Here is a 144179-nt window from a genome sequence, read left to right as displayed (position 1 = left end):
CAAGTTCTCACAAGCGTGGATGACCTCAGAAGAGAAGGATGGTGTTGTGAAGAAACATCTGGCAGTCGGATCTGAGTTTGCTAGTTTTAACTGATTGTAGTAGCACCACTGACCTTCAGAATGCAGAATAAACTACATGTCTAGCAGCTAGAGTTTAGACTATGAGCTGCAGGTGGATTTATTGAAGTCCCAGAGGGCTGCAAACATATGTAATCTCTTGCCCAAAGCAGCTGGCAGACACACACACAGCTCTAATCACCCATAGGATACGAGCTGCCGGCGGGACAGTGTGTGTGTAAGAGGTGTGTAAAATCAGTCTAGAGCAGGATCCTGTGTCATGATATTGACCAAAGACAGTGGTCTACCCTCCCATATCTGTATGAGGACCTGTACTGTGGACTTTAACTGTAGTCAAATGAATGCAGAATCTGCTTTTTCCCGGATCCTTCGGCTAGTGTTACAGTATATGATCATGCTATCTGGGTTTGTGAGTGCGTCCGCATTTAGGCCTGTCCTACGATCAGCCTCCACTTGCTTCTCTTTTGGAGGCTGATGGGCGTGACGTGCAAAACACACAGGACCAGCGAAGGCGTGTTTCAAGCTCCAGCTGGCTGCATGTTTTTGATCGTTTCAGTAACGTTCTTGCCACAATGATAATAGTCTCAGCCTCGGACGTCACGCCCACACTCCGTTCACTGAACATCTGATGCATATGGCACTATAAAGACTTTCGCAAAGAAGACAAACGTCTGAATCTGATTGGCCTACTTATACAGTTTTTCCGGAAGCCTGGTGTGAGATGATCTTTAACAGTCCGCCAGGAAACAAAGCCATGTTTAAAAGTTCTGATACTGCAGCAATAAATGCTTCAGAGGGGCAACTAAATGCTAGATGAAAAAAAAGTTTGTGAAGTCCACGGCATTGAAACTTTAAGACATCATGCATTTTGTTTAAAGGGACTTGAGTTGAGTACTGTGTTGAGTTGAACTTAAACAAATGGCGCTTTTCCACTGCATGGTACGGTTTGGCTCTCTTTGGCTTGGTTTGCTTTTCCACTGCAGTTTAGTACCACTTCAAAGTGGGTGGGATTATAGACTGCTCGTTATAGTTGCTGAAAAACTTTTTAATTCCTGGTCACCCCATCCAGCTCTCACTGGATCTGCACCTCGTTTACTGACCAGTCACCACGATTCAGCCATTTCTTTTTTCAAGTTTTTTTTTTTCTTCAAGAAAGTCGTTTAAAAAAATTGTGCGAACAAATGATACTGCGTTGGCTGTTGCTGACTATTCAAATCTAGCAGGTTTGGTGTCTCGTGTTGCAAATCCAATGACGCTGGTAGTGACGATTCTCTCTGACCAATCAGTGATTTGCAGTGTTTACACGTCACATTTTAGTATTGGTACGGCACGCTTGGAACCTCAACTGAGGTTGTACTATTTAGGCGAGCCGTACAAATGTGTTTGCATGTGGGATACAGGAAAAGTATTCATTTCTCAGATTAGCCAACAATTTTGGATTCCCTAGTGATCCCATTTCACCTCTCACATCTACAGTGAATATAAACTGAAAACGAAAGTTACACATTTCAGAAAGAAAAAAAAAGGAAAAAAAAGTGGAATAACTGAAGCCTAGTTCACACTACATGATTTTAAGCCCCATTTGCAAATCGTTGAGCTCACCGACAGGTCAGGGTGTTATCGCGTGCAAATCGCGGGGGATTAGCGGGCGATGAACGCTCGCCAATCTGTTAGTATGAAAGAGCCAACAACGCATCAAAGACGCTCGCAGACGCCTCGCCGAGCCCAGAACAATATCTAGCATGCTAGATAACCAGAGCTGTCGCACGAATCAAGCTCATGTGATGTCATGAGCTACAGCCAATCAGAGCAAGGCATGTTCGCGTGTTGTGTTCTTCTTCGCTGGGTATTGGCGCGCGTGCTGTTTCGCGTCATTTCCGGTTCGTTTTATCGCATGATTTTTCGTGACAAAACGTGGTTTGTAGACAAGATAGAATCGTTGGGTGACAGAGTTGTTGTCAACTCGTGTAGTGCGTTACCTCCTGTTGCGGATCAATCACGTTGTGTCGTGTGGTGTCGTGTGGTGTGAACAGCCCAACAACTTGATCACTCCTGATTTCACAGAGAGCAAGTCATGTAGTGTGAACCGCACAGTTCAGCCCGATGGTTTAAAATCATGTAGTGTGAACTAGGCTTAACTGCATAAGTGTTCACCCCCCCTGAACTAATACTTCGCTGAAGCACCCTTTTATTTTTTCCTGCTTTGATTTTATTCAGCTTGGCACATTTTGACTTGGGAATATTTTCTCACTCTTTTTTGCAAAAATGTTCCAGACCTGTTAAACGGCGAGAGCATCTCCTGGGCCCGGCGCTATTCAGGTCCCTCACAGATCCAGGCCTGGGCTCTTTTCCAAAACATTCATCCTTCTTTGCTGAAGCCATTCTTTTGTGGATTTAGATGCGTGTTTTGGATCATTGTCATGCTGAAAGGTGAAAGGTATCTTCATTTTCTAGCAGACGCCAGAAGGTTCTGTGCCAAAATCGACTGGGACTTGGAGCTATTCTTGATTCAACGAGTTCCAGCTGAAGAAAAGCATGATGCTGCCATCGCATGCTTCACCGTGGGTTTACTGTTCTTCTGCTGATGTGCTGTTTTTTTTTTTTTTGTGCCACAAATATACCTTTTACAATTTTGGATGGAAGTCTTACAAGACCATAACACATTTTTCCAAATTGGTTTGGGAGACTGAATATAAGTTTTTGCAAAGTTTAGCTGGGCTTTGGATGTTTTATTTAGTCAGAAAAGGCTTGAGTCTTGCCACCCTGCCCAAAAGCTGAGATAGATGGAGAATATGGGGGAGAGAGTTGTAACAACCAGTACTTGCCAGAAAGAGCTGCAACTCTTTAATGTTGCTGCCGGCCTCTTTGCAGCCTCCCTGACCAGTTTTCACTTAGTATTCTTGTCAATTTTGGAGGGACACCCTGTTCTTGATAATGTCACTGTTGTGCCATACTTTCTCTACTTGTTGATGACTGCCAAGTAAGACATGTTCCTGAGTCAACATATTTTGTTGATCCTGGAACAAGATTCCTGTCTGAAAATTTAGTTTGAACCCTATCCCTATACCCCTATAACCTAACCCCTACCCATACGCTACCCCTAAAACCAGAGGGAAATGATAGGTGAATAACACTGATGTAGAAGCAACGGACCCTGGTTGTAAGCCTAAACTTGACATAAACTGTAAACTTGTCCCTCAAATCTGATCTGAATGTTGTTCCATGATCAACAAAGATGGTGATCCAGAAACATGTTGTAATTGGTGAAATCAGGTTCACCCTGAGGTGAGACCCATGTTATATCTAATATCTTGGGAATGTTTTTGTAGCCCTTGCCTGAGCTATACCTTTAAACAACAAGATCCTCTTGATACTTCATAAGCTTTTTGGCCCATGGATCTTGTAGCAGCAACCAAGATAAACAGCTGACTCCATTAATTTGGAGTCAATCAGAGCCACTTCATCTGAAGACAGGTGTGTGCCGTTTCATGTGCTTGATGATTAGTTCATTCTGAACACAGGTGTCACGTTTTGCTGGTCAGTAAACACTATGATGGAGAATAAAATATATATATATATAAAAAAAAATTAAATTAACTGATTCTCAGGAGAATACAGGAACAGAATAATAAACACTAACCGAACATGCAACATTAACGCAAGACTAAACACTGGAGAGAACTAAGGGCTTAAATGCACAAGAAGAGATAATGAGGTAGCTAAATGAACAACAGGTGATACGTAATCAGTACCTAAGGGAACAAACTGGCAACTTGCAATGACAGTGAACACAGGGAAACAGGAACAGGGAAAACAGAAACAAAACACAATGAATCTAAACCAAAACACAAATTTCAAAGTGTGCTGTGCTGCTACACAAATGCTAACCAAGTATTTGAAGGTTGAGCCGCTATTTCATTGGCTACTGATATAGCAGGAACCAATCTGCTGTGCCCTATAGAGAATGATGTGATTAACTAATGAAATATATAATGCTGTAAAATCAGCACTACAAACTTATACATTCATCCACCAATCACAGGTTTCATCGATGTAGCGGCAGTGCAGTGCTTTGGGCATATTTCCAGGAGTGCTGCTGCCTTTATTCCCGAACAATGGGACGGTGGCCCATTGGAATAATGAAATATTAAAGATGCAAGTTCAAAGAGTCCTGCTGAAAAGTACATCTGTTGCGCCCTTGATTGAGCCACTTAACCCCTACACAGCCTCTCAGGGGATGTTATAACTCAGCGCCTGTAGCCACACCACAACACCAGCAGTGCCAGAAAGAAATCCTCTCAAAGCACTGGCTCCGTCTCAGTGTATAATGAACTGACTTGACGTCTCCTGCCTGCGTGGCCAGCTGTCTACATTGACATTAAATCAAACCACGTAGGTGAGTGATTTGAAAAGTGCAGGATCCATAAATTATCTGGATACTAGGTCTTGATATTTAAGCTTCTTGTATCATATACCTAGATTTTTGTTTGCCTGTACCAAAATCACTGTCACAGTGTTGTGGGTGGTTGCCAGTGCATGGTTGCTAGGGTGTTGTGGGCGGTTGCTAGGGTGCTGTTTACTGGCTCTCCTGCAAGTCTCTTTGATATTTTGGTCTGTAGATATGCTCCTTGCTCAGTGTGCGTCTATGCGATTTATTTATTTGCCGTTGAATCATCTGCCAGGTGGGAAAAAAAACATGGATTAGTGAAGTAGTAGCAGTCTTCTTCAGTAAGCCACACTTTCTGTGGGATCGTTCATGACGGGCTTGAGATGAACAGCAGGCATCATAAGCCGTTTTTAACATCCTTTCCCTTGTAAAATAAGAAGTTCACGTAATTGTATTGAATGTGCACTTAAAATCCTAAAAGCATAACTTATAACATTTTTATGAAATAAAAGGCCACTTAAGTGTATTTAAAGAGAGCACTTTTCATGACTATAACACACTTAAGTACACTTTTAAAAAGTGCTCTTTTAAAATAGTTTAAGTTTAAAGTTTGACTTTAAAGTACATTTAAAATCAGTATTTTTCATAATCATTTGTCGTGCTTTAATGAAGTCACTGATGTTTACCAACATACTAAAGCACATGTAAAGTACCTAATTAACTATAGTGTGTCATTCAACATTGCATATAAAGTTAATTTGTGTAATAATTGCAAATATATTTAAATACATTACATACATGTTATAAGGTTGCAGGATAGACGAACCCAAAAGCAGACTGAATACTCTACACACAATTTATTGAGGACAAAACAGAAAACAAAAACCCACGAGGGGGCAAAACAGGACTAGCAGAGTACAACTAAACTAAGACACGATGACAAACAAGATACTGACTTGACAAGAAGCAAACTCACAATAAATGAACAGGTTTTCAGGTCAAATACTCACAGGGATATACACGCAAAGTTAGACAATGTACCGACACAGGACAGCAAACACAGGGGGATTAAATGGGGAGACACTAATGACAAAGACAGGTGAAGCTGACTAGACAAGGACAGGTGAAACTGACTAGACAATAATGACGAGACGAGGATAACAAGGGGGCGGGGTAACATAACGAGACAACACAAGCACATGGCTCAAAACACAAGACCATGTGCTTGCACACAAAACATGGGTCTGTCATGATCCTGCCTCAAGACTAGAGAAATGAAATGACAAGAGGGCAGAATCATGACAATACAAGTGTGAAGAGAAATTACATTAAAGCATATTTTAGTTTACACTAAATGCTTGTCATTTGGCAGTGCCATTTAACCATGTTTCAGAAGAAAATAGAAATAATTATGAAATTACTTATAAAGATACACTTAAGTCTTACTGGGACACAAACACTCTTAAGTTCAGCTAATTGGATTTAATATAAATTTAAACTATAGGACTGTATAATCTATTTTCAGTTAATCCAATTAACATGCAATTCATTGTTTAAGAACAATACATTCAGTTAGCACTTAAGTATATTGTTGTAAAGAATATTATTTTTGTAATAAGTGCTCTTTTTATAAGTATGCTAAGTGTTCTTTCCCCTCAAGGGTTGCACTGCAGTCCTACACATGTTATGGGAGTCACTAGGGCTCACTAGGTTTCGAAGCACATTAACTCTCTAAATGTCAGCTGAGAATATCCAAAGCGGTGAAAAGCGACTGAGCGCAGAGCAGATGAATCTTATTAGGCCACATGTTTGTGTACAGATACACTGCCAGCACAGGTTACAGATGCTCTGCTCTTGAGTTGGTGGTGACAAGCATGTCCTCGGCTCATTTACGGCTTGAGTGGTTTCTCTTCTCCCCCTCGGCCGGGACAGGGGAGACTGCAGAACTAGTGCAGTTTCTCTCTGATGCTGCTGTGGAGCAGTTCTGCTCTGATGCGAAACCAGCTACAATTACTGAAACACATCATCAGCACCATTACTAATTCTAGTTTAACCATGCAAGACATTTGAGATGCTAAATTACCGTGGGAATTTCCATATAAATTGTTATTAGGCTAAAACTTTAATTTGATGGTCCCTTTTGAACATTCTGTTGACTATAAGTAACTTTGCAAATACGTCAACTTATTCTACCAGTCTACTAATACTCTAATGACAGTTAATAGACATGCAGGTGCAACATGACTTATAGTCAACAGAATGTGTTAAAGGGACCATCAAAATAAAGTGAAACCGTTATTAGTTGTAGTATTATTATCAAATCAGTATTACTGTTAGTTTTTTTTTCCGTTTTTTTTTCAGAAACACTGAATGACCAACAGTGTCTCAAGCACCCCCACCAGTTCTAAGTTCTGTTAAAATGACAAATATGCATTCATACATTTTCATTCATACATCACATTCTGGCAAGTAATCTAAAAAAATTACAAGCCAATGGCGATACTATTGCCAAGGTTTGCATAGAGTGTTGCACACACACACACACACACACACACACACACACACACAGTGGGTCTCATTCATGAAACATTCGTAAATATGCGAGTGATTTGCGCGTAAAGAGACCTTCCCGAAAACTCTTCTCCTGATTCACGAATACTTCGTAAACGTCAGATGTGATAGTGAAATGTGTGTGCGTTAATGAATTCCAATCAGTCGTAAATGGGACGCGCGTGCACGCTCATTCTCAATTACCATAAATCCCGCCCATTAAATCCGACTGACAACTATATATGGGCATCATATTATGACATGAATGCAAATTTAAAAAAAAAATTCTCAGATGCAGAAATTGAAGTTTTATTATCAGAAGTTCATTCAAAACGCCACATTTTATTTTCAAGCGTGGCGTATCGGGTCCTAAAAAAAAGGAAACTTGGCAGCATATTACAGATGCAGTTAATGGAGTTTCATCTGTTAATCGAACATTCCCAGAAGTGAGAAGAAAATGGTTCGACATTAAGCTTGAGAGCAAAAAACGAATTAGTTCACTTCGGAAAAATAGTATTCAAACTGGAGAAGGACCACCATCGCAGATGCTATTACTGGCTCTCATAATAAGAAAAACCCGTACGTAATTACTATATATAATATTTTTTCAAAATGCTGTGCAAATATGTACCCGATTAAGGTGAATTAAAATGCAGCCTTATTAATGAGCAAAACGTTCGGATGTTAAGCGCACTATTTACGCGTGGCTGGGCGCAGGTGTAGATTTCTTGTGTACCAACTAACATTTGGAAAATACGAACATTTTAATGAATCCGAAAAATTTACGCCAGAACCACTTTACACACGATTTACACAAAAATTCGTTCATCTCGTGTTTCATGAATGAGACCCATTGTTTATGTGGTTTACAGGGACTCTCCATAGGCATAATGATTTTTAAACTGTACAAACTGTATATTCTCTCACCTCACACTAACTTTACCCCTAAGCCTACCCATCACACAAAACTATCTGCATTTTTACATTTTCAAAAAAACATCACTTAGGATGATTTATAAGCTGTCATGGGGACCAACAAATTTCCCCACAAGGACAAGGATTTCAAATATCGCCATCTTTGTGGAGACACACACACACACATGCACACAGGGAGAGAGTTTAACACAACAGCAGCTCTGTGAGAGAGATTCTCTTCAGAATTGGTTTTGCGGTAAACATGAGTTGCAGTAAATGTGTGTGACAAGGACTTGATTGTTTGAGAGAGAGAGTATCCTGCGTGGATGAGAATGTTTACAGGGATGTAGACTGACAGGAAGACATTATTTTGGCCAGAAGGAAAGTTTTGCTTTGTTTGAAAGCAGGGGTCTTGATAACCCGTGAAACGGCCCGTCAGCACGTGTGTCTGTGCTTTGAGTTCATGGCCTGGGAAAAACACCCGTGAAAAGCTGGAATGATCTCTAGGGTTAGGGATATTTTTTTAACTGAAGGAAACAGTTTTTATGAAGTTCGCTTCTATTAGTGATTCAATAAGTACCTGTGTTATTGAGTTTTTATTAATATTAAATATTAGATTTGTATATTTTCTGTTTTAAAACAATTTCTAGATAAAGTTTAAATAACTACATACAATAAAATACATTTTTTATAAAAGTCAAATAATAATAAAATAGAAACGTAACAATGTTCAATGTAAAAATATATTTTAGTTTAGTATATAGTTTCCTCAAAAGAACTAAAAGTATAATTAATGGAATTGTTAATGAACCACAATCATTATCAGACTCAGAATCGTGAAATTTCTTGCAATTCCCCATCCATACACATAGATATAGTAACTCTTTTGTCTTCAGTACATGTAACTTCTACATCATTTCTTGAATCTTGTGATCTTGAATTCGCATGCATGTTGATTAAAGGCCCCAGTATACTTGAAGTGAAATCGAAGAACGAACTAGTGTGGCGTCATTTTGAACAAAATCAGGCCAAAATGAAGTTAGTTTTAAGAGTTCAAAACAGCGTTCGTAAACTCTTTATTTTAAGAGTTCGAAATCCTCCTCAGTTAATTTCCTCAGTTGAGTCCGTCGAGATCCGGCGTCTGCGACTGTATTTTCATGTTTAATACTGTAAATCTGTTTGGTTTAAAGGACTAAAAGAACTTCGCTGAGAGAATAGCAGGGCCTTTGCAGTCACGTTACGGTTAGATGTTAGAGTGGAATCGACAGTGTTAGATATGCAGTTGCACATTTTAGCCTTGATCTTTCGATTGCTTTTGACTAAAGAAGGGTACGTTCAGTGTGACAGAACGCTCATACCCGGATAGACTGTGACACAAGTGCTGTTCAATTATTCATCACATGGAGCAAACAGAGATAAGCTGAACACAGACTGGGACGGAGTTTGATAAGGTCTCCCGCTTGGGTTCACTCGCGGACATGATATCCACGGCAAATCTGACTCCGAGCACACGCTAGGCCTGGAGAGATACATCTCTGTCCCGGCAGATTCCTGGAATAGGTCTGAATGAATTACAAACAGCATGCCACTGAGTCTTGTGGTGAGGAGATGAATTGTCTTGGTTTTTAATCTGTTTTGTCGTGGTAAGGCATATAAGAGCATGATTCAAGCCATTAAGAATGTGGAAACATATTCAGCGTGGCTTCTCACGCAAACATGGGTGTGCCACAGTCATTTCATACTGTTTGTTAAGCGTTCCTCGCATGGCCATATAAACAGGCAACATCCTAGATATTTACGTTAATGCTGCCAAAAGTGATAGAAGATACCAAGAAGATACTTTACACAGACAGTACAGTTAGCGCATACAGACAGGAGCCATCTTGGAAAACAGTCTCGATCAATCGAACCACGAAGGTGAGCGAACAGTACGTGTAGATATTGAAGATAAGATAAATTATATTTATTTTTTTATTTTCTCTGTTGCGTTCAGTGCTTCTCTTATGCGCTCAGTGCTTTCTTCCGGAAACAACGGACCATATGAGATTCCAAGTCACAGTTCAGCTCACGTATCACCGTGTTCGTGGTTTGACTGATCGAGACTGTTTTCAAAGATGGCTCCTGTCTGTATGCGCTAACTGTACTGTCTGTGTAAAGTATCTTCTTATTAAACTTTCTATACACTTACAAAGTTCTCAATGCTTCGGTTTGCATGTAAGGACACTCATTATGCTGCCGTGTAAGTGTGGGGCTAATTTGAGCCTTGTTAATGGTATTAACTAGCGATCTCTTTTTGCTTACTCGATGCCCAATATACTAGCGTTATAAGCTAAACTGTTTTTAGAGATAAAACTCTTTACATTCGATTATCATGAAAACAAATCTCAGGGAACGATTTAGTCTGTACCAATGTGTTATTACACCCGAGGTTCATTTTGCACCGGAGTTGTCCTTTAAAGGTGCTCTAAGCGATTAAAGGTGCTCAAACAAAACGGAGGCTAGCTAGACCCTCCCTCCTCCTCATCCCGTCCCCTCCCCTGTAGTTTTACTGATACTTCATTCAAGGTCTAATGTCGCCAATTTAGATAAATGCTTTCATTTAATGCAGAACAGAATGCAGAAAAAGAGAAACATTACCAGAAAAACACGATAAAACGTTTCGCCACTGAGGTTATAACTTTAGCTCCCATACAAGGACGCAATAATAGCAAGATAACGTTAGCTTCGCGTTTCCCAGTGAGTATAAACAACGCGTGACATCGCTTAGAGCACCTTTAAGTGACCTTTATGTTATGAATATGTCATTAATATCTACAAGTGCAAGTACACAACTACAAGTGTAGATTTAGCACAATTAAGCTTGATACAGTTGTTGTTGTCAGATTCTATTGCTGCTGTATCATGTTATCAAAACATAACCTTGACAATAACAATACATGTTGGTCTTTCCCCATTCAAGTCGATAGAGCTGCATTAGTTTGCTCATAGGAAACAGCTGCCTGGAGACATTACAAGATGGCCTCCGAGTGAACTGACTCGCCTTAAAGGGACTCAAACGCACTTACAAACTCATAAGGACTTCACAAGAACCTAAAGACATCATTACTTTGTTATAGGCCATCAATTTTAGAGGCTGTACTGTTTTATAGTAGTGTGTTTGATACTGGGGCCTCAGCTGCAGGTTGTTTGTTTGCTAACATCAGTGAAGTGGACAGGTGGCTATTAGATGAACAATACACACTCTTGAGTCATTTTCACCCTTCCTCTCATCCAGAGCCTCTAAAAGAGGGGATTCAATCCCTGCCATCGATGTTCTAGTCATTAAACGATGTAATTGTGTCATCTGTTAAGGCAGAGTCTTAAACAATTCACCGTTTTTTCTTTAAATTGTGTATTCGACCAAACCCCAAATAACAGATTGAAAGATGTACTTTTAGGATCTTCATCCATTAAGGCTGTCGCCTCACAAAAGGGTCCCGTCCGTGACTCGTTTTCTCAGTCTATAAATGTTCTTAGATGTTTCTCCATTGGGTAAACTGTACGTTAATTCAACTAAATTAGGTTTCTTTTGTTAATAAGCAGAAGAGCTCTGCTCAGTGTGGCAGATTAAAGGACAAAGGGTTTTTGTTAGAGGCTTTACACGGATTTACTGAAATCTGGAGGTTGACTACCCTACTCAGGACAGGCCGTTAAAATGTGGCCTTTTAACTTCACTGAGCCCAAGGGTCTTGTCTTGTGTACCCTTCCCCGTGACACTCAACACTCGTGACATAAAATCACAAAAATCACACACACACACACATACACGCTGTGCAACAGTGGCATTTCATAGACTGTCCGAATGAGCAGTTTTCATGCTATGTTTATGCTTTAAAGTAAATGAATAACCTATACTGTATATAATAGGCTATTCTAGAACAAGTCAACATACAGAAATACTCAGAATACATTACTGTATCCCTAATATTATATGCATTATCACATTTTTTAATGTTTTTAATTCATATTGGTGCTGGTTTGTTTGGTTAATTGCTTTGAAGAATTCTTATTAAGAAATTGATTGAAATGATTGAATACTTCAAAGCTGCTGATAAAGAGGGTGTTACTGTTGTGCTCTATTGGGTTAAAGGATACAAAATCCATGTTTCATTTTTTAAATTAAATTCACATTTATTGGCATCTCATATTAGTGTGTTACTAATGTGATTGTATCATGCTTTTAGTCGGTTCTCTCGTCACTGTGGTTGTAATGAGGCTTCAGCAAAGTGAGGATCCATTTGCTGCTTTATTGTAATCTTGGTCGTACAATCAGGGTCAATCACCAGCAAACACAACAGTAGAGACAAAGTAACTCGTAATCCGAAGACCGGCGTAAGGTCAGGGCAGGTAGCAAACTTACATAAATCAGTCCACAATAGAAAACAGTCCAGGGCAGGCAGCAAAGAATCACGAAGAGAATAAACAGTCCAAGAGTAATCCACCGGAAGACAAAAACACAGGAAGAAACGCTCAGAGATTTTCACAGGGGCAAGACAAAACTTCGCAATGAGGTAGAGTCTGAGAGCAGCTTAAATAGTCCACTGATGAAAGTCAGGTGCAAGGGTAATCAGTGTCAGGTATGTGAGAGGGAAATGTAGTTCAAAGTAGAGATGTTCCGATACCCTTTTTCCCTTCCCGATACCGATTCCGATACCTGTACTCAGAGTATCGGCCGATACCGAGTACTGATCCGATACCTGAGTGTGTATCTATAAGGCTACAGCTGCAATTCATACTAGCCCTGTATGAATTGATAGAATTATTTAACACAGTCTCATCCCAAGACGTCATATGACTGACGCTTTTGACCATACGTCAACATCCGACGTTTTAGGGTACCCTTTAACGTCAGTTAGATGACGCGGGTAGGTTTAGGTCTGGGGTAGGGTTAGGGTTAGGATTAGATAGCGTCATTTAACTGACATTAAAGGGTACCCTAAAACGTCGGATGTTGACGTATGGTCAAAAGCGTCAGTCATATGACGTCTTGGGATGAGACTGGGCTGAATTATTTTATGGTGTGCTTCAGACTTATCCCTTAATAAAACATGAACAAATACATACAGTGAACTATTTATGAGTATTTTTATTATCTGACATACATTTCACAGCAATATATTATTTATTTTTCTTAAGTGAAAAAGAACTTAAAATGCAGCCACACATCTAATACTTTAAACTGAAAAAGGTATTTTAGATTTACAATATATCTGGATAAAAAAGTGCAACAAATAAATCTAGGAATCTAAAAAATGATATATGAATAATATAAGAAAATAACCTCTTTATAACTTTAAAGTCCAGAAACAATTTTGTTAAATACACGGCATTTCAGTTTTGACAGCGGCTGGTCATCCAGAACAATAAACTCGATAATTTTGTCGGTTATATTAATCGCTCGTTGGCTGTCTTTTGAAACCTTTCTCTTCGTTTGAATGAAGCTTCCAGATATTGTTGATTCTGGCGCGGCTCATCCTTCTCTGCCCTTGCCATCGTGTTCTGCGGGGTGACGCGTCTTCAAATGCTTTATTAAGTGTTGAAGCTGCTAATCTTGTGCCACCCCTCGAAATTGCAGTATGAGACATGTCGCCGTTTTACTGGCTGGTTGTCCAGTCTTAAATACTGCCAAACATACTGCTAGCGCGCGCTTTCTTCTTCGCTGCTCTAAACAGTGGTTGCTTGTGGCAATAGCACAACTTCCTGTGTTGCCACAAGCAACCACTGTTTAGAGCAGCGAAGAAGAATTGATCTCCGATTTGCAGCGTTAAGCAAAGCTAGCGTGCATAACTAGTTATTGTTTAAGAAAAGGGTATCGGATCGGTACATGGGTAGAAGTACTCGCCGATACCGATGCCAGAATTTGTATTGGTATCGGCGGCATTTCCGCTACTAGTATCGGAATCGGAACAACTCTAGTTCAGTCTCGTTTGTGACGGAGCCCCCCTCCTGCGAGCGGCTCCTGACGCAACGAGGGCAAATGACGCCGGGGTCACTCAGTCACGAGTATGTCCTCTGCATTAGCCCAGGATCGCTCGTCCGGTCCGTACCCCTCCCAATCCACCCGATATTGGAGGAGCGTCTGGAATCAAGTAGATCTCGAACCTGGTATGCCTCCTCGCCGTCCACCAAGATGGGTGAGGGGCCCCGGCCACTGGTCTGCTCCTCCTCCTCCTCCTCCTCCTCCTCCTCCTCTTCCTCCTCCTCCTCTTCCTCCTCCTCCTCCTCCTCCTCTTCCTCCTCCTTCGCTCTCGGACCACCAGCGGGTTTGAGAAGTGATGCATGAAAAGTGGGAGAGATATGATAATTAGAAGGCAATCCCAAACGAAAAGAAGTGATGCATGAAAAGTGGGAGAGATACGATAATTAGAAGGCAATGCCAAATGAAAAGAAACTGGTGTAATCTGTGGACTGAGATTTTAGCATGGAAGTCTGAGGCGAAGGTCTCGGGTGGATAGCCAGACCCATTCAGTCTCGGGTGGATAGCCAGACATATTCAGGATTGGAGCGACGGTGACGATCGGCCTGCAACTTTTGTCTCCTGACAGCATGTAGCAAGTGGGTGTGAGCCTGATTCCAGATGTCCTCGCTTCTCTGGAGCCAATCGTTGACAGAGGGTACCTCGGTAGGTTCTGTGCATACTCTGCCCACATGAGGTATCGACTTCAATCTGTTTGATTCTGATTACAATAGGATCTGAGGAACCGGGTGATTTCCTGATTGAGACGTTCTGTTTGACCATTAGATTGAGGGTGATATCCTGAAGTGAGCCTAATTTTGATATTGAGTTGTTGGAAGAATGCTGACCATACTCTAGATGTGAATTGGGAGCCTCGATCCGACACGATGTCCTCAGGGAGGCCATAGAAGCGAAACACAAAGTGGCACATGCGTTCAGCTGTCTCAAATGCTGTGGGCAGCTTGGGAAGTGGAATTAAACAACAGGCTTTGGAGAAGCGATCTATGACAGTGAGTATTGTGGTATTACCATTGGATTTGGGGAGATCTATAATAAAGTATACGACAAGATAGGACCATGGTCGGTGAGGAACTGGCAATGGACGCAGTAAGCCGGATAGTAATTGAGAAACCTGATGGTAAAATGCTTGCTTGTGTTACAGATGATGCATTCATGAATACATTTTATAGTGTGTGCCCGCATGGTTGGCCACCAGAAGCTGTTCTAAAGAAGGTGAAAAGTGGCAGAAATTCCAGGATGACCGGAGCTGAGCGAGGAATGAACTTGCTGTAATACTTTCTTACAGAGATCCTGAGGTACAAAAGTTCTGTCATGATGTCCCACTGAATCGGGGCCACGATTAATGACTCTAGAATAAGGGTTTCCTTGGGCTTAATGGGAGTTAAACAGTCGTGTTGGCGTGATAAGGCGTCTGCTTTAGTGTTCTTTGAACCGGGACGATAGGTAACGGTGAAATCAAATCGTGTAAAGAAAGAGAGCCCACCTGGCCTATCTGGGATTTAGTCTTTTGGCAGATTGCAAATATTCCAAATTCTTGTGGTCAGTTAGAATCACAAAAGGATGTTTAGACCCCTCCAGCCAATGACACCACTCCTCCATAGCTGATTTCATGGCCAACAATTCCCGGTTTCCGACGTCATAGTTCTGTTCGGCTAGATTGAGTTTGCGGGAATAATAGGCGCAAGGATAGAGCTTGGCTGGCTGGGGAACCGTGCCGCTGGGAGAGGATGGCTCCAATGCCGTATTTGAAGCGTCCACCTCAACAATGACCGGGAGTTCCGGATCAGGGTGATGGAGGATGGGAGCAGATGTGAAACGTGACTTAAGTTCTGCGAAAGCCTCCTGAGCTGCAGTTGACCATGTGAGATGTGATGAATTTCTCTTAGTCATAGAGGTTAAGGGAGAATTTCTGGTAAAGCGTCAGTAGAAATTAGCAAATCCCAAGATTCGTTGTTGTATAAGAGTGCATGTGTGAGTCAGCTCAAACTTTAGCATCCATCTTTTCACATGCAATAGAAAGTCACTCTGTGTGCATCTCACAACAGTTCCTATACAAGCGATTTAGAGATTACCATGACAGAATATCCTAATTGAAGATAGTCAACTAACCATTCAGAGACGTCCTGCTACATTCTACATGTTGTCACTTCTTCTTGAGTCTCTCCATCTTTGTCTGACTCCGTTTTAACATTAAAGGCAGAACAGTTTCTGTCATTTTAGTGTGTCTGCGTGAGGTAATCGCAGCTGCTAACGAGCTCTTTAAACCCCGCCCTCTGCAGCAGCTCATTTGCATTTAAAGGGCCAGGCACAAAACGGTGCGTTTTTGCAAACCCTCAAAAAGTGACAATTTTAACATGCTATATAAAAATATCTGTGGGGTATTTTGTGCTAAAACTTCACACACACACTCTGGGGACATCAGAGATTTATTTTACATCTTGTGAAAATTGCATTTTACCACCCCTTTAAGATTGCCTGTTGTGGCCAGTCTAGAACAGCTTTGACTTTCTTCTCGTCCATAGCGACTCCCTCCTGACTGATGATGTAGCCCAAAAATAATGTGGTAGTCTGTTGAAATTCACACTTCTCTGCTTTGGCATATAACTGGTGATCAGTGAGTCATTGTAATACTGTCCTTACGTGTTGCACTAGTTCCTCAAAGGTGTTGGAATAGATGAGAATGTCATCGATGTAAACTATTACCCAACGGTCAAGCATGTTTTTCTTCGGGAGAGGGATCCCTCTGGTGGCGAGCAGAAGGAACCACGGGAGTCTCGTTTGTGACAGTGGTCTACTGAGGAGAAAACAAAGCTTTTTTTCTATTTATTTACTTTTTATTTAATTAATTCTGTGTGATTCAATGAATTCAGTCGTCACAGACGGCAATTTTCTTTGATAATCAATGGAAATCACTTGAAGTGTATTTACACTGTCGTTCAAATGTTTGGAATCAGGACGAAGAAAGAAATAATTTTTTTAAAGAAATGAATACTTGTATTCAGCAACGACGCATTAAATTGATCAAAAGTGACAGTAAAGACAGTTTCCACAAAGATATGAAGAGGCACAACTGTTAATAATCAACACATATAATCATCTGATGATAATAATAAATGTTTTTTGAGCATCAAATCAGCATATTATAATGAGTTCGGAAGGATCATGTGACACTCTGATCACAGGAATAAAATACACTTAACTATATATTCACATAGAAAACAATTGAAATATTTCACCAAATTACTATTTTTACTGTATTTTTTTATCAAATAAATTTAGCCTTTATAGGAGACTTCTTTTAAAAACATTATAAAAATCTTACCAACCCCAATCTTTTGAACATTAGTATATAAAGTATATCATATTATTGATATATTTAAAATATATTCTGTTATTTAGTAGCAGTAGAGCGGACAGTATTGACATGTTTTGATGTCGAGTGAACTGAATGTGAAATGCACTGCCATCAGCTGGACGTATGTGTAATTACAACATGAGGCCTGACAGGATATGAGCTCTGATGGCAGCAGACGCACTTATAAATAGAAAATTACAAATGTCATGGATAAACATCTAATATCTGCCATGGCAAATATCATCCACGCTTTCAAAATCCTCACAGGTTTATCTTCACAGCCAGCGTCAGTTATTATTTGAGTGTGCGCAATGCGTTGAGTGCTTTCAAGCTGTCGTATTAAACGCAGCCAGTCATATTTTTATGAAGCTTATGCTACCGAAAACCAATGAAGATGGAATAGCTGAAGTGGAGAGATGTAAGTTATTATACCAAAATAGATTTTCTGCTTGCCCCCTCGGTTACTCCAGCACCATTTTCTCTCAAATGAATCCAAACAATGAAATGTATACTTTAGTGTGTAGAGGACAGTCAGTGCAGCTCTTGATGTGTAGATCATGAGGACGCTGAATGGATGTTTATTAGGGGTTTTAATTGATGCAGAGGCGTAATGCTGGTCACATGATCTGTGTGAGTGTGTGTGTGTGTGCTCTCTTTTGGGAGGAGATCTATCATTTGAACCAGGTTTCTATGATCTGAAACTGCTCTTGCTATGCAACATCTGTAATCTTCCCAGCTGACAAAAATATGTTCTAAGAACATTTAGCTGACATTCCCACTAAGTTATAAATAACGTTATTTTGAATGTTCTCTGTTTTTTTTTTTTTTGTTACTGTTTTTTTTTTCTTGGTTATGCGAACGTTAAAGGCCCCCTGAAATCACGTTTTTTAGCTTTTAGTATAAATATGTTAGCCTTAAGGTTATGAATAAGCTGGTGTGTTCCAAAACAATGACAAAATTCACATTTAGGAGATGTAAGCATTCACAATTTACAATCTCTCCAGCTTCTGTCCAATCAAACGCTCTCTAGAATCTAAAGCTCCGCCCCCTATGCTATGAATACCACTTGGCCAAAGCAACAGTTGACACATCACAGATCAATATGGGTTGGAGAGACTTGCAGTCTGTGAGGTAAACTAAACGCTATTGGCTATTTGAAAAGGGGGAGGAGCCATTCAATATGTCCCGCCCATGGTCCCGCCTTAGCTTCCTGTTTGAGTGGAAATTACGTCAACGCATCATACAAAGCTGTGTGTTTCTAAGGCACTTCAGTGGGGCTTTAAGGGAACATTCGATTTTGGTATTATGCAAACATTGGGACTGTTACTTTTGAATGTTCTTTAACATTTAGCAACATGTTAGACAAACATCCAACTAAACGTTCCATGAACGAAGCATAAAAAATGTTTTTGTGCTAAAGTTTTGGGAACATTATTAAAGACCAGCAGATAACTTTGAACAAACGTTCTGCTAATGTTACTGGAAAAATGTTTGTTCATCACTTGCCAGAACGTTCCCTATTAGCTCTCTCATACACACTCAAAACATCTGAATATTTCTGCTATAATTATGACTAAGCTGCTTAAATGATTACTTTTTTGATTAACAGAACTGTGTGTGAGTATTGCTATATTAAACCAGTGCTATAACCAACTCTCTCTTTACTGTGATCTACTTAGGAGAAAACTGAAAGAAAAAAAGTTATTTTTTTAAATTTCAGTTTTATTTTTTATTTACTGTGTAATACGATCAATTCAGATTTGACAATCAATGAAAAATACATGAATTAAACACATGATTTATTTTTATGTGTGGGTCTTAGTGTGTGTGTGTGTGTGTGTTTGTGTGTGTGTGTGTATATATAAATTGAGAAGATATTAAGCTAAAATATGTAATATTATTTAATATTATACAGACATTTATTTTGTGATTTTTGACATAAAACAATATCATTAAATATTTATATTATTGAAATAGTTTTTTTCTATTATTTATTATTTTATAATGTTATATTCTAGTTTCATTTGATTTTATGTTTTGAGACATTTCTCAAAATATCTTCTTTTATGTTCCACAGATGAAAGTAACAAAATGAGTAAATGATGACAGAATTACTTGAACATCCTAGCAACCAACGAGCAAGTGGATTTACTCTCATGAACAATTAGGACAATGCACTTTATTATTTTTTCTATAAAAATAGTTTTTAATAATTCTGACGATTATTTTCTGAAATGCCAGTTGTTTTTAAATCAGCATAGATGCATTGTTCACTCTCTATGATATCCCACAATCCTGTGTGTGCGGCTCGGCAGATTTCTTCCTTTTTATCAACTTATGATTCAGTTTATTTTGAGAAATAAGCACTGCAGTCATTAACCACTTGTCTAAAGGTTATCAGATGTGACATTTGGTGCTTCAGAAGTAAAAAAAAAGTCCCAATTATTGAAAGCATATTGCTCACAGATTTCTAACTCCCTTCTTCTTTTGTTTTTGAATGGGTATTTTTATGAGAAATCAGCAGTGTCATTATGTTTTAAGACATTAACACAATGCTGTAGTGTTTCCAGATGAAAGTCTGAGACTGTTTTTCTGGTTTTCCGCTGGTTCCTTCCTAATAACAGCATTGCATTATGGGCCGCTTAACAGAACAGGCTATAATTTAACATTCTGCACTTTTCCACACACTCCCCCCAGCACGATAAATCCCTCCGTTTAAAAGAATCTGCTAATAAAATGCAATCAAATGGCCGTAGTTGGTCCTTGCATGGCCTGATACTCAGGAATATAGCAGTTGTTCTTTATTTTCCGTGGCCTGATGAAGTAATGGTGAGCCATGAGGCTGGGTTAACCTCTTCTGTACATTTTTCACACAGACATTGTGGCATAACACGTCAAGTCAGTCTAGGAGACGCATTTGCTAGAACAAAGCCGATTGATTTGAACATGTCCTCCCTCGCTGGAATCCTCTGCATCCTAAAAATACTTCTGAACATCAAGACACAGATGTGTTGCATTACGAATATATTCCTCAAATATATTGAGTGTTAGCGAAGTAGCTAAAGAGATATGAGGTTCTTAGTTCTCTGTCTGTCACTCACTTTGACGTAGTGTTGATGTAGTGACACTAGGGGTCGCATTTGGGAGCCCCAAACACCTCTGATACTTCAGAAAAAGCCAATGAGAATTTGCAGGAGCAATAAGCTGCTGGTTGCAGTTCACTTAACAGCCACCGGTGTCGCTAATAACAGGGGTTTCTGAATATATAGCCCCTTTAATTATTATCTTAAAAATGTAAAGGTATTTTTTCTTTCTTTTTTTGTTGCAAATATCATTAATCATTCATAAATATAATATGTTTTTTGTCATATCACTATCTGATATGACAATTGACACAGAGGGTCTGCTGGGGTCCTCTCTGTGACATTTCCTGGGGGGTTTTCTGCATGTTTTTGTATGTTAGTTGGATTACATAACTGTTAGTCTCGGCATTGCTTTTGGCAGTCAAACTATTTAACATTAATAAGCAGTGAAGCAATTTGTTTTAATTTGTTGGGGTGTTTGTGGGTTATATCAGGGAAGTTGTATCGTTGTATGCAGCTGATACTTGCACCCAAAAATATCAAAATGAATTGTAATTCAGAAATTAAAAACAAATGAATTTATTTTTTTACTGTATTTTTAATAGTGATGCACTGAAATATATATATATTTTTGCTGAAACACAAACTAAATTAAAGTTTTAATTTACCCGAAAACCGAAAATTAAGTTTAGGTAATTAAATTTGGGTAATTTGGATAGTTAATTTTGGTATCGTGTTCAAGGTGTCATGTTCTCAGGTGATAAATTCGACCAATCGCAGTAAAGTTCTTTGGCAATGAGTCGCCTCATGTTATTTCTGCCAAACTAATTTTACATCTTGCTACTCTAGCATATCCACGTTATGTGCATTACATAAATCTGGACACAGTAAACACGTCATTGTGAAAGCGCTAATTAAACAAATGTTTGGGTAAATGTTTACAGTATGTCCCTCAATAGCTATTTCAGTGAAACTTTTTCTCAGTAGAAAAATGTGTGAAACAGGAGATTTGCTGTTGGTTTTTTGATTTGTGAAGTCTCCATTTACTTTGCATTTAATTCAGTTGCTGTTTAGAAGAAAGACATAGAGATGTATTTTTCCTGTGGGCGTTTGAACCCAATAAACATTTGAGGTTTGAACCCCTTTTTTTGTGGAGCTATAGGGCCCTATCATACGGCCGGTGCAATGCAGCGCCGGGCGCGAACCGACGCAAGTGTTTTTTGCTAGTTTCAGCCTGACGCAATTATCATTTTCACGTCCTGCGCCACATTATTCAAATAGCAAATGCATTTGCACACATATGTGCGCTCATGGTGCTGGTCTGAAAACGAGGTATGTTCAGGCGCACTGTTGGCGCATTGCTATTTTGAGGAACTGAAATAGACTGCGCCATTGACTTTAGACCAGGTTTCAGTTGGTCAATGGCGCAGTCTATTTCAGTTCCTCAAAATAGCAATGCGCCAACAGTGCGCCTGAACATACCTTGTTATTTATTTTGTTATTTAATGAGCGTGTTAGTAATGTGAGCCTATAGGCGGGTGCACAGCGCACGTACACTCTGCTTATTACACACACTGCGCAACAGCACACAAACGAGCCAAATATTAAAAATAAAAGGATTACAATGTAAAAGATTAATATTGTGTACATAAAGATATGGTGAATCCGGCTTGTCCCGTAGCTGTTCTGCTTGTGCTTTAACCTCGCGCACGAGCAGAGCCGTCTCCTCTCTGAAGAAGCGTTCAGTCTTTCCGCTTACAAATCCCGCCATGTAAATAGCGAATCCGCCATGGCTCGAGTGCAACTGGCTTTTAAAGGGAGTGGGGTATGAGACTCTGATTGGTTTATTGCACGTTACGCCCAAAACACACCCATTACTCATTAAGAGAATAGGAACAACCATGCGCCGGGTGTGCCAACCATTTTTCCCGTCGTAAAACTAGAAAAAGTGGATTCGGACACGCTCTAAGTGCACTTTAGACCATGCGCTTAGGGCCCATAGGCAGTGTTGGGAAAGTTCACTTTCTACATGAACTAGTTCAAAGTTCAGTTCACAAATTTTAAAATGAACTAGTTCAGTTCATAGTTCATACTTCAAAATTTTGAACTAAGTTCACAGTTTCAAAAAAATGAACTAGTTCATAGTTCTTTTTTTCCATATGTTGCTGCGAGCTATTTATTTTGTTTTAAATTATTGCCACAGCCCATATACAACCACAGACAGCAATTATTTTATCGGCGGGCAAAGTTTGCACAGAAATGAGATTAAAAATTAAAAAAGATTTTTCCCATCCTCACCGACCTTGCCTTAAAACTCGTTTAAATGATCATACGACGCCTCCTCGATGCTTTGTCGACCACATGCTGCTTTTTGTTTTGATGAGGCATGCGGCGGTGCGACACTGGTGGCTGGTGTTGCCAGATTGGGTGTTTTTTTCGCTACATATTAAGGCCTGTTTACGGTGTGTTTTAGCCGGGTTTTCGCCTGGAAGCCTCTATAGAAATCTGGCACCCTATTGAACGAAGTTAAACTGAGAGAGCGTGCGTTCACAGACACCAGAATGAACACGTTCACAGTAACGTTCATCAGGCAGTAATACAGTACGTTCAGTTCACGTTCGCCCAAAAATATGAACGAGTTCATGAACTATCGTTCAATGAACGCGTTCAGGCACAACACTGCCCATAGGATTATGTATATTTTAAGCTGTATTGCCGTGTAAATCCTCTCACTTTGGATCAGGCAGTAAAGCAGGAGCAGCTTCTGGGACACGTGGACAGGCCGCAGAAATCGATGTGGCAGAGCCTGGTTTACTTTTGGAAGCAAAATGGCAGGATTGTGTTTTTTGTGCATGTGTGTGTGTGTGTGTGTGTGTGTGTGTGTGTGTGCAAACAAATCTGCCCTTTGAGTCTCCATGTGTGCTCGAAAAAGGACCAGTGGAACCATGAGCTAAAACCGTGGCTGGCAGGGCAGCCCTTATTCCCCACAAACCTCAGCTCTTTCCTCCTCAGCCTGGCCGGCCTCCCAGAGTCTCCGGCTCTAACCTCAGCGCACACACGGAAAAGAGAAATCCCCCTTCCACCCTCTCCAGGGGCGCAGCCGAGTCTCCACGCTCATGGGGAATGTAGTCGAAACGCATGTCACCTAGTTGTCGATCTTGCACGAGGGAGCAAAGATTAGGAGGTGGTGAAAGAACGGTCTGTCTCGAGTTTGAGTCTGGTTGCGTAAGACGGGGGCGACCCGGGTACCAGCCGGTGGCGGGACAGGCATGGCGTGGGGTTTAGTGTGTGGGCTGGAAGCTCTGCTCAGTTTCATATGGCAGATCGTCCTGTGGATGATCCAGAGGTGTTTCCTGCAGAGGATGAGGTCATGTCAACAGTGCCTACAAACCTGCTTCGACCCGGGCCACGTCTATCAGGTACTGGCGCTCTTTCCCAACAGCTTGAGGAGGCTTTGGGACTTTTGGGATCATTTCAGTCTGGATTGTGTTTGTGCGTCATATGTGATGGTCTGTTTTTGGGGTCTTTGAATCTTTTACAATGGAGAATGTTGTTTGGTCTTTCATGTCTTATTTCTTAAAGTCTGAGTTTTTGGTAACACTTTACAATAAGGTTCATTAGTTGACATTGGTTAACTACCTTAGTAAACATGACCTAAGAATGAACAATACTTCCACAGCATTAATTAATCTTTGTTAATATTAATTAACATTTACTAATACATTGTTAAAATCTAAGACTGTATCTGGTAACATTAGTTAATGCACTGTGAGCTAACATGAACAACAGCTGGATTTTTATTAACTAACATTAACAAGTATTAATAAATACTGTAACACATGTATTGCTCATTGTTAGTTCATGTTAGTTAATACATTAACTAATATTAACTAATGAAGCTTATTGTAAAGTGTTACCGAGATTTCAAAATGAAACGCATAATCAACTCGATCTGAAAATGTGTCGAGGCTGAATAATCTGATCTATACTCAGACAAAAATGTCTATTTGTATTTCTCTTGTTATTTTAGGAGAAACATCTGTGACAACGTTGATACTTTAATACACAACTGTGAACTTCTTTAAAGCTCCAGTCCGTAACTTTTTTAAGTTAAAAATAATTTAAAATAATTATATTAAAAAAAACTTATTCTGCCAGTGGTCAAAACTATCTGCTTGCCATAGCTAGATTCAAAACGGTTAGCTTGTAATAATGATTTTAATTCCAGTGGTACTGGTGGGTTTCCGCGGGAAATTCGAGCATGTCTTTGCGTCATGACGTCACACCCGTACACATAAAGAAGGAGTTTCGGCTAGCCGGCTATACTGCGCGTGACGAGATGTTTAGATGTATAGGCTTTTCTCGCAGCACTTTACATAATTAAACTTATGGCATCCAGAAAGATCCAAACAACAATCATCAGTGTCAACTGGAGATTCAGCAGTTATAAAACCCAAAAGACTTCGCACTTCGGATTTAAGGTGGCTAGAGAAAGAGAAAGAAACCGTCTCATGCGAACACAAGGATTTAAACATCGGCGGGGCTTTTGAAAAGTGCGTGAACACGAAACGGAAGAAGAGACGGCTTTTTTCTGCTGAACAAGTAAGACATTTCAATAGTTCAATCGTGTAACAGTACGTTTTCTTAATTCACAGTTATGGAGTTTCCTTTATTGTGCCTTTCTCGTTTTGCTATTATGGAGAATATGAATTCTGAACTACACAGGTAGCTGCTAACCATAAAACACATTAAATTTAACATTAGTCACGCAATGCTGATGTGATGTTGTTAACATGAACAATTTGAGAACAAAGTAGGCTATAATTTGCACGGTTGCTGTAAATCGCGTTGATTAAATCTAACGAAGCTTATCATGTCGAATGCTTTTTCCCCCTTAGTTGGTCAGAACAAAAATGGATGTTACTTACTTGTTCAGAAGACATTTTCTTATGAAAATTCTTATGTTGGTCAAACTTGGTCTGTATGACAGTATCCACACAGCGCGGTGACTGACAGCAGCACTCGCCTCAAAGCACTGTGTTCATCCGCGCTGTTTCATGCCGATTTACAACCCACGTAAAGATGATAATTCCGCTAATCACTGCAGTTACAGATTTCGAACAGAGAGATGGCGACAAAGAGGAAAAGATACGGACTGCAGCTTTAAGTGAGAGTTACTTTTTATTAAAATACTTTTTTTCTCTGGCCATGATGAGTCATATTCATACTGACAATCTGAGATCAGACGTTTTTTTAGATTTAAACTTAGAAAAGTTAAATAAAAATAAAAATGTAAGATTGATATTGTTACTAATATTACTAGGCCTTCTATTTCTAGGTCACTATTATTAAGCAAACTTGTGACATTGATCATATACTGATAGTATCATTTGTAATGAAACAAAATGGGAAAATACCAAATAAAAGCTTTTTTCGTAGGATCTTTGGATCCTGCTGTACATTGTTCATTGTAATGTCATTGTAAAAGTTAATGTTCTCCAAAAAACAGCTCATGCAAACACAAATTACAGGCTTGGAGAAGGGTATTTGAAACTTTTCCAAAATATCAGTCTCATAAAGCAATAACTCTGAGAAATACAGCACGTAGGTTCAGCTCTCCGCAGTGCAAATGAAAGATCTGTGCTATAGTAAGAAAGCTAGTCTACTAATAAAACTTCAAGTATTATTATCCACGTTTATCCTGACTAAAGATTAAATCATATTTTGAATCATTTGGAATAGACTTTTACAAGAACACAAACAGCTACATGAAATTACACATCAACTCCACCACCACAGTATATTGTAAACAGACATGTTTGGTATTGGTCGTTTTATAGCACAGTCTCTATGTGCTGAGCTGAAAAACAAAGCAATTTTGTGTCGTTTTTGTGGTTATATAAGATTCTACTGGGTTTGTTAACAGATGTTTTATCTATTTTAAAATGTACTAACATTCACTTCTTTGTCCAACATCCTGTTGTTATTTTCAGTGACAGAAAAATAACTAGTTTCTGTTTTGTTCTGCGCACACAAATGTGTGTTTTTCCACAATAATCTGTGTGTGCATGGCCTCTGCTGCAGAATGCCGATACATGAGGAATCTCTACACAGTCCTGGAAAAAACCGCTTCTACTGGTTTAAATGCATCTCATTAAAAACAGATTCAAAGTTTTATTGAATTTGTCACCAAATTGCCCCTGGATTAGCAGCGATACCAAACAAAAATAAATAAATACAATGCATATTACTTACAGTATGCATAGAGCTGGCCTTTGTTGCGCTGACCTTCATCCCTGTAATGTTCAGCCCTAAATGTTACAGGGTTCTGAAAGAGAAATGTTATGGGGTATTTGTTTGTTTGTTTATTCATTTTTTTAATTAATTTTTTTTGTGTGGTTGGTTGGTTGGTTGGTTTTCTGGTTTGTTTGTTTGTTTGTTTGCTTGCTAGGTTGGGTGGCTGGTTGTTTGGTTGTTTATTTGTTTGTTTGTTTGCTGGTTGTTTATTTGCTTGGTTGGTTAATTGGCTGTTTGTTTGTTTGTTTTTGGTTGGTTGTATTGTTTTTTGTTTGCTTATTTGTCTGGTTGTTTTTTGGTTGGTTGTTTTGTTTATTTATTTGCTTATTTGTCTGGTTGTTAGTTTTTTTGTTGATTGGTTGTTTTTGTTTGTTTGGTTGCTTTTCTGGTTTGTTTGTTTGTTTGCTAGTTTGGGTGGCTGGTTGTGTGTTTGTTTAGTTGTTTATTTATTTATTTGTTTTGTTTTTTGCTGGTTGATTTGTTTGGTTGGTTGATTAGCTGTTTGATTGTCTGTTTTGTTTTTTGGTTGTTGTTTGTTTTCATCTGCTGGTTGTTTATTTGTTTGGTTGGTTTGCTGATTGGTTTGTTGGTTGTTTTGTTTGTTTTGTTGTTTATTTGTTTTGGTTTGTTCTTTTTATTTGTTTGTTTGTTTGTTTGGTTGGTTGGCTGGCAGGCTGGATTCCAAACGTAATAACAATGTAGTTTAATCATTTGAATTTGAAAATACAAATAACAATGTCCAGCACTAATGCTTAAATGAAATTAGTGCTCGTGAAATTTCAGCATTAGGGACTTGAGAATTAACCAGCCATTTGCAGAAATGTCTCAACTCCATCTCAATATGCTGACATAACAGATTCTTTCTAAGTTTGCTTTGGCTATTGCTGTTAAAAGAGATTCCTTGTGATTTATACCTCTGGTTTTGATGACAGTTATTATGTGAAAATATATGAAATGTTCAGTGTGTCACTATAGTGAGGAGAGAAGGTGGCAACAGTGCAGTGTCGGTCATCTGACGTCATAACTGTGTCCACAGATGACCGAGGGACGCCTCTGCCAGGTGCAGCTCCTGGACGACAGAAAGCTGGAGATGTTGGTTCAGGTATAATGTCTCACAGTTCTGATCCCAGCTCTAGTCTATTACACCTCCCACTCAAGAGTAATGGACCTCAGTAAACCTCCCTGTCTCACATTATATTGATCAATGGATTTTCTCTCGCAGCCGAAGCTGTTGTCTCGTGAACTCTTGGATTTGGTCTCATCGCATTTTAACCTTAAGGAGAAGGAATACTTTGGGTTCACCTATGTGGATGACACGTGAGTGCCTCTTTTTAATGATGTTATCTGCAGAGGTGCATTGTTCCCATGGAACATTTGGACAAATCTAGCTTTATGAAAACATAAAGGATGAAAGGATATGTCAAATCTGAATTTAAATGGATAGATCACCTAAAAATGAAAATTCTTTCATTAATTACTCGCTGCTCGATTTATATGGATTCATTTTACAATGTCTTTGGTGGAATGGACTTTCAACCGGGAGACAGAAATCGTACAGATTTCATTAAAAATATCTTCATTTGAGTTTCAAATTAAATGGGTTTTGGAACACCAACACCATGAGGAAAGTAAATGATTTATTGTTCTAAATTATATTTATGCAGTAGTTATTATACATTTACTGTATTCACTTTTTGAGCATGGACCTGAAAATTTCATTTCCAATTTAAACGGAGATAGATCTTTGAGTGCTTTGGAGCAAAACACCAAAACACGTTTTTTGACCAATTTTTTTTTACTATTGTTTTTGCTTTTGAACTAAACACATGAACATATATACATTTCCATGTAACAGGAAACAAGAACAAAAAAACAACAAAAAAAACCCCCACAAAAACAAAAAGACAAAACAAAAATAAAACAAAAACAGCCTCTCAGTATTTTAAATTGCTATTCTATACCTCCTCTTTTCTTAGTCTTTTATTAACACCTTTCCAAGTCTACCACATTTTAAGAATGATCTGAAAGGTCCCTCAAAATATTTATATTTGTCCCTTAAAATATAAGTAATCTTTTCCATTGATATATTTGTTACCATTTCTTTTAGCCAACGTCTTATACTCGGTGCACAAATACTCTTCCAATTTAAAGAAATAAGCCGTTTTGCTTGAAGGATGACCAAAACACGTTTTACTCTAAAACTGTGAGAAAATCAAAACCATAAATCTTAACAAGCTGCGCTCCAAATTTGAGGTTGATATCTAAAAAAAATAGCTTTCAGTAAGATTTTGTTTGGCCGCAGTACCAAAAGTTTCCAGTAGATGAAATTTGTCTCCCATTCATTTCCAATGCGGCCATTTTTGACCGTGAACAATACAAGTGTGACTATTTTTTCAGGACCATTTAACCTTTTCAATCATACAGCAAGTGCCGAAACCTTTACCAAATTTCGTGCCATTCCGATGAAATCAAAATTCTACAAAAAAATAAATATAAAAGTTTTCACTCAAAAATGGCCGGACAGCACCAGTGGGATAAAAGTACATTAAAATGGAAATGCAAAAAAAAAAAAATCACTCTTAATACTGCTGTTTTTCACAGATTGCATCAAAGTTTCCCTTACAAAAAATACTGTTGGGGTACCATAATATAGCATTGTTTTACATGGTAATACCATTTTACTTTAATATTTACCTTGACACTGAATAATTACCATATTTATATACCATGGTATTTACAGTATATGGTACTTCAAAGAATACCAACTGTACTGTGATAGTACATGGGAAAACATAGTACAGTATAATCAAGGGACCATGATCAAAAAACCATTAATACTATGGCACTGTTATTCTAAAATGTCGTCCTCCTCTCAGTTTACTCCCAAACGTACAGTCAAAGGTTGTACAAACAAGTCACAAATGTGTTTGACCAGTTCAAAAACACTATTTATGCATAGCCTAACATTGTTTCAGTCATCACTACTGCAAAATCTCATCTAGTTCGGCTCAGTTGAGTCCTGTTAAAGTCAGATGATTTTCATATATTAGTGCTAAATTGCAGAGCGTTTGATGGGTTGAATAAGAATGTCTGATCGCACATTTGAGCCAGATTAACTTTCCTCTTCCAGTGGTCAGTGCAAATGGTTGCAGCTGGACCGCAGAGTGCTGGAACACGACTTCTCCAAGAAATCAGGGCCTATTGCTCTTCAGTTCCTGGTGAGGTATGTGATCGCTACCTCATGATGTCTTAGGTCACATGACCACATCGACCACAGAATGCAGGACACATTCCTGGACTCAATCACTGTGGTGCCGCTCCAAAGAAGCACCTTGTTTTAGATTTGAAGTGAGGTTTTTGTCTTTTCGCCCTGTTTTATTACTACGAAATTGCGATTAACTGACGGGTTTGCCATTTGCAGGTTTTATATCGAGAGCATTTCACTTCTAAAGGAGCACACGACTGTGGAGCTATTCTTTCTGAATGCCAAGTCTGCCATCTATAACGTGAGTACATTTGTGCCTGTTTACCCCCTGAAGTGATTCACTGTCTCATTTCTCGCCTCCATAAACAATTAAAAAGCCACAGACCTCAGAGCGTTGATATGAGTTATTGCATCCCAAGGCCATGGAAGAAGTATGTGTATCGGTTAGGCTTGTGTGAATCAAGAAAACAGAGCAATTCCTCTAAGATTCTTCCATCATGACCAACATAAGGATTGTTTTGTGTGATTGCAGCATGGGCAACATTTTTGTCACTCTTCGCCATGGCCTGGGTTTCCCTCAACGCTTTATGAGCTTGCGGCAGAATTGTGTCATACAGAGGAAGCATTTCAATTGTATGGAAGCTTGTTTCCGCCACAGAATTAAAAACAAAATAATTGTGACTTTTTATCTCACAAATTAGACTTTTGTTTCATGATATATATTTTTTAGAGATATAAATTGAGAGTCCAAATCGTGAGATCTAAACTCTCTATTGCGAGGAAAAATGTCAGAATTGCGTGTTTATATCTAAATATATAAACAAATGAAGTCAATTCTGACTTTATTTCTCATCATTTCGAGTTAATAACTTGCGTTCAGGAGAAATCAATTCTTAATTGCAAGATATAAACTCACAATTGCGAGAAAAAATCAGAAGTGCGTGTTTATATTTTAATATATCTAAATATATAAATGAAAAAAGTCAGTTCGAACTTTATTTCTCGCAAAGTTTATAAAGTTAAAATTGTGAGATATAAACTCGCAATTGCGAAGTAAAAAGTCAGAATTGTGAGTTTAAATCAGTATATCTCAATATACTGTATATATATATATATATATATATACACTCACCGGCCACTTTATTAGGTACCCCATGCTAGTAACAGGTTGGACCCCCTTTTGCCTTCAGAACTGCCTCAATTCTTCGTGGCATAGATTCAACAAGGTGCTGGAAGCATTCCTCAGGGAGTTTGGTCCATATTGACATGATGGCATCACACAGTTGCCGCAGATTTGTCGGCTGCACATCCATGATGCGAATCTCCCGTTCCACCACATCCCAAAGATGCTCTATTGGGTTGAGATCTGGTGACTGTGGAGGCCATTTTAGTACAGTGAACTCATTGTCATGTTCAAGAAACCAATTTGAAATGATTAGAGCTTTGTGCCATGGTGGAAGTAGCCATCAGAGGATGGGTACATGGTGGCCATAAAGGGATGGACATGGTCAGAAACAATGCTCAGGTAGGCCGTGGCATTTAAACGATGCCCAATTGGCACTAAGGGGCCTAAAGTGTGCCAGGAAAACATCCCCCACACCATTACACCACCACCACCAGCCTGCACAGTGGTAACAAGGCATGATGGATCCATGTTCTCATTCTGTTTACGCCAAATTCTGACTCTACCATCTGAATGTCTCAACAGAAATCGAGACTCATCAGACCAGGCAACATTTTTCCAGTCTTCAACTGTTCAATTTTGGTGAGCTCTTGCAAATTGTAGCCTCTTTTTCCTATTTGTAGTGGAGATGAGTGGTACCCGGTGGAGTCTTCTGCTGTTGTAGCCCATCCGCCTCAAGGTTGTGCGTGTTGTGGCTTCACAAATGCTTTGCTGCATACCTCGGTTGTAACGAGTGGTTATTTCAGTCACTGTTGCCCTTCTATCAGCTCGAACCAGTCTGGCCATTCTCCTCTGACCTCTGGCATCAACAAGGCATTTCCGCCCACAGAACTGCCGCTCACTGGATGTTTTTTCTTTTTCGGACCATTCTCTGTAAACCCTAGAGATGGTTGTGCGTGAAAATCCCAGTAGATTAGCAGTTTCTGAAATACTCAGACCAGCCCTTCTGGCACCAACAATCATGCCACGTTCAAAGTCACTCAAATCACCTTTCTTCCCCATACTGATGCTCGGTTTGAACTGCAGGAGATTGTCTTGACCATGTCTACATGCCTAAATGCACTGAGTTGCCGCCATGTGATTGGCTGCTTAGAAATTAAGTGTTAACGAGCAGTTGGACAGGTGTACCTAATAAAGTGGCCGGTGAGTGCATATATATATATATATATATATAAAAATAAAGTCAATGCTGACTTAATTTCTTACATTTCTTAGCTTATAACTCGCAATAGTGAGGAAATAAAGTCAGAATTGCGAGATATAAACTTGGAATTATCAGAACAAAAGTCAAAATTGCATGTTTATATCTAAATATATAAACAAATCAAGTAAATTCAGACAAATCGTGAGATGTAAACTCGCAATTGACATTGTTTATGTATTAAGATATACAAGCTATATACTTTATAAATTCTGAAAAATGAAGCCAGAATTTACTTTATTTTTTATATATTGAGATATAGCGAGATATATTCTCACTTTTTCCCCACAATTGCGAGATTATAACTTGCAATTCTGAGAAAAAATATCCAAATCGTGAGATGTAAACTTGCAATTGTGGGGAAAAAAGTCAGAGTATATCTCTCCATATCTCAATATAAAAATAAAAAAATTCCGAAAAAGTAAATTCCGACTTTATTTTTCAGAATTTATCAAGTTTATAGCTCGTATATCTTAATATATAAACAACGTCAATTCAGACTTTATTTCTCGCAATTCCGGTTTTATAACTTGCAGTTCTTAGAAATAAAGTCAGAGTTGTGAGATATCGAGTTTGTTGGTGGAAACAAGCTTCCATAGATGTGTGTTGTGTTTGTTGAGTGTTTGTTGTGATTGCTATCAGTGGCAAAAAGAGACAGCAGTTATATGTTCTCACACACACACACACACCTCTCTCAATCTGTTGTTCTTTTCCACAGCTCACGCTCCGTTCCACTGAAATCACAAACATAATGTAAACGTGCGTCTCCAACATACAGCGGCACATTATTTATATTATAATAAACTGTTCTAAGGCAGTTGGTTCAGGGACTATTTCATATACATGACAGACTATTTATTTATGAAAACAGTAACAATTATTTTCCATTATTTGTGTGTAACCTCATTATTATTCATTAGCTAAGCCATTTCGCCAAAACAAATCGATGCCCATGGCAGGAATGTCACATGCATAGTTCAAATACTGTGTGTGCTTCCTCATTACATTAATAAATGGACACAATGAAAATGATTTCGAAGCATTCAGAGCACGTATTTAAAAGTGATTCAGAATGAGTTGTGCTTGTTTGTCCACAGGGTGACATTGAGGTGGAGAGTGAGCTGGTTTTTAAATTAGCTGCTCATGCATTGCAGGTAAAAATACCAGAGCTTTTATATATTATGACATGTTTTTCTGTTTTTAGTCAGTGTTGTGTATTACATGCACATGCTTTACATATTTTGTTTTACAGGAATCTAAAGGAGACTATACAAGGTGTGTAGTTCCACCACACTTATTTAACACAAAGTTCACAAACTTTGAAAAATGTCTTTATTTCCAGGCTTTAATGTCACTTTCTACTGTCAAGTGTTGCGATAAAACTCCGAGCTTTTACCCAGGACTATATGAAGGCACTGCAGGAGGTCTCTGCACTCATATTTATATATAAAATATATATTCTTAAGATTAATTGGTTGCTTCAATAGAGACATTTAAACTAAATCTCTGTCTGTCAGGCAGTGAGGCAGAGATGCAGTGAATCCAAGATATGGGAAAAGACATTAAGGGTTGTTAATTGAGAAACAAGGTCAGCATGAGATTAGAATAATGTAATAATTAAAGGTCCTTGGGTCAGAAAAGTTTTGAAAGTTGGACAAGCTCTGTATTAAAGGAAAAGTCTGTCATGATTCACTCAGAATCACGTCTTTCCAAACCTAAATGACTTTCTTTAGGGGTTATTTAGTGGGATGTTCAAGCTGCTGTTTTAGAAATAGCTTAAACGCATGAATGAAGGTCTAAAAAGCACCATAAAGTAGTCCATGCGATTTGTGTGCTTTATTCAAGAGTTCTGAGGTTATTTGATAGCTTTTTATTTAAGCTGTTATTCTCTTAACTAGAGCAAACTACAGTCAAACCTAACTTTATTCAGACACCTTCAACATTTCTCACATTATCACAGTTTATTCGCTATAGAAAATGGTGATAAAATATGACAATAACTCAGAGTTATGAAGTAAGTTGATATTTGACTGGTGTTGTCCGTCCTTCTGTTAGACTCTCACAGATGAATTATGATGAATATCTGTCAGCTGTTGAATTTAACTACACAATTAGATAATACCAATTTAGCTCAACAAATCACCAAGCAATGCTTCATTGTGTTCAGTCTGTGGTGTAAAAAGGTGCATTAGCAATTAAAGAAAAAACACTTCAGCAAAACATGGTCTGGTCAAAGTGTCTAAATACATTTTTGGTCCCAAATGTTTATAAATTTTACTGTATGCAGAATTTTTGGGTGTACTACGTCACAGTTTACTTTATTTTGCAATCCTCACTTACATAAATGAACTATAGTGTCCTGCACCCACTAGTAAAAACATATCAACAATTATATCTGGTGTCTGAATAATTTTTGATTTGACTGTATATACAAATTGATTTGTTTATTGTCTAATGAATCCTTTTGTGACAAATGATGACAGTCGTCACATCTCTGCACCCTATTACTTGTCCAATAATGATTCAGTGCATCATGCGATTACCATAATGTGTAACATAAAACATGTTAAAAGTTTCAGTTATTGAATCTTGTTGCATGCTGAAAGTGTATTTGTGTTGATTTTAGTGATGAGAACACCAGAGCCGAGCTGAAGAAGCTTCCAGCATTGCCCACCAAAGTACTGAAGGAGCATCCGTCTCTAGCATACTGGTAAAACTGGCTTTTTATTCTTTCTTTCTCTCTTTTTTAAGTGCATTTTTGTCTGATGTTTAAACACTACCACCCTTACAGAAAAAACACATGAATTTCACATGTTATCACATGTTTTCCACATGTGCCCACATGTGACCACATGTGACCACATATGCCCACATGTGACCACATATGAACAACATGTCATCACATGTGAACAATGTTTCACCACATGTGAACAACATGTCACCACATGCAGTAATGTTCGACCACATGTGAACAACATGTCACCACATGCAGTAATGTTCGACCACATGTGAACAACATGTCACCACATGTGAACTTAATGGAACACGTGGCACATGTGGAAAACATGTTATAGGTAATAATGTGGAGCTCATGTGAAATATATTTGCACGTTGTAATAGGTTTTAACATGTGAATTATGTTACCACGTCACAAATACTGTACATTTTTAGCTTCAATAGCCTTTTTCACACAAAATGCATAGAACATAAAGCTTATAATGCATGTGTATATACTAACACTTATATACACGTATAGTTTTTAATGAGTTTTTGCAATACTTTTATTTCAACACTGTTTACCATTTCTAAAGCTATATTGTAAATATATTTTACATAATCAACAGTATATTATATTTGATATAATCAATAGGCTACTGCAAGCACGTTTTCAAATAAAATAAAGTGGATATTAAACTTTTCATTTTAAGTGCTGCATGATTTTGACGTGGTTTAATCAATGCCGTGCGCGTGAACTTTCGAGTATTTCAAACACTGGAGCGGCCGGCGCGCAGAGTTGCCATGGAAACGGCGCGGGACCACTGCTACTGGTAAGCAACAAAACTCCCTCTCTCGATGTTGTTTAAACTTTTCACGGCTTTTTCCAGGTGAGATTAGTCTCTAAAATCACACGAATAATACTCACAACTGTTTTTGACATTTCTCTTACTTGTAATTGACACGATTCTGTTAAAAATTTACATGGTGTAGTGTCTTCGGAAAAAGTCCGTTAGGATCTCAACCGTTTTCTGAAGAGGTAGCAGCTAGCTAGGCTAACGTAATGTTAACTCGGTTGAACTTTTATTTATTAAAGTTTGGGCTTTTAATCACCTCTTATGTGTAGATGAGAGGTTTTGTAAAGGTTTTACTTGGAAGTGAGCTAATTTATTTAACACAAACGTAAACATAACGTATCGGTGATGTTACTTTCAGGAGCAAGAAAATTGGCTGAAACTAACGTTAGCTCAATGGTAACGTTAAACACATTTTGATTAAAAAATGTTCTGTGATTTCAGTAGTAACAAAATAACCCATAACAGAGAGAAAGCTCCACGACTTCAACATTTCTGGAGAAAGCTGCTGCCGGAGAAGTAACGTTAGGACACAGGTGAGCCGAGGAAGCTCATTAAATAACCTCATTTTATTTCTCAATTTGTTTTTTTAAATTGTTTATTTTAAGAAGGTTTTGACATCCAAACGAAGTTACACCGTATGAGCAAAATTAAATGAATAAGTAAACCCAAAAACAAATTCTGTTATCCTAGTTAAGAAATTATATTCTGTATATTCTTTAAATTCTTTCTCTTTTCTGCATTTCACCTCTGCTGTAGCTTCTTTCCTTTCAATAAACCTGGCATTGCATTGTTGGCTCAGTGACAAATGGCTTGTTGTGTTCTTAGATCCTTCAGTGCTGATGCCCTTCAACGGAGCGGAGTGGAGCTGATCTTCATCTCTAAAGCACTATTGATGAACCATATGATTAGTAAGTAAAACGCCAAACATACACTAATGTCAAACATACACTAATTGTCTTGGTACAAATGTTTATGTCTCTTTCTCTTATGTTCACCAAAAAACATTAAAAACAATAATATTGTGAAATAATATAAATAAATAAAAACTGTTTTCTATGTGAATATATTGTAAAATGCAATTACTTCCTATGATCAAAGCTGAATTTTCAGCATCACAGCTTCACATCATCCTTCATAAATTATTCTAATATGACGATTTGATGCTCAAAAAAACATTTATGATTATTATCAGTGTTGAAAACAGTTGTGCTGCTTCATATTTTTGTGTTTTTCAGGATTATTTGATGAATAGAAAGGTTAAAATAACAGCATTTATTTGAAACAGAAATCCTTACTCTCTCTTTTGATCAATTTAATGCATCCTTGCTGAGTAAAAATATGAATTTCTTCTTTTTTTTCTGTTCATTTTTAAATCTATCATTGACCCCAAATGTTTGAACATTAGTGTAAACTACCCTTCATATGTTTGTGGTCTATTTAACAATGAATCCTGGAGGGGAAAAAATGGTTTAAACTGTTACAATGGTTTACACAAACACATTAATCAGCACAACTGTTTTCAACATTGATAATAATCAGAAATGTTTTGGATGTTTACATGGTAAGAATGTATAGAATTCAAATATAAAAAACACTGACTCGTTAGGTCATGTTTACTCATTAAAGTCAGATGATTTCCTATTAATTCAATAGAATATGGTGACTTCAATTTACATGACGTCATGAGCAATCAAGTCATTTATATAGATCAGTGAGTAGTGCCCAGCATATCCAAGTCCACTAAAGGAGATTTCTCGCATTTTACCCCTAAACTCTGGAATATGAAGGTAAAAGAGTATCAAGACTCGAGCATGAACAATAAATACTTGTATGCTAAAATTTACACTCACAGCTCCAAAGTGAAAACCTCACCTAATATGCAATAACGTTGAAAAGATCACGGTTTCTGTCCTGACGAAAATGTTCTATTTTTTATTTTATTTTTTGCTTTGCAGAACAAGTCTGTGACTGACTTAATGAACCCAGTTGCTTTGGATCATGCTCAAAGATGTAAGGGCTACAAAAAGTTAACCAGAACTCTTATGGACTCCATCTTCTCTTTCGAAGAGATGGCAGCATGAACGGAAAAAAAGGGGTTGTTGGTGAAAAAAGAGCCTTGACCTACAAAAGGTGCAGCTAATAATTGGTAAGCATGTCTGAATATCTTTTATCAATAGTTATTATATATGACAAGCGCTGAGCGCGTCCGTCAGCGCCAGCCATAGCGCGGAAAGCACAGTTTGAATCTGACAGTTATGTCACTTCATGTCAAACTTGTTTTCAAATTTTAATGTAATCAATCTCATTTCTTACAGACCATGTCAAAAAGAGGCACCCAGGCATCGGAGGCACTGAGATCAAGGTCTGCATGGCACAAAAGTTAAAAGATCTGAGGAGACGAGCAGAAAGGTAATATTCAGACGATCCAACATCCAAGTGTGATCCCCATGTGGTCTGTTCACATTTGCGAAACCGACATGCGCGAGGACTGATGACTCAGTTTATTCCTCAGTCTACATTGTGATCTAATCACAAACTGTCAATAGTTTTTTTTATAAATGAGACGCACCACTCGTCTTATACAGTTGTTTAAGCAAGATGTATTTCCATAGCATATTTACGTAAAACGTTTAATGACATAATAACATTACAAATGAATAATAATTAATTATTAAGCCCCATAAAAATGCTTTTCAGAAACCTACGGGGTGACGTCACGGACACTACGTCCATATTTTTTTTTACAGTCTATGGTTTGCACTGCCCTAATCTTTGATCTTTTTCTATCCCAAAACAGGATGCCTGCTGCAGGAGACACAAAGGACTGAGACAACACACTTTCACAAACGCACACCACACACACACACATGCGCGTATACCTGCGTTTTTTGCGGCTTTTTATGTATAATTTTAATTTGGTTTTGCTTTGTTTGTTTTAAACATTCAATTTGTATTGCATATTTTGAAATGAAATAAAAAGTGAAAAAAAATTTTTTTTGAATTATTTGTTTTAATGTTGGGAAACATTAGGCTATAGAGCCTACACAAGAACATGGTAGGCCTACCGTTTTCTGTGGTATATTGCTTAATGATTTTTACATGGATTTCACATGAAGTTACAGGTTTACATGGTGTGTAGCTTTAACATGGATTGTTGATGGGTTTCAAATGTCATTCTATGGGTTTCACATGAGATATTTTACATTTCACATGATATCTCATGGGTTTCACATGTGATTAAATGTTTCACATGGGAATTTTACGTTTCACATGTAAGCTCATGGATTTCACATGGGAATTTTGGGTTTCACATGCAATCCCATGGGTTTCACATGTAATCACATGGGTTTCACATGCAATCACATGGGTTTCACATGCAATCCCATGGGTTTCACATGTAATTACATGGGTTTCACATGCAATCACATGGGTTTCACATGGGTTTCACATCCCATGGGTTTCACATGTAATCACATGGGTTTCACATGCAATCCCATGGGTTTCACATGTAATCACATGGGTTTCACATGCAATCCCATGGGTTTCACATGGGAATATACATGGGTTTCACATGAAAATGTTCCAAAACCACACGTTTCCCATGTGCAAATTACCTTTAACATGTGCAAAGCACATGTGTTCCACATATTTCACATGTTAAATTTCACATGTGCAAAATCACATGTCCACGTTGTCACATGGGATCACATGTGTTTTTGCACATGTGAAACTCATGTGGTTTTTCTGTAAGGGCAGTGCTGATGTGTCATTTAAGGTAGCGGCACAGACAGCCATGAGATTTACAGTCAGAGCAGACGAGTCCGTGATGCTGAAGCTGCATTTATAGCCGTTATGGCTGATGATGTGTGCTGTGCTGTCTTTATGCTGGGGTTTGGGGGAGGGTTGCCTCATCTCATGGGTGGGGAATATATCCTCCGTGGAGCAGATTTCATCATCCTTCTCTTTTGCAGCGAGGAGCGTGTGATTGAGCACTACAAGCTGTTGAAAGGGCTCTCCAGAGGGCAGGCCATTGTGCAGTGAGTATCGGGAAAACAATGATTGGCCTCGGGGGGGCAGGTCATCGGAGGCGGCGTGATTTATGATTGGCTGCTTAAATCCTTCACGCCCACACCTCAGGCCTGCTGTGTGCTGATAGATCCTGAAGATGCTGTTAAACATCAATCTTGACTACATTACCTTTGTTTTAGGTATTTGACCCTGGTGGAGTCGCTGCCCACATATGGAGTGCATTATTATGAAGTAAAGGTAAAAACTATATGCATAAAGATTAGAACAATTCCCGTACTCTTTAATTCATGGGTTATAGTGTCAAAACTGATAAAAAAAACTATTTACAGGTTTATATTTTATATATATATATATATATATACACTCACCTAAAGGATTATTAGGAACGCCATACTAATACTGTGTTTGACCCCCTTTCGCCTTCAGAACTGCCTTAATTCTACGTGGCATTGATTCAACAAGGTGCTGAAAGCATTCTTTAGAAATGTTGGCCCATATTGATAGGATAGCATCTTGCAGTTGATGGAGATTTGTGGGAAGCACATCCAGGGCACGAAGCTCCCGTTCCACCACATCCCAAAGATGCTCTATTGGGTTGAGATCTGGTGACTGTGGGGGCCATTTTAGTACAGTGAACTCATTGTCATGTTCAAGAAACCAATTTGAAATGATTCGAGCTTTGTGACATGGTGCATTATCCTGCTGGAAGTAGCCATCAGAGGATGGGTACATGGTGGCCATAAAGGGATGGACATGGTCAGAAACAATGCTCAGGTAGGCCGTGGCATTTAAACGATGCCCAATTGGCACTAAGGGGCCTAAAGTGTGCCAAGAAAACATCCCCCACACCATTACACCACCACCACCAGCCTGCACAGTGGTAACAAGGCATGATGGATCCATGTTCTCATTCTGTTTACGCCAAATTCTGACTCTACCATCTGAATGTCTCAACAGAAATCGAGACTCATCAGACCAGGCAACATTTTTCCAGTCTTCAACTGTCCAATTTTGGTGAGCTCTTGCAAATTGTAGCCTCTTTTTCCTATTTGTAGTGGAGATGAGTGGTAGCCGGTGGGGTCTTCTGCTGTTGTAGCCCATCCGCCTCAAGGTTGTGCGTGTTGTGGCTTCACAAATGCTTTGCTGCATACCTCGGTTGTAACGGGTGGTTATTTCAGTCAAAGTTGCTCTTCTATCAGCTTGAATCAGTCGGCCCATTCTCCTCTGACCTCTAGCATCAACAAGGCATTTTCGCCCACAGGACTGCCGCATACTGGATGTTTTTCCCTTTTCACACTATTCTTTGTAAACCCTAGAAATGGTTGTGCGTGAAAATCCCAGTAACTGAGCAGATTGTGAAATACTCAGACCGGCCCGTCTGGCACCAACAACCACGCCACGCTCAAAATTGCTTAATTCTGACATTCAGTTTGGAGTTCAGGAGATTGTCTTGACCAGCACCACACCCATAAATGCATTGAAGCAACTGCCATGTGATTGGTTGATTAGATAATTGCATTAATGAGAAATTGAACAGGTGTTCCTAATAATCCTTTAGGTGAGTATATATATATATATATATATATATATATATATATATATATATATATTATACTATATTATATATTATATACTGGATATATTACAATTAATTGATTATCAATACAATTAATGTTATGGCTGTTACTAAATAAAATAATTTTCAAAATATAAACCTGTAAATACAAGATATCAGAACACAATAAAAATTCAGAATACATTTAATTTGATGTAATTGGATGGTATTCAGCTCTGTACTGCCTACTGTAAATAGACATCAAACAATATTGAATTATGCCCCGGACCAAGTGTATGGAAATGTGTGATAGCCTATAGAGTGGTGCAGGTTTGACATCAGAACCTGGAGAAATAATTCGCCGCTGGTTCCTTCGAGATTTTCCTATGGGGTTTTATGGTGGGGTTTGCCAAGTTATGTGTAAATTAAAGCCTTTGGTAAACAAACTTGACAATACTTATAAACTGCACACACCCATGCAGAAAAAGTGAATTTTGACGCAGATATGTTCATTTTTGAAAACGCATTAGCATCTTTCTAATAAGTTACTAGATAAGAACGGTTTCCGACTGTGTTTAATATCTTAGGCATTTTTTGTTACTTTTGGTGGCATTTTGCTCCAAGTCATGGATCATACTTTTTTTTTTTTTTTGTGGTGTGAGTAAAACATTTTAGTGTAAATTTATAAACATTTCCGTATTTAATAATATTAATATTTATTAATATATTTATTCATTTAATAAAAGAAGATCTCTGAAAGGCATCGGTCTTGTGTAACTAATGGAAAGTTGTTTCTCGTCTCCTAGGATAAGCAAGGCATGCCGTGGTGGCTGGGCATCAGCTATAAAGGCATTGGACAGTATGACCAACAGGATAAAGTAAAACCCCGAAAGGTATGTTGTGTTTTCCTGCCTCTGGGCATTGGAGAAATATGTGTTATCTAAATATAATCCTGAGTCATTGCACAGAGCTGAATATCCTGTCAAATCAGGCTTTGATTTCCCCAGATGTGACTCATAGCATGTCGGCACTTGCGTTCATATTTTATATGCACTCGAGACCACTATGATGATATGGAAAAGAGGTGTTACATTCAACACACACAGTCTATACAGGACGTCTGCTTGTGTTACGCAACAGAGAACTGCTGATGAAACACACAGGTAGTAAAGCCCAACTTGTACCTGCGTGTGTGCGTGTGTGTGTGTGTGTGGTGCTTGATTTAGTCGGGTAATATACAAAATTAGAGAACAACAGGACGTTATCGGATAGAGATTATGGCACACTGATGATTTTAATGTCAGGTGGTTCAGAAACAATAGAGAGCAGGATCCAAATGCAGTTAGATATCAATTTTTAACTAAATATATCTAAATCATAATCCATGTAACACCCAGAGGGATACAAACTAGTGATGTTCGGTTCTTCAACAATCATTCTTTTGAGCCGGTTCATAGGAAGTAACCGGTTGAACTGAATCGAACTTTAGTTGCGGGTTGATGACGCAAGACGAACAAGCCAAAGTAGTACGTCCGACTCAAAAAGAACCGAATTTGGTTCAACCAACTGTCAAAACTGTGCCGAGGATTATCGAGTTATCGATGAGTGAGTTGGCAAAACTATGCAAGCCTGAAGCACGTACTAGAAATATGCTTATTATGACTACTGTTATTAAAAAACATCTTATTTAAACCTGCAAAAACCTTTCTGCCGAGAGATGTCAATAAATTGTACTATAGTATATTGTGCATTCAGATTATATTTTAAGTTGTTAAGCGAAATCAAGGAGTTTAGAAGACTGGTTTATTCTTTCTAGGCTATATACCGTATCTAGAACATATCCGCGTTTATGCATGTCTGTGAGATGTGCTGTCGGAGCCAAACTTTTAGGAATCTTATCCAAGATGTAGGCTACTAAACGTATCCGACATAAAAGATCCACGAATTAAAGCTGCAGTCGGCAAGTCTGGCAGATTGAGTGGATTTAGGAAAATTTTGAATGTTTACAACTCTCATGCCCCTCCCCCACTTTAAACGGATACCCTCCCACTGAGTTCGTGCTCGTCAGTGCGTGTGCACCAGGTTATCTGTGAACGCGCCCGTCTCATCCGCATCCATCAACACCATGGAGTATTTGGAGGTATGCTGTCCTGGCTAATCTACCGATAGATTGCAATTGCTAACGTCATTTATACTCTATGAGCTTACTTGATTTGTTAGTGTTCCACCATCACTCTTCGTTACTGCACAAACTTCAGGCGTGTGCATGTGATTGTAACGTGCACGAGGGGTGGCGTGTGCCCGATCTGTGATTGACAGTCAGATCTCACACCCCCCTGCGCTGATTGGACCCGATGATCCGGGAGCTGTGGATTTTTGCAAAACAAATAACACGCTCCAGGTGGAGTTAGAAGCTCGGGTTTTTTCTAAAACCACTTTATTTATGTTGTTCTGTCAGATTATAGTGTCGATTTCACTGAATATGATCAAAAAAAAATTGCCGACGGCAGCTTTAAACTGTGACCACAAATAGCCGACCATTAACTTAATAATCTGCGATATGCGTTCACACATATAACTTTTTATTTCAATGTTTCAATATGCATTGACACAAATGACTTTATTTGAATGTTTTTTTGATAAAACATGGCACTGAGTTGTTAGAAAATAAATGCATCGTGTCATAATTACTTAATGACGTAAGGAGCTGATGAAACGGGTTTTGAACCGGTTCATTGAAACAAACTGCTTAGTTTAGTTTAGTTTAGTTTAGTTTATTAGAAAGAAAGAACTTTTACTGTCTGAAAGAACCGGTCCATGGAAATGAATCGGACTTGACATCACTAATACAAACAATGGCAGAGTCCAAGACACAGAGAAACCGGAAAACGGGAAGGAGATCAAGACCATAAACCATGACAAGGGAAACAAGAGAGAGCGCTTAGAAATGCAGTGTGACACTATCAAGCCTTCGCAAAGAGAGGGAGAGAAAACACAGGGCTTATATACACCGATGTTAATAAGCTAATGACACACAGGTGGATGTAATCACTCAATAATGAGTGTGGCAGGTGGTGACTGGCAGGCGTGGCAATTACATACTGAGTTATATCACACACACACATGACATTATGAATTGAACAATTGGTTTAGTAATCTCAAATCTGGTTAGAACAGGTGGAGCCGTGACCCAGCCTTAGTGAGAGTCCTCCACCCTGAGCTGTAGATCAGTTTAACTCCTGAGTCCCAGCAGGGAGGAGAGCCGATGCGAGCCGGAGACGCTTCAGTCCCGTGAGGCGCTGCTCTGGCATCTGAGTGATGTCATGAGCAAGGCTGGGCCGAGACCGCATGCCTGAAGCTTCTGTAGGAAACCTGATGAGACAAGTCCGGCTCGGCGAGTAAAGACAGCTTCAGCAGAGTAGACGGTAACATAATGAAGAGGCTCAGGATTTGATTAACATCATTTAACCTTCCGAAGCACCCGGTAAGAGGCTCTAAAAGCTGGATAATTCAATTTCACACGTGAAGTCTTGAGAGTTAAAACTAGAGAATGTTCTTGTCGGAAACCTGCAGACTCCTTCGCTGAAATGTTGTGATGACGTATAGCACTGTCTGTGTGTTAACTGTATGTTTTTTCCTTCAGCAACCATACGCCTACTGCTTTTAATGATAGAACAACCATAAAAAATGTTGGGTTATTGTCTGCAGGGTTAAAATACACTTAGCATTCAAAGGTTTGGGGTCAGTGTGATTTTTTTTATTATTTTTTTTTTATTATTATTATTATTTTTTTAAAGAAATGATTACGATTATCAAATGTAACTAAAGACATTTATACTGTAACAAAATATTTTAATTTCAAATAAATGCTGTTTACTGTTTCCACAAAAATATGAAGCAGCTCAGCTGTTTTCAACTTTGATAATAATCAGAAATGTTTCTTGAGCATCAAATTAGCATATTAGCAAGACTGGAGTAATGATGTTGAAAATTCAGCTTTGATCACAGGAATACATTACATTTTAATCTATATACACATAGGAAACAGTTATTTTAAATTGTAATGATATGTCACAATATTACTGTTTTTACTCAAATACATTTTTTGATCAAATAAATGCAGCCGTGATGATTTGCGGACTTCTTTCTTAAACACTACAAAATATGACCGAACCCCAATATTTGAACGGCAGTGTATTTGTACTTCATATGATGGAGTCAACTTGAGTGTGAATCTAGTTTTAATAATAGTTTAATAATAGTGTAATATTTCACGGTTCTGTCATTGTTTACTCGCCGCCTTCTCATTCCTGTACTTATTCCATGGAAGAAACAATCTGGTTTTTTAAAGATTCTGCATGCAGTTCATAGTGACCATGTCTGTTTAATCAATTACTGATAATGTTGAAGAATTCAAGCTTCATATTCTTTAACATAAAATCATAACTGAAAGGAACAGACTATAAATGGAGGAATGCTCTGGTTGAGTTGTGAGTCATTTTCCAGTGAGGTGTATCGCTGAGAGAAGCCGTCTACTGGAGCCCAGTCACACTCTCACGTGTTGTTTTCTCCCGCATTAGCTCTTCCAGTGGAAGCAGTTGGAGAACTTGTACTTCAGAGAGAAGAAGTTCGCTGTGGAGGTGAACGACCCTCACAGGTGAGTTTTGGAGACTGATCTTGGATCAGAGAGCTGGTTTCAACCTTATACACACTACCGTTTAAATGTTTTCCAAATGAATAATGCTTCTTAATGTGATCACGTTGGTATTATTATGAGCTTATAAACGGTTAGCAACTGTTTATTAAAAATGTGCCTTGGCATGCATTGAGTTAGCTGCTATTTTCTGCAGAGAGTGAGTGTTCTGCAGTTTCCTCTGTGAGTGTATATAGTGATCATGCTGTGTGTGTGTGTGTGTGTGTGTGTGTGTGTGGTGTGGGTCTATCTGCTTGTAGGCGAACGGTGACTAAGCGGACTTTCGGCCAGACGGGGCTTGTGATCCACACTTGGTATGCCAGTCACTCATTGATCAAAACCATCTGGGTCATGGCCATCAGCCAACACCAGTTCTACCTGAACAGAAAACAGAGCAAAGTAAGTCACCGTACACACACACGACTGTGGATTGCTCATAGTACAGTAGGTTCACACAGATTGATGAGATTCAACGCACCCAAATGCAAAACGTTACAGCAGGTGTTACACCATTCCTGAATAATGAATTTCCTAGTCTTATAATAGTCGCTCTACACCAACTGTCTTGTTAATTCACAGCAGAGATGAGTGTGTGTTCGGTGCGTGCGTGAGTGTGTTTATTTGATTCTCAAGAGAAGTCAGGTTATCCCTGTATGTGTTTCTGTTGATATGAAAAATGATGAACTATATGCCTTTCACCATTCTGAAACATCGACTTGTAGACGTTTCGCTCTTCCTCTTCTTCTTCTAAATCATTTTCTTCTTCAAACTAGTACACTTGCCATTGTGCAGCGTTTACTACAGTAAAGTTGACCGAGTGGATCTCTGAGCTGGTGTGAGTGGAGGCGGGGCTCATCTGCATATTCATGAATCCGCATATACTTAATGAAGTTATATTCAAGCTAGTTTAAGACATGAAGAAATAAAAAAAAACTTTTAAATATGTGATCAAAGATGAGTTTTAAGGGATACAATTATTGGCTACAGGGGAACTTCTTTCTATTAACGTTACTGGAAGAATGTAAAACTTTGAGAGAACCTTGCCGGAACGTTCCCTGTCAGCTGGGAACCCATAAAGAGCATACTTGGTTTATTTATATATATATATTTCAATATCCTATTTCCTTTATATATTATTTAACAGGCAAAAATCACCGCAGCCCGCAGTTTAGGAGACATCGCGACCGACCTGACAGAGAACGGAGCATCAAAGATGAACAAACTGAGTGCAGCGGTGAAAAATCAGCTCATCATGGCCAGCAACGGGAGTCTGGTCTCGACAGGTACGTGAGCTCTCGCCGTACCCTCGAGTCAGAACTGCTCCTTTACAAACCTCTGTTTATCCACACATCCACAGATGTCTGTTCACTGGCTTCGCCGTTAATGAGCCGCTCGCCTCGGATGGCTTCTTTTCCTCATATTTGTGTCGCTTCTTCTCAAGACTCGTCGTAGATGTAGTGAAATATCATTGAAGTTCATGCGCTTTAAACAGTCTTGACGTGATGTTTTCTTTTATGACCTGCCATTATGAACGCGTTCATTATTTGATGCCTTATTTCACAGGTTCGGCTGACTCCGAAATGAACGACGACCAGAAAAAAGAGAAACTTGCAGAGTTGAGAAAGAAAGAGAGAGAGATCCAGGATATACTTGGCCAGAAACTGACGGAGCTGAAGGAAATTTGCCTGCGAGAGGCTGTAAGAGCCAGCAACAGTATTTCTTTGTAATCACACTGAAAAACACCCAGTCTAATAAATAAATAAATAGTCCATATACTATGTACTGTTATCGATATATTCAGTGTTGGCGTTGCTTATTAGAAAAAGTAACTTTTGTAGTAAATTTAAAAGTAATGCGTTACTTTACTAGTTACTTGAAAAAGTAATCTGATTACTTGTGCATTACCCTCAACACTGGTTATATTGCATTTGCACAACAGTTCAATAAACAAGAAGTTAATATTTAGTAGATTCCATTTTAGACTAAATTTGACCAGTTTGTTTGTATATTTTGTTTTCCACCAATGAAACAGTGATCTATTCATTCTATATGTTTGTATCATGACCGGCTTTTTTAGTGTGACTGGCTGACTATATATCATCCCTAATATATTATTTTAGAGAAAATCATTCATTTTGATGATGTTCTGAGTCTGTCAAAAAACATGTTTGGTTAGTATTTCACCCCAAAATTATATAAATACCGATAATAAGATTTTTTTTTTTGTTGTAAGAAATTCATACTTTTATCCAGCAAGGATGCATTAAATTGATCAACAGTGACCGTACAGAAATATTTCCATTTCAAATAAATGCTGTTCTTTTGAACTTTCTATTCATCATATAAAAATGTATCACAGTTTCCACAAAAATATGAATCAGCACAACTGTTTTCAACATTCATAACAATCATAAATGTTTCATAAGAATCAGATCATCCTATTAGAGTGATTTCTGAAGGATCATGTGACACTGAAGACTGGAGTAATGATGCTGAAAATCCAGCTTTGATCACATGCATAAATTACATTTTACAATATATTACAACAGAAAACATCTATTTTAAATTGTAATAATATTTCACAATATTACGGTTTTTACTGGGGGTTTTTTTTCTTACCAACCCCAATTTTTTACAGTAATGAGAATGAGATTTTTGGGCATTGCTGTAATGTGACGGGGGAAATCATTTTGGTTTTAAAATTGGTTCTATTGTCTTTAAATAAAATATGATGTGTTATATTAAAATGTTGGGGTCAAATATGACCCACACATGTTCTTTGTGACTTTTGGCTGTTTACAGTATGTTTGATCTGTTTTTTTCAGCAACTCACTGGCAAACTCCCAAAAGAGTATCCCATCATCAAAGGCGAAACCCCTCCTCATGTTCGGAGGAGAGTCGGGACGGCTTTCAAATTGGATGACCTTTTCCCATATAATGAGGTTAGTGTGAAACATTGCCACACACAACAATGTTGCCAAGTAGAGGACTGAATAAAATATTAGACACTGGGGGTTTGGCTCTATTGCTCGGAGGCTGTCCTGAGCTGGCCAAATGCCAACACGCCGTTTCATCTGAAATGACTGAACTTAAAGCATTTGTCTATTATAACCTGCAAGATTTTAGCTGCCAAATAACTCCAGCGTGTGGCCTTGTATTGGGGCTCAAACTTGGGAAACAGCCACTTGTTTTGGACAAAGAATTCTGTTTATTGATTGTTCAAGTTCAAGTTCAAGACCTTTATTTGTCCCCGAGGGGCGATTAGTTTTGCTGCAGTAGCCAAATAAATTAACATGCAGTACATGACAACATCAAACATCAATTCAAATACAGGATCAGACAGATAAAAAAAAAAAAAAAAAAAAAAAAATTGGTGGTTTCAACCACAGGTTCTGATCGGGAACAAACCCAGGATGTGTTTGTTTTGGATTGTGGCCTAAGAGATCGTGAAACGTGAAATGTCTTGTATTAGCATTGAGACCATCTACATGCTAGTATACTTGTAAAAGTTCACAAAACAAACATACATTTGCATTTCGGAAAACCGACTACAAATATTGGTGACTCATCTCACTCGTACTGACAGGCGTATTTACATTTCTGGACAGATTTATGAATGCAAATTAAACTACATCTCAGTTTTCTGTTGATTGACAATCCTTCCGCCCAGGATCCATACCTCAGAAATTTGGAGAGCCGCTTTGCACTGCAGCAGAAAATCGTGGAAGCGGCAAAGAAGCTCGCTGCCGATCCTGACATCTCTAAATTAGTGAGGAAAAAAAGGAGGAGGAACTGTCTGGACGCCATGCAGAAACTGCAGGAGATTGAAGATGAAATGAACCAGTACAGACTGAAGAAAGGACAGAAACCCACACAGAGAGCTTCTGTGATCATAGCCGGTAAGACAGAAGTGGCTCATCGCTGGGCAAGGACACACCGCCATGCTTAAAACTTTAAAAAAAAAATCCTCACATGCCTCAAAAACCTTTAGACCTGATCTTTAGTCGTATCATTAATGTCATATCTTTATTTAGAATGCTTTCAACACTTTATCCTTTGCCAAAAAGAAGCGTGCTTAATTTTCTTAAATGCGCACTTGTAGTGTGTTCCAATATTAAAAGTATATTTTTAAGTAACTGTACTTGCAGATAATATTAAAATCTAAAAGGCCACTTAAGCATAATACAAATACAAATACACTTTATGCATTTAATCTCACTTTATTTAACAGTGTATTTGCTGCTGACCTTTGATGGTCCAATTCAACCATACTAAAAGTTACTTTAGATAAACATCACATTTGTGTTCAGTTTTTGTTTTTATTGCTGAAGTAAGAGCCCAGCCCAGGTGAGAAAAAGTAACGCAAAAGTAATGTAATGCATTACTTTCCATAAATAGCAATTAAGTTACGCAATTAGTTCCTTTTTTGTTGAGTAATGCAATATTGTAACAAATTGAAAGTAACTTTTAAAAGTAACTTTCCCCAACACTGTTCTTAATACACTTTAATGTAAAAATAAACATTTTAGTTTGAAGTGCATTTTAAATTATTGTTTTAATTTTTTGTTGTGCTTTAAAGAAATACACTTAGTTTGTAGCATAACTTACATTTAAAGTTTATGTATTTTAAATAAACTAAACTGCAACTTGTAATGTGCAATAACAAACATATTTAAATACATGACATATGAGTTTCAATAGAAATTACGTTATATTTTATTTGACCATAAATGCTTATCAGTGCATTCGGCAGTACACTTTAACCATATTTCAAACACAATAGAAGTAATTGTGAAATTACATATGAAGATTTACTTACAGTTATAGTAATAACTATAAATTATGCATAATTACATGCAACTAACCCCAAACCAAACCCTAATCCTACCCTATAGTAAGTAGATGTAGTTAATTAATGTACTTATATGCATACAGTAATACACTGTAACAAAGACACCTTAAAATAAAGTGGAACATTACTTTAAGGTGCCCTTGTTACACTGTAATTATACATTTAAGTACTGATTAATATTAAGAAACTACATGAGTGCTCCTTTTAAAACTATTCTAAAGTGTACTTCATTGATGGTAAAGATATGTTGACCTGTCCTGCCGTATAAAACAAGCTGAAGTGGTTTGTGGACTGATCAAATGCTCATGAATTTAGTCCATCTGAAGGAAGCCATTACAGCAAGAGAATCTAAAAGATACACACGAACAGAAATAAAGCAAAAAGAGACTATAAAACAAAGTACCACTGCAATTTTACAGTGACTACGAATGTAGCTCATGCAATAATATTTCATATATCACATATACAGGTGAAACTCAAATTTGAATATCGTGCAAAAGTTCATTTATGAGCTTATGAAAACCCCAAATTCAAAATTGGAATATTGTGAAAAGGTTTTCATAGCTGTAAGCCATAATCATCAAAATTATAACAAATAAAGGCTTGAAATATCATGTAGTGTTTCATTAACATACCATCACTTCTCTTTCTTCCATAGATGAAATGGCTCAGTCTGAGTGCAGCTCCCTGTGTGATAGTCTTCCTCTAGATGACGGTAATGACATCAATTATGAAACCACTATCAGCTCTCTGATTATGTAATTAAGACACAACTCACTATCTCACTGCCAGTGCTTCTTCCTCAGCATTGTTCCCTACTGTACACTGAGTCATGCACATTAATACTCTTAAAAGATCATTTATCATGCACAACCAACAATGAATTTGCATAATATTATTCGAACCGGATGCAACCAAAAGCAGAGAAGCACAGCAGTCAAAAGCCATGTTTGTGTCTTCAGAAGATGACAGCCAGCGGCCGCGATCTCGCTCCGTCCAGTGTTCCCCGTGTCTCAGTCCTCCTCTGTCATCGTCCGGCCTGGAGTACGACCCCGAGAGACGATCCTCAGCCAGCGACAGACCTCTTAACAGGTGTGAATACTCACGGTACCTAATGGTCTACTGGGCTGGATCACAAAAAAAAACCTCAAGAAAGTTATTGCTCCAAAAAAGACATAAAAGCACCATGCTTAAGTATTTATAACTCCCATAATATTTTCCAAGTCTCCTGAGAAAGCTTTGTGTGACATCAAACCTAGCATATAAAACATCAGAAAAAAATACGTTTCGTTGTCCTCATGCAAAAACATTATTTCTTATTTTTTTGTCTTTTGATTTTGGGGTGAAAGATTAGCCAGACATGTTCTCTTTCATCAGTAATATTCCTCTGTCTGTTTGAATTCAGATTAGATCATGAGGTCCAAGTGCCAGGACATTATTACACCCCCCGAGAGGTGTTCTCTGCCCAAAGCAGTCCGTGTAAAACTTTACCCAGAATGCTGAGGAACCCCCGCAGCTTACCGCAAACCCCCGTCATGCCCCGTAACGCCTACAGCAGCAGCCAACTCAGGCAAGTTGACTACTTAAAATTTCTTTATAAATGTACATTTCTTTGTAAATTGGTCTGGTGGTTTTTTTTATGTTTCTGATGCAAGTAGTTTATTCAGTGCACTCCCTTTCACCAAAACAAACAAGACATGTTTATCCTCGTCCTGTAGGTTGGACGGTCACATCCGTGGTTTCCGACACCGCAGCGGTAGTTTGGAGTCTCAGTCACAACTTCTCCACTCTCCCTGCGCAAACAAGGCGGTGTTCCCGCTGTCTCCTTCACGGCGTAGCAACAGCACTGAGGTGTTGGATGACTGCTCGTCCTATACCAGCATGTCCAGCATGGACTACTGCCTCCCCTGCTCGGCCACTCCTCCCTACCGCACACTGGACTCACAATCCCACGACTACCGGCTCCACCGCAAAGTGGAGATCTACGGCAATACGGGCAGCATGCCCAACTTGGTCCCTCAGAACTCCAGCTGTTATGGCCACCAGCAGAATCACTACGGACCGACTGCCAACTACGTGACTGGATATCCCGGCTTCGAATATGAGCCTTGTTCTAACGGAGCTTACGTTTACGAGAGCGAACTCGAGGGGCACTATAACATCAACCCCACTTATCCAGCACATGGTTACCAGGGCCGTGGTCGCCACAGGCATTATGGAATAGAGGGATCGGATAATTTGTCACAGAATCCATATGCAACTGTTAGGCCCCCTAGAGGAAGGCAGGGACCCTTGAATGAGGTGTTGACGAAGAACATGTACAAGGCTTTGGTGGCAGAGCATTTGAAGGGATGGTACAATCGCAGCGCTGGGCACAAGGACCCAGGTCCCTATCAGCTGGTGTACACCTACAAATATGACCGAGGTTCCCAGCACAGCCTAGGCTACCAGACTCTGCCCGCACCCTTCAGCCACTCCAGCCGAACCAACTCGTTCTCCTCAGGTGAGTGCAGTTCCTCAAACAACACAATGTAGACTAGGTGTTCTCAACTCTACAGGAAAGTGGACCTTGAAGGCCAGAGTTTAGCTCCAACCTCGATAAAACTTACTTGCCTCTTAGGCCCTGGCTGTGTTCGAAATCGCCCCTATGCCTTCATTCACTATTCCCTACATTACTCCACTACTTCTGCAATCTCAGCAAAAGTGCACATCGAGGGCATATATTGGCCGCAAAGGGGGCACTCGTGAGCACCCATCTGAAACCTAAAATGACAAATGGGACACTCTACGGTCTTGTGGGGTGACTTAACGGACATGCGCACGCGGCAGCCATTGCAAGTCCACAAGACCGCAAGTGTATATGAAGTGTGCTATTTAGAAAAGGGCTGAACTGTCTAGTAATATTGAAGACCTTGATTAGCTTGTTCAGGTGAGTTTGATCTAGGTTGAAGCTAAACTATGCAGGAAAGTGGATCTCGAGGACCAGAGTTTAGCTCCAACCTTGATCAAACTCACCTGCCTCTAACTTTCTAGTAGTCTTGAAGACCTGGGGCACGTTCAAGTTCAAAACGGTGTGCAACGTTTTGCTACGGTTTCCGGGTTGAACGTCATGTTTCCAGGAAACGGCGTGCACCGGTGTGCAACGGGGTTTGAGATGCGTTTTCTCTTGTTTGGTGGGTGTGTCAGAACTGCAGTCCAATCGGCAGCAACATGTGTATAAAGCACGCGGTATTAAAGTGAACTCGCACAATGGGTTCAAGGAAAGTCATTTACAAATGTGTTTGATGCAGCTCGGTATACGCAACAACTGAGGATATTAGAAGACATGTTCGTCGTAAGTTTCATTGTAAAAATATAGGATATCAACATAATGATGTAGTTGTTTATATTTTTAGCTTCATTGCAAGTGTATGACATTTGGTATAGAAATAAAGTGATTTTCCAAAAAAAAAAAAAGAAGAAAATACAGGGAATTAAAACAGTATGAACTACAAATAAAGTCAGTATGTGAGGCTAAATAGATGTGCTTCAGTCTGGATTAGGTAAGATGTGTGCTTCCATTTCAGTTTCCACAAATCCCTTCACTCGACTGGGATGTTCTCTTGTGTTCTGGGCGGCAAGTGCAGTAACTGGAACATCGGGCATATTTTGTAGGATTAAACACATATTTATACCGACTTCATCAGGCTCAGAAAAATCTTCACAAAGAACACAAAGAATGGCCTTCTCAGCTGCCATAGTTGCAACTCTTGTGTCACCGTTTCTGTTTAAAAAACATTGTGCAACGTTTTGTCGGGGCTGAACGCAGCCCTGGATTAGCTTGTTCAGGTGTGTTTGATAATGCTTGGAGAAAAACTTTGCAGGAAAGTGGACCTCGAAGGCCAGAGTTGAGAATGCCTGATGTAGACTATGGACAATATGAATCTTAAGGCCGCCGACGTTTAACGCCTCGTGACTAAACAAAGGGCGCCAATGTGAGTGTGCACACCGACGCGGAAAACGCCACGCGTAAAAGCGTCATTTTTTTTAAAAACGCCTCGGCCTCGATGAGATTGGAACGCCTCAATGAGATTGGCGCTTTTGCTCACGTGTCTGGAGCTTCTGAAGTTACAGTAAAACACAACTTGGGGGCGCTCAAACACAAAACGGTCTTGCCGAGCACACATACGCAACGGCGAAGAAGATATACCCCAAGTAGCGTCTACACTGCCGGGAAGAAATAATAATAATAATAATAATAATTCATTACATTTATATAGCGCTTTTCTAGGCACTCAAAGCACTTCACATGGAAGGGGGAATCTCCTCAACCACCACCAATGTGAAGCATCCACTTGGATGATGCGACGGCGGCCATATTGCGCCAGAACGCTCACCACACACCAGCTTACTGGTGGAGAGGAGACAGAGTGATGAAGCCAATCAGTGTATATATATATATGGGGATTATTAGGAGGCCATGATGGACAGAGGCCACTGGGCAAATTTGGCCAGGATGCCGGGGTTACACCCCTACTCTTTCTAAAGACATCCTGGGAATTTTAATGACCACAGAGAGTCAGGACCTCGGTTTAACGTCTCATCCGAAGGACGGTGCTCTTTGACAGTATAGTGTCCCCGTCACTACACTGGGGCGTTAGGACCCACACAGACCACAGGGTGAGCGCCCCCTGCTGGCCTCACTAACACCTCTTCCAGCAGCAACATGGTTTTCTCAGAAGGTCTCCCATCCAGGTACTAACCAGGCTCAGCCCTGCTTAGCTTAAGTGGGCAACCAGTCTTGGGCTACAGGGTGATATGGCTGCTGGCCATATTCCTCGGCCATAAATAAGACGAGGAAGATGCAAGGCAAGAGGAATGTAGAACTGCTTGTCTCGTTGGTGTTGTAAGTCCGTCTAATTCGATCCAATGGCGGTATCGATTAGAGGTGAAGGTCACATGCGCGTTCCGTCTCTTCCAATGGCAAAGGGATTTTTAATTAAATACAATACATTCTATCTTATGTATTAACTCGTTTCATCTGACTCCATAAAATGAAAGTGTTTTTCAATGATCATCATTAAGTATACGTTAATGTTTGACTATATCTTTTAACTCCAATGGAAATGAAGTCAAAGTCTGTTGGAATAATTAAATATAACAATTTATTATGTCAGGTAAAAGTATTATGCCAATTTCATAATCAGTTCAAAGATCATCAATACAAAACATCAAATGCTTTAGGATAAGAGAAATAGATGCAAAACCCAACATTTAAGAACTACATGAGCTAATCCTCACGGGCTGATCTGAAATACAGAAAAAGCCACGATCCCTTGCTGCATTCCATTAAATAGCCAGACCTCATTTCATATGTAAACCTGTGTTCACAGTGGAAATTTACTGTTTACCCCCCCAGACTTACTGGGGGCAGAAGTTGATTTACATGGTACCATTTGCTAACAGTGGAAATTAGCATTGAGTTCACACCTTCTGGGAGTAGGAGACCACATTCATTTGTGTGCCAGATATCCCTAAACTTCTAAAAAACCTTATTACCTTGTGTTTTACTCTTTTGGAATGAGACATCTGAACCAGCCACCCTGAGACCTTCAAAATGATACTAAACACAATAATCATTCACATTAAACCATATATATACTTGTGTGCGTTTTTTAGTGTTACTGACTGAGAGAGAGAGAAAATGTAGATAAGGTGAAGGGGGGTGCGGGGTGTGTGTGTGTGTGTGAGATGTTCAAATGTTAATGTGCAAGCAAGGTCCTTTGCCTTATAGATCTGTGGTGAGGTTGATTCCTTCAACCAGTTTTCTTCAGTCTTACAGTGTCGGAACATAAAGAACTATATGACAAACGCGACAAACTTGCTCTCTTCTTCTGAGTGACAAGCGAGTATCAGAAGCGTAATATTTCAGATATTCGTCACGGTGTGTACGGCTCTTTATGGGCAACAAAATGCCAGGTTCTGGCAGTAAGCAATTGTAGGGGCCTGGGGGTTCTGGACCTTCTGCCTGCCCCTGAGACAAAAGGCCCAGTTGTCTCCCGTTTTTGGCAGACCTGTTGTGGTGTAACAGAAATGATTACTTACAAAGGAGCCAACAAATTTAAAAGGACTATAAGAATTGATTTTTTTTTTCAAACCTGCGCAGTGGAAATGGATCAACAAGAAATAAGATATAGATTTGTTGTTGACTGCCAGAGCGAATCGAAAATCTATTAAACTTTGGCACTTAACTTGCCCTGCACCCATTGTCTGATGGACATGAATGACACCTCATTCATGCGGCTTTTTGAGAAAAAATGTGCTAGTTTCTAAATGATTGAACTTACAATTTTCATCAGGTAGGCGATTAAATGGGCAGAAAGTCCTGTAGATTTGCATTGAATAAGGGAATCAAGTCAGGGGCCAGTTGCATAAACGTAGCCACTATATTAAGACTGTCTTAAGAACTAGTTTGACCTACTTGCAGTTAACCAAGGGGTAATCCGTCCAACTTTTCCAATTCAAATTTGATCTAACTTTTTATGTAACTGACTTAACTGAAAATAAATAGATGACTAACTTTTAAGACTACTCTAAGCAGTTTATGCAACCGGTTACAGATCTGGAGACCAGAATATTGTAAAGACTTGGTGTAAACTTTGACTTGGGCCAGTAAGCAACCAACTAAAACACCCTAGTAACCACAAACCTAGCATTGTAGCGACAATTTTTGAATGGGTTTCTACCTATAACATTTTCTTCTGATGAAATTTAAGGTTAACGTTTAACATTATGTAACATATCACACTTTTCTTCCTCACTAGTGTCATCTACTGCCAGCGGAGGGGGAAACTGGCAGAATCATTTAGCAGTGGGCCTGACCGATGGTGAATTGCCAGATGTTCCCTTGAGCGCTGGGGCTCACAGTCCTTCGTACAATCGCAGCCCAACACACAACAGGTGAGATAGAAAATTTGTTCTTTTGAAGACAAACCTGTGTGAAGCTACTTTGGACAAGCCCCACAAAACAGCTATTTAGTTGTTTTCATAGTGGTCATGAAGAAGGCCATTGAGGGTTGATATGCATACATGTTTATGGATGCTGGGATGTATTGTTTAGCTGCCTGGAAGTTTCTAGTAATTCTGGGACCTTGAATAGCTGGGTAAGGTGTGTTTAATTAATGTTGAAGATAAACTGTGCAGCACAGTGGTTCTCCAAGACCAGGTTTGGACACATCTGCCTTACTGTGACTTTTGACTGGTGTTCTGTAGCAGGTGACGTTAATCACAGTGGATGCCACATTTAATTAGTCAAATTAAAATGAGGTTTTGAGACAGGTAATATGTCATAATGGCTTAAGGTCCCAAGTAACGACTAATGTTTACAGTGTGTTGTTTTTTTGTCCTCTGGACATTCATGGAAATAAGTATTTTCACTATATCCTGTCAAATAATGGCTTCTACCTTGACCAAGGTCAATATAGTATCAGCATTAGATCATAGTGGTCTTTTTGTGTGTATTCGGAAAATATCCTAATACAATGATAATTGTTTGCAGCCTCTTTTGGGAAACGTGACCACATTTAGCAACCACCCAACAAGTGCAAAAACATTTTCAAAACCCTTGCCAGTTTTGCACCTTGGTTGCAGTCAGGATTTGTGGCATTGCAATGTTTTATAAACATGCTGGTACCACACCTAAGATAAAACAAATGATGTAACCAAAACAAATAATAAAAAGGGAAAAGATTTAACAAATAATGCACACAAAACCCTCACAAAGAGATCAAAACAAACAGAGATCAAAAGAGGGAGAGATATCAAACAATAATAAAAACAGGAAGAGATCAAACAAATAATGCAAACAAAATGAATAAAAATATATTAAACAAAGCAAATAATAAAAGCAAAAAGAGATCAAACTAAAAATGCAAACAAAACGAATAATAAAGACAAAAGAGTTTAATTAAAAAAAAAAAAAGTGCATTGTAATAAACATATTTGGTTTGGGTATTTTGTTTCTGGGTTTTGTACAAGCAAAATAAAACATTGAAATATTGTAAAAACACCTAGCAGCCTTCAAGCAACAGTAGCAGAATTTTAGGATGAAAATAAAATCAGACCAAATTTAAAAAAATTCCATATGCCATTTATGTGAATTATATCATTTCTGTTTACCACTGTCAGATAGTTCAATCTTTTTACTTCACTGGCATATTAATCCCTTTTACATTGGTATTGTATTTGTGATTGCATCAGCCACAATTTTTTTTTTTTGTGATTGCATCAGACAAATAAATAAAAGCCTGTCCTCAGGCTTTTTGGTGTCTATACATGAAACTTTTTGATCTAACTGGATTATGATGACAATCTCCAGTTCAAGGCATGAACGGTTGACATGTTGATGAGTTTTAATGTTTGCTTCTCCTTGTGTCTCTTATGGCAGGTTCCCAGCTGAAAGTGCCACCTCTCACACACCAGAGCCGGCAGAGGTGTTCGGTGCCATGGCCAGCTGTTCCGACGCAGACCATTAAAGAGCACATGAGGACAGGTCAGCCGTCAAACTGTCATCTTTCATTCCTGTGATTCTACTTTCTACAATTAGAGACTGACTCCGTTAACCCTTTTCCACCGACACGGTTCTGGTGTGCGGTTCTCAAACCGTTCTGCACATTTCCAGTGCAGAAAAGGGGGTTCAGCACCATAGAGATAGGTTCATCTCCGGCCCTAAAAACGTGATGGTCTCCAACGGAGCGGAAAGGCGGTCTCGTTGAGCAATGTAATAACGTTGCACTTAGGGGCCTAAAATAAACACTCGTTAAGCACCAAATGCGAGTAAAAATCTGCACTGGCAAGTATATGAAAGGGAAACAATCGTCAGTTGGCTGGTGACATATTTATGAATTCTAACATGTGTGAACATGAACGTGAATGACACTCGGGACAGTTGACGGGCCAGTGCTGCATCGTCACGAAAGTTCGAGCCTTGCCAATTTAATTGGTTTTCTTTGCGCAAACATCCAAAGCACGCACTCAGAGAGCCGCGTCTCAGACAGCTCGCAAATACTGAACTGAGCTTGAATAGACCAAAAATTTATTTCAAAGTGAACTATCCCTTTAAGTGGATGTAAACAGTAGAGAAAGATGTGTACCGGTATCAGTATATTGGATCCGTGCATTCGCTCTTAAAGTGACAGCAGCCTAAAAATGCTGTGTTTTTAATGTTAATCAAACAACAAAGGACAAAGAAAAAACTCATGCTCTTGACTGAATAACTTTTGTAAGTTTAATAAGGATTCATCTTTGTTTAATTTGCACAGTGCAGACTATCCAGTGATTACTTTATTCAATGTCTCTAGCTGAAAACTACTGTTACTTTTCTTTAATAATGTGTTCAATTTATATTAGGAGCAGAACCATCCACTAATGAAATGTCTTTTTGGAATTCACTGATTGGCTATTGGATTAGCTCATTTCACATGTCAATCTCATCACACAGAGCACACGCTGTTACCGCAGCAACACGACTGCTGTATTTCCCAACGGCTGGTGGACCAAAAGACATATTGGCACAACAGAAAGGAGAAAGGAAACAGAAGCACCTTACCGACAGATGTGGAAAACATGGACCTAATTCTCTCGTGCCTTGGAATGAGATGTCTTTCAGTTCCAGAGTGACAGAAGAAGCGCTGTGGTCATGCTAGTAGGCGTCTAGCTGAACAAATGACTCATAAAAAGCCCAAACCTGTCAGAGCATCAGTGTTTATTTGAGTTAGTACTGCGGCGAGCACAGAGAAAATCAAGCCAACCAAACCGAGAAGTGCACACACATAGTGAATGTCATTTTATAGTGTATTAAGAAGGTGAAGAAACTAGGCATATCACATGACCTTTTTTTTTTTCTTTTTTTTTACGTTGGCATACACAGAACAGTTGATAGATTTGACCTTCAAAACAATGCGATTACAAAATAATGTAAATATTATTATGAATGAGTGGCTGTTTTTAAATTGCTTTTCATTTTTTATTTATTGAGTTGTCCATGCTTGTAGAAGTGCATAATATGTGAGACCAGCGAGTCGTTGATACTGTATATATTTTGTCCTGCACAAATTCTGTTAGAACAGCACTTGGTTGAAGTGAACTTGGCAAGACTGCCGAAACAAGACCCTGGAAAACCTAGACTTAAGATAAAAAAAAAAAATGTTTTCTGTGTTTACTACAGAACACTGTAAGAATGTTCTGGTCTAACACAAGCTCATGTGAAGCATGCTGTCGATTACCACACAGAATCACTCGCGAACAAACCTAACACTCTCCTCGCCAGCGTTAAAAAAAAAAAGAAAAAAAAAGTTGCCAGCCACCGACAGCATTTTTCATCATTTTCACAAAAGTTTCATGGCACCCAGAATATTATGTTCTATGAATATCTGACCATGCAATATATCAAAAGAAAGAACAGAGCCTCTGCTTTTAAACAACAACAACAAACCCTGTTTTATCCAAGCTTCTTTTTTAATCAACGCTTGAATGTGGGTAGCACTACGTTTCATAAAAAGGCAACATTTTGAGCAATAAGCTGAGTTTTTGTCAAAGACTACAAGTGTATAAGATTCAGAACGATGATCACGAGTCCATCAAGCTTCACAGTCCTACAGAAGTCCTTTCATTCAGTAACATTGGGCAGTTTTGATTTATATCCTGTTTAATGTTGAGGATCGCGCTATTTTATATGCACCTGCTTACATGCTAACGCTTGTTTCTGCTTCTTCGCCTGTTTTGATCAGGAGATTCTGAACTCTTACAGAAGATGCGTAATAGCGCCCTCTACCATATAACGGTGAAAACACAGAAAGACAGAAAAAGTAGTACTGTAAAAAAAGTACTGGCGCTTTTCCACTGCATAGTACGGTACGGTTCGGTTCGGTACGGCTCACTTGTGGTGCTTTTCCACTGCATGGTCCGGTACGGTACGGCTCGCTTCGGCTCGCTTTAAATGACTGCGGTGGAAAAGCAACCGAGCTAAAGCGAACCGAACCGTGCCGTACCGAGTCGAGTCGTACCACGCAGTGGAAAAGCGAAGCGAGCCGAACCGAGCCGTACCAGCAGTGGAAAAGCGCCACTAGATACAGATACAGCTGCAGACAAAACTGGGGCGTGAACTCCAAAAGTGGGCAGAGCCTCAAAAGGGGGCGGGGTCTCCCCAAACAAAGACTCGCGCCATTGGCTCTGGCTAATTGTCATTGACTTACATTTCAAAATATATATTTCTTTAAATGAAACAGTTTCTAGTCAATCTAAAATTAAACGTTATTGTTACGCTTGGGAACGTTTTATTCTATTGCTTTGTTCTTATGTTGGACATCAGCAGTGTGATTGACATGACCAATTCAATCTTTAAATCAGCTGCGGCGGAGTTTGCACAGAAGAAAAGAAAAATCACACACGTATGTCATGTCGGTCTGTCAATAGAGGGTATGCGCATGACGTCACCGTCGGCCGGAGTGAATGCGGTCACGCCCACAAGTGGCAAAAAGACTGAGCGGCAGCATTTGTTTTCAGCGTGAATGCCGTGAAAATCCCACAAAACACATCTAAAACGGGAAAGAGCTTTGCGATTGACTGTACAACTAGATTTGACCAGAAATCTGAGGTACTGTATATTTTTACAGACTGCAAAAAGCTACAGAACAGACTATATTCTGCATAATTGGATGTTTTTAAATAAACACTGACAAAAAACTATACAAGTTTTAGGGCTGGACGATATGATGATATACAGTATAACATTAATGTAAGTGATCACTCGGATTTAGACCTATCTATATTGTATTTATATAAAACGTTTACAGGCAAATTGTCTTCATTTATTTCCCCGGCGTCGAAATCAGGCACATATAAATGTCAGGAAACACGATTCCTGGCTGCATGTCAATATCCATGGATCACTGGATCTTTGATAAGTTGTAAGGAACACTATATCGAGTCCAACTTTTAGTTTAAACTGATAATAGTTGTTTGTTTTACTCGCGTTAACGCAGTTTCCCCTATTAACTCCAGTCACGCAGCAGCTCTTCTGCCACTCAGTCCCGCTGAGGGGGGCGTGTTCCGGCGGGGAAGTGACGTTAATGCATTCCCTCTATAGGAGGAAGCCACGCCCTATTTTGGAGCTCCCACCCCGTTCAGGAGATCTCCAGGCTACTGCGATATACTCTTATACATCCCGTCAACGGCGGGGAAAGAGTCAAATGTAGTACAATAATGCACTTACAATGGACATTTAGGCAAACATTAGAGGAAATGTGAAGCGTTTACTTAAAGCTGCAGTCCGGCATTTTTCCTCTTTGTCGCCATCTCTGTTCGAAATCTGCAATTGCAGTCATTCGCGGAATTATCAACTTTACGTGGGTTGTAGTTCAACACCCTCGACACGGCACAGCGCGGATGAACACAGTGTTTGAGGAGAGTGTGCAGCTGTCAGTCGCCGCGCCGATGTGGATATTGTCATTCAAAATCACAGATTATTCTTTTTGGAAGTATGACCAACATAAGAATTTTCACCGGGAAATCTCATCTGAACTAGTAAGAAACATTCACTTTTGTTCTGGTTCTGACATTGCAGTAAATCGCGCTGATTAAATCTAACAATTGCTTATAAGTTATCATTTCACGCAAAACCGTGCAAAGTAGCTATACTATGTTCTCTAATTGTTAATGTTAACAACGTCAGCAAGCATTGCGTGACTACATCATGTAATGTCCTTCCGATATTATCCTTGTTTTCGCATGGGTCCGGTTGCAGTCTCTTTTTTTCTGTAGCCACTCCGAAGTCCGAACAAAGTCTTTTGCATGTTACAGCGGATGATCTCTAGTTGTCACTGATGATGATCGTCGTTTGAACCTTTCTGGATCCGCCATCAAATTGATAAGTTTAATTATATCAAGTGCTGTGAGAAAAGGCTATAAATCTCTACCTCCAACATCCTCACACGCAATATAGCTTATACTAGCCGAGACTCCTTCTTTATGTGTACAGATGTGTGTGTACAGATGTGTGTGTGCAGATGTGTGTGTACAGACGTGACGTAATGACGCAAAGACATGCTCGAATCTCCCGCGGAAATCCACCAGTACCACTGAAATTAAAAACATTATTACAAGCTTACCGTTTTGCATCGAGCTAAGGCAAGCAGATAGTTTTGAACACTGGCTGGTTATGTATTTTATCAAATATGTATTTTGGATAATTTTTAACCCAAAAAAAGCTACGGACAGCAGCTTTAAAGCACTTATATTAGTTCTTCCTTTCGAAAATGTGTTAAATTAGCTGTAAGGTTGTAATGAAATAAAATTTTCATTTAATTCGATGAAACACTCAACGAAAAGAAAACTTGCAATGTTGCCTAGACAACTAACTAAAATACGTTTAAGTTAGAGCACTAAAACGGAATTTAAAAATTAATTAAAACTATATAGTAATACGTAATAGGCCTAATAATAAAAAATAAAGCACATAATACAAGCCACTTCAAAACATGAAAACAATAGTGTATACTTTTTTTTTTCAACCTAGTGCAGTCCTGCATATATATGTATAGCTACACCACCTGTAAGTGCATTACTGTATTATTCTTATTTATTCATTGTTTTACTGTGGGATGAGACCGTTTTTAGATGTCACCGGTCAAACCTATGGAAGCTTGTTTACACCACGGAGAAAAAAAAAAGAAGATAATTACAACTTTTTTCAGAGTTGCAGGGTATAAACTCACAATTTTGACTTTAATTTTTTGAGTTTGTCTCAAAATTCTGACTTTATACCTCTAAATTGGAAGTTTATATCACAAAATCCCGAGAATAGTAGTCAGAATTGCGAGGAAAAAAAGTATGAATTGTGAGATAAAAAGTCGCAATTATCCTTTTCATTTGTAATTCAGTGGTGGAGACAAACTGAACTTGCACTGAGCCTGAGACGTTCCTCGAGGAAACCATGCTGGAACACACACACACACACCTCCTGCTCTGAATGTGTCCGTCTGATGTACAGATTGTAACTTCCTGTATTGTCTGTATTTGTGGCTTAGAAGCATGTGATGTACAAGCACACGTTTTAGAAAGTTTTTGGTGTTTTTTTTAAAAAAACCCTATGGTTTGAATGTGATCAATGACCTTTGACCCAGCACACCTTTCATTGGAAACATTATCTATTCATTCCTTGAATTAGTCTTGTCATTTTCCAACAGGATGTGAATAAAATAAATGAAAACAAAATTGAGGTGTGTGATCAATTATGGCTTTTGACATTGCGATGTCACGCATGACGTCCTCGGGCTGTTGTTGGCAACTCGTCGTTTCGTAAAGAAAAGAGCGTCCAGGATTGTGTATTGTGCCGTTTGTGTTGCCCGTGCAGCGCCTCCCTCGAGGACAGGGAGGAAACTGAGCGAGCCTGTATTTCCAACCGGCCTTTCCTTGGGTTCTCAAGTTTTATCAAAAGCTTGGAGTGAGATCACATGCGGTTAGGGGAGGAGCCTAAATGGAGCCCCGCCCCCGCCTAGCCCCACCCCCAATTTTACCCATTGTTCATAATTAACCAGCAAAAATTGAAATTATAACAATTGGTAAATCTGATAAATGACATAACATTAAAGAGTAGGCCTATATTTGATGTGATGAATTGCTCTATTTCAAAATTAGGCTACAAATATATAACAAATTGCTCCAAAATGTTTGGAAAAACATATATTTTTGCATTTTTCCCTGACATCTTTGAAAAATACAAATGCAATGGCAATGATTAGGCTAATGTATGTTTTGACAGGATATACAATATTACCAAGAGCACTCTGCTTTAGCCTTAATGTAGCCTAACTAGAAATACTATTAATACAGTATAATATAGAATTTAAAATAAACTGAAGAAATACATCTTCATTCCTTCCCATACCCAATAACATTTCCTTAGCCAAACTGAGCCAAAGCTTTTGGCCTGGTTGCAAAGCAGTTGTAGAGTTTTTGACTGAATCAATAATGTATACGATGGGCTATATATTAAATGTTCAAGAACTTCTAGTCTAAAAATGTTAGGCGAGCTTTCTTCCCAACTTACTTTCACCATCACGACGTGTGTTCGCGCGATGTCGCGGTGGCCGACCTCCGTGTGTGTTCGCGGACTTCGCGCGTCTATAAGTTGCCTATAGTAGGCTATAACGAACGCAATCTGGCCGAGATGCGGACGCGCTGGCGGCAGGAAACTTATCTTTGTGTGCATGCGCCTCGTATACAACGTTATATATAAAGCTTGAAGGACAACTTGGTTGGCATTGCCTTTTCAGCGTGAGAAATACACGGTGTGGCGTGTGAGCGTGTGAACTGGTTGAATTGCGTGTGTCTCACGGCCAATGCGTGAGACATGAGAACCCTGCTTGGCTTCCAAGAATCCTTAATCCAAGCACCGTTTTCTTCTTCATTCCAGTTTAAGCGAAAGAACCAACAAGACTTCACTTGTTACTACCGTGCGCTGCCACGCCGACCATATACTTGTGTGTAGCAGGTTCATATTCTGCATGACTGGCAATCATCTCAACAGTCTGTTTGGTTCAAGTCTTGCCGTAACAAGATCTTTCCCATGTTCGCTCTTGAACACTTGGCCTGTGTTGTGGGACAAGGCCCAGCTTATGCAGTAAATGCTTCCCGTGCAGTTTTAAAGAGTATTAAAACTAATAACAGCCTTACCACAAAAATCTAAGACATGCAGCGCAACGCAAATGCACAGGAATGGCAAAAGAAAAAGAGGCGGTTATGATTCAAAATATTTTTTGTGTGTCCATAACTTTGAGATCGGCATGTTTTCAAAATAAGTATTTTATGCATATGTGATCAAAAACAATATTATGAGTTATTACAATTCAAAATAACTATATTTTTATTTACTCCTGCGATCAAAGCTGAGTTTTCAGCATCATTACTCCAGTCTTCAGTGTCACATGATCCTTCACAAATCACTCTGATATGAAGATTTGATGCTCAAGAAACATTTATTATCATTCTCAATGTTGATGACAGTTGTGCTGTAATATTTTAGCTGAATCCGTGACATGTTTTTCAGGATTCTTTGACGAGTAGAAAAAGTTCAAAAGAACAACGTTTATTTGAAATAAAAATCTTTTGTAACGATTTAAAAGTCTTTACTGTCACTTTTGATCAATTTAATGCATATTTGCTGAATAAAAGGATTCATTTCTTTCAAATAAAAAATCAAACGGACCCCAAACTGATGTCGCACAGGAAGCTGTAATGTGCAAATGCTCTCTTTCAGTACAGGTTGGGTAGAGGGGGACAAATTCACTCATTGCAAACATCACTGAATCTCAAGAAGAAATGTCTCACAAAGTCATATTTCATAGCATAATAAAAGAACAGAAAATTTCTCAAATTACAGTGAAAAAGAAGTTTTTTTTTTTTTTTTTTTCACAGATTGTGAATGCTGAACTGGAATGAAAATGTCAAAATACAATATAAGAAAATCTTAATGGTCTTGAAAATAAGCTCGATTTTCTTTTTGTACAATTAAACAATTTATTAATTAAGAGATTTTCTTTCTGATTTGGATTTGTGAACCAGACGTGTTTTTGACAGGTTTTGTGAGATTCTCTTAAGAAAAAAAAAAACTCTGCTTTCAAAACATGTCACATTATAATCGTTCTATATTCACATAAAATAATTCTCATTAGGAACCATTTTCTAAATCATAACTATCAAAAAAAAAAAAAAAGGCTTTTAGCCGTTTCTGATAACTTTTAAGCAAAATTAGCAAGATATACATGATTTTGTATGTATGAACAAAAAAAAAACCATAACATAACGGCACTTAGTGCTGATTAGGACATATACTCTCAAACTCACTCTGACCACCATAAATTCACATTTGAAAAACTGAATTCCAGCTTCTACAGTTTATAAGTCATATATGATATATACTGCAAATTAGGCAAGTAAACCATAATAATCTGCTGTGCCTTTTCTTGAAGAGCATCACTAAAGAAGAATCTACAGTGCAAGTCTTCACAGACGCCTGCGGTCTGTCGTTTCTGCATAGACGGCGGTCATGTCGTGCGAGACATGCGAAATGCATAGCACACGTACTGGCAAATCAGCAAAAGCTTCTCCTTACGCCCACTGGCTGTTGCTCAAAGGGACAAAAAGATGAATTCAAAGTCAAAAGAAACTCGAGAAATAGTTTCTGGATTATCCCAGGTTTCCATCCTGATATCATTTTCTCAGCTTCCCAGAATTTCAACATCTTTCGCTGGAATTCATGCCATCTACAAAATGTTCACAAATTGCTTTCTAGGAAGCTGACGATGGGCTAAAGTACACGAGTGTCACACAGTTGGACTGTATTTACAGTAACAGTGTGCTGTAGTGTTTGTTTCTCAGGGTCCTGAGGGTTTTTCATTCATCAACCTGAATCCTATATATATATATATATATCCACATCATTCTAATTGTGATGGTCTCTTAGCTGCATTGTTGCTCTGTACAGAAACACTGTGCACATGTTCCGACATCGCAAGATTAGAAACTGCTCACGGGGCGTTTCGTTCAGTATTGGAGAACGTCCACAGAAGCCCAGCATTATTCCACTGGGAGGTTGCGAATGAAAAAGCCTTTTTCCATCCTTCCAGGAAGCATGTGAGATCCGACGCCACTGCTGACCATGTGCAAGAGCAAAACATTAGACATTACACTCACACACCATGATATGACCATGCTACACTCCCAAATAACATGTTATTAACAATGTCTTTAAAACTTCACTCGGTCCACTTACTTAGGGCTGAATCTCCTCTTTTTTGCATCGGGTTGTTGTGGGACGGACCCTTTTTCCCTCCTTTCTGCTGCCCGGTCCCTGTATTTCAGCTGAAACGAAGAGCGCCACCCAGAGGTCAATACTTCACAAGTGTCAAATCAATGAAAATAGCAGTTAAGGGGGGAATTGGCTGTTTGGAGAGGAGGTTGGAGACGTAATCATGGGGTTACCTCAGTTTCGGATCGCTCGTGTGCCTCTGGCTGGCCCGGTCTGGCTCTCCTCTGCTCCAGGTTTTGCTGCACATGGAAGAATAAAGACAAGGACATGAATAGAAATGTATTATTCTGTTCATTCATTTGGTTGCTTGTTGCAGCCTGAATTTCGGATTCTTGAATTTTTGCCAGCAAAAACATCCTGAGTAAAACGAGACAAAAATGAATACATCAGACTGAGTGTGAACAATCATTTGGTACAAGTGTTTAGTTGCACAGCTAGCAGAGTTGGTCTAGTTATTGCTGGGGTAATTTGAGCATTATGGTATTTATTAATATTTGTATTAGTGCTGTTTTCCTGAATACCATCAGGATTGAAAATGTTCCATTGTTTTAAACGAATCGGTTGACTCAAAGATTCAATGATCCATTCATAACCAACTGCCTCATTCTGAACGAATCGTTTAAACGAACGAGTCAATGACTCGCTCATTAAGACGGTCACTTGCCGCCACCTACTGGTGGTTTAGTTTCATGTTTAAAAGTATCATTTTCTGCCCAACATCTCTTATTTGTATTTTCAAAATATTATTTAAAACAATCTCATAACATTATCTAATACAGTTGTATTTTTTTTGTTGTGTAAATTATTTAATTTGATTGGCAACAGTCTCTCTGCAAGCGCACTGCACTCGCAACTAAATACATACTGAGTGACTGAAACAATCTGTCATAGAACACACTTGTTTGTTCACAATGTTCTTGTTTCCTTTTAGTTAGATTCAAGATCTGAGGTGAATCTGCTCCTGTGTACTATAAAATACTATTTTATTGTATTTCAGCTTTTTAAATTAAAGTCCTGCTGTGGTGAAAATCAAGCTTGTAATGTTGCTTATATGTGGTGTTTTTAATATGCTTCAAGACAAACCATGTGTAAATTCAGAAGTCGACAGCATTGCTGAATATTTTCTCCTTAAAACTGCAGTGTACCAAAGACAGTCTCAAAAACACGGCTTGAAATCGCTGGTGTTTCTGACGTCACAAACGACCTTGTAACCAATCAGATCAACGTGTGATCGTCAACCAGTGGATCTCTGAGCTGAGTGAGTGAGTGGAGGCGGGGCTCATTTGCATATTCATAAAACCGCGTATAATAAATGAGGCAAAGGTGTAAGAGTTACACTATAGCTATTTTAAGGCATGATGATTTTTTTCAAGGAAACATTTTTAAACTTATTTGTGGTGATCAAAGATGAGTTTTAAGGGATAGAATTACTGACTACAGGGGGACTTTAAAATAAAACTATTAAAAATGATGTTTTTGTTAGTTAACAGTAATAGCACAGGTTATTGCTAATATTCCTTTCCAAATCTAAATATATGGGGAGTAAAATTGTTTCCAAATGAAAACACCATGATCTTGGCACTCAGCATGGCTCATATGTTGGCAGACCTGCAGCCGTCACTCACTCTGTGAAGCTCCGAGAGCTGCTGGTGTCGGATCAGAGCCTCTTTACTGGGGAACTGTCTCCTGCACAGCAGACAGGCCAGCTTAGACCAGTCCGTCAGTCTCTCCTCTCGCTCTCCGGCCTCCTCCTCACTGTCCGTCTCTGCGCTGTAGCCGGACACCAGACCCGGAGGAGGACTCAGCTGAGAGACAGCACACACAACCACACTTTTAAAACACTGCAGTGCACAGAATAAAACAAGAAACAAGTCAAAATACTAAAATAAATCCCCCAAAAACTATTGCTAAAAAACAAATGCTAAATAATATAAGAACCAAACACCATTATGTAAATTGTAAAGGTCTCAATACACTCAAAGCGAAATCGCAGAAGGAACTGGTGTGACGTCATTTTAAAGTAAATCAGGCCAAAATACATTATAATAGGTAATATAGGTGTGGCTCTGCGGCTTCGACGTGTAAATCTTCTCCGGTTCATTTCTTCTGTTCAGTCCGCCGATGTCAGACGCAAGTGAAAGCATGAACACACTGGAGAGATGATTTATAGCAGACACTGAGGTTGCACTTCTAATTTTTCACATTTAATACAGTGAATCTGCTGGCTTTTAAACAAAATATTGTATAAAGTGCTATAGTAAAAAACATAACGTGACGTGTCGAATTGCAGAGCTGGTGCAAGCATATCCACATCCCTATGATCTGATGCTTCCTTAACTGCCGTATATCAGGGGCTGTAGGGTAACAAAACAAAAGATAAACACACTTCTCTTTCTTCTAGATGTTTGATCTGTTCCATCAGAATCTGAGGTCTCTCCAGCAAGGCACCCTGTGTGAAAAAAGAAAAGGAAAAAATAATTCACACCATCAGTCAGACATGATGTGGCATTTTAAAAGCAGGGCAAACCCCAACCTTCATCTCCAGGACGGCGTATCCCGCATCCGCGCTGGCAGATTCCCGCCTGTCATCGGGTCTACCCTGTGCCATCAACCGAGAGTTAGTGCTCAGCGAGGAAGACGAGGACGACCGGCCATTCTCCTTCTGCCTGTTCAGACTTTTGGCCCACCGCTCCATGTCTTTGGCTATCTGAAGAGACATACAGATACATCAGGAAATGACATGCCATCTCACCAAAACCTCACAGTATACTTCATTTTTCACAGTCGGAAAAGAAACCGATGAGATGAAACAACAACAAACTTGTGGAGATGGCAACAACAACAGACGGCCGAGTTGACGAGCGTTTGTTTGAGGGGACATTTTAGTACAAAGACTTTTAATCGCTCATAAGCTTAAAAAAAGCTTTGTGTTTCAGCAGAAACTGAAGTATACTTTGAGCTTAAGATACGTTAGTAAACCTGAACATGCGAAATGATTCACAGGCAGCGAGCATTTCTGATTTCTGAACACCTTTCATTTAAATTCGGCATGAAATGGAAGAGAAAAAAAAAAGAAAAAAGAAAAAAGAAAAAGTAGGACGGGACATGATTATGTCCATGGGGAATTGAGTGTGAGTGACAGGTTGCGCCAGTAAACACATTTTTGATTTCATGGTGACTTAAGTAGTTTGAGGGTGTACCTGCTGTGCCGTCTTATTCTTGGGCTTGTCCTTCTTGTCCTTGCCGCTGTTGGGAGCACCTGAAAGGTCAGAGGTCACTCCCGCAGGGTCTGTGGTGTCGTCGGACGATTGTGATGGGGCAGGAACATACGTGTGGCTTTCCCCGTCCCAGTACATGTACTGCTGCGTATGGGGATTATAATAGTACTAGAAGAACATCACAAAAAAAACAGAAAACATTTGCAGTATCAGTATGCTTGTATAGAATTAGTATTAAGTTGCGCAGTAAGCTTGGTCAACACTGACGTCATCATATAAAGACCCAAGAACCTGACACAATTAAACTCACCTGAATCAGAGTTGCAAATCAATGGGGGCTTGGGCCAAAAATGACACCAAACTAAACAAAAAAATGCTCATATAATGAGCATCATATAATGCTCATAAGATGCCCCTGCACAATTAAACTACCGTAAAACTTCAAATAATAGCCGAGTCCCAAATAGACGCCTGTCTCTTTTACACGCCTGGTGTGGCTTCAGGTTTAGGTAAATAAAGGCCGGTCTCAAATAGAGGCCGGGTCTGTTTTTTAGTTTCGGGTTGTATTTAATCCTCTAAAACCATCAGATCGTCCGCTTTTTGGCGGCCGCCAAAGCAATTTTTTGTCCCTCCAAAGCTTTTTTTGATCGATGAGTGAAGTAGAATAGAATGACTGCTGCGCTTGACAGGGCGCGTTACGAGCAGAGAGAGAGAGAGAGAGAGAGAGAGAGAGAGAGAGAGAGAGAGAGAGAGAGAGAGAGAGAGAGAGAGAGAGAGGAGAGAGAGAGAGAGAGAGAGAGAGAGAGAGAGAGAGAGAGAGAGAGAGAGAGAGAGAGAGAGAGAGAGAGAGAGAGAGAGAGAGAGAGAGAGAGAGAGAGAGAGAGAGAGAGAGAGAGCGCCCCCGCCGCGCGCGGCGCACTCTCACGTCTTCAAACAACATGAGCGCTGTCTTGGTCTCTCTCCCTCGCGCATATTAATCAAAATCAATTGACGCGATAGTAAAAGGTCGGAAGACCGCAGTTTCACGTGGAGCATTTGGAGATTTTTAGAGATTAGAGACATACACTCACTGAACAACATCTCAACACTAAATTACAAAGGCCTGTCTCATATAGACGCCTGTCTCAAATACAAGCCGGTGCAATTCGACGGTTTGGGAAAATAAAAGCCTGGGCTACTATTTGAAGTTTTACGGTAAATCTATTACGACTGTTGTGATTAAAGTGAAAATGAATGAGAAGTGTTGATTGCAGCATTACATTTAGATCTGCACGTTGCATCAGATTTATTTTTGTGTTGTTTTTTGCAGCGATGTGCATTATAACCAATCCCACACGTATCTGTTGAGCTTATGAATGCAGTGGCCAATCAGAGGCGTTTAGATTAGACACAGCTGAAACTCCGTGGTTTTAGTATGTGCACAATCACTGACCGAATCCTGAATCTGAAAATGATTTGTCATAATATTGGGTAACACTTAACTTAAGGTCAGTTACATGTAATTATGCTGATCTGTTATTACTACAGTACGTACAAGTAACTAATCCGAAAACCAAACCCTTAACCCTATAGTAAGTACATGTAGTTAATTAATATTACTCAGTACTGATCTGTGAAATTACACTCACATCACCTTAAAATAAAGTGTAACCCAATATTGCTGCCCTATCTTGTAATAAACTTCAGTTTTTTAGTTTTATAATTGATATACTTTATGTAGGCTATTTACATTATGAAATAGTGTAAATACATGTATACCACCTTTAAACAGCATTAAACAGTCTTTCAGCGTAAAAAATATTTGTTAATGCTGGTACAATTTGAGTAAAAACAATATTTCAAATATTTTAAAAATGTCAACTTTTCACTATTCCTTTTAAGGTGTTTAACAAAACTTTATTATTTAAAAACAATATTTCAAATATTTTAAAATGTCAACTTTTCACTATTCCTTTTAAGGTGTTTAACAAAACTTTATTATTTAAAAACAAATACATCTAAAATAAATATATGACAATGTTAATATGCCCGTTCTTCTCCATCTAAGGATACTGGTGTGCGCAGCAGCGGCCCACGCTTCATAAAATGTGCTCTGCAATCCCCAAGCCGGTTTTATTACCTGTGAATTTGGGTCATAGTAGAGGCCTGTAAGAGGGTCATAATAAAAGCCAGAGCTCTCATCGTAATGGTATGTGGACACGTCAGGATCCGCTGAAGGAAAGAGGGAAGAATTCATTAGGTCAGCTAAAGTAACTACAAAACATTTTTGGTAAAATGAATATTAAAGTGCCTCCTATTATGCTTTTTGAATATTACCTTTCATGTAGTGTGTAATATAGCGGTTTGTGAATGTAAAAGATCAGAATGTGAAAATGCAATAAATGGAGTTATTGGCTCATAAAAAAGAACCAATTCTGAACTGCCGAAATGAGTTATTCCAGTCTTTCTTACTGCATAAACGAATTAGCATAATGCCAGCCTATGGTCTTTATTGGGTGCCCACGAACAACGTCTACTTTGACCCTCAAACACTAGACTTGTAGCTAAGGCCTAGAAGAGTTTGGTTCGTGTTGTCGACATGTCGAAAATAAGAGCCATCTGACCAATCAGAGCAGAGTAAACCAATCACAACAGACTGGGTCATCTGACCAATCAGAGCAGAGTAGACCAGTCACAACAGAGTGAGCCATCTGACCAATCAGAGCAGAGTAGACCAATCACAGCAGACTGGGTCATCTGACCAATCAGAGCAGAGTAGACCAATCATAACAGAGTGTGTCATCTGACCAATCAGAGCAGAGTAGACCGATCACAACAGACTGGACCATCTGACCAATCAAAGCAGAGTAGACCAATTACAACAGACTGGGTCATCTGACCAATCAGAGCAGACCAATCACAACAGACTGAGCCATCTGACCAATCAGAGCAGAGTAGACCAATCACAACAGACTGGGCCATCTGACCAATCAGAGCAGAGTAAACCAATCAAAACAGACTGAGCCATCTGACCAATCAGAGCAGAGTAGACCAATCACAGCAGACTGGGTCATCTGACCAATCAGAGCAGAGTAGACCAATCATAACAGACTGGGTCATCTGACCAATCAGAGCAGAGTAGACCGATCACAACAGACTGGACCATCTGACCAATCAGAGCAGAGTAGACCAATTACAACAGACTGGGTCATCTGACCAATCAGAGCAGACCAATCACAACAGACTGAGCCATCTGACCAATCAGAGCAGAGTAGACCAATCACAACAGACTGGGCCATCTGACCAATCAGAGCAGACCAATCACAACAGACTGGGTCATCTGACCAATCAGAGCAGAGTAGACCAATCACAACAGACTGGGCCATCTGACCAATCAGAGCAGAGTAGACCGATCACAACAGACTGGACCATCTGACCAATCAGAGCAGACCAATCACAACAGACTGAGCCATCTGACCAATCAGAGCAGAGTAGACCAATCACAACAGACTGGGCCATCTGACCAATCAGAGCAGAGTAGACCGATCACAACAGACTGGACCATCTGACCAATCAGAGCAGACCAATCACAACCGACTGAGCCATCTGACCAATCAGAGCAGAGTAGACCGATCACAACAGACTGGACCATCTGACCAATCAGAGCAGAGTAGACCGACCACAACAGACTGGGTCATCTGACCAATCAGAGCAGAGTAGACCAATCACAACAGACTGGGCCATCTGACCAATCAGAGCAGACCAATCACAACAGACTGGGTCATCTGACCAATCAAAGCAGAGTAGACCAATCACAACAGACTGGGCCATCTGACCAATCAGAGCAGACCAATCACAACAGACTGAGCCATCTGACCAATCAGAGCAGAGTAGACCAATCACAACAGACTGAGCCATCTGACCAATCAGAGGAGAGTAGACCAATCACAACAGACTGGAGCATCTGACCAATCAGAGCAGAGTAGACCAATCACAACAGACTGGAGCATCTGACCAATCAGAGCAGAGTAGACCAATCACAACAGACTGGAGCATCTGACCAATCAGAGCAGAGTAGACCAATCCCAACAGACTGGGTCATCTGACCAATCAGAGCAGAGTAGACCAATCACAACAGACTGGGCCATCTGACCAATCAGAGCAGAGTAGACCGATCACAACAGACTGGGTCATCTGACCAATCAGAGCAGAGTAGACCAATCCCAACAGACTGGGTCATCTGACCAATCAGAGCAGAGTAGACCGATCACAACAGACTGGGTCATCTGACCAATCAGAGCAGAGTAGACCGATCACAACAGACTGGGTCATCTGACCAATCAGAGCAGAGTAGACCAATCCCAACAGACTGAGCCATCTGACCAATCAGAGGAGAGTAGACCAATCACAACAGACTGGAGCATCTGACCAATCAGAGCAGAGTAGACCAATCACAACAGACTGGAGCATCTGACCAATCAGAGCAGAGTAGACCAATCACAACAGACTGGAGCATCTGACCAATCAGAGCAGAGTAGACCAATCCCAACAGACTGGGTCATCTGACCAATCAGAGCAGAGTAGACCGATCACAACAGACTGGGTCATCTGACCAATCACAGCAGAGTAGACCGATCACAACAGACTGGACCATCTGACCAATCAGAGCAGAGTAGACCAATCCCAACAGACTGGGTCATCTGACCAATCAGAGCAGAGTAGACCAATCACAACAGACTGGGTCATCTGACCAATCAGAGCAGAGTAGACCAATCACAACAGACTGGGCCATCTGACCAATCAGAGCAGAGTAGACCAATCACAACAGACTGGGCCATCTGACCAATCAGAGCAGACCAATCACAACAAACTGGGTCATCTGACCAATCAGAGCAGAGTAGACCAATCACAACAGACTGGAGCATCTGACCAATCAGAGCAGAGTAGACCAATCCCAACAGACTGGGTCATCTGACCAATCAGAGCAGAGTAGACCGATCACAACAGACTGGGTCATCTGACCAATCAGAGCAGAGTAGACCAATCACAACAGACTGGGTCATCTGACCAATCAGAGCAGACCAATCACAACAGACTGGGTCATCTGACCAATCAGAGCAGAGTAGACCAATCACAACAGACTGGGCCATCTGACCAATCAGAGCAGAGTAGACCGATCACAACAGACTGGACCATCTGACCAATCAGAGCAGACCAATCACAACAGACTGAGCCATCTGACCAATCAGAGCAGAGTAGACCAATCACAACAGACTGGGCCATCTGACCAATCAGAGCAGAGTAGACCGATCACAACAGACTGGACCATCTGACCAATCAGAGCAGACCAATCACAACCGACTGAGCCATCTGACCAATCAGAGCAGAGTAGACCGATCACAACAGACTGGACCATCTGACCAATCAGAGCAGAGTAGACCGACCACAACAGACTGGGTCATCTGACCAATCAGAGCAGAGTAGACCAATCACAACAGACTGGGCCATCTGACCAATCAGAGCAGACCAATCACAACAGACTGGGTCATCTGACCAATCAAAGCAGAGTAGACCAATCACAACAGACTGGGCCATCTGACCAATCAGAGCAGACCAATCACAACAGACTGAGCCATCTGACCAATCAGAGCAGAGTAGACCAATCACAACAGACTGAGCCATCTGACCAATCAGAGGAGAGTAGACCAATCACAACAGACTGGAGCATCTGACCAATCAGAGCAGAGTAGACCAATCACAACAGACTGGAGCATCTGACCAATCAGAGCAGAGTAGACCAATCACAACAGACTGGAGCATCTGACCAATCAGAGCAGAGTAGACCAATCCCAACAGACTGGGTCATCTGACCAATCAGAGCAGAGTAGACCAATCACAACAGACTGGGCCATCTGACCAATCAGAGCAGAGTAGACCGATCACAACAGACTGGGTCATCTGACCAATCAGAGCAGAGTAGACCAATCCCAACAGACTGGGTCATCTGACCAATCAGAGCAGAGTAGACCGATCACAACAGACTGGGTCATCTGACCAATCAGAGCAGAGTAGACCGATCACAACAGACTGGGTCATCTGACCAATCAGAGCAGAGTAGACCAATCCCAACAGACTGAGCCATCTGACCAATCAGAGGAGAGTAGACCAATCACAACAGACTGGAGCATCTGACCAATCAGAGCAGAGTAGACCAATCACAACAGACTGGAGCATCTGACCAATCAGAGCAGAGTAGACCAATCACAACAGACTGGAGCATCTGACCAATCAGAGCAGAGTAGACCAATCCCAACAGACTGGGTCATCTGACCAATCAGAGCAGAGTAGACCGATCACAACAGACTGGGTCATCTGACCAATCACAGCAGAGTAGACCGATCACAACAGACTGGACCATCTGACCAATCAGAGCAGAGTAGACCAATCCCAACAGACTGGGTCATCTGACCAATCAGAGCAGAGTAGACCAATCACAACAGACTGGGTCATCTGACCAATCAGAGCAGAGTAGACCAATCACAACAGACTGGGCCATCTGACCAATCAGAGCAGAGTAGACCAATCACAACAGACTGGGCCATCTGACCAATCAGAGCAGACCAATCACAACAAACTGGGTCATCTGACCAATCAGAGCAGAGTAGACCAATCACAACAGACTGGAGCATCTGACCAATCAGAGCAGAGTAGACCAATCCCAACAGACTGGGTCATCTGACCAATCAGAGCAGAGTAGACCGATCACAACAGACTGGGTCATCTGACCAATCAGAGCAGAGTAGACCAATCACAACAGACTGGGTCATCTGACCAATCAGAGCAGACCAATCACAACAGACTGGGCCATCTGACCAATCAGAGCAGAGTAGACCAATCACAACAGACTGGAGCATCTGACCAATCAGAGCAGAGTAGACCAATCACAACAGACTGGGTCATCTGACCAATCAGAGCAGAGTAGACCAATCACAACTGACTGGGTCATCTGACCAATCAGAGCAGAGTAGACCGATCACAACAGACTGGGCCATCTGACCAATCAGAGCAGAGTAGACCGATCACAACAGACTGGGCCATCTGACCAATCAGAGCAGAGTAGACCAATCACAACAGACTGGAGCATCTGACCAATCAGAGCAGAGTAGACCGATCACAACAGACTGGAGCATCTGACCAATCAGAGCAGAGTAGACCAATCACAACAGACTGGGTCATCTGACCAATCAGAGCAGAGGAGGCTCTTGTGAAGGAGGGATTTAGAGAGAGAGAATATTTTATCAAACAGTTTCAGAGACGGTGAGAAAAGATGTGATGCTGCAATGTATATTATGAGAAAATTAAAGTTTTTTTTTTTTACTTGGACGCATGTTGTAGGAAAAGAAATTAGGAGCCTTTAAAATAACATAATAGGAGCACTTTAATGTTTTGGGCTGTGTGCCTACGGTACTGCTGGCACTCCAGAGCAGTTCCAGGTGTGGCAGGCTGGTTCAGTGTAGCAGGCTGAGGTTTCCCAATGATCTCCACCTGGGCCTTTGCGCGCGCACACACACACACACACACACACACACACACACACACACACACACACACGGTATACAGACAGAAAATTAGTGCTTTTTAGACTATTAGAATTTTGATAGTAACAAAGAAAATCAAATAATGAATAAAAACAGAACTCTACCTGGTTGGCCTGTGTGGAGGTTGTCGTTGCAACAAGCTGGGTATGGGATGCTGTGAGCGCCAATATGGAGGTAGCACCTGTTTCTCCTATGGTGAAACACACATTCACACTTACTACAATAAAAGACCCACAGGCTGAAAGCAGATGCAACTGAGCGGTAGTTTTACCTGTGGAGGTAGTTCCTCCACCAGGAGCGCCAAATAAAGTGTGGCTAGTCAGTCCCGCAGCCGCTGGCCCTTTAAAGTGTTGTACCTCTGCACTGACACCCAGCACAGCCTCCTGCCCAAACACAGCTGCTGCCCCCTGCTGGTGCACACTGAACTCACCACTCACAGCTGCACCCGAGAGCTGCGCCGTCTGCAACCGAGTGCGTTAAAGAAGGAAATCACATCTCAACACTCAGTGGAAGACAAATATGTTCTGCAACTGTCAATACATAAGCTGGCATTTGTTAAGAGGTTCATTAGTTATCCAAAGAACAAAATCAATGTATGTGTTCTTAAGGAAAAACCTGTGAAAGGGTTAGTATTACCAAAGTCCTTTTAGGCAAGTCATGCCACTCGGCCACCATCTTGGCAACGCCTACGGGCAGCTATTTCAGGCTAACAAGACCAGGCTCCTATCTAAATGAATGGGCAGAGACCCAGAAATTGAGCGTCAGCGTCAGTTTTGGCAGGCCAGGTAGTCAAGCCGCTGCTTATGCTATTTGCTATCACAGTGTCCCGTCAGCTGATCTGCTCCAGCTGAGCTGCATTAGCTGGTTAACTCCCCTCGCTACTCAATGGCCAAAGCTCAAACAAGGCGCCCTATTTAAAGCTCATTCACCTTGCTCATACATGCTCGCTGCTCGCTCTGCTGGCTCGCTGCTCGCTTCTGCTGCAATATTGACACAGGATTCGACGTGATTCGTTCTCCATTCATCTCTGAAGTTTCACGAAGCTAAGTTCTTTTTAATATTCATTGCTAAAAGCATCAGTGTGTTGGCAACTTGCTTGTTGTTAATGCTATCCGTGTGGCATTTGGGCTTATCTAATAGTCGTTTTCGTAAAAATGCTATGTGATCATATTGGCTATGTGCGTTACTATTGTTGTCATTGGCAACTGATCGCGTTGCTCACGCTGGCTTTTATCACTATGCAGCGCAGATTCAAGCAGCTTGCTGTGATAGGATTTAACTTCTGCGGACTTCCTCCGGACCGTATACAGCTCATTCTTACGCATTGTGCAGCAACTACGGCGGCGACACTCACTCCGGTTTAACCCTTAAGCTATGGGGCGGTGGTTTCTGCTGCTTACGAACGATACCTCCGTCTCGATGTTCGGGATATTCTAGACGCCCAGAAAGCCATGAGCTCAAGTCTCTGATTTGTTTCGTTAATAAAACACATTTGATCATTATTTTGCTCGCGCTCTGCTCAGTTAACGCCCCTGAATGCGCTATCAGCTGTTAATTTATTCATCTAGCTCGTTCTCAGAGGTGGATTAGTCATCTATCATAGAACTACACTGTAAGACAGAGCTGTCAAACAGTTTAAAGACAGATAATCTAGGTAACAGCATGTTTTAGCTATTGCGGTCTTGATTAGTCATTTCAGTAATTAATTAATATTTTTACTATTATAAATCGCTAAATCAGGGCGGCTCAGTCGACACCGTTCGAGACACTCAATTTTGTTTTGGGGGGAATAGCTCATGTAGTCAAATAAATCATCCTCTGTATCACAGAGGATTGCCAGGTGTGGTTTTGTTTGGGGGGATATTTTAGCTCTCACAGTCTAAAACTGTGTGAGCGTTCCCTAATGCTGCTGCTGCTGTCCTCTGACTCTCTGCTATTTCATGGTGCTCATGAAAGGTCAGAGGACTCCCTGAACAGAGCCATACCGCCAAATTTCAATTCAGGAACATCAACCTGTTTGCAATCTATTCAATTAAATTCTAAATTATTTTGTCTGTGTGTTCTTGACTTAATGGACCTGACAGAACTGCACTTTCACTGGTCACCGGGACATAAAAACTGCATGTATACAAACACTAATAAAATATGATAAAAATCGCTGAAAAAGTGTGATGACTTTGCCCCAAAATAAGGTTTAAAACACCTTTTTCCCCACAGGTTATACTTTTACTGCGCATGCGCAAGGGTTCTCTCGCTCTCTGTCGTGCGCGCGCTACTGCTCGCTCGCTCTAGATTCCGGGAGATTTGAACTAATTTACGGTCATCAGGGAGCCGCTATCAATCTGCGGGAGACTCCCGGAATCTCCGGCAGACTTGGGATGTCTGATATTTACACAACTAACACATCAAATCTGCCGCCTTTTCAAACAGTAACATATTTTCTGCTGACGCAAACCTCAACTGTGTGCATGCGTCGGTGGAACCAGACGATAGGCTTACATGTTTTCCGGCTTGACTGTTAAAAGCAGATGATTGGCTTTCCAGCGGGAGGGGCGGGGCATGTGCATACAACCGCCATCTTTGGCGTTACGGGTTTTCCCTATATAGTTGTATTAAGGATTGGGGAAGTGGCATGTCACTATATAAATAGTCTCTATGCACAAAAAGGATTTTTTTAAATAATTTTTTCCAAAACAGAAACCTTTTAGCTGAAAACTGAAAAGTTTAATAATCAATTAATTTTTCAAAAGTATTTAATAATCCAACACTGAAATAAAATATGAGCTGTTTATAAACATGTTTTTTGCACATAAGGCAGTTTTTATACCAACTAATTAATTTTCTACTCCAATTTGTTGGTGAAATATAAATATTTAAATGATGGCTGAAATATTAAACATTAAAAAAAATGATGAAAACAGGTTAAGTAAAAATATAATGAATATGTAATATACTGCATACAGTATATTTATCAAAATGTTCTCCGATAGAGTACATTTTTCTAGCTAACTAATGCATTTATGGGCACTGAATGGTTTTCCTGAGGTAAATGTATCACGTGACTATTTTATCGACATCTTTCTGCGGTTGAAACACTGATTGAGTGATTACATTTCTGTAAGTTGGTTGTACTGTTTCTTTAAATAAACCTTCTGATGTTCATTCATGCTTGAATTAACATACTTAAACATCTCTGTTTCGGTCAATGATCTCAGCCTTAAAAATGTTTTTGCCAAAACCAAAAATTCATTTTCAGCCAAATATTTCCAACTGCATCACTAGTTATTATTGTAGTAATATTCAAAGTTTTATTAAAAAAATTTGATTGGTTGAGAGACTCATTCAGTTGTTCGTGTGGCTATTAAATAGTTTGTTTATGACATTAGTTACACATCACAGATTTTTTCCCCATTGTCATGTAAGTTTTGAACTAGTAACAGTGACTTTCAACAATTTCAACACAAGAGCATTTTCAGTCCAAAACCTTGACAACTGTAACTGTGGTTTAAGTGGAATAATTGATATCAATTCAATCTGCTTTGCAACATGACCACGTTTACACCTTGGGTGCACATTCATTATCACTAATTGAAGATCCTAGAGTTAATTATTTCCTGCATATGAGTCTTTATGCTGTTTATCAAGCCCTTTCCATGTGCAGTGTGTACCTGAGTGACGGCCCACTGAGCTGCAGCTATAGCTGTACTCGCTACGGTTGCCACGCTCACCCGACTCCCATCTGCCAGAAAAACATCGCTGAGAAAGAGAGAGAGGGAGAACACTCACAAAACTGTATAACATACATGTAAAGCATTATGGGACCTGTGAACCCACTCAAATGTGTGGCTCTGATGCATTGTCCTATTACACAACTATGACATCAGTGTAACGCTGCAGGATCAGTATTAGAAAAGCATGAACTCGTACCGTTTGGAGCCTTTGGCAAACTCTACAGAGATGAGCTTGCCGTCGATCGAGAGAGGAGGCTGCAGGGACTGGAGGATCTGAAGCAGCTGTGAAGCTTCCTAAAACGGGATACAATACCCGTTTGTGTTAGTCTTACACGTTTTGTTGGGGAGTTGTGGCCATTTGCAAGTAGAGTCGCTGTCTTACCACGATAGTAGTGAGCTGCAGAAAAGCAAACCCTCGGTTGAGCTGTGTCTGTTTGTCTTTGATGAGCCGAACATTTGACGGGGAGAGAGTAGCAAACGGGGCCAAAGCGGACAAAATGGCCTCTAGTGACGAATGAGGTCCCAGATTCCGCAGGATCAGAGCTGAAGAGATGTGAACACAGATGTGAACACTGTCTTACCCTAAAGTAAAAGTGTTAAACGTGTGTACGACTTACTGTCATTGGCCACCTCGGCGGCCTGGGATGAGGAACTTAAGTTGAGAATTGGAGAAGCTGTCTGGTATATGATGGGAAGGGGGAGTAAACCCTGAGCTGAGTCCTTTAACTGCCCCAAAGGTAAACTCTTTGGCACCTGAAGGAGTTTCAGCTCAGCCTCTGAAAAGAAAGAGTCATATGTGGAAGAACTTACATTAACATTCATGTTTTTACCATTTGGAGCGTGAGAAAAGGAACTGCAACAAATTAATTTCCATTCACACCTGATTTTGGAACTCCGCATTTGAAACACTTTTCTCTTCGTTTGAAGTTCTGCACTCCACACTGCCAATCAAAACACATGTTTGGGAAGACAACTACATCGCTAAGAAGTATTTGTTCACTTAAAGGGATAGTTCATCAAAAATGACAATTCTATCATCATCTATACTCAGCTTTGTGTCGTTCCAAACCCAGATGACATTCGTTTATCTTCAAAAATTTGTAATAGTAGTAATCTACGGTATGCGAATTGAGCAGTTTTATCCAAGTCTTCTGAAAAGACACAATCACTTCGCTTTTCACATAAACACTGATCAACGCACATACACACAGAGCACATTAAATATATAATTATTTAATGTGGTCTAAGTCTCCAGAGTTTTCTATGCAATTGTTTGGGGATAGAACTGCACCATTATTTGGATGTTTTTTCCACATGGTCTATCAGTGGCTACGTTTACATGCAACCACATAATCCGTTAGTAATCAGATTGACGCCTCAATAGGACTGAAAAGCCTTCATGTAAACACCTTAAATCAATCCGATTGAGCGTGATCCGATTTAAATTTCGATCTGGATTAAAAAGGGTGGTTTATTGCTTTTCTAATCCGATCGAGAGAGCATGTAAACACTTGATCGGTTTAAAAAAAAAAAACGAAACTGAAAGGACTGCGCATGTGCAAAGACGTTGAAATTGCGTCACCACGCATGACGCGCTGAACGAGCTGTTCTTCCTGTTGAATAAAGTGTCATATAAATGAGTTTCCCGTCATTCTAAAATTCTAAAAGTGGTGCAGGACAACGTCCCACCAGTCCTTATTTCGGATTCTCATCCACAGACGACAGATGATAAATATAAGCAGCAGGGCGCAACGGTTCATATATGCTAATTTACTTCAAATTATGACCAGAAATGGATAAATATTAAGTATGCGGTAAAAAAATAAATAAAGAACCAATGTAGGAGAATGGTTATGCGCAAACAGCAGGAAACTCGTATATTCGTGCAGTGTGCGCATCTCAAAAAATATATTCTGATTTGAAGCTTGTGACAAACGCGCACATCAACCTGATCACATGTTTAGCGTTCATTAGACAAGCTCGCATCAGCTGACTCTCAGCTGATCCACGTCTACCTATAGGAATACAACGCCTATCACTGTATACATATATAAGCTCTTCAGTATTATCAGGAGCTGTCGCGTTTCTCAGGAGCGCATTACCCTCCTCTATCCCCAGCTCCACCTCTCATCCAGTCAGGATTTGGTATTCCGATTACCCCAGAATCAGAATAAATTTTCGAATTATGTTGTACTTTAAAATCTTGAATTAATGATATCTGCAATACATTCATGTTGGTTCTGTTCTGTTTACCCTGAGGGGGGGTTATCGCTGCTCTCCCTGCTCTTACCCATGCTAGGCTGCATGAATGCGCAGGGAGTTCTCGCCCAGAATGGAACCATACCGCCAATCCAAACTGTATGCTAATTGTCAATCGTATTTGACAATAGTGGTCCTGACAGAAGTAGCCAGTGTGACATCAATATAATTATAATATTTAAATACATAAATATAATAATAAGAAGGTTCAACTGCAGCTCAACCGTACTTGTTTAACGAGCAACAAACCTCATTGGTTCTACTGGAGCTCAAACGAGCTTGATTAATGAGCGAGAACCAATGAGGCAAACACATTTGATAGGCCAGACTGCAGACTGGGGTGATTCATTTTCTTGTAGATTTAGTCATTTTCGCGGAATACAAAAACAAAACGACCACAGTGGCGAGCTAACTTTATTAGAGTGCGGGTGGAGTATCTCGTCAGTCAGATCCGACGACACCATTGGGGTACAATACCGCCACCTACTGTACATTGGGATGTCAAGATACTGTCGCTGGATTATTTACGTCATATTATATGTGTTCTATTCATTTTAAATATTATGGTTATCGCCAATACCGGTATTTTGCAACACACTTAATTAAACTGATAACGATATTTCATTTTTTAATTAGAATGATCATTATCAATACCGGTATATCGCGATTCGACATCCCTACTTGGATTATATGACGTGTAGGGATGGGACGATTACCGGTTTCACGATAAACCACGATAAAATATACTGACGGTTAGTATTATCGTTTAAAATTCAATTATCATTAAAACCGTGTTTGATTATCGCGATTTTAATAACTCACTGTAAATCAGGTCAAGCCAGCAACAGTCTGACGCAGGCGCAGCGCGCAATGTTTTTTTTTATTATTCGAGAAGGAATGGCGGAAGGCAGTGAGATTTTTCGTTTTTGGGAGATTTTTCAGCCTTTTAAGAGGACGAAATCTGAGGTGTGGTCATATTTTGGCTTTTACAAAAGTCCTGAGGGAAACTTGATCGAGGATGGTCACCCTGTCTGCCGAACAAAACGTCGCTGCAATAGAAACACTTCAAATCTTCCGAGTCGTCTTGTGTGACCATCACCCACTGTTGTATAGCGAACGCAAGGCAAGTTAACTTTGACCTCAACACCAAAACTGCGTCTGGGAAATAATTGGGCACGAAATGTTGTTTTGAGGTCACCCACTTACAATAGACGTGAAGCTTCCGCGAAGAAAAGTTCGCAGCAAGTGGCTTTGAGCCAAAGACGAACGAACAACTTCAAGCAAGACTATTAAGAGTGACATTTTAAGGGATAGTAATGTATAGTTTCATTGTACACTTGTTACACCGATTTTATTTTTACCACATAATTACGGGGACATATTGAATTGAGATTAATGTTTTAAATCTTACTCGTTTAAAAATCCATTTTGTACAGCGTACAAAACAATCGTCCAGACAAGATGATCACAACAATATTATCAAACTCTGTAAACAATAAATCAACTCCGATAAAACGGGAGACGCAAGACGGCAAGTTGTATTTGAATAAAACAAGAGCGCGCGTCCGTTGTGATACATCATGGATGTGCGCCGTGTAATAATGCGTTGCTATTGACGACGGTCATTATAAAGAAGGAAATGCCACAGAATAGAATCTTGCTTAAAAAACTGCATAGAGCTGCTTGTTTTATTTGTTGTTTGTTGATTTTCAAATATAAAACTTGTTGAAATGTTTTCAGTGTGAGCATCAGTCATTTTTGAACACTTTCATCTAATTTTAACAAAACCGTGATAATATTGATAATCACGATAATTTTGGACACTGTAATCGTGATATGAAATTTTCATACCGTCCCATCCCTAATGACGTGTTGTACTGGATCATTCTGTGATACATTGCGTCTTTTTAAAAAAGCTTGCTGCTAGTCACTATTCACTGCCATTATATGGACAAGCACGAGCAGGTTAGCGTGGCCCAAAATTTAAAGGGCATACTGCATTAGAACAACACCAGGGTGAGTAAATGACAATTTTCATTTAAAGGTGAACTATCCCTTTAAAGGTACACTAAGACTTAAGACTAGGGATGTCCCGATCCGATACTCAGGATCGGTATCGGCTCCGATACTGCCATTTTTGCGGGATCGGGTATCGATCAGACATCGATCAGACTAGGCCGATCCAAATCCGATATTGTGGGTATACTATTATGTGTTATTGTTAAGCCCCACAAAAGGCACAAAAACATTCTAAAGTACCATAACGTTTTCGTGCACTCTATTATAAGTGTTCTGAAGCCATTATGTGAGAGAGAAATTAATATTTAAGTCATTAAATTCAAGATCACGTAAACTTTTCCCTCTCGCGGCAGTCAGTCATTCTCCATTCAGCATTCAAACAGCGCGTCGCGTTCGGTTACAGTCAATGAAGAAACTATCTTCAAGATGATTCAATGTTAATACTATTATACTTGATCTGTAAGATAAAGGTCTATGTTTTCGCATAAAACAACTTTATCTTGCTGGACTTTATTGCTGTAACTCAATCGTGTTACTCTATACTGGGTGTCGGACGCTGTCGGTTTGATCACAACACTAGAGTCAGAGCACTATAATTGTTCTTCACGCGCACAGTAACTGAAATTTAAAACTGTTAAAAGAAAAGGCTCAATAAACGATTGCATAGATAGATACTGTATAATACACTGTCCATCAATATGTATCTCCGTTGTGCTTTGAACTTTTCAAAGCGGACTCGACGCGCTGCGTGCTGTAACTCCACGTGGCTTCAAGCGCATCATTCTCCGCTCGGGATGCGCATAAGCGCTTTGTGCCGCACTGTATTGGAGCCTTTCATATCAAAATGCAGTGACGCAATTAAAGCTTATTAACATTAATAATTATTAATTTTGCTGCCTCATTAAATAGCTGTGCATTACACTTAAAACATGTCTCAATTTTATAGCAGATTTAGCTATATCTAAAATAATTATCTTTTTCATTTTTGTTATCTTGTTTTTCATGAATGTATTTTACAACAATAAAAAGAGCAATGTGTATTATCCACTAATCTAGTTTATAATAGCATTTTTGTCATAGATTATGATCATATATTTTGGGGATTTGTTGTTTATCTTTATAATGAAGCTGTCTGTATTAAGTAGATTGTGTTTAACACACACAAGAGTGATAATCAGTTTAACACACAGTTATAGAAATTCGACTTGATTTAAAAAACAAAAACTGTACTGGTATTTACAATGTAGAATGCTGCTGTTTAAATTGTTTTAACTTTAAGCCTGTTGGTAGCTAGCTAAGTACTGAAGTACCTGTATTTTCTTTCATTTATATATTTCTTTATTTTTTTGTAGTGTTTGAATAAAGGGTGGCAATCTTTCATAATCAACTGTTGTTGTGGACTATATAGGAGGTATATTTTAGGTGGCTAATTGAGAAAATTGCTATATTTTTTATTAGTTTAAGAATAAAATAAAAATATCGGATTAATATCGGTATCGGCAAAAGCCAAAGCTGCGGCATCGGTATCGGAAGTGAAAAAGTGGTATCGGGACATCCCTACTTAAGACTTAATTTAACATAATTATTTAATTATTGAGTAAAGAACATTAAGAAAGTCACCTTATTGCAGAGCCAGTCTTCATTTGCACGGGGTTTTGGGTCGCTGTAGTGCATAGATACTCGCTGTCCCAAAATAGTGAGCACGCTCTGAAAGTGAGACACAGAAGAAGAGAGGGGACAACAGAATAAAAGAGGGTAAATATCATTTTCAGGGTGGAATTGGAACACTTGAGACCTTATCTCAACACAAGAGGGGAGGAGAAGACTGGATAAAAGAGAGAGAGGAAGTCAGATATCACCATCAGCTTGAGAGGACTCAGAAAGACGCGCCGGCCTGCATGTGAGAGAGCGTTTGCGGACACCCTCTCTGGCCAAAAGCCTCAACCTCCCCCATTCAGGGGAACAAAAAAAAAATATCACGCTCACTCCTGCCCACCCACATTAAGCCACAAATAAAACATCCAGACAGAAGATCACAAAAGGAAACTCATACAGCGATGACAGGACACATAGAATAAAGACTTGAACGCATTACTGTACCTGAGCCAAAAATAAATCCTTCAGGACCTCAATGCTTAAAAAAATGCATTTGAGTTACTGGCATTAAGAAAACATCCTTAATGTAACTGAATACTTAAGGAAAAACAACAACAACTATTCAAGTACCCGATTTTGAGCACTTTAGAGGCCTGAGAAATAAATACAAACAACATGACTCCATGCTTGTGTATGGCATCCCTTCGAACTCACAAATAAAACAGAAATAACATTAACTAACATTAGCCTTTATAAAATCAAGATCTAGTCTAGTGGGGACCCCACACAGTCCATTCATGAAGGATCTGCTGCATGCTACATGCAAAAATGACAAGCACTGGCTGAAATCACTCATTTCTAATCTGACTGCCTGGCTGATAGACAAATACCAGAAATCAGGGTGCACAGCATGAAAGAAAGTGTGGTTTACAAGGTATTGGGCTGCTACAGTACATTTAATGAACAACAAATCAGTGAATTTGCACAATTCTGCGAGGCTCGTAGCAATACATTAGCAGCAAGTACACAGTTAATGTAACGACAGAAATCCCAGTTTAACTCTACATTGCCCTTTGGACGCTGAGACATGGTGTTCACATTATGGGAATGTTTTCAGTGTGCGCAGTTGTCTGAAACGTGTGAAATCACGCCAATGTTATTGGCCACGGCAGTCATATCACTGGTGCGCCGGCATGACTAAAAATGGACACCTGCATTAAAAGTCAACAGCTTCTGTCTTCAAGAAGGCGCTTTGTGTGTGTGAGAAAGAGAAAAAGTTTGTGTTCGTTTAAAAGAAAAAGAAAACAAAGAAACTAAAGCTAAAAAAAATAACTAAAGAAGTTGTGTTTCACTGTGTCCCCGATTTATTACAGTGGATGACACACAAACTCGGTTTCATCTGTTTGGGAGCAAAGCACGCTTGGTTCAGCTCTCGAGGAGCTCTGCTGCTCTTGCTCGGCTCTCTTCGCTGGGAGCCAGGCATCGGCACCTCATGGTATGGATTGTTTCTCCCTGATCTCCATAGTAAGGTATTGAGATCATTGGGAATTCAGCTCGCATAGTCACCTCCGTCACGTTAAATTATTTCGAACATAGAGGGGCTATGTGAGCACAGATATGAGAAGATGCCCCAGGTTAAAGAGGTACTTTCAAGCCATCTCTAAGTCTTCTCTGAAGGCACCGGTCTTGCACCGATCTTTCCAGATCTTCCCAAGTCCTACGCAGCCGCAGGTCAGGCCCTTGGAGCACTGCACACTACAGCAATTTTGCAGGATTTCCAGGCCGACCTTCTAAAGCACCTGGACCAAGGGGAGGGACTGTCTCCAGAGGCAGTCCTGGAGCACCGCAGAGCCACAGATCTCATCCTCCATGCCACCAAGCAGATGGCCTGGCCCGGGCCATCGGTCATTCTATGGCTGTGATGGTTGCCATGGAGAGGCGTCATCTATGGTCAAACATTTTGGGGAGAAAAGAGGGGGAGAAATCCTTTCCCCTTAATACCCCGGTCTCTCCCTCTGGACTCAAGAGGTTCAGAGAAGCGAGGGTTCAGTATGCAGCCTTAAAGTTCTTTCATCCCCTTTCTTGTTTAGTGTCCTTCAGCCCCGGCAGTGTGGACATGAACTATGTTGGCATGCGTCCTGGGAGTCTGCGAGGAATGGGTGAATCGACAGTGTAAAGCCCGTTTTTGCAGTGTCAGGATGTTTCCTTGCTGGAATCACGATGAGAATAAGCGATCATTAGCCGAGGTATGGGCTACATTGCAGAAGGGTGATCTGCACACTCCCCTAGAGGGCAGGTTTAAACAGACAGTGCGTCCCCTGGTGGATCGGCAGCAAAAGTATTTCAAGTTCTATTTTGTTAAGTGACACCTAGTGAAGGGCAGTTGACAGAGGGTGGGCTCTGTCTGTATCCCTCTGAAGCTTTAACTCAGAGGTGATAGTGTAGACGAGATATGACAGCACAATTCCCCGGTGTACACTGGAAGGTTTTCCCAGCTGGATCTCCTGAAAGTCCTTCTGCTACTCTTCTCCAAGGAGGACTGAGGTTAGAGCGGGCAGTTGATAGAGCAGATGGTTCCAACACTAAACTTCCCTCACTCTCTTCTGTAGTCTTCATCAGCTCTTTGAGACTGGACGCTGAATATATGCTCCCCTCGGTTGGGTTGCTTTTAATGAGCTTCACAAACTGGGAATGGCTAATGTGGTGGAACAGTAGTCTGCCATTTTCCAGAGTGGGTGTGTTTGGTGGACACAGCGGAAGCAGTAACCTCCCTAGTCAGCTCTTCCCCTCGGGACTCTGGTAGGAAGATTACCTACTAAACTTTGGTCCTAGGACCAGCCTGGTCGCTGAAACGCTTCAGCGACCAGGCTGGTTATTAGATGGAGGCATCGGAGCTGCGGAACGTTCCGCACCTCTAGGTGCTAAAGCTCTTGGTCCCTTGGTATGCATCTTGTAGGGCAACTCTAGGTTCAGACCCTGGGTTTGGACTATGCTTGGATCACTGCAGTTCATTCAAAGAACAGATGGTGAGCAGGCATTTGTTTAGTATGGCCTCGTGGGTTTAGCGTCAACACCACAACACAGCGTCGAGTTCCCTCGAAAGGGAATGTCTTAGGGTTATGTGTGTAAACATGTTCCCTGAGAAGGGAACGAGATGCTGCATCATGGTGTTGACGCTTTAACTCAGAGCCAGTAGTGTAGACAAGATATGACGGCACACTTCCCCGGTGTCCACTGGGAGGTTTTTCCCAGCTGGATCTCCTGAAAGTACTTTTGCTACTCCAAGCAGGACTGAGGGTTAGAGCGGGCATGTTGATAGAGCAGATGCCAACTCTATACGGCATCTCTCAATCTCTTCTGTAGTCTTCGCCAGCTCTTTAAGACTGGACACTGAATACATGCTCCCCTCAATTGGGTTGTTTTTAAAAAGCTTTACAAATTGGAAATGACTCCAGGCATGCCTGCATGTTTTCCATCAGACCACTCTAAGTGTATGACGTTTAATGCAGGTGCCCTTTTATAGTCATGCTGCCGCACCAGTGACATCATATGACTGCTTTGACCAATAAATTATCTTGCTTTCGACAGAGTTTTCTGTAGAATTGTATGGGGAGGCGACTGCACCATTATTTGGGTCAGTTTTTTGGCATCATCAATACAAAAACAAAATTGCGGTTAATGGCTTTACAAGGTCGTCAAACCAATTCTTCCTGTTTAAGTGTGGGCTTCTTGATCAGAATAAGCAGCAGTGTGAACCAGAATTTATTCTGATGTTCTCTAGTATTCAGCAAGGTTTATAACAGGTAGATTGGGGGAGAGACCCAGTAAAAAGTGTACCGTAAGTGTTTCTGAACAAATGTGTCTGCCACAGACTATTACTTTATTATGACTTCTTCCTGGCTTTCATGTAAACTGATATTCAGTATATAAGCTAATCTATGAGCGCACTGGTAATAATTGAATAATTCAAAGATACGTTAGAGGAACATTCTGCTCAATTTCACATGGAACTCTTAACTGCCAGAACTCAAACCCTTTGGGAACCGATGTGGTTCTGACATTTCAAAGCCATGAGGATTTAACTAGAGAGACACAAAATATAGGGCAGGTCTCACACTAGGATTTTACGGTTGCCAAGAGACACTTCACAGCTAACTGAAAAAGGGAGACAACACACACAAACTGAGCGTTCAGGGGGACAATACTGTTGAATTTATATCAAGCTTGGGCATTTCCAGAAAAAGCCCAACTAGTAGGAGAGTCAAATATTTGTACTAGACAGACTGCAGATTATTAGAATGGCAACAGGCAGACCTCATTCTTAAGAGATGGCGAAATCAGTGAAATCATAAGGAATCCAGCAATAAAGGGCATATATATCCATACACGTGTGGTCTTGTAGTGTGTATGTGTGTGTGCAGTGTGAAGTGACCTGGTTGGTCTCCATCCAGCGGCTGGCCTCCTGCAAGTGATTAAACTCGACGAAGCCGAATCCTCTGCTCTGACCTGGAGACACAGCCGTCGCCGGGCCACAATGACAGAACACAACGCAGTGAGGGGTTAGTGTTTTCATATCGACAGAGAGGGAGAAAGAGAGAGACAGAGAGATGGTAGAAAGAGGTATAGCTGTATTCTAACCAATAATAACACTGCTGCCTTTAAATTGCTAGAACTGATGGCTCTTTTTGTTTCCCTAACAATAATCACACAGGACATTCATTTGAAAATGTGGGTTTTCACACACAAAACTATAGGTCTATTAGATTTCTGATGTTTCAGCAACAAAACCTAACATCTGAAAACCATTATGCACTACCATTCACAAGATTGGGGTTTTTGAAAGTCTCTTCTGCACACTCAGGCTGCGTTTATTTGATAAAAAAACAGAAATATTGTGAAATTTTAAATACTTCTTTTGTAAAGCTGAATTTACAGCATCATTACTCCAGTCTTGTGTCACACGATCCTTCAGAAATCTTTCAAATATGCTGATTTTATGCACACAAAAACACATATCTGATTATTATAAATGTTGAAACAGTTATTATAACGTAATATTTATAATACTTAATATTTTTGTAGAAACTCCAGTACAGGATTCTTTGATGAATAGTACAATTCCAAAGAAAAGCATCTATTTGAAATCGATTTTTATTATGAAACAATGTAAAAGTATTTTTTGTCACTTGTGATCACTTTAATAAGTCCTTCCTGAATAAAATGAAAAATTAAAAATAAATAAATCCCACTGACCCAAACTTTTCAATGGCAGTGTGAGTATGTGTATATATTATTTAATAATAATATTATTATTAGATACTATAGTAATTGCTTTACTTTACATTATCTAACATGTAACTTTTTGGATACTCGTTTTTTTTATGTTTTGACTGTCCGATTCACAAAATTTACCAGTCTAATTTATATACAATTCTAATTAATACCTATTTTTTATGAGGCTTGTCTGAAATCACACCAAGCAGTACAGTACAGTCCAATTATATCAGTCGGCCTGAAATGCCAAAGTGTTTAACAAAGGTCTCTGGCTAAACTGCCCACATGGGATTAAAGCTGTTTGAAATATGCTTTCCACTATTGCATTGTTTCCTACTGCAAACAAAACATAGGCAAAATACGTTTTATTGCTATAGTTAATTGATAAAAAAGACATTATACTTGAACCATAACCATTTTAATACGAAATAAATTGACTGACCTCTAAACTATGGTAAATAACAGTTCCACATGCGCTAAAAGTCAATAGCTTTAATCTTCTCTCCAAAATACCTTCATGCCACTGACACATAAACAGGGTGGAAAAAATAAAGGAAACACCTAATAATACATTGATATCAGGGATCTATACAGGAAAAGAGCCACAGCTTTAGTCCTTCTTGGAATGCTGTCATACAAACCCTCAACCGTGTGTTGTGGGATACTGCACCATTCAAGAAGAGAATCTTCCCCTTCTTCCAGGTGTGAAGTAGGGGGAAACGTTTAGCAGAACAACTCGTACAGAAGATGTTTACAATTACATTTACATCTGGTGATCAGCGAGGCATTTGGTATTTGACCTCCTCCTGCTGTTCAGGAAGTCATTCTCAGTTGTATCTCTGCAGGTATTATCACTCCTGGATACGGCAACAGTGTTTGCCTCTTAGGGGGCCCCTAAGTCCGCTGTTATATAACTATGTATTACAGCAAACAGATGTAGCTACCTATATCTTTATGGATTATGTACAATATTTAACAGTTAGATATATTTTTAAACACTGCGGTTTATTGGTGGCCCTTGGCTTTCTTCAAATGCAAACCCATTAAAACATAGACTTAACCTAATGTGACTAACCTTTGTAGCGGTGTAATTAAGGCTGTTCACACTTGGTAGGTTTGGTTCATTTGAAAGAACTCTAATGCGATTGCTCTGTTAGTGTGGTTCATTTGATTAATGTGAACGCTGCCATTTGAACCCTGGTGAACACCAAACAAGCGGACCGAGACGCTGAAAAGAATGGTCTTGATCCGCTTCCAAACGAACTCTGGTGCGGTTCGACTGAGGGCGTTTTTACACTGGGCACGGTTGCTGCGGCCTGAGTCCGACCGTGATTGTTCCCCCACAGCGTCGGTCTGGTTTCACACTAAACTTGATTCTATCGAACGCTGGTGCGTTTGCGTTCATCTCACAAACATGATCATCCCTTACATGTGTTTTACTGAACTATACATCGTAATCGGCTAAAACGCACGCACAGTTTACTTTACTTCCTGAACAAGCGCGCACCCGAATACGAATTGCTTTTACATTAACGCGAATCGCGGAGTGCAACCGAACTCAGACCAGCTCCTTCAGGTAGTCTCGGGTTCGGTTCCTCAGTGTAACCCGGGTCCGCAGGACAGCTTTCACATTAGCAATGTTTCATGCGAACTGTTCCTCGTTCCGCACTAAACTGCCAGGAAAAATGCCCTGAAATATGAACACAACACGGAGCAGAGTCATCTGAACGAGCCAAAAACAGGATATGATGTCGCAAGATGCAACCCTAAAAAAATACCTGTTTTTTTCTCTTCATATTTGTTGTGATGTTCTCCATAACAGTTTGATACAGGCATCTGAAGCAGTCTTCTTGCAACAGATTTTTGTTTGTGTGTGTGTAACAACGCATTGGTTCCTGCCGCTGTTTTGACGTCTTTACACATATTATACGCTTTTTGTGAGTTCTACGCTGGTAAAAAAAAAATACATCACAATTCATCATATGTATATGAACATACAACGAGCAGATTTATCCCAGAACACAGCTTTGTTTTGGATGTTCGGTAAGTTCCGTCACGAAATATACGTCATAAAATCTGTTCTTTAGGTTTGGTGTTGACAGCGTGAACGCTAAGCAAACCGGGACTAAATGTATCATTTTCTTTTTTTGGTCCAAACCAAAAGAACCGAACTACCAGAGTCAACACGCACTAAATGGCCTGAAGAAACGAAACGCTTTTAAATGGTGTTTACCTTACTTTGTCCACCCTTTTAGCTGAGGATACAAAATATGAGGATCTTACCCATCAAAAAAAGCCAACAATTGCTCATTAAATGGTCAGCCACACTTATCCTCTCAACACAGCTTTTGCAATATACTTACACAATACAAGGTGCAAGATCTTCCACAGACTTCATCACAAGAGCAATCAAAGTGAATGAGGGATAAGGCTGGAAGGACATGTGAGGCAAGCTTGGCACTAGGAGTAGATGTGTTTGTGCTTGTGTGAAGGCATATACATTACTGTTCCTTGTGGATGTATCAAGTGTGCATGTGAATGTTGTCTGGTTAAGAATAGTCTGACAAGGGGTATGGTAAGAAAATGGTCATACACAATACAGAACAGGAACCAATCAGAAGTGATGGCTTAAATGAAAAGCTGTGCAGGGGGTTACGGAAACATACACCTGAAGATTTCAAAACACCAGTACTAAGCAGCCTTTTCATTCAACTCAAATACACCAGGAGGAAAGTGAGAAAGAAGACAGAGACTGTACTGAAGTAACACACTGAACTAGGCAGACGCAAGAGTGAGCTAAGGCTTGTTATGAAAGGCAGTGGAAGAGAGACTTGGAAGTCAGTCTGGGGTACAAAGAAGCCCTCCTGGTAGAGCACGCTTACCTGTAGACTTGTTCCTCATGAGGCGGACTTCCCTGGGCTGGACCCCCTGCTCCTGCAGCCGAGCCCGAATCTAAAGAGCAAACACCAAACACTTGATTTGATGACCAAACAAAACATGGTGTTTGCCCAAAATTGGTATTCTAATAGCTGGATGACTAAATACTCCAGGTTAAATACAAGTAGTAAAGCTCTATCATTTGTAGTATACAGTGTATATAACACCAGAAAATGTTAACCTATCCCACAGTTTCTAAAATCTACGTACTATGTGCAATGGAAGTTTATAGTGCAAGCAAACAACAACTGCCACAGAGAAATCTATTATAAAGTAAGAGCATTTTGTTTTGTTTTCTGTTGTAATAATCTTGTGTCCTATGCATCTATGTGTATCCATGTTCTAACTAGGGGTGGGGGAAAAAATCGATTCTTAGATGCATCGCGATGCGGACGTGGACGATTCTGAATCGATTCACAATTGTCAAAAATCGATTTTCAAAAAAAAAAAAAAATTTTTTAGATATATATTTATAATAACGTAATATTGACGGAACGCGAAAGACGGAACTCTGAAGCGCGGAAGTGCAGTGGCCGGACCGTCTGTGGCGTGCACATAACAGACGCGGACGCGATGGCTGAGCGCCAAATCCAAACACCCTCCTCGTTAAAAGCTGACGTGTGGAAATATTTTGGCTTCTGAAGTTGAAGGGGGAAAGGAGCTGGACAAGAGCCACACTAGTTGTAAGCTTTGTAGAGTAAAACTAAAATATTTCGGAAACAAGACACATGAAGCCAAATGACACGTTTCCAGCCAGAGGAGGAAAAACACTCGGCTGTAACGTTACCGGTCGTTGTTATATTATTAATTTACTACAAATATGCTGCTGCTAGTTCAGACACACATGTATTTTCCTGTTGGTTCTTTGCAATGTTAATAAAATATATTGTACGTTAATTCTTTATGGGTCATTACTTTGTACTTTTAAAGCAAAGTATTTATAGTCACACACACACACAAAAAAGATTCTGATAATCGATTTAGCATCGAATCGCAGCCCTCTGAATCGTAATCGAATCGAATCGTGAGGTGCCTAGAGATTCCCACCCCTAGTTCTAACCAGACGCGCTGCAATAAGATTTCAGTGACAAGCAATTGTCTATTGGATGCAACACAATCGATTTAAAAACAGCCAATCAGAAGAGTGTGTGGGCGGAGTCTCTCCGCAAGCGCACTGCACTCGCAACTAAGTACATAATTAAATAAATATTGCACCATTTTAACACTATTAAAAATACATTAGAGACAAACTACAGCTAGTTCAAAACGCAGCAGCCCGAGTTCTTACCAGAACCAGGAAACATGACCATATTAGCCCGGTTCTGTCAACACTGCATTGGCTCTCTATTAAACATCGTATACATTTTAAAATATTGTTGATTACTTACAAAGCACTAAATGGTTTAGCTCCGCAGTACTTGAGCGAGCTCTTTACGCATTATAGTCCTTCACGTCTGTTGCGATCTCAAAGTTCCGGCCAGTTGATAATACCTAGAATATCTAAATCGACTGCAGGCGGGAGATCCTTTTCCTATTTAGCACCAACACTTTGGAACAGTCTTCCTACCATTGTCCGGGAAGCAGACACACTCTGTCAGTTCAAAGCTAGACTAAAAACACATCTCTTTGACCTAGCATACACATAACACACTATAGACTTCTATAATTCAATATTAGGCTGCATAGATTAGGTCAGCCGGAACTGGGAACACTTCCCTCAAATCCTGATGTACTCGTTACATCATAAGAAGAATGGCATCTACGCTAACTTTAGTGTCTTTGTTTATCCCGAGGTTTTCCCGCAGCCTGCCGGATCCAGGCCGTATCCAGATCTGACGAAGGAGATTCGCCTGGACCCGATGACAATGCAGTGCTGAAGTGTCAACTATCCTCTCCCTATGGAGGATCCCTTTCCCACTCTACAGAAAAAGCGTTGTTGAAAATCCGGTTCGCGTACCCCGAAGTGATAAAATAAAACAAAATTCGTTATCTAATGTATAGGCAAGACAAGTAGTTTGTTTAGGCATGGTTTGTAGGGAAATTACAAACCTGCGCACACATATTCAAACGAATAAAACTATAGAATCAATTCTTAATACGCATGTGAACGCCATCAGGTCACAGGTTCGCGTTTAAAGCCTGTTTAGAGACAACGCCGTCGTCTTAGTGGCCCCTACTGTAATAACAAATGATAATTTTGCTGGAAGTGAATCAATCAAAACTAACTTTAGCTGGAAATAACATTATTCAAAAATCGCTATAAAGCCAAAACAATCTCTGCTACCGTAAATTGTATGTTTATCTCTGTAAAGCTGCTTTAAAACAATCTACATTGTTAAAAGCGCTATATAAATGAAGATGACTTGACTGAAACAATCTTTGTCATAGAAAACACTTGTTTGTTCACATTGAGTTCACAGCATGAATACTCGTTTCCATCTGAAGATCTGAGGTGAAATATCCATTGTCGCTTTAAGTATGGCTATAAAGGTCACACAAAATGATATTCAAACTCACAATAAATTCATTTAACATTAAATAAAGCACATAATCAGTACATGAGATTATCATTGTCACATGTGTGTGTTGTTGTTGGCTGCTTGGAACAAAAAGTCTGATTAACATGGACAAGATACCTTTTTATCGCGCATCGCAAGCCGTCTGGTTAGGACACAAGTGTATGCAACAGATGTTTGGTTATTATATTATATATATATATATATATACACACACAAGTCAAAAAATACAAATATTGACAAACCTCGTTAGCGGTTGCATTCGGTGGAAGCATTCTCAGCATGACAACGTTACTGGGTTTCTGGACCGGCTCTGTATCAGACCTGTAGTCCTGGTCACGGGGTTCTGGCTCCTCCTGGCTCATTTCCAGAGCATGCTGGTAGTTTCCATCTCTCATTTTGCCCGTAGCTGATTGGACTTGGTCAGGAACACCCTAAATCAGGAAGATAGTCCTCCCCCTATATATCACTCTTCTCAAATTTTTTAATCACCAAGAGAAATCTTTAGACTTGTAAAAATGTTTAGAGTATAAACAATATAAGGTAAGTAAAGCAAATTAAGATTTAAGAATTGTAAGCAACTTAATCCATTTCAATAGTCAATACCTTTGTCTGTAATCATGATTCATACAAAACTAAAACCGTTTCGGAGAGACAACTCTACTCACTTGTTTGTGGCCAAGATGTGTGGTATATTTGTCTTCCTCAGCGCCGCATTCGCCTTGAGAGTTGTGCCGTCCTCTAACTCTGCCCCAAGTGTTGTCCTCATTTTCTTCACCTTCATCTGGCGTTTGGTCCTCCTGGTACACTTTCTGTCCTGATCTAAATGACTGCATATCTCTCCTATGTGCATCAATCTCTGGTTCAAATTCATAATTCTTTTCATCTTGCTGGAATCTTGAGTGGATGTTCTGATTTGGGGGCCTTTGGAGCAGACTTTTTCCAAGTTTGTTGTCTTTGGATCCACGGTTCCCCTTTTGGCTGAATCCGGGTCGATTATTCGAGAAATTGCCCGAGGCGAAGTCTCTCACACCTTCGAAACTATTGTCACGCTCGTGCTGTCTTGCATTTGTTAATCTGCTATTCAGTCCTAAGCCATTTTCTTGTCCATAGCCACGATAGTCCATGTCCCTATAGTCGTGTTCATCAGACTCTTTCCCATAGCGGCCCATGCGGTCCCCACGACCACCCCTAGGGCATCGAAAAAGAGCAAGATTTAGGCACTCTGTAGATTAAAGGTGCAGTAAGCGATTTCTGAAAAACGCTGTTAAAAATTAAATCAACAACCAAATTTTGTTAATATTTGCATCTTCTTTGCTAGATGGTTTAAATGAATGATTAAATGACTCACTCATAAATACATCACTTGTTGCATTACTGGATGAATCAGTGTTTTTGAACAAATCTCTTGAATGAATGATTCAATGATGAATACATTTTAACAGTCACTTGTCGCTACCTAGTTGAGTAACGATTAGGGCTGTCAACGAATATTCTAAATTCGAATATATATTCGAATAGTTTTAAAAAACAGAAATTCGAAGGTGAAAATTAATATTCGAATCATGTGGAAAAATACGTCCGCGGTAGCAGAGGCGCGGCTGTCTGCTTTGCGAGTGGCAAAATTCTGAAGCTTAAAATGTAAAATGCATTTTCCAGCTGCACAGCTAGCACAGTGAGTGTCTGGCTCACTCATTGGCTGTGCTGCGGCAACTGCACATCCAATGGCACGGGCGCCTCCAACGTGTGCGCCAATGAGCTAGCATTACATCAGACACGTCAGAGCCTGCCAAGGGGGCGTAGCCAGAGCCCTCGAAATAGCCATTATAGCAGAAGTTTACCACAGCACAGCTCGCTCGGAGCGTTCAATGTCGGTTCTATATACTGTAAAACTTCAATTAATGTTAATAATATTTGTTTCAATCACCGAATGAAGCCTGCTATATTTAGGACAAGAGTCGGGACCTTAAATTGCTTGCACAAAACTCTTGATCAGCACTCAACATTTGTTTATTGTTGTTCATTTAAACCGTTATGCGCAGGGAGGGGGGAGAGAGAGAGAGAGAGAGAGAGAGAGAGAGAGAGAGAGAGAGAGAGAGAGAGAGAGAGAGAGAGAGAGAGAGAGAGAGAGAGAGAGAGAGAGAGAGAGAGAGAGAGAGAGAGAGAGAGAGAGAGAGAGAGAGAGAGAGAGAGAGAGAGAGAGAGAGAGAGAGAGAGAGAGAGAGAGAGAGAGAGAGAGAGAGAGAGAGAGAGAGAGAGAGAGGTAGCGAGTCTTGGCCATTAGTTGATTTACTTGGTTTTGTGTAAGTTAATACGTTGTCAAATATGTTTAAACTTAAATAAACTACCTATACAAGTAGTTGTGTCTCTTTGTATTAATTTGTCCTGTTATTGACGTAATGCGCGTCATTGACAAAATGCGCAATCAGATATTCGAATAGTTCGAATATATGTTTTTTTTAGAGGGAATATTCGAACGTCATTTTTGAGCAATTTTGACAGCCCTAGTAACGATGTAATCAATACAAGTGTTACTTGAAACCGTTCTCTCTGGGTCGGCGACAGCGCAAACGCAGATTTGAATGTTCCGGTGTGTTTTTGTCAAAGGTTAATAGACACTGACGAATCATTGTCATTTAGGAATAAGGTCGCATGGGTGTCTGAATCGAGATAGCGATCTTTTAACGATTAATCGTGCAGCTCTAGATCAGATCGAGCACCACAACATTCTTCCAGCCAATCAGCAATTAGGGTGCATATTCGCTCGTGATAGGGGAGGATTGAGCAAGCGGGACATTTGTAGAGACTAGAGAAAGAGACATGACTGAGATATTACCAAAGAAGAAAAGGTCAGAGGAATATAGGCTACGATCAGATAAGAGCTAATACTCTGAATATTGGAAAACTTTCAAGTGCTGGAAAGACCTAAGTGGAAAGGCCTAAAAAATGGAAGGCAAGGTTGAGTTGTTTCTGCTCGATATGCTAGTAACATTATTTTAAGATATGCTGGTGTTGTAATATAAGCTTAGTAATGAGTGTGTTCGTTATTTTGGTGGTAGAGTAATAAAGGCCAAGCTGAGTATCTTTTGGGTAGGGGTGTGTTTGTTTGGGTGTTTCCCAATTGTTTCTCAGAAATAACTTACTGCACCTTTAAAGGGTTAGTTCACCCAAGAATGAAAATTGTGTCAGTAATAACTCACCCTCATGTCGTTCTAAACCCGTAAGACTTTCTTTCATCTTCGTAACACAAATTAAGATATTTTTGATGAAATGTGAGAGCTTTCTGTTCATCCATAGACAGCTATACAACTACCACTTTGATGCTTCAAAAAGTTCAACTAATCCATATTTGATTTAAGCGGTTTAGTCCAAATTTTCTGAAGAGACTCAATTGCTTAATATGATGAACAGATTGAATATAGGCTTTTATTAATATATAAACATTGATCAGTGAACATAAACAGAAACTAAACCGAACCTGCTTGACGCATGAGAACAAACCTCTTTCGTAACGTGCTCAAACGTGCTGCGTAACACGAGAATGAACCTCATTGGTTCTTGCAGAAGCTCAAACGTGATGCGTAACACGAGAATGAACCTCATTGGTTCTTGCTGAAGCTCAAACGTGATGCGTAACACGAGAATGATCCTCATTGGTTCTTGCTGAAGCTCAAACGTGCTGCGTAACACGAGAATGATCCTCATTGGTTCTTGCAGAAGCTCAAACGTGCTGCGTAACACGAGAATGAACCTCATTGGTTCTTGCAGAAGCTCAAACGTGATGCGTAACACGAGAATGATCCTCATTGGTTCTTGCAGAAGCTCAAACGTGCTGCGTAACACGAGAATGATCCTCATTGGTTCTTGCAGAAGCTCAAACGTGATGCGTAACACGAGAATGATCCTCATTGGTTCTTGCTGAAGCTCAAACGTGCTGCGTAACACGAGAATGATCCTCATTGGTTCTTGCTGAAGCTCAAACGTGCTGCGTAACACGAGAATGAACCTCATTGGTTCTTGCAGAAGCTCAAACGTGCTGCGTAACACGAGAATGAACCTCATTGGTTCTTGCTGAAGCTCAAACGTGCTGCGTAACACGAGAATGAACCTCATTGGTTCTTGCAGAAGCTCAAACGTGATGCGTAACACGAGAATGAACCTCATTGGTTCTTGCTGAAGCTCAAACGTGATGCGTAACACGAGAATGATCCTCATTGGTTCTTGCTGAAGCTCAAACGTGCTGCGTAACACGAGAATGATCCTCATTGGTTCTTGCAGAAGCTCAAACGTGCTGCGTAACACGAGAATGAACCTCATTGGTTCTTGCAGAAGCTCAAACGTGCTGCGTAACACGAGAATGAACCTCATTGGTTCTTGCAGAAGCTCAAACGTGCTGCGTAACACGAGAATGATCCTCATTGGTTCTTGCAGAAGCTCAAACGTGATGCGTAACACGAGAATGAACCTCATTGGTTCTTGCTGAAGCTCAAACGTGCTGCGTAACACGAGAATGATCCTCATTGGTTCTTGCAGAAGCTCAAACGTGCTGCGTAACACGAGAATGAACCTCATTGGTTCTTGCTGAAGCTCAAACGTGCTGCGTAACACGAGAATGAACCTCATTGGTTCTTGCAGAAGCTCAAACGTGATGCGTAACACGAGAATGAACCTCATTGGTTCTTGCTGAAGCTCAAACGTGCTGCGTAACACGAGAATGATCCTCATTGGTTCTTCCAGAAGCTCAAACGTGCTGCGTAACACGAGAATGAACCTCATTGGTTCTTGCAGAAGCTCAAACGTGCTGCGTGACACGAGAATGAACCTCATTGGTTCTTGCTGAAGCTCAAAGGTGCTGCGTAACACGAGAATGAACCTCATTGGTTCTTGCTGAAGCTCAAACGTGCTGCGTAACACGAGAATGAACCTCATTGGTTCTTGCAGAAGCTCAAACGTGATGCGTAACACGAGAATGAACCTCATTGGTTCTTGCAGAAGCTCAAACGTGATGCGTAACACGAGAATGAACCTCATTGGTTCTTGCTGAAGCTCAAACGTGCTGCGTAACACGAGAATGATCCTCATTGGTTCTTCCAGAAGCTCAAACGTGCTGCGTAACACGAGAATGAACCTCATTGGTTCTTGCAGAAGCTCAAACGTGCTGCGTGACACGAGAATGATCCTCATTGGTTCTTCCAGAAGCTCAAACGTGCTGCGTAACACGAGAATGAACCTCATTGGTTCTTGCTGAAGCTCAAACGTGCTGCGTAACACGAGAATGAACCTCATTGGTTCTTGCAGAAGCTCAAACGTGCTGCGTAACACGAGAATGAACCTCATTGGTTCTTGCAGAAGCTCAAACGTGATGCGTAACACGAGAATGAACCTCATTGGTTCTTGCACATCAAGTGAACATGCTTGAGCTTCCATTAACCACAAATGATGCGAGTTGATGAATGTCTATATAATAAAAGCATAAATTCAATCTGTGCATCATATAAAATGATTTTGTCTCTTCAGAAAATTTTGGACTAAACCAGTTTTACGATATCTTTATGAACTTTTTTAAGTGTCAAACAATGTGTCAGTTGTGTAGCTGTCTATGAAAGGACAGAAAGCTCTCAGATTTCATCAAAAAGATCTTCATTTGTGTCTTAAAGATGATTAAAAGTCTTACGGGTTTGGAATAACATGAGGGGGCTAATTTATGAAAGAATTTTTAGGGATGCACGATATAGGATTTTGGCCGATATTCGATATGCCGATATTTTCAAACTAATTTTGCCCGATGCCGATACCGATACCGATATATTTTTTTTAAGTGCAAAAAAAGCTTATTAAAGCTTCTATTATTGTTCTCAGTCAAGAGCAGTGAGTGATTTCCTCTGTGTTTTGTTGTTTTATTAACATTAACGGGATAGTTCTCCCAAAAATTTAAATTGTCATCATTTACTCTCTCAAGTTTCTTTCTTCTGTTGAAATTATAAAGGTTATTTGGAAGAATGTGGCTAACCAAACAGTTGCTGTACTCCAGTGACTTCCATAGTATATTTAAGCACAAGAAAGAAATGAATCCAGGTTTGAAACAACATTAGATAGACAGAATTTTTATTTCTGGGTGCAGTATCTCTTTAAAGACAAGCGGCAGAATATTATTACTGTCTCTTTAAGAACTGCGCGCGAGTAACGCGACGTGTCTAATATACACGCATTTGACAAGCAGATTTTCTCAGTTTGCTTTAACTTTAGACATAACCAACTTTGTTTATATAAACCTTGTGTGTATTTGACAGTATCAGCGCAATAAGACTCGAAAGATTAGTCCAGTATGCAGGCGCTGTGACGGCTTTAGTTCCTGTGAGCGTCGGGTGTAACGCGCTCAGAAAAGCGGATGTTAGAACAGCGCATCAGCACGTGAATGACATGTTTACCTAGCAAGACTTTGACGCACATGCAAACAATGAACTTTTGTGAATTGCGGTGTCCCGTGAGTGTAACTCTACCTCTGCGTTTACATGTGATGTGATGTGAATGTACGTCGCGTTGTACAGTATGTTGAGATGAAGGCGCCAGAATTGAACTGATAGAATGCACGATACTATGATTTTTCTTCAAAAGCAGATAGTGGAGACATTTTAATCGTCCACGATCAAAAACCGTGAGACGCACGGCACACCCCTAGTTGGAAGTTTAAGTTGCTGGCGCTCATGCTTCGTTCACGGTCGTCACGTGCGCATAGGAAACACGCCACCCTATCGGCAAGGCTCATCGGCAGAAATATTCATATCGGCCGATGCCGATGATGGTCATTTTAAGCTTTTATCGGCCGATACCGATGTTGTCCCGATATCATCGTGCATCCCTAAGAATTTTAATTTTGGGGGGAACTATCCCTTTAAATCTGCATGCTCTTCTACTCCAACTCAAGAACCACCAATCATGTACCATCGTGCATGTGGTAGTTGGCATACATTTTAAAAGCAGTGACAGCGTGAAGTGTTACATTTTTATCTAAAGACTACTTCCATCCGTCTAATTCTTGTATAGTTATTATCGATGAAGCTTTATGACCTCTTAATTGAAAGACAACATGAAATATTTGTACCTCCATATATTTCAGTGATTCTTTGGAATTTGGATAAAACAGGTTTTAATTCTAAAAATAAAAAGTTAGTTAAATTACAAAATCTGAAGGTATATCATTATAAACCAAGGTCTTGGCTGTTCAGCAATGTACCGGTGCAAATCCTTCTATTACGCAACAGTACTATTTGAATAAGCTGAAAAAAGGTGATGTTAAAAGGGTGAGAAAAATGGTGACCAGTTGCAGTACCTTAAATATACTTCCCTCAAGTTCCCTGCATGCATTTACAAACCTTAATTCTTTTGTAAACAAAAAAAGCAGTTCAAGTATAGGCTATTTGTCAATAAACTGAACATGTCTGACAGCATGAGGTTATGTAATAAGGTCAGAACATTCATGCATGAATCCATCCAGACCAGTGGTTAAATGCAAATTCATATTAAAAACATACGAGAACACTTGACCTACCTCCTCTCATAATCCATGCTTCAGTGCAAGTCGACAGAAACGCCCACCTCTTCCACTGCCTGATTCATTTACAACTGTTGGCGAAATATGTAATAATCAACCCTCACATTTATTAAAATAATGCATAAAAACATGGATATAATGTTGACTTTTACTGTTTTTTAGCTGCCAAGCACACGAGTAGGACGGATACAGTATGTGTGTGTGTGTGTGTGTGTGTGTGTGTGTGTGTGTGTGTGTGTGTGTGTGTGTGTGTGTGTGTGGATTGTCCGAAGCCAAAAACTCGTTCGCATGTCGTTGTACCCTTTACGCCATTTGGAAAAACTACAAAAGGGCAGCAATGCCGTTGTCAGAAATGATATAATACTTTCTGCAGGGCTGTTCAGTCATGCAAATGCTAAACTGAGCCTTACACTAATCTATAGAGAAAAAATATATATCTAATAAATACATACACAACAACCGTCAATCAAATCTCTACCTCTAAGTAACCAAATAAATAGCATACATGTGCAAAATGCTTAATAGAGCTGCGTATGACAGATTCAGTCCAGAGGGCACGGACACCAACCTAAACCCTGCACACCGACACCCGAGTGCAGATACGCCGAACTTTTAAACTACAGTATTTTAATTGCATAATAATAACAACATGAAGTCATTTACCTCTGTTACAGCAGCAGCGTCACGAGCACCGAAACTGATACAGGGTAAATGCGTGACGCCTCACGGTAAAGCTCGGTGTAAGATGGCCTCAGTCCGGTAGGCGGGGACAGACCTCTCTCGCTGATTGGCTTAAAGCACACTGGCATACAAACGCACACTATGTGTTAGATAAGGTGACCATTACTAATACTAAACATGGAAAGAAACATGTTGTTCGTTGCACATGAAGGGGCCGCCCTCACCTGATGCTGAAAAGCTGCACGCTGGGATCACATGGGCAGCGTACTCAATTCAGGCCGTGTCTGAAATGGCACACTCGTGTACTTGCGGTCTTGAATTAGCTTTGCACTGCAGTGTGTGTAAGGTAGTGTGTCCCATTTGTTGTTTCAGGTTCCAGAAAACTGCTGCTCACTAACGCCCCCTATGCGCCCTTTTGCAATGTCGCATATCTCACAGCTGTGTAGTATTGAGTAAGTAGAACCAAAATGGTCTCTGGTAGAACTCATGGTGTAAAGTATTTGAGTAAATAAAACCAGTTACTGTACTTAAGTATCTTTTTTGGCAACTTAAAATAAAATTGCGACTTTTTTCTCTCAAGTGCGAGTTTACTACCTCGCAAATTCTAACTTTCTAACTCGCTATTGCGAATTAATATCACGCAATTCTGAGGGAGAAAAGTCGTGCAAGATGTAAACGCAATTTACAAGGAAAAAAGGTCAGAGTTGTGAGATAAAAAGTCGCATGTTCTATTTTGTGGAGGCGGATACAATGCAAGGCCTTTTCTGTAGCAGTTTATAGTTTATTTCTGCTACAGTTTTATTTCTGGAGGAAATGACCAGAATCTGAAACCAGCGTGTCAGTGCAAGTAGGCTTACCATTATTCTATATATCTGGAAGAGACCTTTTTGAAGGATATTGGTTCAGGTATGTCCTTTTTGAGCACTTGAAGCTTAACTGAGACTTGAGGGCCTGTGGATGTTTAAGAGGCTGCAGTGTCAATTGCAATATTGAGCCTTTTGAGGTGTTCGGTTTCATTTCAAATGTAAAAAATAAAATATGTGATTGCTCTCCTCACAAATCAACAGTTTATTGTTTTCACTGGCATGTCTCTTAGGTGTCGAGGACAAGTGCGCCTCTGAGCCTACATTCAGTATTAGTAAAATACTTAAGTACTGTTCAAATCAGGCCCTCGAAGACTTTTACTCGAGTCATATTGAAACTAGTGACTTGTACTGGAGTCATTTTCAGTGAGGTATTTTCCGGTACTCTTTACCCTCAGATAGCACTCCTTTGCAACTACTTGCAAGTTGTCACATTCAAATCAATGGGAAGATAATGAATTTGTTCAACTTAAACATTTCAAATCTGATTTTCTTAAAATTTTATTTCTAAATGCAAATGATTAAAAAGAAAAAACTGTAAGCTTTAAATAAATCAGTATCACTAAATGGTTTAGATCCCTAATGTACAGCCCAGAATCCTTTGAGACATCAGCTATAAAAAGGAAAAAGCCTGAAGTGGGAGGTTAAACACAATTCAGCCCACTTCAATGTTCAGTGTGTGCTTTAGTTGAGCACAGAATAAAGCCGGGCAGATGCACGCATATACAATGAAGACATGGCACCCTGAAGACGGACGTGCACTCATTTGACACAAACATTCATATTCTTACATATACAAACATACATACAATCTGTCCAATGTACAAAACAGTCGCTGAAGAAGACAGGATGCTTGTTGTTAGACAACCATTTTGTTTGGGGCTAAGAAGTGTGGAGGGGGAAGGAATAACATCAAATATCATAGTTATAGAGTCCTTAAAGAATTTTTTTTTTTTTTGCTCGATGTGACCAGAAAACTCTTAACCCCAAACTTAGCGATGACAGGAAATGACATCATCTTGTTCCCGAAGTCTTTCCATTGGTCTCTCGTGGTTAGTCTGACATGATGTCCCAGTATCAGTCTGATACGGCTGCTGACTGTACTAGGACATGAATGCTAGGCTCCCTGCTCTGAAGTCTCCTGGGCTGTTGACTGACATCCACTCTTCTACAGGTTTCTATAACAGCAGACAGCCATTCTTTTTGCCCCGTTTCCTGGCTTGCAGCCCGGCCCTGGTGGCCATTTCAAAGACCTCTCTCACGCCATCTTTCGTCTTCGCCGAGCACTCTAAATAACCAAAGGCGTTGATTCGGTTGGACATGTCGCGCCCGTCCTCTGCCTTCACGGGCTCCTAAATGAAGATATAATTCAAAAGATATCACAAGCATGTCCAGGCGACTAGCCAATATCAACACATTTATATTAAAGGAATGCATTATATAAAATAAGATACATCATATGCCTATTCACAATCATGTCGATCCATTCCAGTAATCTTCCATTAGAGACAAATCAGACGTTAGGCAGAATATTCAAGCTTACAATGAAAATGGATGTGATTTACACTGTCCAGCTCATAAAAGTATCAAAAAACGTGTTTTATTATCTAGAAACTGACACTGGAGTTTAGCAGTATGACTTAGCATTAGCATTCAATTTTGTTGTATGAAAATGAGTAGCTTGGACATTCTTCTGAGATCATCTTATGTTTTTGAGCAGAAGAAAGTTAGTCGTCCAAAGGTTTGTAAAGACATGAAGGTGAATATCTGACAAAACTATTGAACTATTGCTTTTCAAAAGAAGTAAAAAAAGGCCCTGCCTGTTTCATTTTGGCAAGTTCCCTTCGTGTGTGATCATCATTTCGGAGATCCTTTTTGTTGCCAACGAGGATGATGGGAACATTTGGACAGAAATGCTTCACCTCTGGTGTCCACTTTTCTGGAATATTCTCTGTGATGCATTTAAGGAGAGAGTGATCATTTCAAGTGAACTTGAACCTTATCTTAAAATCATGGCTGAACAGAGTAAAACATTTCACCTGGTTTCACAGACCAGGTTTAGATTAAGCTAGGATCAGGCTTTAGTTCAGTTAGGACATTTAAGTAGCTTTTATAAATGTGCCTTAGAAAAAAACATTACCTGTGTGCATCTTGAGACAAAACAATGGCACTGACATATTTTAATATCTCATATTTCAGTTAGAACAGCTCAAACATGCATTTCAGTCTGGGACTAGACTTACCGGTAAGCCCCGTCTGTGAAACCAGGGGTATATCTTGTTTAAACAGAACTATTACACTTAAATTTACATCCTTAACATGGTTTGCATTTTCCAGAAAGTTAATAAAAACAAAAGCACAAATGAAACCCCTCTATCTTTGCCTGTTACTTAAGCAATGTACTCAAGAGCAAAACTGTTTACTTTTTGATGCAAAGACCAGAGGAAAACCTGATCATTCTTGAACATGCAGTTCTTTCACATATGTTAATCACATGCCAAGCAAGGACCTGAACATTAAAGTCACCATGAAATCAAAATGATTTATCCGTGCACATTATTGTTTTAAATTCATTTTATTCTTGTAAACTCCCTCTTTGAACAACTCTCCTGTTTACTGGCGTGAGGGTGGGGCAATAACCTGTCACTCACAGGAGATCTACCAATACATGAATATCAGATGATGTCACCAACGTCTCCTCACTGACGTCACTCAATTCTAAAACTTGTCTTCCGCCATCTTGAGTACCTGATTCGGCAAGATCGATACGTCAGTCGCAAAGGAACTAAGAGCTTATTCTCTGGCCGAGCCCGAACTTGCGGGCCGATATTTCCCGTCACTATCCTCGGGCCGGGCCCTTGATCTAGAGACGTGCACTCCCAACGCAAAAGAGTGCGGCGCGGGACTAGATTTGATGGCCGAGTGCGAGCGGCAATGCACTCTCTGTGTGTGTGCGCGTTGCAGGGAGAATAAAACGATTAGCGGGACTCCCGCAAACTAGAAAGATCTATGAATAAAACATATAAAAACTAATACATTTTTGCAGAAAAGCAACAAGAACTAAAACAAAATAGAAACGATGTACAGGCCAGAGTTTCCCTTTAAAACACGTTTGCAGCGTTGAGCGATGTAGCCAATCACAGACATACGTGTTGATTTCTTCAACGCAAAGGCCAATCAGAAGCATTTAAGATAGACTCCCCTCACTGCTCAAAACCTCTATGCTCAAAACGGACTCTTTGTTTAGGGCTCTGTATGCTGACAAATCCTCTAATTGTAACAAACAAAGTGTATATATTATGAAAGATTCATTGTGCAGTCAGCTTAATTGATATTATACCATGGTCTGGGTGAATACTCGATTCTGATTGGCTGCAGGGTGTCCGTTAAAAAGTGATAGAGGACACCTAGTAAAGTAGTTCTGGTGAAACTGACCGTTTACCGTTCGAAATTGATAAACAAATGCGCTGGCTACATCAGCTGTGAGTAACCATAGCAACAGGCAGTCAAAGTATCCGGTTACAATTTATTGTATCAAAACAAACATCTAGTTAGCCATTACACTACGCCTACCTGTGTGTTTTAATTATAGTTTTTAAAAAAACGAAAGTGTAACGCCCATGGCTAGACAAGCCTAACTTACATGAAAAAAGAATACGTTAACTTTATTGCTCGTAAGTTAGCTAAACTGAAGGGTTCTCCGAGCTGTCAATGTCGGTGACAGGCCATCGATGCGAGAGCAGTCTGCGGGCTTACTGCATGGGCTCCGTCAGTCCGTGAGAGACGAATATTAATTGTAAATAAAAAAGCTAGCATGTAGGCAAATGACCCTCTCATTTGATCTGATTAATTTATTGCCCTCTATTTAAGCGCAAATCGCTGGAGCGCAGAACTAATTTTTTTTTTTTTATTAATTGTTTTATGTGTAATAAAAAAATAACTATGCCTTCCTTTGTGTTTCATGGGGGGAAAAAATGCATTTTTGAACCTGAAGGGTTCTACAAGCTGAGCGGACTATAAATATCTCCGGTTGCTAAATAAACCGTCAGGCAAGTTATTATTTGTAAAAACTACATTTAGCCTAATTAAAATATAAACTAATGTTTTAAAAATGTTTTATTTGGCAAGTGACCATGGTATAAGCGGGTTAATGCCCTCCGAGGTGTCTATTGTCAGGTTTTAATGGACTTCCTCCGCTGCGCGTCGGACGGTTCACACCGTCGTCCATTAAAACCTGACAATGGACACCTCGTCGGGCATTAACCCTTACTAAACAAAGATGTGAGATCGCGATTAACTGATGTCAGCTTTTTAGGAATTATTAAGGGAGCGCACTTTGCGTGCATTTAGTCAAAATCCCTCAGTGATATGATGCCCAACCATGCACGCAGTAGCTGCTTGCTTTTATGTTATAACAGTGGTTTGTGTGTGCAAACTCTCTGTGCAGTGTTCATTTTGTCTGTGGTGAGTGGATGTAAATGATAATGAGCTTACGCTAGCTTAGGGGTGAGCGATATCACGATTTATGATCGTGGATTAAAATATATCCACAATCTGCTTTTGAAGAAATGTCGTAGTATCGTGCATTCTATCGGTTGCAGTTGTGGCGCCTCCGTCTCAGCGTAGGCTACAACGCGACGTATATTCACATCAAATGTTAACGCAGAGGAACGGGACACTGCAGTTCACAAAAGTTCATTATTTGCATGTGCTAACAAGTCATTCACGGAGTGGGGGTTCAATCTTCAGCTGGCTGGCAGGAGCCGCCACTGGCAGGTCACGTGACCTGTCAGTGGCTGGCTAGTTGTCTGGCAGTCTGCCTTTGGCAAGTTTCAGAAACCATTGATTTTTGACAGTTTTTGTGTTTTGTGTTCCTCTCTTTCTAGCTCATTTATTATGCATCTGTTGATATGATTATGTTCTTTAGTATGATTGCTGTTTTGAGGACTGTTCGGCTGACTGGATGAGCGTCGACAAACGTCTGTAAGCTGCCAGTCGGATCACGGCCATTTGACTGGTTATATTGGGATAACAGTCCTCAAAACAGCAATCATACTAAAGAACATAATCATATCAACAGATGCATAATAAATGAGCTAGAAAGAGAGGAACACAAAACACAAAAATCAATGGTTTCTGAAACTTGCCAAAGGCAGACTGCCAGACAACTAGCCAGCCACTGACAGCTGCCAGCCAGCCACTGACAGGTCACGTGACCTGCCAGTGGCGGCTCCTGCCAGCCAGCTGAAAATTGAACCCCCACTGCATTCACGTGTTGATGCGCGGTTCTAACGAGCGCTTTTCTGAGCGCGTGCACTAAGCCTGTCTAACAACAGCGACAGGTTACTGAACTAAGTTATCTTTCTAGTCTTATTGCGCGAATACTGTCCAATACACACAGGGTTTACATAAACAAAGTTGGTTATGTATAAAGTGAAACAAACAGAGAAAATCTGCTTCCTAGCTAATGCCGTCAGTATTGTAGACAGTACTCGGCAGGTACTCAAGATGGCGGCAGTCAACTGGAAAAAGAGCGGATGACGTAAGAGGTCATGTGACTGATATTCATGTAGCAAACCACAATCCAATCAATTCCCAAAGGACAAATTCAAGCCCCGCCCTACATGTTTTCTTGTGGGAGAAGACACTTCACTCGACGACACAATAGGGAAGAGAATACTATCACAAATTCTGTTTCATGCCGACTTTATAAGAGAAACTGCTATCTCAAATTCATGCTAAATGTTTATTTTTAATCTTTCAATTCTATTTAAATCTTTTTAATCTTGAGCAAAATGAAGAACCCATGTCCATTGCCGATGTCCATCGCATATGCAGATTTTCTTCTTCACACATTTAGATATTTAAATCGAATAAAACCGCAACAATAAAAAGAATTAGCTAAGTTAACTTTAAATGTGCACAGATATCGCCGTTAACGCTATCTCAGACAAGCGGATGCGATGAGACCTGTTTTCCTGTTAGTTCATGTGATGTTCGACATTAAGCCTATTGCTGCATCTTTAACTTTGTCACTATGAAGTAAAAAAATGTTTAAACAACAAGTGAAGATTTCATGAACCAATTCATTAGAACGTTTTATTTATTATTATCTGACTGGGTTTACCACTATGATTGACACATTTAAGGTTACGGTGAAACAGAAGCAGATCTTTCTTCTGTATTGTGACGAATATCTGTGTAAAATGGATTAGCAAAAATTAATAAATGTAGGACAGGACTTGATTTTGTCAGTGGGGTTCATTCTACCATGCTCTGCTCTGATTGGTCAGATGACCCAGTCTGTTTTGATTGGTCTAATTTCAGCTTCGGATCTTCCTCAGCACTTCATATGAGCAGTAATAATGGCATTGTTTGCGGGCCGTCAATGAAGACCATAGGCTGGCATTGTAGAAATGTATTACTAACCTATGTAGGTTCAAGACTGGAATTACTGATGACTCATTTCAGGGAGTTTAGAATCGGTTATTTCTTTTGGGAGACAACCCAAACTCTATTTATCCTACACTTTGATCTTTGAAACGTTGCTGACCTTGCATTCCCAAACAGATATATTATACACTACATAAAAGGTAATTTCGGAAAAGGCATAATAGGGGTAACTTTAAGCACACTAAATGATTGGAGAGCTCGGTTGTTTCACCGGAATATCGAGTTATAACATTTTGATTAAATTATAAGGTCACTTTTGTTGTTTTGTTTTTTTACAAAAAAATGAAACGTGTATATGGATGAAAACAGATAGGGTGAATTTCTATTTCATGCCGAAATAACTTTTTTTCATCAATTGGAATTGAAGTGCAATGAATAGGCTGGTAAAATCTAGACTAGTTGTTTGTGAGGAAGTCTCACCCAAGCTATCAGGACTGTCGATGGAAAAGCACATAAGAATGACATCTGTGTCTGGGTAGGAGAGGGGTCTTAACCGATCATAGTCCTCCTGTCCAGCAGTATCCCATAAGGCAAGCTCTACCTATAAGAGGAAAGATAACTGTGAACCAATAACTGCCACCAATAACTGTGAATCTTATTCTGTATACATCGATACAACTTTGCTTCAAGTATAACTTACACCAATGTAACAACATCTATGCAATGGGGCAGGACCATATATTGAATATTCCTGCTGGGGATGCATTATAAATATCATCCGAGATTTAAATTTTAGTATGAAAAATGGCATTAGAGCTGGGAAGGCAGTAGAGTTAGAATTCATGTGAATCAGTACAAAATGTCTGTGAAATGAAACACAGATGTTTCCTTGAAAACACTGATTAAAAGATGGGTGTGTCATCACTCAGTCTAATTGGATTTTTTCACATATTACAATTTTATACAAAAATAAGTAAATATTGGCGTTTATTACCATGACTTGCTGTCTTAGTGCATATAAATGAAAATAATTAACTCTTATTCTTCCAATTGTTTAAAAACTGTGGAAAACATGCCTTTATTATTTAATAATATCGGAGAAACATACTTTATTTTACTTCTTGCATTAAAAATATATTTGGCTACAACGACTGTTTGGTTGAAATGATGGTGCAAAGACATCATTTTGGACTGCATATACCAATGTCACAAAATACACATGCAAATCAATTTTATGAATAAATGTAAAGCCATTGGCAGCTTTCATACCTGTTTTCCATCAACCTCAATGTCTGCAACATAGTTCTCAAACACAGTGGGCACGTAGACTTCAGGAAACTGATCTTTACTGAAAACAATAAGCAAACAGGTCTTTCCACAGGCTCCATCGCCTACTATGACGAGTTTCTTACGAAGGGCAGCCATCTGCTGAGGAGACACAGACACAAGGACAGACTAAATGTAAACTTCACTCATTCAAAGCATTTTGAGAGCAAACTGAAAAGCAGCTGTTTAAAAGTGGAGAAGTTTACATTTAAAGTGACAGACAGACATAGATGATAGATAGATAGATAGATAGATAGATAGATAGATAGATAGATAGATAGATAGATAGATAGATAGATAGATAGATAGATAGATAGATAGATAGATAGATCTCTGTTTGTAATTTCTATAATCAACAGGAAACGGAAATACAGCAGCTGCGGAAGTATCACTTGACCGGAAGTTGCACTATATATGTGTCGCTATGTGGTAAAGAAAGAAAGATAAAACAAAACTTTCCACAAATACTGAACAAACGACACGATCATAAAACATCAGATTAACGAGGATCTACGTATATTACTGCGTATGAAGATCGATATATTCACGATAGGAACGCGTCCTGTCGCGAGGCCTGTTTCCGCCGCACCCGCGCCATCAAAACAGTCACAGCATTCATTCACAAACAAACATATGCTACATTCATAAAATAATACATTATAAAACGTCAACAAACACCTAGATGTATATACTAACATGGAAAATACGTTTTTTTTTTCATATTAAAAATATAGTTTCGCACTATAAGTGATGAATCATCTGAAGTTGAATTGGTTGGTTAGCCACTAGCCGACATTCATCAGAAAGAAACTGTTTTAAATAAACCCGAAATAATAATCAAATCGGCACATCATTACATAATGGTACAAAACTTTCATAGTCTATTATTTTATTAACATATATCTCAATAAAATCTTTTAGAAAAAATGCGAATGGCAAAGACTTTGTTGTAAGCAGATTAACGTTAGATTGTGGTAAAATATATATACTATTTACTCTAATCTGAAACACTGATTTCAACAATGTCAGAAGAGTTTAAACTCGGGATTAGACTAACGTTACGTGGATTAAACTAATCGGTTCATATTTTCTCGTTAATACATCTCATGTAAAACAGGCTGAGTTTAAACGCATAGAAAGCAGATCGGCTTCATATTAAATCGAATCATAATCATCTGAACTATTTTAACTAGTTGGTTCAAACTAGCTGACATGAATCATCAGCATAAATGACGCAACTCGCATAAAAAAATATATATATTTACAGTCATGGCGAGTTTCAGGCCGTTGAAATCCTACAGTGAAAAATCCACGATCTCACCATTTCCTCAACAAACGCCTTTTATGTTCGTCAACTTCATGTATTTACACAAAATATTTAAAATAGTTACCGTTTTCTTTTTGTTGTGGTGCGGGGAAGTGTCGGCTTTCCTGTCTTTTCCTGGCTGATTTTAAAGTCCGCCCATCTTCAGTCCTGCCACGAAACAACACCCGCCCATACAAACACACAGCTTCAGCAAGAACTGTGAGAAGAACACAACTCTATGAGGCGCCACGTACTAGGATTTAAATCAAACTTCGCTTATCAATACATACATAACACACGTGCATACACCTATAAATTACTCGCATATACTGTATACTATTGGATGTTCAAAATACATGAAATACACGTGCACACTAATATGAAATTCATACCAATACATATTATGTTAGTAATGAATGCTTATAAACTTGTGAACAACTTGCATATAAACTTGACGCACGCATACACCTACATACTCGCATAAACTTCCATGCACATACACCTATAAACACTCGCACATACATACACTCGCTGCACACAGTACGTACACCTATACACATTTGCATATACATATTCCATGCAGACACACCTAAACACTCGCACATCATTGGCGATTTCTTTAAGACTGCAAGGGAAGCTCAGCTTCCCCTATAATGTCAAAAGATTAATGGTCAAATGTGTACTATTGTGTTAACATTTTATTGACTAATAATGCGTTAGAACACGTTCATCTCGAAGACGAGTTCGTTCAGAATCAGCTCGATATAGCAGGTCGGCGGACTCGATTTCCTTCTCATACATTCACGTAGCGTCACAGTGCATTTCCCTATGGCATTTCCCCGTTGAAGCCGAGCGTCCATTGACTTCAATGGGGCTGCTTTGAACAGTTTTTTTCAGTGCTTCGAAACTAGACGGTCATTGGATAAATGCTGCGATTATGTCCCGCCCCCGGACGCTCAGCGTCTCTGGGGTGAATAGAGAAGTGGGCTGGCCTGGAGTCCGGGCGTCTGCGTGATGATTGGAGGATTGCATCTCCTTTTGATTGACAGCGATTTCGTCCAATAAAATGTCGCTGACGCGGAAGCTATTCGAGATTTCGAGCTCAGTCCCATCGCGGATTTTACAAGTGTACTCGAAAGACAAACTGCGGTAACATATTTCTTGGTATTTGCAATACATTTTACATTTCACATTTCACAGTTTAACCTAATTCCCACATTTCCTCCGTCGATGTCAGGTGCCTTGTTACATGTGCGGGCGTGGTGTTTGAATCACGGCACATCTGTCTAGTTTGGTTTCGGTTTTGTGTCGGGATTCGGACATTCATGCTCCTCGTGTTTGTTTGTTTTCTGTTGTGAGCGCACAGGATGAGCTTACTCTCGTTCTCGTGCATAACGTTCTGTCATGTCGTGTGAGTGTGCGGGTTTGTGTTCGCTCTGTGCAAGTGTGTTGTGTTTACATCGGTCACGTGCTTTCATGTCATGTTTGTGCTGTGTAGCACAGCTTGTGTTTTACACTAGCTGTGTGCTTTCATGTTGTCATGTTCTGTGTGAACACGTGGCTTATGAGTGTTCTCTTCTCATTGTTCGTCATGTCTCATTTTGTGTGAGCACATTGCTTGTAATTTGTTTTACTGGCCATGTGCTTGTGTTTTTTGTCATGTTTGGTGTGAGCACATGGCTTGTCATGTGTTTTCCTTGTGCATGTGGTCTCCTGTCGATTGTGTCAACTCCCATCTTGTTTCCTGATTATTAGTTAATTTGCCCCACCTGTCCTCCCTCGTTACCTGCCTTGTTTGCTCCCTATTTATTCTCCTTGTGTTTGCAGTCCTGTGGTGGTTTGTAGTTTTTATTTGTATTATTTTTTTATTTATTATTATTATTATTAAAATAAAGCCCATCAACTCTGCACTTGAGTCCTCACTCTTTTCACCATCCCCACACCTGACAGTCGAGTTAAAAGAAAAAGAGCTTCCCCTCTTTGAAAGACCAGCAGCCGCCACTGTCGCACATACATATAAACTTCCATGCATATACACCTATAAACACTCGCACATACATATAAACCCGATGTGCGCATACATACAAAATAAAACGTGGATGCATGCTTTAGTTGTGTATATGCGAGTGATTTCATATGTGGATGTGGTGAACTTTTCAGTGTAAAAGGAAGTCATTTATTCTTCTTCTTTTGGAGTTTTATGGCGGTTGGCAAACCAGCTAAAAGGTGCATTTACCGCCACCAACTGGACAGGAGTGTGAAGCGAAACACAGGGGGCGGAGAGATATTAGCAACACCTGAAATAAAGCTTGCCACAAAGAACCTTTATTTTACTGTCTATGAAAAGAACCGGCGAAAGTAATGATTATGCATGAAACATTTGAATGGTTGATAAAGTTCATAAATCGATGCAGACTCGCCATCTTTGCTGTAGTGAACGCGCCTATAGAGAGAAATGCACACTTCATATGCATTAGCCACATGCATAGCATAAGCAGAGAGTAGCCAATTTATTTTAGTTTTTAATTGTTTTGTTTAAAAGTACACATTTCAAGCTTTCTATAGATATACAGGTCTGTGATGCAAGTAGTTTATACGATGAGTTTCGGTTTATTTACGCGCTCCAGTTCACGCGCCGGCGCCTCCGTGTCCTGATCACTGTCCACTATATTTGCTTCTTATTTATTAATCCAGACAAATTTGTTTATAAAACATTGATTTCAATAAATAAACTGTCCGCACACTCAAATCCTTAAAGCAAATTTAATAGACCAAGCTTTCGGTCAAAAGACCATCCTCAGGGCATCCTCAGAGATGGTCATAAAACATTGATTAAAATGAAGATACAATTTATACAAAGCGAAATTTTCAAGCACAGCTAATGTTTGAAAATCGCAGCCCTCCACCACACACACATGCATGTATAGGCTACTATAGGCTACAACACAGAGCATGTGAGCAAAGCAGAGTGGTGTGACGCTTATACTTAAACTTAAACATACGTTTCATATTTATGTTTAAATAATATAATGGGTTTTTTATTTATTTCATGTTGATTATATGAAAAGGGAACCGCATGAGATGAGTAAGATAGGATCATAAGATATAGGCTATCGGAAAACATTTGGAATGAGTCAGACATGATTTTGACCACTTACTTAAAGGTTTCTTTTGTAGACAGCGTTTCTTTAAAGTTTATTTAGTTTTTTTATAAAATGTATGTTAATTTTAATCAATGTTTCATCAACAAATTTGCCTGGATTAATAAATAGGAAGCAAATATAGTGGACAATATAGGCTAATCAGGACACAGAGGCGCCGGCGCGTTCACACTTATAATAATAATAATACATTTTATGTGTATTGCACTTTACATTTTAGCAATCTCAAAGTGCTACAGACCATATAGTAAAATAATTAAAAACTCAAAATCAATAATAAGTTTAAAGGAGTGGGGGGGGGGGGGGTGGGGGGTCCCTATAAAATACATTTATTTAAAAGCTTTTTTAAAAAGATACGTTTTTAGGTTTTGTTTAAAAACATCTGTAGTCTGTGGGGCCCTCAAGTGATCAGGGAGGGCATTCCACAGCCTCGGAGCAGCCGATGAAAAGGCCCTACCACCCATGCTACAGAGCTTGGTTCTTGGGACATAAAGGGTGTTTGTGTTTGCAGACCGGAGAGTGCGTGAGGAGCTCTGGTGTTGGAGGAGTTCCTGTAGGTAAAGGGGGGCATGTCCATGAATGCACTGGTGGGTGAGGAGGGAGACCTTATATTCAATTCTGAGTGGGACAGGGAGCCAGTGAAGAGATTTTAGGATGGGCGTGATGTGATCATGCTTGCGCACCCTCATCAGGATCCTGGCAGCACTGTTCTGGATGTATTGTAGTCTCTGGATGCTTTTGCCAGAGATCCCGATGAGGAGTGCATTACAATAGTCCAGCCTGGAGGACACAAAGGCATGGACGAGCTTCTCTGCATCTGCCAGGTTAAGTGTTGGACGGAGTTTGGCAATGTTCTTGAGATGATAAAATGATGTCTTACAGAGGTGTTTGATGTGGGTGTCAAAGGTGAGTTGAGAGTCCATTTTAACACCCAAATTGGTGACAGATGTGGAAAGTGCGATGTTTTGGCCCGAAAAAGTGATACTGCTGATGGTGGAAAAGCGGAGCTGATGTGGTGTGCCAATTAAGATGGCTTCCGTTTTGGAACTATTTAGCTGTAGGAAATTGAGCTTCATCCACGCCTCTATCTCCTCCAGGCAGGTGTTCAGTGTGGATGCTGGCAAGGGAGCAGAAGAAGTGGGGGTTGTCCTGAGATACAGCTGTGTGTCATCAGCATAACAATGGAATGATATACCATGTCTGCTAATGACTTTGCCAAGAGGCAGCATGTAAATGGAGAAGAGTGTGGGGCCCAGCACAGAGCCCTGTGGGACACCGCAGGTGACATTATGAGTGTCTGATTTGGCGTTGCCCAGGGCGACATGCTCAGTTCTGCCATTCAGGTATGAGTTAAACCAGTTGGGAACATTTCCTGAGAGTCCAATGGTGTATTGCAGGCGGTGAAGAAGGATGTTATGGTCTACTGTATCAAAAGCAGCTGTTAGGTCTAGTAGGACGAGTAGAGAGGGAGAACCAGTATCAGCTGCCATCAAGAGGTCATTGGTGATCCTGACCAAGGCTGTTTCTGTGCTATGGCCAGGGCGGAAACCAGACTGAAACTTTTCAAATAAGTTATTGTGTTTAAGATGAACATGGAGTTGAGCTGCAACTGTTTTTTCCAGAACCTTTGATAGGAATGGAAGATTGGAAATTGGCCTGTAGTTGGAGAGAACTTCTGGATCCAGAGTGGTTTTTTTTAATAGAGGTCTGATGACAGCAGTCTTTAATGTTGATGGGATATGACCAACCAGGAGGGAGTGGTTTATGATCTTTGTGATAAATGGAGAAATGGCAGAGATGTTGGCCTTCAGCAGGGCTGAAGGGAAAGGGTCCAGGGCACAGGTGGATGGCTTCATTTTTTTAATGACATCCTCCACTTCTTCCTGTGTGGCATCAGAGAAAGAACAGAGGGGCTGGACAATCTCAAACGGTGGGTCGGCCGTTGGGAGGGGCAGGACAGCAGTGGCGGAGAGGTGGGAGCGGATGTTATTAACTTTTTTTTTTTGAAAAAAGTAATGTGCATGTTACACCTCTCTTCGGTGGTCTCAGGGTGGGAGAGTAAGGGGGGTTTAAGAAGGTGGTTTATTGTTGAAAAAAGTTGTTTGGAGTTACCAGGGCTGTTATTGATGATAGTGGAATAAAACCTGGACCGTGCGTCCCTCAGAGCTTCTGCATATACCCTCTTTTGCTCCCTGTATGCCTGTTTATGAACAGTCAGTCCAGAGACCTTTTGCCGCCGCTCAAGGACACGCCCAGCCGCCTTCATCTTTCGCAGCTCAGAGGTGTACCAGGGTGCAGAGCGCGTGAATGAGACTGACCTGGACATTAAGGGGGCGTGGAGGTCCAGAAGACTGCTCAGGGACTGATTGTAGAAATCCACGGAGTCAGCTACAGAAACGAAGTCAGTAAATCCGGAGGAGAGATGTTGAAGGTCCTGGGCCAGGGCATCTGCATTGATGTTTTTCAGCTTTCTATAATGGATCTGCCGCCTTGGTTTGGTGTGGGGTGAAGGAAAGGGCAGCTCCATTGACACAACCTTGTGATCTGAAACACCGAGATCATAAACATGTAGATTGCTAATGAGGGCGGAGTTAGAGATGACCAAATCGAGTGTGTGTCCCCTGGAATGTGTGGGGACATCAACATGTTGTTGTAAATCGAGGGAGTCTAGTAGCTGAAGGAAATCAGCAGCGGGATGACATGAGGGGGCATCGACATGAATATTTATATCTCCCAGGATTATTGTATTTGTATAGGTCGTACAGAGTGTTGTAAGGAGATCAGACATTTCCGGGATGAAAGTAGAGTTGAGTTTAGGGGGCCGGTAGATAAGGAGAACAGTCATTGGAAAGGGGGGCTTACATGTAAATGCAAGACACTCGCAGGAAGATGTTGCAGGCAGTACGATGGGGGACAGCTCTAGATCGTGTCGGTGAATGACAGCTAGGCCACCACCGCGGCCAGTGCGGCGAGCTGCCTCCAAATAACTGTAGCCGGGGGGACAGGCTTCATTTAGGGCAGAGTAAACCTCTGGCTGATGCCAGGTTTCCGTCAGACACATGAAGTCAAGTCCTTTCTCCCTGATGTGTTCTTCAATCAGTGTGGATTTATTATTGATGGATTGAGTGTTGAAAAGTTCGATTTTGACCAATGACTGTGGGGTGAATCTTTGTATGGGTCGCAAAACATTCAAATCTACTCCACGCAAACTGGAATCCACTCCACGAAATGTATCCAGCCGAAAGTGCGAGGATCCCATACTGGAGTGCAGAGGTCTCGCGATATTTCCAGTATTGATGGTAGCTGGCGCGACGGTACTCTGATGACGCGTCATACATGTGACGGATGACCAGAGAGATGGGATGTTTGTAGCAGAGCAGCTTGGCTGTTTATGAAAGACGAATTTTCGACCGGAGCCTCTATGAATGTAACGAGGACGGCGAATAAGTCCAAGTTCTTTAATGATGGGGATGTTAAATCCAGGTGTGGTTGCGAAGTTAAGTCGTCGGAGTTGCGAGCTGGAATATCTGAACGCCATAGTGAGCTGGAAGCCGTCTGAAGCAGGTAGGTGTCTAGCTACCTAGTTTCCCACTGGTATAAAAAGTGCGCACCTTTGTTTAAAAACAAACTACTGCACAAAGCTCGTAAAAATAGCTCAAGCACAAAATATATGTAAGCACAATTAAAGATAACGGGCGGAAAAGTGGCGAACAAACAACGCCTGCGTCCTCTCCTTCTCCGTCGTCACTTCATATGAAGTGTGCATTTCTCTCTAGGCGCATTCACTACAGCGAAGATGGCGAGTCTGCATCATCAACTTTATCAATTTATGAACTTTATCAACCATTCAAATGTTTCATGCATAATCATTACTTTCGCCGGTTCTTTTCATAGACAGTAAAATAAAGGTTCTTTGTGGCAAGCTTTATTTCAGGTGTTGCTAATATCTCTCCGCCCCCTGTGTTGACGCTTCACACTCCTGTCCAGTTGGTGGCGGTAAATGCACCTTTTAGCTGGTTTGCCAACCGCCATAAAACTCCAAAAGAAGAAGAAGAATAAATGACTTCCTTTTACACTGAAAAGTTCACGCACATCCACATATGAAATCACTCGCATATACACAACTAAAGCATGCATCCACGTTTTATTTTGTATGTATGCGCGAGTGTTTTATGGATGTGTATGCGCGCATCGGGTTTATATGTATGTGCGAGTGTTTATAGGTGTATGGAAGTTTATATGTATGTGCGAGTGTTTATAGGTGTGTCTGCATGGAAGTGTATATGTATATGCGAGTGTGTATAGGTGTGTCTGTGTGCAGCGAGTGTATGTATGTTCGAGTGTTTATAGGTGTATGTGCATGGAAGTTTATGCGAGTATATAGGTTCAATTCAATTCAATTAAAATTTATTTGTATAGCGCTTTTCACAATACATATTGTTTCAAAGCAGCTTTACAGAAAGTGCATTTCAGAAATGTACAATACAGTTAGTTAATCATCATGTATTAATTTAGGGCATAACATATCGCCGGTGTTGAGTCGTCTCTTCACAGGCGTCGAGTCGTCTCATCGCAGGTGTTGGGGCATCTGAAGTCTCCGTGAGAGGCTGGATACAAACTGAAGCTGACGAACGCTATTTACCTCGGGACTTGCGTCCCGAGATAACAGCAGAAAAGCAGATGGGAAATAATTAGCGTAGCTGCTGTTCATAATATTAATGCATTTGATCTGATTCAACAGTGTATAAAAGGTAAGCATTATGTGATTGCTTGGCTGAAGAGATGCGTCTTTAATCTAGCTTTGAACTGGGAGAGCAAGTCTTAGCAATGAACAGTATCAGGAAGGCTATTCCAAAGTTTAGGAGCTAAATATGAGAACGCCCTCCCTCCTTTAGTGGACTTAGATATCCTAGGAATGACCAGAAGCCTCGAATTTAGGGATCTTAAAGAACGCGATGGATTGTAGGGCGATAGAAGGTCCATTAAATACACAGGAGCTAAACCATTTAGGGCTTTATAGGTCAGTAGTAGTACTTTGTAATTGATACGGAACTTGATAGGTAACCAGTGTAGAGATGATAAAATGGGTGTTATATGACCATATTTTCTTGATCTAGTAAGAACTCAAGCGGCTGCATTTTGCACTAACTGTAGCTTGTTTATTGAGGATGCAGGACAACCGGCTAATAAAGCATTACAGTAATCTAGTCTCGAGGTCATGAATGCATGAACTAACTTTTCTGCATCAGAAACCGATAGCATGTTACGTAATTTAGCAATGTTTCTAAGGTGGAAAAAGGCAGTTCTTGTAACATATGAAATATGATTTTCGAAAGACAAGTTGCGGTCTAGTATAACACCCAGGTCTTTTACTGTAGTGGATAAAGTAACAGGACATCCTTCTAAATTAAAGTTGTATTGTAAGAGATTTTGTGGGTAGTTTTTTGGACCAATAAGTAATACCTCCGTTTTATCTGGATTTAATAGCAGGAAATTACACGTCATCCAGCATTTTATATCTTTAAGACACTCTGTCAATTTAGATAAGTTAGTGTTTTCATCTGGTCGTGATGAAATATATAATTGAGTGTCATCAGCATAGCAGTGGAAATTAATTCCATGTTTTCTTATAATATTACCAAGTGGCAGCATATATATTGAGAATAGCAGAGGGCCTAACACCGATCCTTGCGGCACTCCATAGTCTACTGACATTATCTTCGATTTTTCCCCATTTAAACAGACAAAATGGTAACGGTCCGATAAGTACGATCTAAACCAGCTTAATGCCTGTCCCTGAACACCAGTGTAGTTTTGTAGTCGATCCAAGAGTATTTTATGATCGATAGTGTCAAACGCAGCGCTAAGATCGAGTAGAACTAGTATTGAGATACAGCCTTGGTCAGAAGCTAAAAGTAAATCATTTGTAATTTTAACTAGCGCAGTTTCTGTGCTATGGTGCGGTCTGAATCCTGACTGAAAATTTTCATATATCTCATTTTCTTGCAAGAAAGAGCACAATTGAGCGGACACAGTTTTTTCTAGTATTTTAGACATAAATGGAAGATTTGAAATGGGTCTGTAATTTGCTAAGTTATTTTGATCTAATTGCGGTTTCTTAATAAGAGGTCTTATTACTGCCAGCTTGAATATTTTTGGAACATAACCTAAAAATAAAGACGAGTTAATAATATTGAGAACAGGCTCTTCCACTACAGGTTACACTTCTTTCAGTAGTTTAGTGGGTATTGGATCTAATAAACATGTTGTTGGTTTAGATGCAATGATAAGTTTATTTAGCTCTTCCTGTCCTATAGTTGTAAAGCGCTGTAGCTGTTCTTGAGGGGCCATAATTGAGGCTGAATCATAGACACCATAGAGGATTGTACATTTACAATTGTGTTTCGGATGCTTTCTATTTTCTCATTGAAGTAATTCATAAAATCATTACAACTGTACTGTAACGGAATATTTTGCTCTGGTGATGTCTGTTTATTTATTAGTCTAGCCACGGTGTTAAATAAAAACCTTGGATTATTTTGGTTATTTTCTATTAGTTTGCGGAGATGCTCAGCCCTGGCTGTTTTTAGAGCCTTTTTATAACGTGACATACTGTCATGAAACACCAGACACAGAGGGATCCAAGTGCAGTGTAGGTTTATTTACAGGGTAGTCAGACAGGCAAGGGTCACAGACAGCAGACACAGTATAGGAGACAAGGCTAAATCGTGGTCCAAATACCGGGCAAGAGATCAGAGGCAGGCAGCAGACGATACGAAATCCAGGAACACAGGCAGAAGATCGGGAAACACAGGCAGGATATCAGGCATGGAAATGCTCTAAAGCGGACTAGGAATCAAGACTAGGAAACACTAGGAATAGACCACGACAGTGACATACAGTCATACAATACTACGCAAAGAGTGATAGTGACAGTGAGGTATAAATGTGTGTGGAGCTGCGTGTGGAACTAGATGCAGGTGTGAGAGTGATCAGTCCAGGGTGTGTGCGTGAACAGTCCAAGGGAAGGCAGTGCAGAGGTGGAGCGCCCTCTCGTGGCACTCGAGGGCAATCCAGCCGAACATCGTCACATAACCCCCCCTTTAAGGAGCGGCTTCCAGATCCTGGGGGAGGGACGGAGGGCCAGGCCCGTGCAGGGGAATGGGACCAGGAAGTAGCCCAGGCGGGCCTGGGCCGCAGAGCTTGGGCGGACCAGACTGGACCGGTGACCAGGGCGGAGCAGGATGAGGTGAAGGCCAGGGCGGAGCAGGATGAGGCGAAGGCCAGGGCGGAGCAGGATGAGGCGAAGGCCAGGGCGGAGGGGCGAGGGGCTCTGGCTGTGCAGACGTGACGAGGGGCTCTGGCTGCGGAGACGTGACGAGGGGCTCTGGCTGCGCAGACATGACGAGAGGCTCCTCAAGGCTGAAGTGGAGCGCGGGCTCTTCAAAGCTGACGTGGAGCGCGGGCTCTTCAAAGCTGACGTGGAGCGCGGGCTCTTCAAAGCTCACATGAAGTGCGAACTCGTCGTGGCTGCCGTGAAGCACCGGCTCGTCGAAGCTGACGAGGAGCTCAGGTTCGTCGAGCGTGGACCCGACAGGGCTGAAGAGAAGTGCGGGCTCATCGGCTGGGCAGACGTGTATAATGGGCTCGGCAGAAAGAGACTCAGCGGGACGAGACCCAGGCCTGACGGTCTCGGCGGGAAGAAGCTCTGGCATGTCGTGAAAATCTGGCAGGACCTGAAGATTCTCCATCTTACCCACAGTGAGAGCTGAACCACTCAGAAGAAGGGCCATGTCCATATACTGCATTAAAGTACCGTGAGGATCATGGATGGGCATCAGTGACCGGAGCGGTTCAGATAACCCTCCGCGGAAAAAGATCATTAGACATTCGGTGCTCATAAGCGTGAGACGTGCCAGTTCAACAAACTCTTCGACATACCACTCAATCGATTGATCTCCCTGCTGGAGTCGCATGATCTCAGCTCCCGTATCTGTGTCGTACTTCACTGGGCGAGCTTGACGTGGAAATGGGATCGGTTCAGGGCTGACAACAGTGGAGACGGGTTGAAACTGGGTGGTCCCGGTGGAGGAACATGAAGACCGCAAACCATCTTGGCCAACCTCTCCTGTGACGAGGTGAGTTCGTCCAGTTGATCTTGGTGTACGGCGCTCAGACCCGCACTGGCTGACTGGGAGGCATACAAGGCTGACATGCTACTGGATCTGGTTATGGCGTAGTATTCTGTCATGAAACACCAGACACAGAGGGATCCAAGTGCAGCGTAGGTTTATTTACAGGGTAGTCAGACAGGCAAGGGTCACAGACAGCAGACACAGCATAGGAGACAAGGCTAAATCGTGGTCCAAATACCGGGCAAGAGATCAGAGGCAGGCAGCAGACGATACGAAATCCAGGAACACAGGCAGAAGGTCGGGAAACACAGGCAGGATATCAGGCATGGAAATGCTCTAAAGCGGACTAGGAATCAAGACTAGGAAACACTAGGAATAGACCACGACAGTGACATACAGTCATACAATACTACGCAAAGAGTGATAGTGACAGTGAGGTATAAATGTGTGTGGAGCTGCGTGTGGAACTAGATGCAGGTGTGAGAGTGATCAGTCCAGGGTGTGTGCGTGAACAGTCCAAGGGAAGGCAGTGCAGAGGTGGAGCGCCCTCTCGTGGCACTCGAGGGCAATCCAGCCGAACATCGTCACACATACTGTCTTTCCACGCGATTCTAAAGACCTCTAAATTAGTTTGTTTCCATTTACGCTCTAAGTTACGAGTTTCTCTCTTGATAACATGTGTAGTACTATTGTACCATGGTGCTTTAGTTTTCTCTCTAACCTTTTTTAATCTAATTGGTGCAACAATATCTAATGTACTAGAGAAAATGGTGCTCAAACTGCTAGTCATTTCCTCTAGTTCATCTGTTTGTTTGGGTTTACTGAGCAGCTGAGATAGGTCAGGTAAGCTATTTGAGAATCTATCTATAGTGATTGGAAGGATTGTTCTGCCTGGTCTATAGCGGGGCGCAACATGACAAATTTCTGCAGTGCGTATTATGCAAGTTACCATATAATGATCAGTGAGATCGTCACTTTGCGGTATAATATCTATATCGGTTGGATTGGTTCCGTATGATATAATTAAATCTAGAGTATGATTTAGACGATGAGTGGAACCACTGACGTTTTGCTTGACCCCAAAGGAGTTTAATAAATCTGTAAACGCAGCCCCTAACGCATCATTTGTGTTATCTACGTGTATGTTAAAATCTCCAACAATTATTGCTTTATCGGCATTGACCAATAGATCTGAGAGAAAGTCTGCAAACTCTTTTAGGAAATCAGCATATGGTCCTGGAGGTCTATATACAGTAGCCAAGGCTAGAGATAATAGGGATTTCTTTCTTACATCTAAGAGCGTAACATTTAGCACAAGTACTTCAAACGAATTAAACCTGTGACCTGTTTTCTGAGTAACATTAAGAATATCTCTATAGATTGTGGCAACTCCGCCGCCACGACCGATCAGACGGTGCTCATGCTTATAACAGTATCCTGGTGGAGTAGACTCATTTAGACCGAAATACTCATTTGGTTTAAGCCAGGTTTCAGTAAGACAAAGTACATCGAAGCTATTATCTGTGACCATTTCATTTACAATAACCGCCTTAGGTGTGAGCAATCAAATGTTTAGAAGACCTAGTTTTAGAAATTGTTTTTGTTCACTGATATTTAGATTTTCTGGTTTAATTACAATAAGATTTTTCCTAGATCCTACACTAGATTTATTGTTTGGCCTCACTAGACGAGGAATAGACACGGTTTCTATATAATGTTCTACACTACTTATATCAATTAAGTTGGGGCAGCAAAGACTGTGTGTCATGGTTAGTTAACCATGATCCATTCATGTGTGCGTGTTTGCACTGATTGTCATCACCTGGATTGATCACCTGATTATTACCTCATCATCACTGGTACATCTGTTAGTTGTTAGTTCTGTCTATTTAAGCATTTCCTGTTGGGTTGTTAACTGTCGGATCATTGTCATTGTTACCTGGTTCTTTGGCATGTCTTGGTTTCCTGTCATTCTGGATATCTGTTTATGTGTTTAAGAAATCTACGTTTGTTACTTGCACTTGCATCCTGATCTTTACGTGACACTGTGATTTGGACTTTGACTTACAAGTCAGTTGGTGTGTAACGTCTTGGAGATGTTGTCCGACAGTTGTCTGATTCTGCTGGGGTGCAGGCCATCAGCACAGTGCAGCCTTGGTCGCTCCCAGAACAGATTCCAATTATTTACAAAGAGCAGTTTCTGTTCATTACACAATGACATTAACCATTAATTTAGTGCAAATAATCTACTGAACCTTTCCTGTCCTTGTCGGTACGTGGGAAGCGGTCCAGACACGATGATCGTTGCCTCAGGCGCTGTGCTGCGTACCGTCTCGATCAGGCTCCTGTAGTCCTTCTTCAGAACCTCCGTCTGCCGCAGCCTGATGTCGTTCGTTCCCGCGTGCAGCACCACAGCTCGTCACCGTTCAGGATCTCGGGAACCTGTGCGGCGACATCAAGAACACGAGCACCAGGAAAGCAGTGAGTGCGCAACTTACCCTTACCTGAGGTAGCACGGACATGACGGACCATGGAAGTGCCGATGATCAAGGCGTCGTCGCATACCGACTCGCGAAGAGGTTCCGGGTGGAGATCTCGAAGACCGGGAGGGGCGGAGAGGTTCTTGCTCTGGTCCTGGCTCGTGTCTTCCGCTGTGGGATCACCCAGGGTCCATGGTGTTGTGTCGGTGCCGGAGTGAATGAAGCCAGAGATGATCGCGTCCTCCTGGGCAGAGAAACGCACGGAGTAGACGAAGTCGGAGTCAAAAAGTTACTAACCACTGACTTGTGAGCATCGGCGAGTGACGTTTCAAGCGCTGATCGCCGATCCCGCAGCTCGGCTTGTTTCTCCAGCAACCACGTATCTGTTTCTCCACCGACTCCAGCTCTAATCGTACCGAAATCAGCTCGAATGTGTCGTCACCTGCACTCAGAGGTAACGTTAGACACATATCCGATATGTTCGCCATTATAACAGATGAACAGTAAATTAGTAGTGATACTACCAATATCATTACTAATTTAGGACCGGAATGCTGGATATAACCTGTATCCTTTCAGTGAAACGGGTGTAAATTCAGACAGTCGATAGGTGCAAGGCCACGTGTGAAATGCTAGCGGGCTGAAAGGCTAGTAGCCGAGATTCGCAAAGTTGGATCTAAGTAGCGATATCAAAGCAATCCGATTGTTTTTTATAGGGAATAGTATCGAGGATAAGTTCACACGATAGAAAAATAGAAAGTGCTTGTTTATAAATTAGTGGTAAAGAAGAAAATCAAGGATTAATGAATCAATTTGACGGAGCTACAAACACAAAATGCATAGGTGTATGCGTGCGTCAAGTTTATATGTATATGCAAGTTATTCACAAGTTTATATGCATTCATTACTAACATAATATGTATTGGTATTAATTTCATATTAGCTTGCACGTGTATTTCATATATGTATTTTGAACATCTAATAGTAGGCTATACATGTATATGCGAGTAGCCTAATTTATTGGTGTATGCACGTGTGTTATTATGCATATTGATAAGCGAAGTTTGATTTAAATCCTACGTGGCGCCTCATACAACTCTCTTCCACTACACACACTTTCGTGTATGTCCCATGGGCCCTGGTTTTTATTTAACCTTTTCTTTTTGTTGAAAAGAAGGTTATTTCCATCTCAAACAACAAATGTGCCCCTAATAAAGGGTTTTTCACTTAGCAAGAGAAGTCATTTCACTCCACAAACGTTTATTTCCACCAAGTGATTAGAGGTGTACAAATGTTCATTACAGATCTGAGGGAAAAAATACAGGATATATGTAAATTCAAATTAGTTTTCTGAAAAATTAGCACTAAGATTTGTTTAGAAACTTATTTTCTCCCCCATAAACGAATGGTTAAATGACCAAAAACTTGTTTAAAAAGTTTTCTAAAAAGTCCACAGGGCCAACATGCATAGTTGAAGAAGCAACTAATTATATCAAATGGTTAACTATATTATTTAAAATATCTCATTAGTTTAACAAGACATCTTTATAGGCTACCAACTATGAGGATTTGATACTAATTTACCAAGTCATGTCTGTCAGAGAGAATGTTTTTGACTAGCTTGCCCTACTGGGCATTTTGATTGCCCTACTGGATTATAGTCTTCCGGTGATATGATTCTTATTATGAATGTGTGCACTGGACCTGTCAGTTTTTAGAAGACTAATAAGACATAAATTTTCCTCCTTTGGGTGTGTATAGGACCATCATGTGGAAAAGTCCAGCAGGGACAAAATAGGCCACCAGCAACCACCAACCACCGATTATAAAATATTAATGTTTATGTGAAGAATATGTGCACCACACCGCAGATGTTGTATCTATGACATTTTAATGGTAAGATGTCTTTTTATTTTAGCACAATAAATAAAGACAATACAATTAAGAATATAAAAAAAAACAATAACCACAAAACATGAACAATCTCTCACTTGTATAAAATGTCTTCATATGAACACTATAAACATATCTGCGTACGAATACCCGATCTGAGAAAGTGTTAAGAGCTGTTTATGAATTTCTCAACTTTTATCTGCATAGGCTGATATAATTATTTGACACATAATACATATTCATTCACTTAGTGCATATTCGTTCACAGAATTCAGCCAGCATTAATGCAGAATAAGTCTTGTAATTTGTTTTAATCTATTCCTGAAGTCATTCACTTCACTTTGTACATTTAGAACAAACACAATCAAAAGCAACCCTGCTTTTTCATTCACAGTGCAAAATCAAGCAGTCCGACATGCACTGCATTGATGAAAAAAAAAAAAAAATCCTTCAAAAATCCATTTTTTCTTTTTCCTTCACATTGTCACAGTAAATTTAGTGACATACTGAAGTCTGGTAGCCTTTTAATTCCAGCTCTGGCTCGTGGAGTTCACGTGGAGTAAAGATGCTGATCCTGGTTAACCACAAGCCTCGGGTTCATAACACTGCGTAATTTGGACCAGAAATTGAGATTAGTCCAGTTCAAGATCTAGTTCTCCAATATGCTCTTTCAGAAAATGAAAGTCAAACATCATATCATCATATCAAATTAAAAATATATTCAAATAACAAATACTGCCAAAATAGATGGGAATGGTGCTAGCTGACTAAAGTAGCAAGATAATGTTCCTGTGCTTACCATCAGGTCTTTTAGGGATGTCAAACATGTTCTTGGATTGATGCCGGTCCGGTGAGAGGAAGGAGCAAAAATAATTCTTTGCACTGCATCTGATCTGGCACACCATCAACACCATCCCTTTTCATTTGAAATCACAAAACACACATACACAATTGATTATTAGATGTACATACACTACTGTTCAAGTGTTTGGGGTCGGTAAGATTTTTAAAATGTTTAATGTGCTCACCAAGGCTGCATTTATTTGATCAAAAATACAGTAACATTCAGTAATAAACAGTAATATTGTGAAATAATATTACAATTTAAAAGAACTATTTTCTACTGTAATATATTGAAAATGTATTCCTGTGACCAATGCTGAATTGTCAGTCTTCAGTGTCACATGATCCTTCAGAAATCATTCTAATATGAAGATTTGATGTTGAATCTTTTTTTCAGGATTCTTTGATGAATAGAAAGTTCAAAAGGACAAAATCAGTTTGAAATAGAAATCTTTTGTAACATTATGAATGTCTTGACTGTCACTTTGATCCATTTAATAAATTCTTGCTAAATAAAAGTATTAATTTCTTTTTTTTTTTAAATCAAACTGACCTCAAACTTTTGAACGGTAGTATATTCATATACAGTTTATTTCATCACCATTTAAAAGTGAAGTGTGTATTGTTTGTGACATTAAAATACTTCCTACGGTATCAGTTTAATATGCATAGACAGCTTGCATAATGCATAATTCAAATTTTTGGATGAACTAAACAAACTTAAACCAGCATCCTCGGGGTGAGTGTGAACCTGAGCTCTCTCACCCAGCAGCAGCAGGAGGCTGAGGATCACGGCAGCGACGGCAGAGACGCTCAGCTGTGACACTGCTAGTCCTCTGAGTACATGGCAGTCTGCAGAATCACAGTCACACACACGAACCGAGAGGCTCTGGAGTGAAACCTGGCCCCGGCTGTCGGAGATCTTCAGGGTGAGCTCATGATCGCCCGCACGTACAGCGCTCTCTTTGATCAGTCTCACAGTTGTGCCTGGGAGGAAATCAGAACATGCTTTACACTGGAAAATGAACATGGTACCTTATACAATGTAATGTTACACGGTTACGGTAATAATTCAGTGTTATGCTATCATTTTGCCATTTTTTTCTTGTGAGAAAACAGGTACATGGGTTGCTATAGTGCATTAGTGATTGCCCACTTTTTCAGCTGCATTATTTTTTCCATTCATTTTTTCCATAGGGATTAAAAAAAAGGCTTTGTTAAAGAGTGAAACCCATGAAACAAGCCAACCCGCTACGAGGTGAATCACAACACTACAATAATAATACTATTTAATTACATTTATATAGCGTTTTTACATGGAAGGGGGGATCTCCTCAACCACCACCAATGTGCAGCACCACCTGGATGATGATGATGCGACGGCAGCCATATTGTGCCAGAACGCCCACCACACACCAGCTTACTGGTGGAGAGGAGACAGAGTGATGAAGCCAATCAGTGTATGGGGATGATTAGGAGGCCATGATGGACAGAGGCCAAGGGGGCAAATTTGGCAATTTGGGATTTTGAATGACCACAGAGAGTCAGGACTCGGTTTAACGTCTCATCCGAAGGACGGTGCTCTTTGACAGTATAGTGTCCCCGTCACTATACTAGGGCGTTAGGACCCACACAGAGCACAGGGTGAGCGCCCCCTGCTGGCCTCACTAACACCTCTTCCAGCAGCAACTCTTCCCAGGAGTCTCCCATCCAGGTACTGACCAGGCTCAGCCCTGCTTAGCTTCAGTGGGGGACCAGTCTTGGGCTACAGGGCGTTATGGCTGCTGGTCAAACTTTGATTTTAAGCAAAAAAGTATTTTGAAAATCAGATAACAATACAAATATACAAAGCTGTGTACTTAACGACTTTCTTTAGGGGAAGAACTACAATCCCATGAAGCATTGCGAAGTAAATAATTGAAAAACAATGGCGATTGTAGAAATATATATATATATATATATATATATATATATTAGGGCTAGGAATAACAGGATACCTCACGACACGATACGATAATATCACGACGATACAGCAATTCTGCGATAATCTATATATTGCTAGACAATCCTAATAATACATCACTGTGACAAAATGCCTGTGAAAAGGTTAAGTGCAGGTTTTCGCTCTTAATCAAAGTCCAAACTGTTAGAAAACAGCACAAAAAGTTTTCCAGTCTGTAAATTAAACTGAACCCTTTAAGTAAATTAAACGGTTTCAATGAGATCAGGGTTATGACATTACAAGTGGCGTTCATTTTTTCTTAGGCTAGTTAACTTATGTTCACGTTTCCCTCCTTCACGTGTTGAGCGCCACCTCGAGGAGCCATGAAGTAGTGGAGCTGGGAGAGGGGAAATCTATTTAGAGCGCCTTATTTTATTAATTAAAATATCAAAATTTGGCGCCAGCGTATCGATTATCTTATATTGCATGGAGAAGGAGAACGAGAACGATAAATCGCCCTATCGCTATTTTGTCCCATCCCTAATATATATAGTTTTTCTGCACAGCATCATGGGTAATGTAGTTTTTTTTTTACCATGAATTCCACTGTTAAACATGATTATTTAAATAAACAAAACAGAATTAACAGAAGCAAACAGCATTGATTAATATCCTCCTCAGAGTGGGACTGTCTTTAAAGGTTTATAAGTTTCCCTATGGAGAAAATGAATGCCGTTTTTACTTCCAGAACCCGACTATTGCGCTTTATTACAATTTTAAACAAGATGAGTATTTTTCTGATACCATAGTTAGAATGAAGCCTCCATTCCCCCTCAACATCTCCCATCAGCTCAAAGTGGACTGACAGGTCTGGGTCCACAGCTGTGATCTCAATGTTCTTCTGAGACAGACACATGCCCAATTTGTTGACCTCCAGGATCGGTCCAGTCTCCAGTCTGTCCACATGTTTCACCATCTCCACAAACACCGAGGGCTCACTGATGTCATCTTTCTTAATATTGGTGATGAGAAGGGATGCTGATGTGAACCTGGACTTTCCTCTTGAGTATTGTACATACCACAGTCCGTGTTTGGGACGTCCTGTGACTCTACAGTAGAAGAAGGGCTCCTCGTTCTCCACAATGACAGTCAGGCTCAAGTTGGACCTTTCTTCATAATTCAAAGGCTGCGTGGGGGGTCACATTATGAGTCACATAATTGAAATTAAATATTTGAAGCATTCAAAAACATGTTTTGTGCCAACCCAGTTACATTCAAAATATTTTGGGGTTTACTGGCATACATAAAAATACCAAAACACATTATTTACAGGTAATACTACTGTACTTTGGGAAAGAGAAAATGAAACTGCACAAAAATGATCACAGTGAAGGTTGAAACGGAGCTTGACGGCCCTTGTGAAAAAGACATACACTTACTACAGAAATAATATACTGTAAATGAATATACTTATAATGTAAGTGTATATAAATATACTTATTAATATTTACATTTATATTAGATGCAACTAGCTGACGTTATGCTTTTTTGACCCACTTTAGTTGGAATAAAGTACATCTATATAGTTTATTTAATTTAATAATTATTTCTTTGTAATTGTTTCTGAAATATGTTTAAAGTTACTGCTGACAAGCATTTATTGTAAACTAAAATATACTTTACTGTCATTTGTATTGACACTGGTATGTCATGTATTTTTAAATATATTTGTAATTACACTCTCTAATAATGAAGTTGCAGTTATTACATTAAAATATATTAACTTTAAATGTAATATCAAATAACACACTACAGTTAAAATTTACATCTGCTTTAACGTTAGTCAACATCACAATAAGTGCACTCATTTCCCAAAACATACTGATTTAAAATGTACTTTAAAGTAAAACTTTTAATTAGACTTAATTACAAAGTGCACTTAAAAAAAACATACATCAAAGTGCTCTTAAAAGTGCACTTAAACAGCCTTTTATTTTATTGATATTATATATCTAAAGAGTTTTAAAAAAATATACTGTTCGTGTTAAAATTTAAAGTGATCACAAGTGCACATTCAAAACAATTAAGCACACTTTTTCTTCACATGGGCAGGATGATAAAAAATTGTTTTGAGACATGTACTTTTTTTTCTTTTTCATTCCCAGAAAGGTTAAAGTATGTATTTTTATTATTATTTTTAAAGGGGGAAATGCCCCGGCATAACAGGGTTGAAATAAAAGTGCAGGGATGAAGACAAATTCTGACAAAGAATTCACATTCACGTATTCATTTTAATAAAAACAAAATCTAAGTAGAAGCTAATTTTTTAATTTAACTGAACCCATTAAAATATAATGGTGATATATTGCAAACAGGCTTATTTTCCAAAAAAATAAATAAAAATAAAACATTTAAAAAACAATTGTGTTGGCAAGTGATAGGGACAAGTATTGAAGAAAATGCGCTCCAAATAGGTAATAATCTTTTTGGTTCAGGTGCATAGAGCCACAAAAAAAAAAAAAAAGGTCAGCTTTGCACACTGAATTGGATCCAGACTAGAAAAGGTCTAGGAACAATATTTTATTTTATAAAAAAAATTGCAATAGGGACACAAATGTTTTCCCTGACAACGAGCCGAATCCAGTCTTACCTCCGAGACGGTTACGACTCCATCATTGGTGTCCGGCTCAGTCTGAATCTTGAAGTGCTGTGCTTCCTCACCCCGGAGAGAGTATCGTGCTCTCCACGCTGCAGATCCTCTGCTGTCTGTATCTGTCACCTGCACTCGGCAAACAGGTTCTCCGCTCACCCGTGAAGAAGCCTGTGGGACAAAAGCCATCAAACATATTTATATCTTAGTGGCTATTGGTTCTCGACTCGGTGAGAGTCTAAACAACCCTCTTCAAAAACAAGTCAAACTGCATAACTTGACTGCAATTGACAATAACATCTGAAAGCTTTAAACTAGGTTGGCTTACTGTTGCCCCAGTGAATTCTGGTAGATGGTTGTTTTTGTCGATGATATTCAGTATCACAGTGCTTGTACTGGAGAGTTGCACCTTCTCCCCATGGTCCTTTGCTTCAACCAGAATAGTGTATTTGTTGGTCTCCTACAATTGAACAAGCATAGTAAAGTTGAAAACTATATCTCTCACTACCAAAAGTTTTGACATGTCTGACATGATCTTTGACCTTTTGATAGCATAAGGCTCTTATTAACTCCTTTAATACTGTTTAATAAACGCATCCCAGAGCATGAATCTACGGTATATTATCAATTATATGTGCAACAGGAGAGAAACTGTGTATGATTATACCTCATAATCCAGGCATCCCTTGAAAGATATCTTCCCAGTCACGTCTGCCTCAGTTTGATGAATGAAGAACTCAGTATTGGAGGTTTGGGGAGAGACTGAAACGATTCTCAGAGTAAACAACGAGTTCGCTGAGCCAAACTGGTCATTGTCGGTTGCCAGCACTGTGACCAAATGCTCACCTTCGGGTAAGACAATACAGAGATGATCATGGGAAATGCACACCTAGGAAACCAGTTGGTTTAAACACGTTTTGTGTATCAGTACCTTGTGGTGTCGATTCATCTATTGTGGTTTCATACACTTCATTATTGAAAACAGGAGCGTGGTCATTGACATCCTGAATCACAATATCTACGGCAACGCTTGTGTTTTCATTAGTTAGTCTGATCTGCAAGTCAACAAAATAACAGTAAGTATTAATTACATATTAAATGAATGAATTTAACCAACGCATTCTCATCCCAAAGCGTAATATATTGACTCTTTTGACAAAGCGTCTATATCCAACGCACATGGCACCCTTTAGCGTCAATATAACACGCTTCGGTTTTGGGTAGGTTTAGGTCTGGGGTAGTGTTAGGGTTAGACCACTAGGAGGCGCCATATATCTGCGTCTCATATGACGCTTAAGGGTGCCATGTGCGTTGGATATAGACGCTTTGTCAAAAGAGTCAATATATTACGCTTTGGGATGAGAACGGGCTGATTTAACATGGCTCATCACTCTTGTTATGGCCCTTTCACACCTAGAACGATATCTATGAAGATAACTATAACAATGACTATATTAGCGTCCACAGCAGCGAACGATATCGGTCTGTTTATTATAAGCGCGCTGCAGTTTTGTCATCTGTCGCTTTAAATGCTCGAGCTCAGCAGGATGGATTCTGATTGGCTGTCAATGTTTTTAATGTTCTGAAAGCGATTCCAACAGTGCCGTTGTCATTATAGTTGTGGACTCTGCTATTCTTTAATATTAAGAACGATTTTTAGAGCTAGATCTTATCTTTATAGTTATTGTCCTGGGTGTGAACGGGCTTTAGACTTACTGTTAGCCTCTTGTACTCCTCATAGTCAACTTTTCCAAGAGCATAAACCGATCCGTTGGATTTGACAGAGAGAATTCCCTTGGGATCTTTGTCAATGCCCTGTCCATGGATGAAGTATTCCTCCATAACTCTCTTCTCAATATTTAACTAAGAGAATAAAAGGTGTAAACTAAGAGAATAAAAGGTGTAAACATTCAAAGGACAAACTATGAGTCTGATATCTGTGCTCATCAGTTGATATTCTGCGATAAAGTGGCCGATTACAACAGAAAGTGTTCAATATCACCTACATCTCCCAGTTTATATGGGAAAGGCCCACTGTGCTCCTCTTCCATGGAGAGTGAATGCATAACCCAGGCTCGCTTTGCGCGTTTGTTTTGTTTGGATGCGGTTGCACACTGAATACAGACACTCTGGAAAAGAAAATATTACACCGAAAGTTACAATTTACATTTCAAAATAATAAAAATTTTTTTTATAAAGTGGATACCTGTTAGCTATCCTGTTCTGGCGGTTGTGATGCAACTTAGCCAATAATTTGATTGTTTGTACAAGATTTGAACTCAAATTATTTGGAAAGCTTTTCTAATATCATTTCAACATTCTTTCCATATCGGCAACTAATCGTTTCCAGTTTATAGTACAATTTTAACCCCCCCCCCCCCCCACCCCAATTGGGTTTTTATATTTAGTAACTAAAACCAAAACTATAGTCCTATATTTTTTTGTAACTTTAAAAATAAAATGAATGTTAGCTTAAATAAAATAAAATATATGAAAAGTAAAATCTAGTTGCTAAGGCAAACATCTTTATTTTCATTTAGTACGAAAATACATGAAAATTATATAGATTTTTTCCTACTAAAAATGCTTAGATAACTAAAATGTTATCTAAAATGAAAATGAAAACTGGACATATAAAAAGAAAAATGAATTCAAAATATTACTGAAAACTATAATAGCCTAGTATTTCAATGATACTAAAATAACACAGGTCTGAATTGTATTGTTTTAAATGACAAAATATGTCAATTTCCAATAATTCAAGTAGAATAAAGCAGAAAACGACCTCTACTTGAACATTATAAAACTAGTCAGAGTTATCTCTTTAAAACCATAGGTTTTCAGAGAAGTAAATTTAATATCAAGTAGGCCTATTTGTTTTTAGAAAATGTGTAAAAGACTTCATTCGATGGAAAACTGTGTTACTGAACTGATAATATATTAAAAAAGTGACTTACTGCAACAAGGAAAACGATCACAACAGCCTTCATGTTATGCAGCCGGAATGGCCTGTCGCTCAGATCCAGGATCGACTTGCTTTAGTTGTTACTTTAGTGCATGTGCGGCAAGTTGACTTTTGGTGCCTCTTATAATAGAGGGTGATTTAAAAACATTTCTCTGGAAATCCACTTAAAATAGCACCCTATTGTTGAAGTCCATTTCCAAGGAATGGTTTAACAGTCCAGAGATTCCTGAACAAAGAAAGCAAGAAATACAAGATGCTTCTCGTTCCGGTTTCAGTTAAATGGAAAATATAAAATGTTTGTGCTGCAACTTGAGATAGATAGGCCTACTATTCCTACGTGACAGTGTTCAATCAGCAGACAGCATGATTTATGGGGAATGAGATCAGCTTGTGCTTCAGTTTTGCTAGCAAACACATTTATAGGTCATATATTTTATGAACCTCTTTATATCCTTCCAAGCAAATAAACCTGTCTTTGACATTTCTTTAAAGACTTTGACTTTTCACTGAGTACACCCAGATAGCAAACACACGTCGATTCAATGTCAGTTTGCACTTCTTACAGAAGAGTGATTTTCTTTTCAATGAATTCTACAACATAAATATGCATAGGTCACACCATAAATATTTTGGGTACGAGACCTCTGCATGTCAGAAGACACACATACACAGACTTTTACATTAAACTCAGAATATGAGCCATTGCCAACTGTATATGGTACATTCCTGTGTATATGTATGTTTTCTATAGCTCATAATAGCCTTATGACTTTCTAGTTGAACTCTAAACGCCTATATTCAAGCTATAGGAATAAATCTCTGCTGTTGTATGTGCCAAACACACCTTTCTTAGTATCGATGTAAACCTCTCGGTTTGCCTTAGCTGAATCTATATAGTAGATTGTGATTAAATGTATTTTACTATGTTTTACCATCTCTGGAGTGAGACTGACCACGTTTCTGTCACTGCCATAAAACATGCAAATTAGGCCGTCCTGACAAGACAAAGGAACATCTTCCCGCTCACAACTCTCGAAGGTGATTGGCCATTCACCCCAAAGGAGGTGTGAACTCCAATGTCCTCAAAAGGATGGAACGCCAGTTCCTCCCTCTCTTCAGCTCTTTGACTTTTCATCTCTTCATCCATCTCTTCAACCTCTTCAACTCCTCTCTTCAGGACCGTGGAGGTTGGTCATGCTGACAGTGAGGTCAATCATCTCCTCCTCCAAATCAGGATCTGACTCTCCTGAGTCTGTGGTGTCAGAGGGAGAAGACAATACATCCTGCAGCTCGCTGGAGGGGTCAGGCTGCATAATCATCTCTAAAACTTCACTACAAGTCAAGCCCTTTCTCAAGTTGCTTGCTGCTCTCCTCACCATCAAATGACCAGCAGGCTTGGATGCAAGTGTTTAAATCCACTTGCTTGGTTTTTGTTTAGTCTGCATTTCTCACCATCAAACGGCAGCAGATGCATAAATACACTTACTTTGTTTTTGTTTACTCCATGTAGCTCCATGCTGCACAAAACTAACAATGCATCAAAACCAATGTTGTTTCTAATCTTTGACATGTCCAAGACTGTGATAAAAGGTTAAAAAAAACACATGTTATATTGAAAATAAGTCATTTTGTGTGTTTTTTCGCAAATCAGTGACATCATTTATGAACTTGGCAATTAAAGAGTTAAAATCCTTTTTTTTTTTTTTTTTTTTTTTAGTTTTGATCAGAACTGAGGTTGATTAATAGATTTATGCAAGAAAAAAATATTTATCTGATACTTTTTTTACAGCAGTTTAAAGTAGTGGCTGTTTTCAGCCACGAACATAACGAAAGGGTGAATTTGACCAATGCACAAGGGTTAACTCCCCGAAATCACCCAATGATAAGAGGCATTGTTAACTCTTACATTCTAATTACATGTGTACAATCAAGGCTGAAAGCTTATCTTCCACTCTTTTGAAAGGTGTGCTCAGTTTGTTTCTAGCATAAAGTATCAGGGAGATATGGCTCAGGATTCATGAATATAATTAAACCTTTTTAGCATGT

At 40.0% G+C, this 144179-nt stretch overlaps 4 protein-coding genes, 1 long non-coding RNA gene and 1 pseudogene across 9 annotated transcripts; 2 read left to right on the top strand and 4 right to left on the bottom strand.

Moving 5' to 3' along the window:
• Positions 1-23638: 23638 nt before the first annotated feature.
• Positions 23639-61131, top strand: frmd4bb (FERM domain containing 4Bb). The gene is made up of 24 exons (XM_056270667.1): positions 23639-23803; positions 27718-27783; positions 27904-27998; positions 29812-29904; positions 30103-30187; positions 33368-33424; positions 33523-33545; positions 34897-34980; positions 39814-39879; positions 40051-40108; positions 42233-42319; positions 46007-46083; positions 46380-46518; positions 47264-47402; positions 47683-47816; positions 48945-49061; positions 49790-50018; positions 51630-51686; positions 51934-52063; positions 52377-52541; positions 52690-53474; positions 57775-57910; positions 59397-59501; positions 60450-61131. The coding sequence occupies exons 1-23, from the start codon at positions 23654-23656 to the stop codon at positions 59482-59484; spliced, it is 3060 nt and encodes a 1019-aa protein (XP_056126642.1). The 5' UTR covers positions 23639-23653; the 3' UTR covers positions 59485-59501; positions 60450-61131.
• A 1244-nt stretch (positions 61132-62375) lies between these two features.
• On the top strand, positions 62376-64360 carry LOC130104198 (uncharacterized). The gene is made up of 3 exons (XR_008809448.1): positions 62376-62425; positions 63099-63259; positions 64229-64360. It is a non-coding gene; the product is annotated as an uncharacterized LOC130104198 (long non-coding RNA).
• Positions 64361-67893: 3533 nt separating this feature from the next.
• rbm10 (RNA binding motif protein 10) lies at positions 67894-108278 on the bottom strand. Of its 4 annotated transcripts, none has more exons than XM_056270719.1 (23): positions 108159-108278; positions 107493-107566; positions 100612-101134; positions 100189-100377; positions 97373-97442; positions 93649-93722; positions 89241-89327; positions 84223-84283; positions 83960-84118; positions 83725-83885; positions 83539-83636; positions 83280-83367; positions 79883-80072; positions 79716-79801; positions 79477-79564; positions 74154-74245; positions 72017-72202; positions 71350-71523; positions 71203-71265; positions 70442-70621; positions 68990-69055; positions 68781-68869; positions 67894-68660 (listed from the first exon to the last, which is right to left on the bottom strand). In XM_056270719.1, exons 2-23 carry the CDS (start codon positions 107507-107509, stop codon positions 68585-68587), a joined length of 2817 nt encoding a protein of 938 aa, XP_056126694.1. In that variant the 5' UTR covers positions 107510-107566; positions 108159-108278; the 3' UTR covers positions 67894-68584. The 4 variants fall into 4 exon arrangements, with proteins under 4 accessions (XP_056126694.1, XP_056126698.1, XP_056126695.1 ...); XM_056270723.1 differs by having other exon boundaries at positions 67894-68657; XM_056270720.1 differs by having other exon boundaries at positions 79716-79798; positions 108159-108277.
• A 1704-nt stretch (positions 108279-109982) lies between these two features.
• rhoac (ras homolog gene family, member Ac) lies at positions 109983-118262 on the bottom strand. 2 transcript variants are annotated; one of them, XM_056270695.1, is made up of 5 exons: positions 118150-118262; positions 116702-116860; positions 115913-116033; positions 110860-110990; positions 109983-110391 (listed from the first exon to the last, which is right to left on the bottom strand). In XM_056270695.1, exons 2-5 carry the CDS (start codon positions 116855-116857, stop codon positions 110218-110220), a joined length of 582 nt encoding a protein of 193 aa, XP_056126670.1. In that variant the 5' UTR covers positions 116858-116860; positions 118150-118262; the 3' UTR covers positions 109983-110217. The 2 variants fall into 2 exon arrangements, with proteins under 2 accessions (XP_056126670.1, XP_056126671.1); XM_056270696.1 differs by having other exon boundaries at positions 116702-116857.
• Positions 118263-127687: 9425 nt separating this feature from the next.
• Positions 127688-131211, bottom strand: LOC130104228 (uncharacterized; annotated as a pseudogene).
• Positions 131212-134578: 3367 nt separating this feature from the next.
• Positions 134579-142363, bottom strand: LOC130104227 (cadherin-like protein 26; the record flags this gene model as incomplete). Its single annotated transcript, XM_056270709.1, has 10 exons — positions 142126-142363; positions 141175-141297; positions 140885-141031; positions 140100-140223; positions 139836-140014; positions 139497-139628; positions 139169-139339; positions 137323-137704; positions 135342-135563; positions 134579-134649 (listed from the first exon to the last, which is right to left on the bottom strand). Coding segments are annotated over exons 1-10 (1584 nt in total), but the record flags the coding sequence as incomplete, so codon positions are not given.
• Positions 142364-144179: the final 1816 nt, after the last annotated feature.

The sequence above is a fragment of the Rhinichthys klamathensis genome, unplaced genomic scaffold (genome assembly GCF_029890125.1).
Source record: "Rhinichthys klamathensis goyatoka isolate OS25496 unplaced genomic scaffold, OSU_Roscu_1.1 h1tg000305l_1, whole genome shotgun sequence".
NCBI classification, from domain to species: Eukaryota; Metazoa; Chordata; class Actinopteri; order Cypriniformes; family Leuciscidae; genus Rhinichthys; species Rhinichthys klamathensis.
This window is presented reverse-complemented; position numbering and strand designations above follow the sequence as displayed.

Coding starts and splice junctions, on each gene's coding strand:
- rbm10 (XM_056270719.1), bottom strand. Junction 84,284..89,240: donor AAGACTGGCTCTGCAATAAG/GTGACTTTCTTA, acceptor TTTGATTGGCAG/TGTGGAGTGCAGAACTTCAA. Junction 74,246..79,476: donor TCTGGAGTGCCAGCAGTACC/GTAGGCACACAG, acceptor TCTTTCCTTCAG/CGGATCCTGACGTGTCCACA.
- frmd4bb (XM_056270667.1), top strand. CDS start 23,654: ATGGCGTGGGGTTTAGTGTGTGGGCTGGAAGCTCTGCTCAGTTTCATA. Junction 42,320..46,006: donor ATAAAGTAAAACCCCGAAAG/GTATGTTGTGTT, acceptor CTCCCGCATTAG/CTCTTCCAGTGGAAGCAGTT. Junction 46,084..46,379: donor GAGGTGAACGACCCTCACAG/GTGAGTTTTGGA, acceptor ATCTGCTTGTAG/GCGAACGGTGACTAAGCGGA.
- rhoac (XM_056270695.1), bottom strand. CDS start 116,857: ATGGCTGCCCTTCGTAAGAAACTCGTCATAGTAGGCGATGGAGCCTGT. Junction 110,991..115,912: donor CGACAGTCCTGATAGCTTGG/GTGAGACTTCCT, acceptor AATGCATCACAG/AGAATATTCCAGAAAAGTGG. Junction 110,392..110,859: donor AACTTGCCAAAATGAAACAG/GCAGGGCCTTTT, acceptor ATCTTCATTTAG/GAGCCCGTGAAGGCAGAGGA.